Below are 114002 nucleotides of genomic sequence, written 5' to 3' on the forward strand. Positions count from 1 at the left end.
ATGACTAGACTAGTTTTTGTTTTTTTCTGAGCCTGACTTTCCCACTGATACTGCAGATACCACTTCTAATCTAAATTCTGCTGTGAATCCAACACATTTTATCTGCTGTACTTCCTCCTAGGTCACTCTAAAATATTTTAAAAACAAAAAAATCAGTATTTAAAAACTCAGAATTTGGGGGCTAGGTGGTGGCACACCTAGTTGAGTACACATGTTACAATACACAGACCTGGGTTCAAGCTCCCCAGTCCCCACCTACAGGGGGAAAGCTTAAAGAGCAGAGAAGCAGTACTGCAGGTATCTCTCTCTCCCTTTCTTTTTTATTTTTAATTTCTTTATTGGGGAATTAATGTTTTACATTCACCAGTAAATATAATAGTTTGTACACGCATAACATTGCCCAGTTTTCCATATAAGAATACAACCCCCACTAGGTCCTGTGTCATTCTTTTTGGACCTGTATTCTCCCCCCCACCCACCCCACCCCAGAGTCTTTCACTTTGGTGCAATACACCAATTCCAGTTCAGGTTCTACTTGTGTTTTCTCTTCTGATCTTGTTTTTCAATATTTGCCTGAGAGAGAGAGATCATCCCATATTCATCCTTCTGTTTCTGACTTATTTCACTTAACATGATTTCATCAAGTTCCAACCAAAGTGGGCTGAAAATGATGAAGTCACTGTTTTTAATAGCTGAGTATTATTCCACTGTGTATATATACTACAATTTGCTCAGCCACTTATCTGTTGTTGGACACCTGGGTTGCTTCCAGGTTTTGACTATTACAAATTGTGCTGCCAAGAACATATGTGTACAAAGATCTTTTTGGATGGATGTGTTGGGTTCCTTAGGATATATCCCCAGGAGGGGAATTGTAGGATCATAGGGTAGGTCCATTTCTAGCCTTCTGAGAGTTCTCCAGACTGTTCTCCACAGAGGTTGGACCAATTTACATTCCCACCAGCAGTGCATGAGGTTTCCTTTGACCCCACAACCTCTCCAGCATTTATTGCTGCTACCTTTTCTGATGTATGACATTCTTACAGGAGTGAAGTGGTATCTCATTGTTGTCTTTATTTGCATTTGTCTGACAATCAGAGACTTGGAGCATTTCTTCATGTGTTTCTCAGCCTTTTAGATCTCTTCTGTGGTGAATATTCTGTCCATGTCCTCTCCCCATTTTTGGATGGGGTTATTTTCTTGTTGTTGAGTTTGGCAAGCTCTTCTTTTTTATATTTATTTATTCATTTTCCCTTTGTTTTTGCCCTTGTTGTTTTATTGTTATAGTTATTATTGTTGTTGTTATTATTGTTGTTGTTATTGATGTCTTCGTTGTAGGATAGGACAGAGAGAAATGGAGAGAGAAGGGGGAGATACAGAGGGAAGAGAAAGATAGACACCTGCAGACCTGCTTCACCGCTTGTGAAACGACTGCCCTGCAGGTGGGGAGCCAGGGGCTTGAACCGGGATCCATCTGCCGGTCATTGTGCTTTGCGCCACCTGCGCTTAACCGCTGTGCTACCGCCCGACTCCCTGGCAAGATCTTTATATATTTTGGTTATTAAACTCTTGTCTGATGTATGGCATGTGAAGATTCTCTCCCATTCTGTGAGGGGACTTTTGGTTTGGGCGGTGGTTGTTTCTTTTGCTGTGCAAAAGCTTTTTAATTTGATGTAGTCCCATAGGTTGATTCTTGCCTTAGTCTTCTTTGTAATTGTATTCATTTCATTGAAGATGTCTTTAAAATTTATGTGGAAAAGAGTTCTGCCAATATTTTCTTCTAAGTATCTGATAGTTTCTGGTCTAACATCCTAGTCCTTGATCCACTTGGAATTTACTTTTGTATTAGGTGAAATATAGTGGTTCAGTTTCATTCTTCTGCATGTTTCAACCCATTTTTTCCAACACCATTTGTTGAAGAGACTCTGCTTTCCCCATTTAATAGTCTGGGCAACTTTGTCAAAGATTAGATGTCCATGGGTGTGGGACCTCATTTCTGGGCTCTCAATTCTATTCCACTGGTCAGTGTGTCTATTCATGTTCCAGTACCAAGCAGTTTTGATGCCAATGGCCCTATAATACAATTTGAGATCTGGGAGTGTGATGCCTCCAGTTCTGTTCTTTCTTCTCAAGATTGTTTTGGCAATTATAGGTTTTTTTCTGGTTCCAGATAAACATTTGTAGCATTTGTTCTATTCTCCTAAAAAATATGGTTGGGATCTTGATGGGGATTTCATTAAATTTGTATATGGCTCTGGGTAGTATATTCATTCTGATGGTGTTAATTCTTCCAACCCATGAACATGAAATATCTTTCCACTTCTTTGTGTCTTTTTCAATTTCCTTGAGTATAAAAGTCTTTCACTTCTTTGGTTAGGTTTACTCCTAGATATTTTATTGTTTTTGTTGCTATAGTAAAAGGAATTGATTTCTGGATTTCATCTTCTTCTAACTTAGTGTTTGCATAGAGGAATGCCACTGACTTTGAATGCAAATTTTGTAGCCTGACACCTTACTGTATTGCCTGATGATTTCCAAAAGCTTTGTGCTGGATTCCTTAGGTGTTTCTATGTATACTATCATGTCATCTGCAAATAGGGAGAGTTTAACTTCTTCTCTTCCAATCTGTATCCCTTTAATTCCTTGCTCCTGCCTTATTGCTATGGCAAGAAATTCCAACACTATGTTGAATAGTAATGGTGATAGTGGGCATCTCTGTCTAGTACCTGATCTGAGGGAAAATGCTTCCAGTTTTTCACCATTGAGTATGATGTTGGCTGTAGGTTTGCTATATATAGACTCCACTATCTTCAGGAATTTTCCATCTATTCCCATTTTTGTAGTGTATTGATCATAAAAGGATGTTGTATTTTGTCAAAGGCTTTCTCTGCATCTATTGATATGACCATGTGGTTTTTGGTCTTGCTTTTATTGATGTGGTGGATCAAGTTGATTGATTTACATATATTAAACCAACCTTGTATCCCTGGGATAAACCCCACTTGGTCATGATGAACAATCTTTTTAATATACTGCTGTATCCGGTTGGCTAGAATTTTGTTCAATATTTTAGCATCTAAGTTCTTCAGAGATATTGGTCTGTAGTTTTCTTTTTTGGTTGTGTCCCTGTCTGCTTTTGGTATCAGAGTGATGTTGGCTTCATAGAAGCTAGAAGGGAGTATTCCAGTGTCTTTAATCTTCTGGAAGACTTTTAAAAGTAGAGGTATTAGTTATTCTTTAAAGGTTTTGTAGAATTCATTTGTAAAGCCATCTGGTCCAGGACTTTTATTTCTGGGGAGGTTTTTAATAACTGCCTTCAATTTCATTAGCTGTGATGGGCCTGTTCATATTATCTAGTTCTTCTTTATTTAATTTTGGAAGTTCGTAGTTATCTAGGAAATCATCCATTTATTCCATGTTCTCTAGCTGGATGTCATATAGTTATTCATAGATGTCTCACATGATATGCTTAATTTCTGTGGTGTCTGTTGTGATATCTCCTCTTTCATTTACTATCCAATTTATTTGGGTCTTCCCCCTTTTTTGTTTTGTGAGTCTGGCTAGAGGTTTGTTGATTTTGTTCACTCTTTCAAAGAACCAACATTTACTTTCATTGATCTTTTGTATGGTTTTCTTATTTTCAATGTCATTGATTTCTGCCCTAACTTTAGTGATTTCTGTCCTTCTGGTTGCTTTAGGGTTCCTTTGTTGTTCTTCTTCTAGGTCTTTAAGATGTGCAATCAGGCTGTTTACTAGTGTTTTTTCTTGTTTCCTAATGTGTGCTTGTATGGCTATGAACTTCCCTCTCAGTACTGCCTTAGCTGTGTCCCAAATATTTTGAAAGCTTGTGTCTTCATTTTCATTGAACTCTTGAAATATTTTGATTTCTTCCTTTATTTCCTCTTTGACCCAGAGGTTGTTAAGAAGTGTACTGTTGAGCTTCCACATTTTGGGACTATTACTAATCTTTTGTTGATTGTTAAGTGTTAGTTTAATTCCACTGTGGTCAGAGACGATGCTTGGAATGATTTCAATGCTCTTGAATTTGCTTATGCTGTCTTTGTGGCCTAACATATGGTCTTACCTTGAGGATGACCCATGTGGACTTGAGTAGAATGTGTATTCCAGTTTCTTGGGATGAATGACTCTGAAAATATCCTATAGTTCTAGTTTATCTCCTCATTTAGCTCCCTCATGTCTTTATTGATTTTCTGCCTGGATGATCTATCAAGTTGAGATAGTGGGGTGGTGAAGTCCCCTACTATGACTGTGTTGCTGTTAATATATTGCTATAGCTCTTTCAGTAGATGTTTGATGTATTTAGATGGCTTCTCATTGGGTGCATAGATGTTAATAATTGTTAAGTTCTCTTGATTGACTGATCCTCTGAGCATTAAGTAATATTCATCCTTATCTTTTTAAATTTATTTTAAAGTCTATCATGTCAGATATGAGAATAGCTGTTATTGCCCTTTTTTGTGGGCCATTGTCTTGTATGATAGTTTTCCATCCTTTCACTTTGAGTCTGTGTTTGTCTTGTTGAGTTAGGTGGGTTTCCTGTAGACAGCATATTTTTGGGTTGTGTTTTCTGATCCATCTTCCTGCTCTGTGCCTTTTAATAGGAGAATCCAGGCCATTGACATTTAATGATATCAAGATTGAAGATATTTTAACACCATTCTTATAGATTTTTAGAGTGTTCTGATATATGGCCTACTTATGGTGGTCTGACTGTTTATAGGAGACCTTTCAGAACTTCTTTCAGGGCAGACTTGGTGATAGTTGATTCTTTCAACTGTTGCTTGTCTGAGAAGGTTTTTATGCCTCCAGCTAGTCTGAATGACAGTCTAGCAGGATATAGTATTCTTGGTTGAAAACCTTTCTCATTGAGCACTCGATAGATATCTTGCCATTCTCTTCTGGCCTGTAGTGTTTGTGTGGAGAAGTCTGCTGCTAATTTATGGGTTTTCCTCTATAGGTGACTCTTTGTTTTTCTCTTGTAGCCTTCAGGATCCTTTCTTTATCCTTATTCCTGTTCATTCTAAATATGATATGTCTTGGTGTCTTTAAGTCTGAGTTTATTATTTTTGGGACCCTCTGGGATTCTTGAACCTTTATGTCTTTTATGTTGTCTAGACTAGAGAAGTTCTCAACCATTATGTCCTGAAAAATGCTTTCTTCCCCTCCCTCTCTTTCTTCCTCTGCTAAGCCAATAATATGTATATTATTTCTTTTGAAGTCATCCCATAGGTCTCTGTTGTTGTTTTCAGTATCTCTTAATCTCTTTTTGAGGTTTCTTACTTCTTTTTTAGTTGTCTCTAATACATCCTCAATCTTGCTAATTCTGTCTTCAGTCTCATTGATTCTATTCTCTCTCCCCTCTACTGTTTTCTGGAGTCCATCTATTTTGTTACCCTGTTCTGATACTATTTTAGCTTGTTCAGCTAGTTGTGTTCTTAGCTCAGCTATTTAAGCTTTCAGCTCTCTAATAAGAATAATTAGATAATTAGTGTTTTCTTCCAGAGTCTCATTGGTTGTTTCTACATTTCTGATGACAATTCTTTCAAACTCTTTACTCACTCCTGTGATTATTTCCTTAACTAGTGTTTGGATGTTGACCTCACTATTTTGTGCTTCAACCTTTGGGGGGCTTTTAGCTGGACTCTTGTCCTGGTTCATTTCTCCAATATTTCTTCTTGTTAGTTTAACCATTTTATATATTATGTTATGAGGTCCCTCTCTCAGATCACTCTTGCCTGGATTGACTTGTGTCTACGTAAGGTAATGAAATGGTTTACAGTTGTGGAAGTTGACTGTTTTTTCAATAGTATTTTAATCCCTGTGTTGGAGCACAGTGGCTTAAAAGCATCTTTTGTTCTTTTTCTTCCCTGTAGGCTATGGGAGCTTGAGGGCTTTTGAACTATAAGTAGGCTTCTTAGCTTAATCACTGACTCCTGACCAAGAGTTAAAGCAGGATGGGGCAGAGATAATCCAGTGGTTATGCAAAGAGACTTTCACAGCCCCACTGCTAGGTCACTGAGGTATAGATCTTCTCCTGAGTTAGTTCTCTGTCCCTTGGTGTCAGCACAGGGCCTCCCTGCCACTGCTCCAGATTCTGAGGGCAATAGCAATGGGGACTCACAGTTGCATTTGGTGAGTCTCAGGGGAGTCCTCTCCTCCCTTCAGCCATCTTTTTGTTGGTGAAACAGACTGGAGGTAGTGCCTCAACTTGTAAACTGCCGGACTATTACCAGCCACTTAATCTCTCCCATGGCTCCTCTCTGTCCACAAGTCACATGTATTTGCACTCACCTGTGATTTGGTGGGTTCCTGAAGTCATTCTAGTCCTGCCTTTTTGTGGGGTCCCAGATGATCTCCTTTGGTATTCCTAGTTGACCCATGAGTGCTCTCTCTCCCTTTATACCTTCCTCTCCCCTCTCTATTTCTCTCTCTTTCAAAAATAAATTTAAAAAAATTTAAATTCAAAATCTTTACAAAATTATGTGATTGAAAATTCAGAAGGTTTTCACATGAGCACATATTGTTTGATGCAAGCACAGAACTGAATGACAGCTGTCATTTTTAAAGGGATATACCCACTCTTCTACTCCTCATTCCTTTGCAAATCCAGTAACACTGAGCTTGCAAATATTGTATGACTTTAACATTTTCCTCTTTTTTTAGAATAAAAACTAAATATGTGACTTCTGTGCTTCATATTTAAAATAGGACATTAAAAAATGATCCAGGGGGCTGGGTGGTAGCACAGCAGGTTAAGTGCAAATGGCGCAAGGACCAGCATAAGGATCCCAGTTTGAGTTCCTGGCTCCCCACCTGCAGGGGGGTCACTTCACAAGTAGTCTGCAGGTGTCTATCTTTCTCTCCCTCTCTCTATCTTCCCCATCCTTCTCAATTTCTCTCTGTCTTATCCAACAACAATGACAGCAATAACAACAATAATAATAACTATAACAATGATAAACAGCAAGGGTAACAAAAGGGGGGAAAAGGTGTAAAAAAAATCCAGACATCGTCTATCTTTTGTTTTAAGATAAACATATATTTTTTAGAATTTATTTATTTATTCATGAGACAGGAGGAGCGAGAGTAAGAACCAGACATCACTGTGGTGCCGCCGGGGATTGAACTCAGGACCTCATGGTTGAGACTCCAATGCTTTATCCACTGCGCCATCTCCCAGACCACGATAGCCATTATTTATGTTACTGACTCTCCACATGACAGGGTTTCTTTTTTAATGCAATACAATGTTTTATTAGTGATTTAATAAAGGTTTATAATATTAGAATGTTACAGTTCTTACATTATAAGATTAAAATTCTGTGCCTACCCAACCCCAAACACCATAATTCTCAACATCTTAGAGGTAGCTTAGCACCTCTTTTTCCCAAGCTCCTGTGTTTCAAATTTCTATATTCCACATATGAGCAAAACCATTGACTAGTTGTCTTTTACTTCCTTCCTTACTTCACTAAGAATAATCAATCACCTTCAGTTCCATTAATTTTGCCCCAAAGGACACAATATCTTCTTTTTAAACTGCAGAATGATTTTGTATTGGATCTATATCCCATAACTTCTTTATTCAGTCATCAGTTAATGGGCTCCCATTCCTTGGCTGTTATGAATAATGCAGTTATGAACATATAGGTGCATATGTGGTGGGATTTTTTTCTAAACAATAGTTCCAATTTTCTTTATTTCTACTTTAATGGCCTTTGGAACTTCTGATAAGAGCAAGAGCCCTGCAACGCAGCAATCTGCAAAATGAGACTGAATTAGTTAGCAGCTTTGACTTCAAAAAAAGGAAAGTTTCAAATTCAAATATTTCAGTGTTTTAGTTTCTGAGTCTGCATGAACCAATCTATTAGAATCTCCCCCCGTTCTCTCCCCCCCCTCACACACACACATACAGACACACACACACACACACACACACACACACACACACACCCTCTCTTCCTCCTTCCCTCTCTGGGCAAATTCATGTCTTAATATTTCCATTACCATAGAATGTTCAGGGAAAGAAAAAGAAGCACAAACAGTCTTTCCATAACTCATAAAAGGTGAGGTTTTGTTAAAAGAAAGATTAAAGACTTGGGGAATACCTGTACCCTTTTTCTGTTCTTTAACTGTATGCTGCTAGGAGTAGACTAGAGTTACAAAAGTTCACAGATATATTCCTCAGGCCATACAACTCCATAACCAGAAAATTAGATAATAAAATAAACTGAATCATGAAATAGTAGAAAAGATGGATATATAATAAGAGTAGCCAAACTATTGTGTTAATTTAATTTTAATTTACTATTTTCTCATAATTTCTATTTTAAGATTATGTTTTTATAGATATTAATATTAAATATTTATTTTCCCTTTTGTTGCCCTTGGTTTTTATTGTTGTTTTAGTTATTATTGTTATTGATGTCATCATAGGGCAGAGAGAAATGTAGAGAGGAAGGGAAGACAGAGAGGGGGAGAGAAAGAGAGACACCTGCAGACCTGCTTCACCGCCTGTGAAGCGACTCCCCTGCAGGTGGGGAGCCAGGGGCTGGAACCGGGATCCTTACACCTGTCCTTGTGCTTTGTGCCACCAGCACTTAACCTGCTGCTCTACTGCCTGACTTCCTAATATATTAAATCTTAAGTTAACCTTGGTGCATACACTGAATATCTGATGGTTAATACTATGTAATCAAGGTGTGAAAGATGCTCAGTGTACACCCAGCCCAGCATGTCAGAAAAGTGCAATTAAATAGCTGTTACTAAGAGACTGGTGTTAAATAACTGGGTGTCAGTCTAATAGAAAGGCAGCCAGAGTATACTTTATATTTAATATAAAATATGTATTTATGTTTAACAATCTAAACATAAAATAGTGTGATTAGCAAGGGAGGCATCAAGAGCTACAGTAGCCCATATAAATAGACCCTCAGCTTCAAACCTTATGATATTTAGCCATACAATCTTTGCCCCAGAAGTAGTAGGATGGTGGAAAAGTCATGATGCATTTTTGCATAGAAAAATAAATCATTGTTCAACAATTTGTTTGGCTTTGTATGTTAACTCCCTTTTCAGCCACCAGGTTCCAGATGCTGACTAGGCTTCCCTGGATAGACAACCCCACCAATGTGTCCTGGAGCTCCATTTCCCCAGAGCCCCACCCTACTAGGGAAAGAGAGAGGCAGGCTGGAAGTATAGGTCTACCAGTCAACACCCATGTTCAGTGGGGAAGCAATTACAGAAGCCAGACCTTCCACCTTCTGCATCCCACAATGACCTTGGGTCCATACTCCCAGAGGGATAAAGAATAGGAAAGCTATCAGGGGAGGGGAGAGGATACAGAGTTCTGGTGGTGAGAATTGTGTGGAGTTGTGCCCCTTTTATCCTATGGTTTTATCAGTGTTTCCTTTTTATAAATAAATAAATAAATAAAAATTAAAAAAGGAAAAATAAGTCATAGCTTTTCCAGCAACCCAATATTTTGCAATTCAGGAACCATACATGTGTTTACAAGGTCATTCTGCAATGACCCTCCCTCTGTACCCAAGCTAATGTTGGTAAATGAGCATTGTGCATGCTTACAAATTTTTTCCAAATGTGCTTTTACATTTTAATTTTAAAGCTTTCTGTTATTTATTTTATTCAACCGAACAGTGAGAAATTGAGAGGGGAGGGGGAGGTAAAGAGAAAAGAGAGACAACTGCAGCACTGCTTCAGTGCTTATAATGCTTCTCCCCTGAAGGTGGGGACCAGGAACTTGAACCTGGGTCTGTGCATGGTAACATGTGTATTCAACCAGGTATGCTATCAGCCAGCCCCATGTATTTTATTTTTTAATAATTCATGAGCTTTCATGCATAGTTACTTTTTTTTCCTTTTGCTGCCCTTGTTTTATTGTTGTTGTAGTTATTATTGTTGTTGTTACTGATGTCATCATTGTTGGATAGGACAGAGAGAGATAGAGAGAGGAGAGGAAGACAGAGGGGGGAGAGAAAGATAGACACCTGCAGTCCTGCTTCACTGCCTGTGAAGCGACTTCTCTGCAGGTGGGGAGCTGGGGGCTTGAACCGTCCGTGATCCTTATGCTGGTCCTTGCGCTTGGTGCCATGTGTGCTTAATCCACTGTGCTAAAGCCCGACCTCCCATAGTTACTCCTAACAAATAAATAATTTGCATTTTTTTTCAAGTAATATACATATCAAGTTCATTCTCTCAGAATAACATTCAGCAATCCTAGAGCCTATTGAGTCTTGTAAGAAAAACCAGTTCTAATTAAACACTTCAATTCAACTATTTTTAAAACTGTGATGATATTGGAAAAGTGGGATTTTTCCAGTAACTTTCCCACTGTGTAATCAACATAAAGGATAACTTTTCTTTGCCAGCTGTCCTCAGTTTTCTTTCATGGGACATATTTGATTCATATATAGGAATATTTGCTTTAGCTGAATAAAGCAATTGGAGTCTTTCCTTGCTTGTTTTGCAAAGAGGACAGTGTTGACTAAGTATACTTGTTGGTGGCACTAGATGAACTTCATGATAGGTACTTTCTGAAGTCATAAAAATTATTTTGAATTGTGTGCTGCTTTGTCTTAAGCACAGCTCAGGCTTGAGCCTAGCCCCACTGCACTGAATGAAGCTTAGGTACTATGATTTCATTTCCTCTCTTTCTGCCTGTCTCTATGTGAAAAAAGTCAGCCCAGAGACTGCCAAAACAAAAATTAATTTTTTTTAAATTAATTATTTTTAAAATAATCATCTGTGGACTGGAAAGATAGCATAGTGATTATACAAAAAGACTCTCATGCCTGAGGCTGCAAACATCCCAGGTTCAATCCCTAGCACCACCATAAGCCAGAGCTGACCAGTGCATTGTAAGTAAATAAAATAATTGCATGCACCAGTGAAGAAAAATATCTATGAATCACATAACAGTGAGTTCATATCTAATATGTAGACAACTTTCAGGTATTCCTCCATCTTTCCCTTCCCCAAATGCTGGACTTTATGTCCCTGTCAGGATGAACCTTCATCCAGGAGACATTGAAGAAAGGAAATCATGGGCACAGGCAGTAAGTGCACACAGTACAGTGTGCAGGGATCCAGGTTCAAACCCCTGCTCCCCACCTGCAAGGAGAAAGCTTCACAAGTGGTCAAACAGGGCTGCAGGTGTCTCTCTCTATCTATCTACCCCTTCCCTCTCAATTTCTCTCTGTCTCTACCTAATAATAAACATTTAAAAAAAATAAAAGGAGGGGGTCGGGCGGTGGCGCAGTGGGTTAAGCGCATGTGGCGCAAAGCGCAGGGACCTGCGTAAGGATCCCGGTTCGAGCCCCCGGCTCCCCACCTGCAGGGGAGTCGCTTCACAGGCGGTGAAGCAGGTCTGCAGGTGTCTATCTTTCTCTCCCCTTCTCTGTCTTCCCCTCCTCTCTCCATTTCTCTCTGTCCTATCCAACAACGAATTGCGTCAACAAGGGCAATAATAATAACCACAACGAAGCTACAACAAGGGCAACAAAAGGGGAAAAAAATGGCCTCCAGGAGCGGTGGATTCATGGTGCAGGCACCGAGCCCAGCAATAACCCTGGAGGAGGAAAAATAAATAAATAAATAAATAAATAAATAAATGGAAATCACCACCACAGAACTACATTCTTCACTTATTTCTGTGGAAAATTTATTAGTATTTTCTTCTCTAGGCTTTAAGTGTTAGGGAATAAATCTTGAGTTAAGACATTTGAGGGGATATGGGGAGGGGTAGCGCAATGGGTTAAGCGCACATGGCACAGCTCAAGGACCAGCTTAAGAATCCCAGTTCGAGCCCCTGGCTCCCCACCTGCAGGAGGGTCACTTAATAATCGATGAAGCAGGTCTGCAGGTGTCTGTCTTTCTCTCCTGTCTGTCTTCCCCTCCTCTCTTTATTTCTCTCTGTCCTATACAACAACAGCAATAACAATAAATACAACAAGGGCAGCAAAATGGGAAAAAAAGATATTGTTGTTTGTTTCTTTTTTCAACCCTCACGCAATTACAGAAAAGTTTGAGGCCACAGGTGTACTTAACATTTCATATCTACTTGACTTCTTGTGTTTTCTACAGTGTCATGCCAGTTTAGCAGTAACACTTTTGTATTCAATTCTTTCCTCCCCAAAATACTGCCTTCTGGGGAAAAGGGATTTATTAACAATTCATCTGTGTAATACTATATGTACTTTATGGATTATAAAAGTATATGCATAAATATTTGTTAGACACTAGTGATATGGTGAAATATTTAAGTTTCTATATATAAGTCTATGCAAAGTGATAAAACAAATTTAAGTAAGAACAATGAGTAGTTTCACTTAACATAATTATTCCCCAGTATAAAAGGAGCTTATAAGAGTCTTAATTACCTTGCCATATTTGGTAAAAACCTAGTGATGAATAAAGGGTTACATTTGATATGGATATATTCAGAAAAGTCATGATTTTTTTTCTATGCAAAAATGTATCATGACTTTTCTGAAAATTCAGTGTATCTCCTAATTTTCATATTATGTAAATATAACAGATATTTTTCAGCCACTAAATAGAAAATTAAAAAATAATTAAACTAATAAAATCATGCCCTATGTTCTGAAAGATAACAAAAGATATATTTCTGAGTTCTCTATTTTACAGTAGTCTTAAATAATTGAGACTTGTTACATAAAGCTGTAAGAATTCTTCCTAATACTTTTGCAGCATAATTCACTACACATTGAACATCCATTCCTTATCATAGTTTTCAGAAGGTTCTTGTCTTTCTGTGACTTCATTTTTTGGAAACATTGAAGAACTGAGGTCTAATGTAATCCGTATACATAGAATAGAGAACACCTAGAAAGAGAGAAATGTATAACAATGAAGTATCCATAGAAAAACAAAACAGGGGGAGTCGGGCTGTAGCACAGTGGGTTAAGCGCACGTGGCGCAAAGCACAAGGACCGGCATAAGGATCCCGGTTCGAACCCCGGCTCCCCACCTGCAGGGGAGTCGCTTCACAGGCGGTGAAGCAGGTCTGCAGGTGTCTATCTTTCTCTCCCCCTCTCTGTCTTCCCCTCCTCTCTCCGTTTCTCTCTGTCCTATCCAACAACGAACAACAATAATAACTACAACTATAAAACAACAAGGGCAACAAAAGGGAATAAATAAATAAAATAAATATTTAAAAAAGAAAAAGAAAAACAAAACAGGGAGTTGGGCGGTAGCACAGTGGGCTAAGCACATGTGGCACGAAGCGCAAGGACCAGCGTAAGGATCCTGGTTCGAGCTCCCGGCTCCCCACCTGCAGGGGAGTCCCTTCACAGGCGGTGAAGCAGGTCTGCAGGTGTCTGTCTTTCTCTCCCCCTCTCTGTCTTCCCCTCCTCTCTCCATTTCTCTCTGTCCTAGCCACAACAACAATAATAACTACAACAATAAAACAACAAGGGCAACAAAAGGGAAAATTAAATAAAACAAATCTTTTTAAAAAAGAAAAAACAGGGAGGGGAGAGGAAGATGGCGGTCCTGAGAAGTTGCTGACAGCGAGCGCTCTGACCGCATCGTCGGCAACGGTTCCAGATGCCACCAGGATGCTGGCCAGGCTTCCCTGGACTGAAGACCCCCACCAATGTGTCCTGGAGCTCCGCTTCCTCAGAGTCACACCCTACTAGGGAAAGAGAGAGGCAGACTGGGGGTATGGACCGACCAGTCAACGCCCATGTTCAGCGGGGAAGCAATTACAGAAGCCAGACCTTCTACCTTCTGCAACCCTCAACGACCCTGGGTCCATGCTCCCAGAGGGATAGAGAATGGGAAAGCTATCAGGGGAGGGGGTGGGTTATGGGGATTGGGTGTTGGGAATTGTGTGGAGTTGTACTCCTCCTACCTTATGCTTTTGTTCACTAATCCTTTCTTAAATAAAAAATTTAAAAAAAAAAAAAAGAAAAAACAGATTTTTTTCCACTTAATTTTTATGATATTAACCCCCAATTTACAAACAAATGTTTTCCATCATATTGAATTTTGGCTTGGCTCCTGTAAGTTAAAATATCAGAAAAAAAATTTAATCAAACCAACCAAAAAGTTAAGATAGGTAAAAGTCTGAATTCATGATGTTATTATACCAATTTAAAAATACTGGTGTGGTCCAGGAGATGGCGCAGCAATATAGCTTTGGACTCTCAAGCTGAGGTCCCGAATTCGATCCCCGGCAGCACACGTGCCAGAGTGATGTCTGGTTCTTTCTCTCTCTTCCTATCTTTCTCATAAATAAATAAAATCTTTTAAAAAAAAAGAAAGAAAAATACTGGTAAAAATATTAGTAATGGCTGAGTAGATGGCATACCTGGTTGAGCACATATGATACCATATGCTGTTGATATAGCCTAAAATAACCTGAAATAATAGTATTTAACTGCTAAATCTTGCTTAATTTGTAGAATAATTAAAAAAATTTGCCTACTGGTCAAACTTGAAATCAATCAAAACAAACAAACAAAAAAAGAACATGGTATTGAGATTTGTGGGTCTTAAAGGTTTTTCCCCATTACACCACTTAATTTATTTATTAATCTGTTTATTGTGATGTGTGCTCAACCAGGTGTACCTCCACCTGGCCCCTATTTATTTACTTATTTGCCAGCCAGGGTTATTGTTGATCTCTGTGCCTGCACAATGAATCAGTCCACTGTCCTGTTAGCCTGGAAATTGAATCAGGCATGAAAATCATTTTGCAAAACATTATACTTTCTTACTTGCCCTCACTTTCTAATATGAATGGATAAAGCAAATAACTGCAAGATTGAACATGAAATGTAAAATAAACAGAATACCTAGAGTCACAGCTCCTACAACAAATCCTTGGGCAGCAACTCTCATGTGAATAAGATGAATGGACATTTTCTGGTGTCTTCTGTACTTTAACTTGTAAAGACCATAGGATACCACAGTAACAAAGCCTGCTAATCCTGTGAATAAAAACAAAAGGTAGGGGTTATTTAAATAGGATAGAATTATCTAGAGTGTATAGGTTTGAATAAAAGACTTCAAATAATTGCTACTTGGAAAGTAAGTAGGCACTTAACTTCACACAATTAAAACTACTAGGTATACACTAAAGTATCAGTTTCAACAGTGATTTTTTTTCCCCCACAAAAGTGCTCACACTTAACCAAGAACTTTCAGTGTAAGTAATTTTTAAAACAAAGTTAAGTTTGTTGTGATAATCATAATAGTCACATAATCTCTGGTGCTATCTGGTCTGTTAATAATAAGGGCTTTGTTTTTTTGTCTTTCTTAAATTACAGAAAGCTAGATATAGGATTTCTGTTGCAGAGCTATTAAATTTCCAAACACAGGAGTGTTCGGGATTGGGAAGAAAAATCGGTACTAAAAACGTACAGTAAGTATCAGAGAGCCGTTAGTTTTCATAGCATTTTTTGCTTAAAGGTTAGGTCAACCGGGAGCCGGGAGGTGGACAGCGGGTTAAGCACACAGGGCGGAGAGCTTGAGGACCCGCATCAGGATACCGATTCGAACCCTCCAACTCCCCACCTTGCAGGGGGTTCCCTTCACAGGCGGTGAAGCAGTTCTGCAGGTGTCTTTCTCTCCCCCTCTGTCTTCCTCTCCCCTCTCGATTTCTCTCTGCCCTATCCAACAACGACAACAATAACAACAGCAATAATAACAACAATGACAATAACACGATGACGATAAACAAGGGCAACAAAAAGGGGAAAAAAATTAAAAAATAGTTTTTTTTTTAAAAAAAGTTAAGTCAACCAAGTATATAAGTTGTCGGTAAAGTCACGATGCATTTTTGCAAGAAAAAATATGTCATGGGTGGGGGTAGATAGCATAATGGTTATGCGAAGAGACTCTCATGCCTGAGGCTCCAAAGTCTCAGGTTCAGTCCCCCGCACCACCATAAACCAGAGCGGATCGGTGCTCTGGTAAAAAGAAAAAAGAAAAATATGTCATGATTTTTCCAACAACCCAATAGTATTCCATCAGTCAGTCCTTTTAGGTGGTACAACCAATTTTATTTGCTATGATCTGAATGCTCAAGTCTAAATATTAAAAATAGACACTAATTTATAGTTCCTAGAAAGCTGCTTTTTATAGTCAATCAACTCTCAGAAGTCTACTTATGCTCATTTTAGAGCCTTACTAAAACTGTTTGGGATGGGGGGAGGACCAGCAAGATTCATTAGAATATGCATGGAGTTTAGCAGTAATCTACAATGATTTTATTTATTCATGAAAGAGGAGAGAGAAAGAACCACACATTACTCTAATATATGCACTGCTGGCTATCAAACGCAGGACCTCATACTTGAGAGTCCAGTGCTTTATCCACTGTATGACATCCCAGACTTTGTGATTTAAAAAAAAAAACAAAAACCATAAATAGATGATAATAGACAGGGAGCCACAATGCTGGTGCACAGGACTCTTAATGCAAGACATCCTAGGTTTGAACAAATTAATAAACAATGATGGAAGATGTTCAGGATAACAAATATGTTTTGTTTATTTTTAATTTTTTATATTTATTTATTTGATAGAGGCAGCCAGAAATTGAGAGGGAAGGGGGGTGATAGTAAGGAAGAAAGAGAGACAACTGCAGTCCAGCTTCACTACTTGCAAAGCTTTCCCCTGCAGGTGGGGACCCAGGGCTTAAATCCCCAGCCCTTGAGCGCTGTAACATGTGCGCTCAACCAGGTGCGCCACCACCTGGCCCCTTTTATTTTATTTGTTTGCCTCCTGGGTTATTGCTGGGGCTCGGTGCCCGCACTATGAATCCACTGCTCCTGGAGGCCGTTTTCCCCCATTTTTTGTTGCCCTTCTTGTCGTTATTGTTGTTGCCATTGATGTTGTTGTTGTTGGATAGGACAGAGATAAATTGAGAGAGATGGGGAGACGAAGAGGGGGGAGAGAAAAACACCTTCAGAAAAAGTGTCCCTGCAGGTGGGTAGCCGGGGGTTCAAACCTGGATCTTTAAGCTAGTCCTTGCATGTCGCGCCATGTGCGCTTAACCCACTGTGCTACCGCCTGACCCCCAACAAATATGTTTTATATACTGTCTGCATAGGACACTCTGTCCCACAGCAAGAAGCACGTAAAAATGTTAAAATAACAACTAAACAGACTATTCAATAGCATATATCCAAATGTTATTATTTTTCTCCTAGTGAAAATTAGGCATTCTCCCCTTAATCAAATCAAAGCTCTGTTATCAGTTAAATGGTTTTGTAATTTCAGTGATTAACATCAGAATCTTTGCTGTTTTTCATGTAGTATCTTTGTAGTTTGTATATAATTGAATTTACAGGGAAACACTTTTATCTTTTTTACTTTAATCACTCTGCCTCTGGAAAATAATTAAATTTATACAGGCATAGTAATTAATCTCTATTGTAAGTGATCTGTTCAAGCAGCATGGAGTTCTTGAATTGTTTTTTTTTAGTTGAAAATTCTGAGTAAATCGCTATAAAATTATTTCCTTGCATTTTTGGTGGGCACTATTGCAGGTTTTAACTAATTTACATAAATGTTAACATAAATCAAAGTTTTTATTTTCTTGACATGTGAATAATGTATGCCCTCAACCAAGTGTTCCCCTGACTGGCCCTCAGACCCACACTTTAAGAGAGAAAGAGGGAGAGAGAGAACCACAGCATCAAAACCTCCTCCAGTGTAGTGGAAGCCTGGCTTATGTCCATTTATTTTTTAAATATTTATTTATTCCCTTTTGTTGCCCTTGTTTTTTATTATTGTTGTAGTTATTATTGTTGTGGTTATTGCTATCGTTGTTGTTGGATAGGACAGAGAGAAATGGAGAGAGGAGGGGAAGACAGAGAGGGGGAGAGAAAAACAGACACCTGCAGACCTGCTTCACTGCCTGTGAAGCGACTCCCCTGCAGGTGGGGAGCTGGAGGCTGGAACCGGGATCCTTATGCCGGTCCTTGTGATTCGCGCCACCTGCGCTTAACCGCTGGGCTACCGCCCAACTCCCTTTATGTCCATTTTTAAAAAGTCATATAGATACAGTATTTGTTGAAAATGTAAATATATGTTGCGAAAGGCTAAAGAGGCTAAGACTGTATAATTATACCACTTCTTTAATTTAGAATTTACTTAACCATCAACATCAACACATCAGGATGCCAACAAAAAAGGCCACTGAACTCGAACACCAGTAAGTTCCTCCTCTCGGGTGTACAGGTAGGCCTATGCCTTCATTCAGAATTTCTTGTTTTTCTACTTTATTCAGTTTTTAAGTTTGACTAGCTTCTATCGTCATGGAACATTAGAAGAAGAAACCTTTGATGGTACACAATAGTAGAAGAAGAAACAGAACAATGGGTAAACATCAGACATGAGAAATTACAACCTTTGTATCCCAATAAAATCTAATAAACTTTTTTTTCCCACCAGGATTACTGCTGGGACTCAGTGCCTGCATGATGATGATGATTCTACTGCTCCTGGTGCCATTTTTCCTTTTTTTTTTCTTTGTTTCTCCTTTCATTTAATTTAATTTGACAGAAATTAAAAGATGAGGGAGAGATAAAGGAGAGAATGAAAGATATTTGTAGCACTGTTTCAACACTTCTGAAACTTACTCCCTGCAGGTGGGAGCTGAGAGCTCGAATCAGATTCTTGCACGTGGTAATGTATGTGCTTAACTGGGTATGCCACCACCCAGCCCCTCCCTAACAAACTTTTAGCTTAGTAGTAATCTGATTCTGTTGCTGCTGATTGTGGTCAAAATCCATTCAAGCAATTCCATATAGATTGTCTGGGAACTAATAATTTTAGATAAGCCGCTAATGCAAATAGACCGGAATAAAATTTACTGGTTCATAATAACAATAGCTAACATTTATGGAAGGCTTACCATATATTAAAAGCTATTATGCAAGTTTAACTCATACTCATGCTTAGAGCAGGCTAACTTCAATTATGTGAAAGGATCAGTTATATAAAACATTTCAATCCTCAGAGATAGAAGACAAAGCATTATTGTACTGTAGTTTTTAAGTATCCAGTCAAGATTTGCACTTACCTACAGGAACAAAGGGGTAGTCTCTAGATTTCCTTATCAGCCGGGATAACTGGCCTTCATCCTCATCTGCTGACCACTGGTTATCTGAAGACATTGTTCTCTCTGGTAACAGTAGGGGATAAATGTGGCTGTGAATCATTAAGAAGAACCTATTTACCCTCTCCCCATACAGCCTTGATCATGCGTGTTCTGTCTTCATTTGCTTGACATGCCTGTCTGCTCAGAGTAAACAGTCATCTCTCCTTTATCCCTTTCATTATAGAATACTTTCACTTTGTTGGGAGGGTAAATATATTAAGAAAGGTAATAAAGTCCATGATTACAGGATGGAAGTCAACACAAGTCATAATTGTGTTGTTTAGTCTCTTTTCATGACTCAACCTTTGGGTTTCTTGGGAAGCTCAGAACTTCTTCAATAAATAATAAGAACATAATGCCTTTCACAAAATAATATTTTAAAGAATGATGGTGGGAGTCGGGCGGTAGTGCAGTGGTTAAGCGCAGGTGGCTCAAAGCACAAGGACCGGCATAAGGATCCCGGTTCCAGCCCCTGGCTCCCCACCTGCTGGGGAGTCACTTCACAGGTGGTGAAGCAGGTCTGCAGGTGTCTTTCTCTCCCCCTCTCTGTCTTCCCCTCCTCTCTTCATTTCTCTCTCTCCTATCCAACAATGATGACATCAATAACAACAACAACAATAATAACTACAACAATAAAACAACAAGGGCAACAAAAAGGGAAAATGAATAAATAAATATTTAAAAAAAAGAATGCAGGGGCTTGGCAGTGGCACATCGGGTTAAGCGCACATAGTATGAAGCACAAGGACCTGTGCTGGGATCCCAGTTCAAGCCCCATATCCCCACTTGCCAGGGGATCTCTTCACAAGCAGTGACACAGGACTGCAGGTATTTATCCTTCTCCCTCCATCTCTATCTCCTCCCCTCTCAATTTTTCTTTATCATATCCAATAAAAAAGTAGAAAAAAATGGCCTCCAGGAGCCGTGGATTTGTAGCACTGAGCACCAGCAAGAACCCTGGCGGCAAAGAAGAAGGAGAAGAAAGGTGGCAATGCCACAAAACGTAAGCATACCTCCAGATGTACAGGTGATTGGAGAATGATCAATGCAATTCTGCACAATGTGTAGGGCACTCTCAGGCCATGGAACTTACCAAGCACTTACCATGTGCCAGGTGTTATGCTAGATAGTGAATACAATTTTTGTGTATGCAGGCTAAGTGAGGAAACTCATAGCAATAAAATCATACTAAAAAATACTCAGCAATAAAATCCAACTCAAAGCAATATAATCATAATAAACAGGGTTTGACAACACAACAGAATACATAGTCTGTTATACATTCAGGCCACTATTTTGTTCCCAAATTCAAGTAAGAGAGTTTTATATTAGAAATTAGGGAGTCGGGCGGTAGCAGCGGGTTAAGCCCACATGGCACAAAGCCCAAGGACTGGCGTAAGGATACCGGTTGGAGCTCGGGCTCCCCACCTGCAGGGGAGTCGCTTCACAAGCGGTGAAGCAGGTCTGCAGGTGTCCGTCTTTCTCTCCCCCTCTCTGTCTGCCCCTCCTCTCTCCATTTCTCTCTGTCCTATCCAACAACGATGACATCAAGAACAACAATAATAACTACAATAATAAAATAACAAGGGCAACAAAAGGGAAAAATAAAGAAATATTAAAAAAAAGAAATGAATTCCATCAGAAAATATTACCAGGGTCCGGGCGGTAGTGCAGCAGGTTAAGCACACATGGTGTGAAGCGCAAGGACCAGCTCAAGGATCCTAATTTGAGCCCCCGGCTCCCCACCTGCAGGGGGGTCGCTTCGCTGGTGGTGAAGCAGTTCTGCAGGTGTCTGTCTCTCCCTTCTCTTGTCTTCCCCTCCCCTCTCAATTTCTCTCTGTCCTGTCCAACAACAATGACAGTAACAAAAGGGTGACCCTGGAGGCAAAATATATAGATAGATAGATAGATAGATAGATAGATAGGTAGATATTACGAGTTCAATAGCAGAAACAATGCTTTCAGCTTACCCTGCTACCTGCTGTCTGTCTGTCTGTGTTCTGTGAGCAGAAAGATTTCTATCAGAACAGGCGTTGTCAGACCAGGACTTAGTTATGTGCAGTCTTGGATATTTTACTGGAAAGCCCAGAAACACGTCCCCCAAGGGATAGGTGGGGGGAGTGGCTGACTGGTATTGGCCAGGGTTTTCACAGTCCCTGCTGGAAGCTTACTGGTAGCAGCAGCTGGATCACGAACTTCAGGTTTTCCATGACGACATTAAGAGAACATTAGACCGGAGTCGGGCGGTAGCGCTGCGGATTAAGCGCAGGTGGCACAAAGTGCACGGTCCGGCATAAGGATCCTGGTTCGAGCCCCCAACTCCCCACCTGAAGGGAAGTCGCTTCACAGGTGGTGAAGCAGGTCTGCAGGTGTCTGTCTTTCTCTCCCCGTCTCTGTCTTAGACCCTTCTCTCTCCATTTCTCTCTGTCCTATCCAACAACGACGACATCAATAACAACAACAATAAAAACAACAAGGGCAACAAAAGTGAAAATAAATAAATAAATATTTTTTTAAATTAAAAAAAGAGAACATTAAGACTTTCAAAGAAGATGCCTTTCCCCAGACAGCGAGAAGGGGAGATACTACAGCAACAAAGCTTCTATTGCCACAGCACCTCCTGTATGTCGCTAGGGCTTGAACCTCGATTACATGCTGGCAATGCAGACATTCTACCCAGTGAGTTATCTCGCCACCCCCAGATAGAGTTTTTTTTGGTTTTGTTTTTTCATCACTATAGCTTCAATACTCTGGGTTGATTTTCTTCAAATAGAGACAGACACAGAGAGATGGGGGGGAGGTACCCCACAACACTGGAGCTTACTTCAGTGGCTGGGGGGCCAGGTACGAGCCTGGGTCACACACATGGCAAAGCATTGCACTGTCCAAGTGTGCTGTTTTGCCAGCTCAAGATATGAGCTTGATATGAGTTTTATATATTAAAAATATATATTTCATAATAGTGAACAAGAGAGAAAATAAGAGCATCACTCCAGCGTAGGTGATGCCAGGGGCTGAAGTATGGACACTGTCCTTTTAGGTCCAGAATACTATCACAGCATCACCTCCCATGCCATGGCCATATGCAGTTTTAGCCAGGGTGAGCTTTTCCATGCTACTTATACAGTAATCTTCTATTATATCCAGAAAAGGACCAAGGCTATTTCTGTTGACCTCTAGTTGGTAAATTCACTGAGGACAAAAGCCCTTTGTTTACTTTTATATCCCAAACAATACCTACTTTAAGGCCTGACACACCAGGTCCCTCGGTGAATTCTTTTTTTTTTTTGCCTCCAGGGTTATTGTTGGGGCTCAGTGTCTGCGCTATGAATCCACTGTTCCTAGAGGCCATTTTTTCCCTTTTTATTGCCCTTGTTGTTATTGCTGTTGTTGGATAGGACAAAGAAGAGGGGAAGACAGAGAGGAGGAGAAAAAGATAGACACCTGCAGACCTGCTTCACTGCTTGTGAAGCGACCCCCCCCCCCACAGGTGGGGAGCCAGGGGCTTGAACCGGGATCCTTATACCAGTCCTTGTGCTTTGCTCCACGTGCCCTTAACCCACTGCCCTACTGTCTGACCCCCCCCCCCGCCCAGTGAATTCTTTATTACTGTTATTTTTGTCATCACTGGGGTGTCACTATTCTGAACTGACTTTTTTCAGCAAAAAAAGCGTAGACAAAGGGACAGGGAGAAAAGGAAAGGCACCGCAGCATATCTTTCCCCAGCGCGGTGAGGGCTAGGTTTGAACTTGGGTCTTGTGTAGGACAAAGCAGGTGCTTTATCCAAGTGAACTATTTTTCTAGTCCCTTCGGTGAATTCTTGCTGACATTCAAAATGGGTCCCCTATTCTTGCTCTCAGCTTCAGAATTACCTATCACATCACCACTACATACATTTTCAAACTTACAGCATTTATTCAGCAAGTGCTCCATGGAGGTTTTTTGTTTTTGTTTTCACACCAAAGAACCAATCAGCTCTTGGCTTATTTTGGCTTATATTTGGGGATTGAACCTAGGGCCTTTGGTGCCTGAGGCACAGAAGTCTCTTTGCATAACCATTATGCTATCTCCCCAGTCTCTCTTCTATGAAGAGTTAAAGCTCTGATGAACACAGTTCTAACCAGATGCTCTCATTTAGTTTATTACTTTAACCTCATGGCAAAGGCCAACAGCTTGATCAGTGATGAACAAGAAAGGAACTTGAGACTGTGATTACCTTTTTTTCCTTCTTCTTTATGCCTAACTATGAACTTCTGTTGGCTTCCAGCCCATATCTAATTCAGATGCCCCATATCTCCTGGTTTGAAGGTTCATGTTGTGCTTCCGCATACTTGTCTTTATTGTAGCCTTTTAGGCATCTGTCCGCAATAGCTATAGTTCTCTCTCCATGGAGGACACAGTTCATATCTTCCCTTAGCTTCTTCCTACATCCACATTTCCACATTCACGTGTGCTGTTCCTCCCCAACACTAAATCAACTCTTTAAACAGTTCGTTTGAAGTAAGAGGTGAGGTTAACCCCTACTCTAACTTCATCTTTTCCCCCCAGCACATCACTTTCCTTCCAGTCAAGGTGACTTTTTCTGTGATCTGTGTGCTACAGGATGGTCTCCTTCTTTGGGTTAGTTACTCACCCCTTTTGAATTTGTTTTCTTTTTCCTTTCTTGATTTATTATTATTTGTTTATTTATTTTAAGCCACCAGGACTTTGCTGGGGCTTTGTGCCTGCACATTTCCACTGCTCAGAGTGGACTTTTCTTTTCCAGATAGTGAGAGAAAGAGAGGGAAACATGGGGCTTGGTGGTGATGCACCTGGTTGAACTCACATGTTATAAGCACAAGTATTCAGGGTCAAGCGTCCAGTTCTCATCTGCAGGGGGAAAGCTTGGCAAGTGGGGTGTCTGTATTTCTTTCCCTCTCTACCCCCCTTTCCCTCTCCATTTAGGGCTGTCTCTATCCAATAAATAAATAAAGATAATAAAACAATTAAAAAGAGGGGAAGACAGAGGAGAGACATCCAGCTTGTGAAGCTTACCCTTTGTGTGGTGTCCCCATATGGTGGAAAGGGGATCAAAGTCTGGTCTTTACACATGGTAAAGTGAACACTTTATAGGGTGAGCTATCTCCCAGAAACCACTCACTCCTGATTTATTTATTTACGTCACTGTTGGGCCTTCTCTACTCTAAACCAACTTTTTCTGACAAAAGGACACACACACAGAAGAAGATACCAAAGGTTTCTTCAGTGCATTCAGGGCCAGACTAACCCCTTAAAAAGAGGGAGAGAGAGAAAGAGACCAAAGCACAGCTTATCATTTATGCTATTTTATTATCTTTAATGCAGTACAAAGATTGAGCTGAGGGCCTCAGAAATGCAAGGTATGCGCTCTATGTCAACAGCCACATTAATCCCCCACTTTGAATTTTGTGTTTGTATAGAATACTGAGGAATGAGTCAAGACATACATAATACCACCAAACCTCCCAGTCCAGTTTACTTCCTATACAATTAGAAAGGGAAAGAAGGGAGAAACATTCCAAAGCACCACTCTACCGTCCATAGGACTGCCCTCGCTCCATCCTTGGTGCTCTCATGTGGTGCTTGGAATCAAATCCAGGGCCTCACACATAGTAAGGCGTGCATTTTGCCCACTGAGCCATCTCTTGACCCCAGTTCATTGTCTTTTAAAGATAAATATCTAAGGGGCCAGACAGTGTCACATGTGGTTGAGTGAACATATTACAATGCTCAAGGACTTGGGTTCAAATCCCTGGTCCCCACCTGTAGGAAGAAGCTTCATGATTGGTGCAGAGTTCCACAGGTGTCTCTCTGTTTCGCTCCCTCTTTATCTCCCTCTTCCCTGATGATTTCTGTCTTGATCAAATAAATCAGTACATAATATATATATTTTTTGCCTCCAGGGTTATCGCTAGGGCTCAGTGCCAGTACTACGAATCCACTGCTCCTGGAGACTATTTTCCCCCATTTCATTGCCCTTGTTGTGGTTGTTACTGTCGTTGATGCTGGATAGGACAGAGAGAAATCGAGAGGGAAGGAGAAGACAGAGACGGGGAGAAAAAGACACCTGCAGACCTGCTTCACCACTTGTGAAGCGACCCCCCTGCAGGTGGGGAGTCAGGAGCTCGAACCAGCATCCTTGCAAAGCACAAGGATCAGTGTAAAGATCCTGGTTTGAGTTACTGCCTGGCCATACATTTTTTTTAAATGAATAAAATATTTTAAAAGTAATCAAAACTTCCTAAAAGCAGGAAATCTTGTGTAATTAACCCTTTCTTTTTTAAAAAATATTTTTTAATTTATTTATTTATTCCCTTTTGTTGCCCTTGTTTTATTGTTGTAGTTATTATTATTGTTGTTATTGATGTTGTTGTTGTTGGGTAAGACAGAGAGAAATGGAGAGAGGAAGGGAAGACAGAGAGGGGAAGAGAGAGATAGACACTTGCAGACCTGGGTTCCTTATGAACATAGGTTCCTTACTCTGGTCCTTGGGCTTTGCACCAGGCTTAACCCGCTGCGGAACCATCCGATTTCCAATTAACTCTTTCTATTCCCCCTAATAGCTATAGATTTCTAGAACACTTTATGATAACTGTAATTCATCATATCTACGTAAAATGCAACCATTCTATGATTGCATTTTTTTATGCTGCAACTTTACATAATTCCACCATCCCCAGTGGATTGTATGTTCTTTTTCTTTTTTCCAGATAGAAGTCAAGAGACAGAGTAAGGAGAAAGACCACAGCACTTCTCTGTTACTTGTGAAGCTCCCCTCTTGCGTGTTCTCCTGGACAGTAGCCAGGGGCTCAAACTGATGTCCCTACCCATGAGTTATCTCCTGCTCCATGGTTGTTTTTTTTTTTTTAAAGATTTTATTTATTGATTGATGAGAAAGACAGGAGGAGAGAAAGAACCAGACATCACTCTGGTACATGTGCTGCCAGGGCTTGAACTCAGGACCTCATGCTTGAGAGTCCAGCGCTTTATCCACTGTGCCACCTCCCGGACTACCCATGGTTGTATTTTAACCTTTCTATAATATAGATAATTGTGGTACCAGGGTTTGAACAAAGGGCTTCATGCATGTGTGTTATTGATGAACAGCCTCCTTGAATCAGTTTTTCTTTATCATTGATTTAATAATGATCAAGAAGACTATAGGATAAGAGGGGTACAATTCCCACCACCAGAGTTCCATATCCCCTTCCCTCCATTAGAAGCTTTCCTGTTCTTTATCCCTCTGGGAGCATGGACCCAGGATCATTGTAGGATGCAGAAGGTGGAAGGTCTGGCTTCTGTAATTGCTTTACCACTGGACACGGACATTAGCAGGTCTATCCATACTCCCAGCCTGTTATTATATTTCCCTAGTGGAGCAGGGGTTTGGAGAGGAGGGGTTCTAGGGTACAGTGGTGAGGTCCTCTGTCTGGGGAAGTCAGGTTGGTGTCATGGTAGCATCTGGAACTTGGCTGAAAAAGCATTAAGGCAAAAAGCAAAGCAAATTGTTTAATAATCAGGAATCTTCAACAAGGGCAACAAAAGGGAATAAAATAAATAAATATTTAAAAAATAATAATCAGGAATCTAAAGGTAAGCCTATAGCAAATGTGATTTGGGGTCTCCATTTTGGAAAAGGCTAGTAGGTCTATTTTAGGTATATTATTTTTGTTTATTTATTCCATTTTGTTGCACTTATTCTTTTTTACTGTTGTAGTTGTTATTGTTTTTGTTATTGATGTCGTCATTGTTGGATAGGACAGAGAGAAATGGAGAGAGGAGGGGAAGACAGAGGGGGAGAGAAAGATAGACACCTGCAGACCTGCTTCACCGCTTGTGAAGTGACTCCCCTGCAGGTGGGGAGCTGGGAGCTCGAACCGGGATACTTAATGCCGGTCCTTGTGCTTTGCTGTGCTTAACCTGCTGCACTACTGTCCGATTCCCTATTTTAGGTATATTCTTTTTTAAAAAAAATATTTTATTTATTTATTGGTTAGAAAGATAGGAGGAGAGAAAAAGAACCAGACATGACTCTGGTACATGTGCTGCCAGGGATTGAACTCAGGACCTCATGCTTGAGAGACTAATGCTTTATCCACTGCCCCATCTCCTGGACCACTGGTATATTCTAAGGGGCCCATGTCTTTACTAATTTTTGCCTGAGCCTGACAGCTAGCCTGACAGCTAACTAATTTTTGCCTGAGCCTGACAGCTAACATGTAGGTGGGCTAAAGATATTGTCTGGGAAGATGGTATCAGAGTTGGAAATAGGATTAGAAAGTTGGATCAGGGAAGAGAGTATCTCCCAAGTATGGGAAAAGTATATAAATATTGTTAACTGTAACTCCATCAATTTGATGTGGGGCCTATATTCAGTACAGGGCTGGACCAATTTTTATTTATTTTTTTTCCATCAAGAGATTCCAGTACCACCCACAGTGCTTTCAAGTGATGTTGGGGCTGGAACACAGGCCCTCATGCACAGTAAAGTGTGTGCTCTACTGGCACTATCTCCCAGCCTATGGTAGTTCTTTCTTTGATAAAGTCCTTATACAGGACATTTGTTTTTACAGATACTTTCATGTTTATGAATAATATGTCTATACTGGATTCAAAATAACACAGAAGGGAGAAGGCAAGTGTAAAAGTGAGTTAAGATTGGTGGCATGGATTGATAATTGAAGTGAGTTGAGCACAAGGATTTCATTATACTGTACTCTAATTTTGTGTATGACTAAAAGTTTCTGTACTGAAAGGCTTAAAAAATAGTTTCAGGCCTGTTTGTCATTTCATCTTATATATAAACCTGGAAGCTGACACATCACTGAAAGCAGCCATTCTTATCTCTACTTAGTTAAGGATAAGAAATTTTCAAGTCCATTAAACTAGTATTAATTGTCATAAAAGAGATGACAGTGTGATAATTATTGTAACTGGTGTTATGATAAAACTATTATATACTTAAAAAGAGAGATAAGTATTATATAATAATAGTCCTAACTATACTTGTTGAGCACTTACTATGAAATAAGTCCTAAGTACTTTGTATGTATTGACTTATGTAATCACAAAACAGCCATACAGTCATCGGTAGGCTCAAATTATCATCTTGTTTTACAAATGAGAAAGTTGTAATGTTAACTAATCCAGTTAAACAGTTGGGATTTCGACTTACGCAGTCTGGCTCAAAATGAATACCATATATCTCTTCTCCTAGTAACTAGCAGAACTCTACATTGAACCATAACATTGAGAAACCAAGTTCAAAGTATCTATGGCTATTTCTGCTATATGCTAGTAGTTGTATCTGTGAGAAGTCTTAGCCCCAGAGAAAGCAGAGAGGCTGAGAAAGAGAGTGAAAGAGGCTACAGCACTGGGCTTCCTTCAATGTAGTGGGTGCCAGGTTCAAACCTGGGCTGTACACATGACAAAGTGACACACTATCTAAGTGAACTATTTCACCATCCTAACCCACATTTTCTTTTAGACTCATCAATTGATCTATCACAGATCTGTTCAGTTATTAATCCCTACCCTTGTGCATGACAAATAATTTCTACTATAGCCATGTATATGGTTAAAAAAAACAATTGCCATAGGTATTGTCAGAACATGTTTCTCAGTACCTTTTAAAAAAATTATTTATTTATTAATGAGAAATATAGGAGAGAGAGAAAGAACCAGACATCACTCTGGTACATGTGCTGCCGGGGATTGAACTCAGGACCTAATGCCTGAGAGTCTAGTGCCTTAGCCACTGTGCTACCCCCTGGATCACTCTCAGTACCTTTTTATAGGCCTCAAGAGCATTAACTATCACTCAGGAGGGAGGTGGCCACATTGGGTAGAGGGATGGACTCTCAAACCTGAGTTCTGGATTCCATCTCTGGCATCACATGTGCTACCTGTGATGCTCTGGTTCTCCTTCTTTACTTCTCTTCCTCCCACCTCCAGAAGTACATACTACCATGCTCAAGGACCCAGGTTTGACCCCCACTCCCCACCTGCAGGGAAATGCTTCACATGTGGTGAAGCAGGTCGGCAGGTGTCTATCTTTCTCTCTCCTTATCTCCCCTCCCCTCTCAATTTTTCCCTGTCCTATCAAGTATAATAGAAAGAAAAAGAAAAGGAAAAAATGGCTGCCAGGATCAGTGGATTCTAGTGCCTGCACAGAACCCCGGGAATAACTCTAACTATATGTATATATAATTTATCTACTGGATAGAGGCAGAGAGAAATTGAGATGGAAGAAGGAGATCAAGAGGGACAAAGAGTCGGGCAGTTCGAGCCCCTGGATCCCCACCTGCCGGTGAGTCGCTTCACAAGCGGTGAAGCAGATCTGCAGGTGTTTTCTCTCCCCGTCTTTCTCTCCTCTCTTCATTTCACTGTTTTAGCCAACGACATCAGTAACAACAATATTAACTACAACAATAAAACAAGGGCAACAGAAGGGAATAAATAAATAAGAGGAACAAAGAGAACTGCAGCATCGATCATCACACACGAAGTGGTGGTCTCTTCTGCAAATGGGGGGCAGGGGCTTGAACCTGGGGCCTTAAACATGATTATATGTGCGCTCAACCAGTTGTACCACCACCTGGCCCCTCGATAAACTTGAGTAATAAAGGGAGACTGAAAGGTGAACTCTAGACAAGGGGAAAATTCAGACACAAATGTGCAATGCAAGTTGAGAGGATTCAAGATGTTGTGTCAGTGGTCCGGGAGGTGGCGCAGTGATAAAACTTTGGACTCTCAAACATGAGGTCCCGAGTTCGATCCCTGGCAGAACATGTGCCAGAGTGATGTCTTTCTCTTTCCTATCTTTCTCATAAATAAATAAAATCTTAAAAAAAAAAAAAGTGCCACAACAGTGGCCATTTCTGAGGAAATAAAAGTCCAGAGGCTGTAAGACAGCAAGGGCCCAGAGACGTCATAATGGCTATGCAAAACCCTCGTGTCTGAGGCACTGAGATCCCAGGTTCAATTCCCTGCACCAACATAAGCCAGAACTGAGCAGTGCTCTGGTCTTTCCCCAGTCACCCTCATTTTTCTCTTTGGATCTCTTGCTCATAACACTGAAATAAGAAATATATGTTTTATTTTAAAAGACAGCATACAAGCAAAGGAAAAGAATTATGAGACGGTGAAAAAAAAAAAAAGGCTGCGGCACTGAAAAAGACTGAACGTCAAGATGCTTTTCTCTCTTCAGGTCCCTCACCCAGGCGTCCCCCAGGTCAGGCCACAGCGAATAAGTTGCAGCCTTCGGGTGACATAAGGTCCATGGGTGACAGCTGAACCCCAGAGAGCAGCCCGAGCCCAGCACACCCTGGACAGCGCCATCTTCAAAGCCAGGGAGGGGCACAAGACGGGGGAGGCGACCATGGGGTCAAAGGTCCCCGCTGGTCCGCAAGACGCATGCGCCTTTCCGGGGCGCTGATTGGTAGCGACAGGCCGCTCGCCCGGCGCTGCGGCAGCGAGGAGCCGACGCTGAGACGGAGTGAGGAAGAGGGAGCGGGATTGGGCGCCGGCGGCACTTCCTGGTTTAAAGGCGCCGGAAACGGGCTCTTCCCGAGGGAGCGAGGCTGGCTGCCAGCGGCTGGGTCCGCGGGGTGGAGGACGTCCTCTGCTGGCGCTCCTGTGACCCCTGCCCCCAGTCCCCGCGCCTCCCCAGGGCCTCAGGGCTTCGTCAGGCCGCCTTTGCCTCTGTCGGTGTCCGGGCCTCGGGGTCTGGACGCGGTAGGTGCCCGATGGCGGCGTGGCGTGGCCTCGGGCCGCAGCGCCTCCTGGGGGCTGGAGGACCCCGCGCGCCCGGCCCGTGGCCTGTGACCCTGGGCGGCCTGGGAGCTGCCCTGTGCGGACTCAGCGGGAGTGTTCCTCGGCTGGCCTCTCCCGGGCGGGGCCTGGGGGCCATTGCCGCCCGTTAAGCGCCTTGTGGAGCCTCACCTCGGATGATGCTTGAATGCCTGAGAGGCCGAATCTGAACACTCTGAAATAGAGCATCCCCACAAAATATTTTATTAGAAAGAACCTTATATATAATATAAATTTAGGGGCCAGTGGTGGTGCACCTGGCTGCCGACGGCTGAGTGCACAGGTTACCACGCACGGGGATCTAGGTTCAAGCCCCCAGTCCCCACCTGAAGGGGGTGAAGCTTCACGAGTGGTGGAGCTGCGCCGCAGGTCTGTCCCCGCGGCCCCCAGCTCCCCCTGCCGTCTCAGTCTGTCCTATTAAATATTTTTTAAATGTTATTTATTTGAGAGAGAGAGATACAGGGAGAGAAACCAGAACACTGCTCAGCTCTGGCTTATGGTGATCCTGGGGATTGAACCAGGCACCGACCCAGTGCGAGGCCGCAGCCTCTAAGCTTTCTGTGATTGGCGGCCACCAGCCTGGAGTCCAGTCCGCACACGTGACAAAGCAGTGCACTGGCCAAGTGAGTTATGTTGCTCAGCCATGATATTATCTTAACTGCAAACTCATGTGATAGTTACTGTTGCTGCACTTAATGAATGAGCACTTGAATTACTTGTGTGCTGTACAGAAACAGTACTAGTTATAGGAAATGCTTAGCTCCTAAAGGCTTTGGTTCCGTTACTGTTAATCATCTTGTGATTCGCTGTACTTACTCCTTCTAATGTTTATGATGATTAATTTAATGACTGAGATTTTCATTTTATTTTTTTTGTCATCACCAGGAAATAGCTCACCCGGTAGAGCGCACACTTGATTGTGTATGAGGACCTAGATTTTTTTTAAAATTTTTATTTATAAAAAGGAAACTGACAAAACTATAGGGTAAGAGGGGTACAACTCCACACAATTCCCACCACCAGGACTCTGTATTGCATCCCCTCCCCTGATAGCTTTCCTATTCTTTATCCCTCTGGGAGTATGGACCCAAGGTCATTGTGGGATGCAGAAGGTGGAAGGGCTGGCTTCTGTATTTGCTTCCCCGATGAACATGGACATTGACAGTTCGATCCATACTCCCAGACCGGAGGACCTAGATTCTAACCCCTGGCCAGCACCTGAGCACCTGGTAAAGGGGAAGCTTCATGAGCAGCAGAGCTCAAGGTGTCTCTTCTCTCCCCACCTCTGTCTCTCACCCTCTATCTAGAAAAGAAAAAAAAAAAAGTGCTGGAGGCAGTGGAATCATGCAGGCAGTGGAATCATGCAGACTTTGTGAAGCCCTGCTGAAAAAAAGAAAGAGATAGAGAAACAGAATGGGAAAGACAACAGAGAGGTGAAGTTTTCCCTGCTGTGGTGGGAACCAGACTTGAATCTGGGGCGTGCACATGGCAAAGCAGCACCCTGTCCAAGTGAGCTATTTCACAAGCCCTTTGAAAAGTAGACATTTTAACTCCTTCGTATATAACAGGTCAACAATTTTTTAAAACTCTGGGAAAATAAACCGTTACTTTATATTTGGGCATACATATTAAAATATTCCACATATTTCATTGGAGTTTGTTTAGCTGGCATTTGAAGACATGATGATGAGCTGGTATGAGTTTGGTATGTGTAAAAGAACAAGGAGAAAACTAGCTTGGCTGAAACAAAAGGTTACGCATTACAGTCTGTGAACACTCCAGGGGCCAGGTGGTGGCGCACCTGCTTGAGCACACATGTGATAGTGTGTAAGGACCAGGGTCCCAGCCCCCTTTCTCCACCTGCAGAGGGAAAGCTTTGTGAGTGGTGAAGCAATGCTGCAGGTCTCTCTGTCTCTCTCCCTCTCTGTCTCCCATTCACCTCTAGATTTCTGGTTGTCTCTATCAAATAAAGATAATTTAAAAAAGAAAAAACATTCCAGAACTGTTAAACACCTCACTTGGATCAGGGACTTTTTATTGCTTGAACAAATTAGAGATCTGAAGATAAATATTGCAATCCTCTTCCACTATGATTCTGGGGCTCAAAATATAGGGCACACCACATACTAAATAAAAAATTTAAATTAAATGAAAGGAAAAATATTTTGAGGTGAGGGGGTCCTTGCAAAGTACAAGGACCCAAGTAAGGATTATGACTTGAGCCCCAAGTTCCCCACCTGCAGGAAGATTGCTTCACAGCAGTGAAGCAGGTCCATAGGTGTCTTATCTTCTCTCCCCCCTCTACCTTCCCCATCTCTCTTGATTTCTCTCTGTTCTATCTAACAGTAACAAGGGCAACAAAAATGGAAAAAATGGCCTCCAGGAGCAGTGGATTCCTAGTGCAGGCACTGAGCCCCAGCAGATAATCCTGGAGGCAAAAGCCAAAAATAAAATACTAGCAAACAATTCGAGAATACACAAAAGAATCATGTATCATGAAAAATCGAGATTTATTTCAAATGTACAAAATAGCTCACCATACACACATCCAAAAATCTATAAAAGAAGGGGGGAATCCTATGATCATCACAATAGATGCAGAAGTGTTTGACAAGAGTCAATATTCTATGATAAAAAAATAATAAAACCTTGAAAAATGAACATGTCTCAGTGTGGTAAAGTCAATATATGCAAAACCTACAACAATCCAAGAAGTGGCTCAGTGGTTAGAGTACTGGGCTTGTAAGCATGAAATCTCAAGTTGGATCCCTAGCATTGCATATGTCAGGATGGTACTCTGGTGTCCTTGTTCTCTCTCTTTCTCTCTCTCTCTCTCCCTCTCTCTCCCTCCCTCCTTCCCTCTCCCTCTCATCTATATCTCTATATCCTACAGCGAATGTCATACTCAATGTTACAAAGCTAAAAGTTTTTCTCCCAAAATCAGGAAATAGGCAAGGACATCTATTCTCACCACTACTATCCACTATTATGGTGGAAGCCATAGCAAAAACAATTAGAATAAAGGCTATAAAAAGGAATCTAGGGGTCAGGCAGCGCACCTGAGTGCACAGATAACAGTGCACAAAGAGCTAGGTTCAAGCTCCCAGTCCCCATCTACAGGGGGAAGCTTCATGAGCAGTGAAATAGGACTGCAGATATCCCTCTATCCCCCTTTCCTCTCGATATTTCTTTATCCTAAATTAATTTAAAAAATTTTAATTTGTTCTTGTTCTGTTTATTTATTATTATTATTATTTTTACCAGAGCACTGCTCAGTTCTGACCACTAGTGGTGCAGATGATTGAGTTGGAGCCTCAAGCATGAGAGTCCTTTTGCATATCTACCCTCTGCCCTAGATAAATGTGGTTTTTTTTTTTAAGGAATTAGAAAGGAAAAAATAAAACACACACTTTGATCACATGGCAATATACATATAAAACCCTTTGAACAAAGCTATTAGAGATAATAAATGATGTGGTCTGGGAGGTGGCAGAGTGGATAAAGTGTTGGACTCTCAAGCATGAGGTCCTGAGTTCAATCTCCAGCAACACATGTACTAGAGTGATGTCTGGTTCTTTTCCTCTCCATCACCTCCTATCCCTCTCATTAAGAAATAAAATATAGAAAAAGGAAATAAGAAATGAAAATCTCAGGAGTTGGTGCATAGAAAAAGCATTGACTCCTCAAGTGTAGGTCCCAAGTTCAATCCCTGTCATCATCTGTGCTAGAGTGATGCTCTGGTTCTTTTTTCATCTTGGCTCTCTTTCTCATAAATACATAAATAATTTTTAAATTTTTTAAAAATACATCTTTATTTATTGGATAGAAACTGCCAGAAATCAAGAGGGAGATAAAGAGGGAGAGAGATAGACACCTACAGCACTACTTCATCACTGACGGAGCTTACCCCCTGCAGGTGAGGAGCAGGGGTTCTAACCTGGGTCCTTGTGCTCAACCAGGTGGGCCATCATCTGGCCCCATAAATAATCTTTGAAAATAAGTGAGTACAGTAATCTGGCAGCTATCAATATACAAAAGTTGTTGCATTTCTGTACCCAAATAATAAACAAGCAGAAATTTTATCAAATGCCAAGTTTCAGATGTTAGTCACATAGAGCAAACATAAAACTCAACAACTAAAAAAACAAACAAACAAACAAACCTGATTGGGGTCTGGGAGCAAGTTTGTGATCTAACGGAGAAACTATCTCCCAAACCCCAATCAGGTTTGTTTTAATTCTTGAGTTTTATGTTTGCTATCCAACAACAATAACAGAAAAAAGATGACCTCCAGGAGCAGTGGACTCATAGTACAGACACTGAACCCCAGCGATAACCCTGGAGGCAGAAAAATAAAGTTAATAATAGAAATTTCCATATGATCCATTTACTCCATTTCTGGGTGTTTATCCCAAACTATATAATTATATACATATTCATTATAAATTATTTTAAAGAGATAGCATACATTTCCATATTTAATCAAACATTGTTTACAATAAGCAAAACCAAGAAAAAACCTTAGAGCTCATCAGTTGATGAGGATATGGAAAATGTGATAAGCACACATGAAATAACATTCACAAAGAAATTTGTATTCCTGTGATTTACAATAACATGAATGCTTAGCTAAGGAGTAATCTGTGGGAGCAAGGTGGTAGTGGACCCAGCTAAGACACATAGTACTAAGCACAAGGACACAAGCTAGAATCTGGGCTTGAGCCCCCAGCTTCCCACCTGCAGGGGGGTCGCTCCACAAGCAGTAAAGCTGGTCTGTAGGTGTTTGTCTTTCTTCCTATCTTCCCCTCCTCTCTCCATTTCTCTCTTCCTATCCGATAAAATGGAAAAAAGAAAAAAAATGGCCTCCAGGAGCAGTGGATTCTTAGTGCCCGATCCCCAGCAGTAACCCTGGAGGCCAAAAAAGAGTATTCTGCTAAGTGAAATAAGCCAGACAGAGAAAAACTGTATTTAACCATATAAAATATAGAGAAAAACAGCAATAATAAACTTTTTTAAATTTAATATTTATTTATTCCCTTTTGTTGCCCTTGTTTTATTGTTGTAGTTATTGTTGTTGTTGTTGATGATGTCGTTGTTGTTGGATAGGACAGAGAGAAATGGAGAGAGAAGGGGAAGACAGAGAGGGGAAGAGAAGGACAGGAACCTGCAGACCTGCTTCACCGCCTGTGAAGCGACTCCCCTGCAGGTGGGCAAACGGGGGCTCCAACCAGGATCCTTCCGCCGGTTCTTGTGCTTTGCGCCACGTGCGCTTAACTCCCTGCGCTACCGCCCAACTCCCAATAATGAACTTTTTTACCTAAAAATATTTAAGGGACACAAACAATTGGGAAGATGGCCAGCCTTTCTTTTTTCTCTATTTCTTCCTTCCTTCCTCTCTTTCTTTTATATTTATTTATTTTCCCTTTCATTGCCCTTGTTTTTTATTGTTGGTTGTAGTTATTATTGTTGCTATTGATGTCGCTGTTGTTGGATAGGACAGAGAGAAATGGAGAAAGGAGGGGAAGACAGAGAGGGGGAGAGAAAGACAGACACTTGCAGAACTGCTTCACCGCTTGTGAAGCTACTCCCCTGCAGGTGGGGAGCCGGGCCTCGGATAGGTATCCTCCCTCCGGTCCTTGCGCTTTGCGCCATGTGCACTTAACCCCCTTTGCTCCCGCCTGACTCCCTCTTTTTTTTTTTTTTTTTTTAAACTAGAGTACTGCTCAGCTCTGGCTTATGGTGGTGTGAGTATTGAACCTGGGACTTCAGGCATGAGAGTCTCTTTGCATAACTATGCTATCTCTCCCACCAGCGCCAACCTTTCTTGTAATAAAATATACCCAAGGGCCACATGATAGCTGACCTAGGAGAGGATGCACCTTACCATGCATGAGACACTGGCTCCAGATGGAAACACTATAGCACTAGGGGAAGCTTGATGGATAGTGGAGTGGTGCTCCCATTCACTGCCTCTGCCTCTGCCCTGCCTCTGCCTCTGCCCTGCCTCTGCCTCTGCCTCTGCCTCTGCCTCTGCCTCTGCCTCTGCCTCTGCCTCTGCCTCTGCCTCTGCCCTGCCTCTGCCTCTGCCTCTGCCTCTGCCTCTGCCCTGCCTCTGCCTCTGCCTCTGCCCTGCCTCTGCCTCTGCCCTGCCTCTGCCTCTGCCTCTGCCCTGCCTCTGCCCTGCCTCTGCCTCTGCCCTGCCTCTGCCTCTGTCCTGCCTCTGCCTCTGCCCTGCCTCTGCCTCTGCCCTGCCTCTGCCCTGCCTCTGCCTCTGCCTCTGCCTCTGCCCTGCCTCTGCCTCTGCCCTGCCTCTGCCCTGTCTCTGCCTCTGCCCTGCCTCTGCCCTGCCTCTGCCTCTGCCTCTGCCCTGCCTCTGCCCTGCCTCTGCCTCTGCCTCTGCCTCTGCCCTGCCTCTACCTCTGCCCTGCCTCTGCCCTGCCTCTGCCCCTACCCCTCCTTCTCCCTCTCCCTCTCTCTTTCCCTCTGCCTTTCCTTCTCTGTCTCCCTCTGCCTCTCCTCCTCCCTCTTTCTCCTTATATAAAATTTCCCCCTCTATATATGTGTAGAAAAAATCAGCCTGGGAGCAGTGGAATCATGTATATGTGTGAGGTGTTAGCACAACAAAAAGGGGGGGGGAAAGGCAAAAGAAAGAAACCCAATTTAAAAACAGAATACCTTTTAATTTATTTTTATTTTTTATTATTTTTATTCAATAGACATAAATTGAGAGGGAATGGGGAAATAGAGAGGGAGAGACACCTGCAGCCCTGCTTCACCACTCATGAAGCTTTCCCCCTGCAGCTGGGGACTGGGGGCTTGAACCTGGGTCCTTGCTCATTGTAACATGCTCTCAATCAGGTATGCCACCACATGCCTCCCCCCTTGATTTTTTTGGTGTAATCATTGAAATCATCATCATCATCAAATAACCTTCATCAGTGCCTGCTAACAGTGGGCAATTGATGTAGACACTGAATTAAATTCAGAATGTCTCACTCACAAACATGGCCTAAGAATGCATTTACTATGAAAATTAACATGAGGCCAGCAGAGTAGCTCACTTGGAGTGTTCTGTATTGCCAGGTGTGTGGCACAGTTTCAAGTCTGGCCCCTACCACATTGAAGGAAGCTTTGGTGCTATGGTCTTTCGCTCTCTTTCTGCTTCTTTGATGCTATCAAAATAATAATAATATAAATAAAGTACATATACAATAAATATTTTTAAAGGTAGGCTGTTCTAGGATGAATCTAGCTCCCTGTTGACTGTAAAGAATTAGCATCAAACACATAAGAAAATCAGTGCAATTCAAGGGCAAGGCCATCACTGGGAAAGAAGTGCCTAGCAGGGGTTGGTTACAGAGATTCCAAGTCCAGGGAAACTGTCACCAGACAATTAGAATAGAAAAGTGGGTCTTTTGCTTTTTGACTTCTCCCACTCCCTCCCAGCCCTCACACACATGCCCTACCCAAAGCCTTTCTTTTCCAGGCACTATAACCCTGGCTCAGGTTTGAGATCAGAGGAGTTCTTACTTTGTGTTAGTCCTTGGTGCCTAATAAGGGGACCTTTACCCAGCACCATCAGGAACCACCCTCAGGAGCTACTTTGTGCTGCCTGGCACGTCCACAGCAATTAGAGCAAAAGGACAGAGGTGAGGAAATTCCTGGAGGAAAGATCTCCCCACCCTTATTCAACAGTGTCATCTGGGGTCTCAACCATCATCTTGATATTCACTATGGTGTAGGGCTTATTCTCTGCACCATGGACTAAGCTTCCCCAGGGTTATTTATTTTTATTTATTTATTTATTTTACCAGAGCACTACTCAGCTCTGGTTTATGGTGGGATGAGGAATTGAACCTGGGACTTCAAAGCCCCAGGTATGAGTCTTTTTGCATAACCATTATGCTATCTCCTCCACCCCTGCTCCAAGGTTGAGTTTGTATAGGAAAGAGGAACCCCTTGCCTCATTATAGTTGAGGCACTTGTGTATGTTCAGCATGATTCATAAATGTCTTATCTAGCTGACTTGATACTAGAAAGACTTCAAGGATTTTTGTAGTTTGGTATCACTGTCATGTTGTGGTTTTCTTCTATTTTTTAATATTTTTAAATTTGTTTTCCCTTTTGTTACCTTTGTTGTTTTAGTGTTGTCGTTATTGTTGTTATTGATGTCATCACTGTTGGATAGGACAGAGAGAAATGGAGAGAGGAGGGGAAGACAGAGAGGGGGAGAGAAAGACAGACACCTGCAGACCTGCTTCACCACCTGTGAAGCGACTCCCCTGCAGGTGGGGAGCCCTGGGCTCGAACCGGAATCCTTACGCTGATCCTTGCACTTTGTGCCACGTGCGCTTAACCCACTGCGCCACTGCCTGGCTCCCTTCTTCTATTTTTAATGTTTATTGAACAATGTATAACTCACATAAAATGTCAATGTGATTGATTAAAACAAGGTTGATACTTACAACATAAAAACTAAAATGTGAGATTAAAATAATAAGTAAAAAAGAGCACAGGAGAAGGGGCTGAGCAGTGGCATATCTGGTAAAGTGCACATGTTACAATGTACAAGGACCCCAGTTCAAGCCCCCAGTCCCCACCCGTGTGTGTTGGGGACAGGGGGTGCTTCGCAAGTGATGAAGTAGTGCTGCAGCTCTCTCTCTTCTATTTTTCTCTGCCTCTATCCAAAATAAATAAACAAAACAATAAAAATATATTTAAGAGTACAGGAGATGGATATGTATATATAGATGATCTGCTGGGTCAAGATGATCTGCTGTGTCAGAGCTCATGCAGTGCTGGAGGTTGAGCCAGGGACTTCAGCACTTTCCTGTTGAGTTATCTCCTCTGCTGTCCTATGTTCTAAGAAAAGAAGGGGGAGTCAGGCGGTAGCGCAGCAGTGTAAGCGCACGTGGCGCGAAGCGCAAGGACTGGTGAAAGGATTCCGGGTTTTAGCCCCTGGCTCCCCACCTGCAGGGGAGTCGCTTCACAGGCGGTGAAGCAGGTCTGCAGGTGTCTGTCTTTCTCTACCGCTCTATGTCTCCCCTCCTCTCTCCATTTCTCTCTGCCCTATCCAACGACAGCAACAACAACAATAATAACCACAACAATGATAAAACAACAAGGGCAACAAAAGGGGAAAAAAATGGTCTCCAGGAGCAGTGGATTCGTGGTCCAGGCACCGAGACCCGCAATAACCCTGGAGGCAATAAATAAATAAAAAATTTTTAAAAGCAAAGAAGGGATTCATATAGCCACAGCAAATATAAATATATGTTAATCACTGTACATGGGTTCTTTTAGAGGGCTGATGCTGGTCCTGTCTCAGGGCTTTGCATTTACTTTTCACTCTGCCTGGAAGTTCTTCCCCAGAGAGCTACTCACATGACTTTCTTTCTCACTTTGGTCAGATCTATGCATTACATGACCACACAAGCTCTTTCTTAGCCACCCTTTGTCAAAAGCATTTAAATCCTACCTCTGGCTCTTGCTGCTCCTTACTTTGCTTTTTAAATGAGTTTTTAAAATTATTTATTTATTTATTTATTTATTTCATGAAAGAAGGAAGAAATGCCAGAGCACAGTTCCAAAATATAGCAGTGCTGGGGATCAAAGCTGGGGTTTTAGACATGCAAGTCCTGCTCGCTGCCTTCTAATCCATTTGCCTAATTAGTTTCTGAAAAAAGAACTTATAACTCTTTGACACATATTTATTGAGTTGTGTACTATTTATCTTACACACGCACACACACACACAGGTGAATTTCAGAGGACAGGTGATGGTGCACCTGGTAGAGTGCACATGTTACAATGTGCAAGGGCCTGGGTTTGAGCCCCTGATCCTCATCTGCAGGAGGGAAGCTTCAGGAGGTGTGAGGCAGGGCTTCAGCTGTCTCTCTCCCTCTCTAACTTTCCCTCCCTTCTCAATATCTAGCTGTCTTTATCCAATAAGTAAAGATACTTTTAAAAAAAAGTAAATTTCTGGAAAGCAGGAGTTTTTGTGTGTTTAAAAAAATAATTAGGTGAAGGAGATAGAATAAAAAATTAGGCGAGGGAGGCAGCATATGCTGTGACTTTTGGTGGTGCTAGGGATTGAACCTGGGACCTCTGAGTCCTCAGGCATGCAAATCATGAAAGTCTGGTTCACTACTGCTACACAACCTCCAAAGCTCTTTTTTAATACTTTTTTTAAAATATATATATTTATTTATTTTTTCCCTTTTGTTGCCCTTGTTGTTTTATTGTTGTAGTTATTATTGTTGTTGTTGTTGTTGGATAGGACAGAGAGAAATGGAGAGAGGGAGGGGAAGACAAAGAGGAGGAGAGAAAGACAGACACCTGCAGACCTGCTTCACCGCCTGTGAAGCGACTCCCCTGCAGGTGGGGAGGTGGGGTTCAAACCGGGATCCTTATGCTGGTCTTTGTGCTTTGCGCTACCTGCGCTTAGCCCGCTGTACTATAGCCCGACTCCCCCAAAGCTCATTTTGTTGTTGTTGTTGTCATCACTGAAGTTTTACTGCTTTGTGTCAATTTTTTCAAGGTAGAGAGGGAAAAGACATCTCAGCACCAAAACTTCCTCCAGTGCTGTGAGGACTAGACATGAAGCCAGGCTGAACACATTATAAAGCAATTGCACTATCCAGGTGAGCTATCTTACTGGCCCCTCTGAGACCCTTTTGTATGTCTTAATCATTGCTCTGTTTTATTCATTCATTCATTCATTCATTCATTCACTCATTCATTCTTTTTTAATTGCCACCAGGTTTTTCTCTGGGGCTTGGTGCCTGCACTATGAATCTACCACTCTTGAAAGCCATTTTTTTCTGTTTTATTTTTTGGTCTATTTTATTTGATAAAATAATTGATGGTCAGAAAGAAATTGAAAGGGATGGGGCAGATATAGAGAAAGACAGAACGAAATACACCTGTATACCTGCTTTGCTGTTTATGAAATATTTCCCCTGCAGATGTGCCGGGCTAGCTTCGCGGGTGGGAGACAGACGGCCAGGGACTCATGACTGAGCTGGGATGCAGTTCAATCTTTATTGCTGAGCGGGGATGCAGTGCAATCAATCAATCTCCATTCATTAGAAAATCCTGACCTTTCTATCTCCTGAGGTGGAAGTGTCAGGAAGAGGAAGTACTTAGGATAGGGGGTGGGGAGAAGGAAAAAGCACTTGAATCAGCGAGGATTAAATGGTGGAAAACAGGATGTGACTAGGAGAGGGGGTGGAGTGGAAAAAGAGCGCTAACCAGTGGGGATGAAACCAGTGTGGGTCTCAAACAAAACAATGATTATGTAAATAGACCACAGCAATGCAAACGAACCTAATATGATGATCAAAGCAGAAGGGGTCTTAGAAGCAGAATTAGAAGCAGACCAACACAGATGGTGAGTGAAGGTTTGAATCTGGGTCCTTTCACACGGTAGTGTGTATGTTCAACCAGGAGTGCCACTGCCTAGTCCCTTCATTGTTGTATTTCTAGTGCCCAAAACAGTACCAAGAACAGTAACTTCTCAAAGACATATCTATGAATGAATGAAATGAAGCAAACACATGTGTTTTTCTGTCATTAAGGTATGATAAAGTTAAACAGAAAAAAACTATTTTTTATATACTAATCCTATTCAACTGTACAGACTTGATCATTCTGAACCTCTGACCCCCATGGCTTCAGGAGACTCTTCATTAATCTTTTTTTTTTTTTTTCCAGTCCAGGTAATTTAGGTCTGGCCATATCCTACTTAGCTGTAAGAGTTAGTCTGAGTTTGGGGAACCACTGGTCATGATTTTTGGTTTGGGGCTTGATTCATGACTCAAGCTATATGTGAGAGAGTACTTCCCTTAGACTTTTGCTGGAACATTAGGGAAGCAGACACTACTTGCTAGCTTCTAGGATCATATCAACCCACAGAGATAGCCATTGTCCCACCAGGCAGGTAGTAAAACCCAACATGGGCTGACACAGATCCTACAGTGACAGAAAAACAAATACAGGTGGACAAAGTCTTAGTGAGTTCCCAAATTCAGGTCTGTATAAAGGTAGCCGGATCTTTGGAATCCCCAGGCATGGTGAACGATTTAGCTCCCTTTGAACAGAACCACTTTAAACTGGATTTCTGATACTGACAACCAAAAACACAAAAATCCTGCTTAATACATAATTTAAGTGAGTAATTTGCTTTTGTTCATTTGTTTGTTGTTTTATTGCCACTAGGGTTATCAGTGGGGCTTGGTGCCAGCACTACAAATCCACCACTCCTGTAGCCATTTTTTTCCTTGTTTCTTTCTTGTTTTTTTTAGACAGGATAGAGAGAAATCAAGAGGGGAGGAGGAGATGGAGATAGAGGAGAGAGAAAGATAGACACCTGCAGACCTACTTGAATGCTCCTGAAACATCTCCTTGCAGGTGGGGAGCAGAGGCTCAAACCAGTATCCTTGCATGTGGTAGTAGGTGTGCTTAACTGGGTGCACCACCACCTGGCCCCCTAACTGTGTACTTTGTACTAAATATATTTCATTTGTTTACTGAACAATGCTTTAAGATGTTTTGCTATTTTTGTTATTGTTATTTTTTTCTCCTGAGCTATTGCTGAAGTCCCAGTGGCCATTTTCCTTTTTCTTTGATAGAGAGTAAGAGGGAAAAAGAGACAGAGAAGAGACACATTCAACACTGCTCTACCACTTGTGAAGCTTCCCCTTTGCTGGTGGGGACTGGGGGCGTGGACAAGTGTCCTTGTACTTGGGAAGGTGTGTTCGACCAGGCATGCCAACACCTGCCAGCCCCAACGTGTACGTTTTTACTTAAAGCTTTTATAGTTTAAAAAGTAGGGTTTTTGTGTGTATATATATCAGGTAGTTTTGACACAATTATGTAAAGTTGGATATATATTTATTTTATTTTATTTACATGTACATATATTTAACTTAATTAAGCTGAAACTAGAAAAGCCAAGTAATTTGTCCAACACTAGCTAATATGTAGCAGAAATCAGCGCCAGAGAAGATCATGTGATTCTAATTTCAAGATCTATTCTACAATTCCCTATTGATCTTTCTTTCTTTCTTTCTTTTCTTTTTTTTTTTTTTTTACCAGAGCACTGTCACCTCAGGCTTATGGTATAGGGATTGAACCTGGGACTTCAGAGCCTCAGGCATGGCAGTTTTTTTGCATAACCATTATGCTATCTATCCCCATTTGATCTATTTTTTTTTTCTTTTTAGGTATTTGCAGAATGTCTTCATGAGTTTAGTTTTATTTCTTTCAATAGAAAAGAAACTTATTTGAAGAAAGAACTTTGCTGTTTGTCTTAAGTCTCTCTTTTAGGTCTTAGAGTAATTTCCTAGAATGAGCGGACCTCACAACAGAAGCTGTTTCTCACCTGTTATAAGGTTAGAGTCTACAAGATCTGCTTTCTCTCAGGAGAGCTTGTAATCATTTCACTGAAATCATGCATATGTATTACAGCTACATTTCCCCATCTTTCTGAATACTACAATAACTAACATATTCTGCATCAAATCTGTACAGGCAACACACACTATTAAAGTTTCATAAAACAATACCTTAGTAATTATGAAAATCTCTGATATTTCCTATTTCATTAAAAAAAAAGCAACTTGACTAAATTCATTTCATACTCTAATAATGCATTTTAAACTAAGTTCTGAGACTTAGTTTGAAAAGCACCTCTAGGTGGCCCAGGAGTAAATGTGGCATTGAACTCTTAAGCATGAAGTCCTCAGTTCAATCCCTGGCAACACATGTGCCAGAATGATGCTCTAGTTCTTTGTCTCTCTCTCTCTCTTCTTCCTCTTCATAGATAAATAAATAGAAATAAAATTAAAGGGAGTCAGGCGGTAGCGCAGCAGATTAAGTGCAGGTGGTGCAAAGCACAAGGGCCGGCATAGGATCCTGGTTCGACGCCCTAGCTCCCCACCTGTAAAGGCGTCACTTCACAGGCAGTGAAGCAGGTCTGCAGGTGTCTGTCTTTCTCTCCCCCTCTCTGTCTTCCCCTCCTCTCTCCATTTCTCTCTATCCTGTCCAACAACGATGACATCAACAACAACAATAATAATTACAACAATAGAACAAAAAGGCAACAAAAAGGGAATAAATAAATATAAAAAGTAGCAAAGAAAGAAAATTAAAAATAAAAAGAACTATTAATCACACATATATAATGTAAAATCAAAATTAGGGGCCAGGCAATGGTGTACCTGGTTAAGCACACACATTACAGTGTACAAGGACTCAGGTTCAAGGCCCTGATCCCCACCTAGAGGGGGCAAGTTTTTTAAAAAAATATTTATTTATTCCCTTTTGTTGCCCTTGTTGATTTATTGCTGTAGTTATTATTGTTGTTGATGATGTCGTCACTGATGGATAGGACAGAGAAATGGAAAGAGGAGGGTCAGGCAGAGAGGGGGAGAGAAAGATAGACACCTGTAGACCTGCTTCACTGCCTGTGAAGCAGACCCCCTGCAGGTGGGGAGCCGGGGGCTCAAACCAAGATTCTTACACTGGTCCTTGAGCTTTGCACCACACGTACTTAACTCGCTGTGCTACCGCTGGACTCCCGTTTTTTTTTGTTTTTTTTTAAAGAAACTTTATTTTTTAAATGTTTTCCCTTTTGTTGCCTTTGCTGTTTATCGTCGCTGTTATTATTGCTGTTGTTGTTGGATAGGACAGAGAGAAATGGAGAGAGGAGGGGAAGACATAGAGGGAGAGAAAGAGAGACACCTGCAGACCTGCTTCACTGCCTGTGAAGCAACTCCCATGCAGGTGGGGAGCCGGGGGCTTGAACTGGGCCCCTGACGCTGGTCTGTAAACTTTCAGCCATGTGTGCTTAACCCGCTGCGCCACTGCCCTGCTCCCAAGGGGGAAAAGTTTAATGAGTGGTAAAGCAGGGCTGCAGTTGTCTCTCTGCCTCTTTCTCTATCTCTACCTCCTCTCTGTTTCTCTCTGTCTCTAGCCACTAATAAATAAAGCTTAAAAATGCTAATAAAGCATATAATCTAGTGACTAAAATTAGTGTACATGGTCAAGTTTTTTCTTTTCTTTTTTGCTTCACTGCTTGCATTACAATTCCACTGCTCCTGCGGCCATCTTTTTTCCATTGTTGTTGTTTTCCATTGTTGTTGTTGGATAGGACAGAGAGAAATTGAAAGAGGGGAAGACAGAGAAGGGAAGAGAAAGACACCTGCAGACCTGCTTCACTGCTTGCAAAGCGACTCCCCTGCAAGTGGGGAGCCAAGGGCTCAAACCGTGATCCTTGCGATTCTTCGTATGTGTGCTTAGCCCGGTGCACTACTGTCTTGCCCTGTCAAGTATTTAATAAAGGAAAATATGAGCAAAAAAATAACACAAAGACTCAAGAGGAGCAGAGATCACATCCTGTGAGAACCGGTAAATGTCTTAGGAGCAGGTGACATTTGAGTTAGGTCTTAAAAAATGGACAGAATCTCACTACTAGAAGTAAAGGTAATAGTAAAGCCAGAGTCAAGGCAGAGAATCAGGCAAGCCCAAGGTGTTTCAGGAAAGAGGACATAAAATTCAACTGAAGTGAAGGGTGTGCATGGCAGAGCAGTGGAGGATGAGGTGGAAAGTCTGGGATCATAGTGTGGGAAACTGAATATCAGATGAAAAGTTTGTTCTGTATTTAACTGTGGTGATCTGTTGAAAACAGCCTCCACAATGGCATCAAGTAGGCACTCAATGTGACCTACTTTTCCCTTCCTATGTAGCAAAAAGGAACCACTGGAAGTTACTGAGGAAGTGAAATGTCAATCATGGGTAGTGAGGTTACTGAGGTCCGAGGAATGAAGTCCTCCTCAGGAGAGTGGCCTTTGAACTGGAAAGAAGGGGAGATGGTGAGCAACATTATTTGATGTGAACATGAAGTATCCACGATGACTTTCAGGTTTTTTTGTTTGTTTGTTTTTTACCAGCGCACTGCTCAGCTCTGCCTTATGGCAGTGTGGGGGATTGAACCTGAGACTTGAGAGCCTCAGGCATTAAAGTCTCTTTGCATAACCATTATGCTATACCCCCACCCGACTTTCAGTTTTTAAGTCCTAGAAACTAGGAACATAGGGAAACTGTAAGGACAAGCTTACCAGAGAAGAGAATAGTTTGGGAAGTACCCATGTTGATTTTGTAGCTGGGTACTCCAGGAGAATGGAAAAAAGAGGCAGCCATAGCTCAGGGAAAGAAGCTACAGAGTGATGTGACAAATCTTCAATTAGGTGAAATAGTGCCTTCACTCTGAAGGGATACTGCCAGGCTTGGGATCCTCCCTGAGGAGATGACAGTGACCAAAATGAAGTCCTGATCCTCAAGCAAGAATATAGACAGATACACAGCAAAAGAAATGTGTGTGATTGTGCCATTGGAAAGGGAAGAATCCGGCATAATGTATCATAGGACTGTTAAAGATGTGCATTACCCAGAGACTGGCATCACAGAAAACTGTGGGGAAGGGCAGGGGCAAGTAGCATAATGATTATGCAAAGAGACTCTTGTGCCTAGGGCTTCAAGGTCCCAGGTTCAATCCCTCGCATCACCATAAGCCAGAGCTGAGTAGTGCTCTGGTTAAAACAAAAACAAACAAACAAACAAAGCTGTGAGGAATAAGAATGCTCAATGGAATGAAGAAGTAAGACCTCACTGGAGACCAGTCAGCCAGGTGAAGGATGGGCAGCAGAGCAAGAATGTTCCAGCACAGGCATAACATCTGAAGAGACAGGGACACAACAGATAATACTGATGACTTCAGAAACAAAAGACATAGGCAGCGTCCTTAATAATCACTTACTCAGAGTTTCCCAGTTATTTAGACCTGCAACCTAGGTCCCTTTTATCCTTAGGATATCGTCCATTCTGTTACTGGAGTTGTACCGTAAATATAGAATGGGTTCCCATAATTAGTACATTATGGAGATATTATGGATTTTTAAAACGTTTTATTTTATTATTATTACTCCCAGGGTTATCGTTGGGGGTTAGTGCCTGCACTACAAATCCACTGCTGCTGGAGGCTATTTTTTTCCCATTTTGTTGCCCTGGTTTATTGTTGTTATTATTACTGTTGTTATTGCTGTCATTGTTGTTGGATAGGACAGAGAGAAATCAAGAGAGGAGGGGAAGACAGAAAGGAGGAAAGATAGACACCTGCAGACCTGCTTCACCGCTTGTGAAGAGACCCCCTTGCAGGTGGGGAGCTGAAGGCTCAAACCCGGATCCTTATACTTCTCCTTGCGCTTTGCATCATGTGCGCTTAACCCATTGACCTACCTCCTGCCCCCCAAAACATTTTACTTATTTACTTGATAGAGACATTTAGAGAAATTTAGAGGGGAGGAGAAGATTGAGAGGGAGAGAGACAGACACACCTGCTGTACTGCCTCATCACTCAAGAAGCTTTCCCCCTGTAGGTGGGGACCAAGGGCTTGAACCCAGGTCCTTGTGCATTGTAACATGTTCACTCAACCAGGTGCACCACTGAGCCCCAGTAAGAACCCAGGTGGCAAGAGAGAGAGAGAGAGAGGGAGGGAGGGAGAGAGAAACACCAGTACACTGCTCCACCATCCACTAGCACTGCCTATGGTGTTCCCATATGGTGTAAGACTCAAACCCAGAACCTCACATAAGGTAAGGCATTCACTCCACTGCATGAACCATTGAAAATATTCTCCCTGTGTCAGGATAGCCTAGATTAGAGGAGCAGGAGTAAGAAAAGCAAATGTAGGCAACAGGGGAGGAGAACAGTTCCATTAGGAGAATGATCCAGAGAGTACAGTGTGATGGAAGAGAAGAAGAAGAAGAAGAAGAAGGAGAAGGAGAAGGAGAAGGAGAAGGAGAAGGAGAAGGAGAAGGAGAAGGAGAAGGAGAAGAAGAAGAAGAAGACAGAATTGGTAAGGATAGTATCATATTTTCAACAATGCAAAAGCTGAAGTGTTAAATGGGTTCTGACTGTAGGCAGCCGATGATGGTCTTGCATAACCATGAGAAAGCTGTGTCTAGGCTGGATTTTTGAGGGTGGACATTAATGAGCATTGAGGAAGTAGAACAAGTGCCAGTGTGTCTTCGGAAACTTTGACATCAGGTCAGAAGAGGAAATTAGATGGAGACAGTAGGATAATCAGGACGAATTCTTGAAATCAATGCTAAGGAAGGGAAGAAAGCTCAGATGCCTCACAGAATCTCACTCAGCCCTCAGAGCTTTCCCCAAAGGGGCTAGAAGGGAAAATTTTCACACGCCTTCAGAGATCAGTCATTGGATATGAGCTGCCTGAGGAAGGAACACTCATGATAGTTGTGATAACAGCCAGTCTCATCTGTAATTCCCTTATACTTTTTTTTCTTCCTCCTCCAATGTTATCGTTGGGGCTCAGTGCCTGCACTACAAATCCATTGCTCCTGGTGGCCAATTTTTCCATTAAAAAAATCTTTTTTATTTCCACAATGACCTTGAGTCCATACTCCCAGAGGTTGAAGAACAGGAAAGTTATCAAGGGAGAGGATGGGATACAGAGTTCTGGTAGTGGGTATTGTGTGGAGTTGTACCCCTCTTATCCTATGGTTTAGTCAGTGTTTCCTTTTTATAAATAAATTAAAAAATCTTTTTTATTAGATAGGAGAGATAAGTTGAGGGAGAAGGGGAGGTAGAGAGTGGGAGAGAAGGATAGACATCTGCAGACCTGCTTCACTGCTCTGGGGACTCAGAGGATCGAATCAGAATCCTTGCATGGGTCCTTGTGCTTTGTACTATGTGTGCTTAACCCAGTATACCACCATCTGGCCCCCTTTTCCCTTACTTTAAGTGCAGTATTCACTAGACAGCATGAGATATTCAGCACTTCATTATAAGATTGGAGTTTTTAAAAGATGTAGCATTATAGAGTGAACTCAGGATCTTCTATGTGTGCAAAACTGCAGAGTGACCTCCCAGGTCCAATTTTTTCTGACAGATGAGAGAAAGAGAGAGAAAATAGAGAAATCATAGTGGGTGCTGAGTGCTAGCACACCAGGTTAAGTGCACATAGTGTAAAGTGCAAGGACCTGCACAAGGATCCTGGTTTGAGCCTGTCTCCCCACCTGCAGGGGGGGTCGCTTCTGCAAGTAGTAAAGCAGGTCTGCAGGTGTCTATCTTTATCTCCCCCCTGTCTTCCCCTCCTCTCTCCATTTCTTTCTGTCCTATCCAACAACGGAAAGAAAAAAAAAGATGGCTGCCAGGAGCAGTGGATTCATAGTGCAGGCACCGAACCCCAGTGTTAACCCTGGAGAGAGAGAGAGAGAGAGAGAGATCATAGTTCCACCATTTATGAGTTTTCCCAGTGCTGTTCATGCTCTTAGGGTTTGAACTCTAGGCCTCATGCAAAGCATATATTCTACCAGGTGATCTATTGTCTAGCCCCTAAACTTGGCTTTTTGCCCATCTCTATGCTAATGTTAAATGCTCTGAACACACTTAAGGTAGGTGTATTGTGGCCTGGGAAGTGGTGCAGTAGATAAAGTGTTGGATTCTCAAGCATGAGGTTCAGAGTTTGATCCCTGGCATCACATATACATATACTCTTGTTTTCCTTTTCTTCCTCTCTCTCATTAATATTTCTAAAAGAATAAGGTAGATTACTAAATACATTTTTGACTTGTAGTATTTCCAATTTGCAATGGTTATAATAGCTCCATCCTAAACTGAGGAAGAACTGTTTGAGGTATGATATAGGTCTAACAAGTTTTTGTTCAAAGCCTGGCTCCACCTTTAGGCAGGTAACATCCCTATGATTCAGGTCCCTAATTTGTAAAATGCATAATAGTAATTTGTAATAGTTCCTGCCATATAAAATTATTTCTTGGTTTAATTTATAAATGTAATGTGTTAAATGATTATTTGTTACACAAAAGTTCAATGAATGAAAAGTGAGAATTGGGGACAAAGAATACAAAAATGGATCACATATATTAGAACAGCTGTATAAAGCAAACAATAGAACTAAGGGTATTCTAGTTCTTGTTAAATCCTAAACTAAAATAGGACTTTTTCCTCACACACTTTAGTTCATGGATGATTTCATGTGTTCTTATATTTTCCAGTGAAGGGTGACAAACTGGAAACTAATCCAATCTAAAGAAGCTATTTTTGCCTTGGGAAATTATCCTATGCACAAGTACAGGAAAATCGTGCAGGTATAATATGATTTAGTGCTTGATGGTGCCCTAAAGTAAAGAGACTTTACTTTGGGGTCCATACTGGTTCTATAGGTGTTCTGTGTAGGAAAAAAGTCACTTACAGGAAGCCTTCTTTGACACACATATATTTATTATTATTATTATCTTGGCCTCCAGGGATATCACTGGCACTCTGTGTCTACACTATGAATCCACTACTCCTGACGGCCATTTTTCATTTTTATTGGATAGGACAGAGATAAATTGAGAGGGGAAGGGAAGATAGAGACAGAAAGACACCTGTACACCTGCTTCACTGCTTGTGAAGCAATCCTCCCTCTGCTGTTGAGGAGCTTGGGGCTTGAACCATGATCTTTGCTTGGGTCCTTGTGCTTTATACTATATGCTTTTAACTGGGTGTGCCACTGCCCAGTTTACTTTTCTTATTATTATTTTAATTCTAAGATGTTTATAGAAATGATATAGAAATTAGCATTTATTTGCATATGTTTTATGGTACTAGGCAGATTTTTAAAACTACCTGAAATTTTTTCTGAAGAAAGCAACTTCTCTCCAGTCACATTTGACACCTCTCCTTTCCAGCTTTGCTTTCAATTGACCTACTGAGCTATTTCCCTGAAGCAAATTTCTCCCATTCTTTCTTTCAGTTCCTCCTCCCAGGTTGAGAAATTCTTGCCTGATATATATATATTCCTTTTTCTTTTCCAATAGGTCAAGAGACCTGGGCTTGTATGGCTTTGTTATTTATCTATAGATCACTGATTGACCAAGTTAATGCTAGCGGGCCCTTCAGATCCCAAGGGCTAGACAGAGAGGCATTTCCACCCACACTGAGACTCCTCATAATTGCATCAGTGCTGCACGTACCTCAGTGGAAAATACTTGTGGACTGCTAGGCTTGGGGTTAATTGGTTTCAGCTCACGTCTCAGGGGAGCAGAGTCCTAGTGCACATGCATCCCTGATACACAAGTGCCCTAACCAGCTTCACCCAAAGGGGAGTGGCCCAGAAGGAGAGCAATTCCTTTGACTCCACCCCTTTCATCCACTGGCAATCAAAGAGGCCCGCCTCCAGATCCTACCAAATGGGACAGATACGAAATCTTAGAACAGACGACTTCAAACCCAATTGTTTATTGATACAAGATGCTTCTCTTTTCATGGTCGATCAGAGATGAAATTTGATTATTCTCTTAAGGGTGTGGCTTTCCTCTTGAAATTCCCTGCAGTGCCTTAATTTGTTGACCAGAGTTCCCTAAAGTACCCTTATCTAACCAAGGGAGGTGTCTTGTCTACATATATAGAAGCAGGAGCTAGCACAAGGAAAAGTCAAACCTGTTCTGCACGATGAAGAAGAAGCAAGTTGAGATGGAGGACGTTCCACACTGTGAGCTAAGTAAGTACCAAGGAAACAATTGTACAGGAAAACTGCCCAGCTGAGCAAACCTGTAATGGGGATTTAAAAAAAAAGAAAGAAAAAGAAAGGAAGAAAAGAAAAGAGAAACCCTAGTTCTAACCACTTTATTTTCTAGTTGCTGCAGAGATTCCCAAAGCAAAATTTCTGATCTGGAGGGACTGCATAGAGCTTTTTGAAACTCCAGTTGAGTTGTAGAAAGTCTCAGAACTAATTCGTGCATCTTCTTTTCTCTGCAGGAGAAATCTTGTCTGGAAACCAGCCTGTACCTGATAACAGACGACGCTTGGCCCACTTGTTTTTGACCCTTCCATTTATTTTTACTTTGTACTTTACCTGGGTGTTTCTTTGTGCACTCTTCTATCGCTTTTTTAGGCTCTTTCACCAACGAACAAATTATTCTTGTTTCTACATAAGAAACTAAGTTGGTAGGAATTATGATTTTACTCTCGAAGCCTGTGACTGTGTTAGATACGCTTGACTATCTTGAATTTGTAAGTTCTTTCACGTTGTAGGCGATAGTGGTCTACAAATGAGGTTTTTGTTTGTTTTTTAAAGAACTTAGTAGAAAATTAATTATGCCAACTGTTGATTTTCTCTCTTCTAGAGCACAACCAGCCTGGCGATCTTCAGAGAGAGACACTGGGCTGTGAGATTTGAGTCTGGGGGTGGAGTGGGGTTGCTCTGGTGCAGGCAGAGATAAAGTGTGGGGAAAGAGGCAAGTCTGCGGGGGAGGGTGGAAGAAAAGTGCAATGCCGAAGGTAGGGTGTAAGCATCTGTTTCGGTCAAACTGGCCGCACTGGTGATGTTATGCGGCGCCTCCCAGGTGCAGGGTGGGAAGAAATGGCTCAGCCAGGAGGCTGTACTTCGCGGTGCCACGTCTCCAGGAAAAAACAAAAGAGGGCTAAAGTGAAGTTGTTGCTCGTCGAGGCAGGAAACTTCTCCGTAGGTGCTGTCCGTGGACTGAGAGCGTCGGATTTCACTCTTGGGCTGGAAAAGCTCCAGTTCTGATTCGCCAGAGGCAATTCCCGGCTCCCGGCGCCGCGGTCACCCGGCTTCCAGGCAGAACTCGGAGTGGGCGGGGCTTCGGGCCTCCCTTTCTGCTAGCCCGCGAGACCGGGCCTCTCTAGGAAATGTAGCCAATAGGAGTAAGCAACCGTGCTTCTGTCAGCCAATCGCGGGGCGCGTGAGGTGTGTGTGTGTGGGGGGGGTTGACCGCTCGGCGCAGGCTCCAAGGATATGGAGACACCGGCGCAGTGACGACTTGTCAGGTGGTTGCGCAGCCGGTAAGGCGACAATCACGCTGGGTCAGGGGTCAATGGGTGCTGGGACCTCCCCCAGGCAGGCAGGACCCGTGCGGGGCAGTTCTGGAGGTCGCTAGGGACCCGGCGCCGGTGTCACCGGAATGGGGCACGCGGGATGGTGCGGACAGGGAGACCCTGCGGTGCCGGGCGCGAGGTTCCGACGGAATCGTGTTGTTGGAAAGAGCACCGGGGGCGAGCGAGGGGTGGGTGGGGTGAGGGCCCTGCACTCGCGGCGGTGGCCGAGGAGACACGGTCCGACTCCACTGGAGCAGCCGCGCGACCCGTGACCGGGGTGCCCCGATGGGTACAGGGCAAGGTTCCCGCGGCCCCTTCTTATCTGAGGAGCCCAGGGACTCCGGCTCCTCCGGGGAACCTCTGCCCGACCCGCTTCGACAACAAGAATTCCCTTTACTTCTCGGGAAGGTCCTGGCAGGCTGCTTAGTTAGGACTAGTGGTAGTTGGGGGCTTTTGTGCAGCCACCCAGACAGAAGAAAGGTGTCTCCCCTTTATTTCTTCCTTCCTTCCTTTCTTTCCTTCTTTCTGGGTGCACTGTGGCACACGCCAGGGAAGGGGGTGGGTGTTCTGCGGCTTTTTGTTTTCTTAAAGATCTTATCCATAAAGCTGTCGCTGACTTTTTTTTTTGTCCTTTAGTCTCTTCGGATGTTTCTTGTGATTTTCTCAACTTAGCTACCTCATACGACTATTTCAAAGAACATTATGAGAGGGAGGAGTTGAGAATCCTGGGCTTGAATTTTGTGTGTAAAAATGAAATAATGAAAATAATACCTCGTTGTTCAATGCTTTGAAAGAGGTATTAAGATACGAAGTTGAAAGAATTTGACATCTTTAAAGTGGAAAACAAGAGCAAAAAAAATATTATATGGAAAGAGAGACAAGAGTAACTTCCAGAAACTTGCTGTCCATAATTTTAGAAACCGTGGGACCGTATATTTCCCTTGAAACCTGACTGCAGCAGTTATGGGCCTTTGTAAATCTTTGGGCCACTTGCTTAGCTTCTTTGACCTTTTGTTTCCATATACTTAAAAACGGGTCAACAGGGTTGCTAGTGTATTAAATGTGTCATACACAAAGTGCTTCGAATTCGGCATGTAGGAAGAGTGTGCAGAACTGGCGTGTAGAGTTGTAGTGCCTACACGTGCCTGCTTTCGCCTGGCTAATTCACACCTAGATTGTCCACTGCTCATAATCCTGTGAGCCTGTTGTTCACCAACCTTTAGGCCAGTGCTTTCTCTCCATGTTATTAACTTTGATCTGAGGGTATACTATAATTACATGTGATTAGAGGCTTTCTGCTGGTGTGTTAAATGAGGTTATAAACTATTCACTAATTGTACTAGATGTGTCTGTGATAGCTGTGTTGGGTAAAATAGACAGCTTTTTTTGGGCTGTTTAGCCCTTTATTGGATAGTATTTCATTTATAGACTTGTCCTAGGCACAGGTTTTTATTTATTTTTTGATCTAATACCAAAAAGACCACGATTGCTTCATACTTTATCATGTTTCTGAAATAGCGATGGGACTAGGAAGGGGAATTTCTGGGCAGCCTGGCAGCACTTCTTGTTAATGAATAGGCAGGTTTGGTAAGAGTCAAATGTCTGGGAAATCTTGACTCCCTTGGATTACTCTACTGAGTTATTACACATTTTTGGGTCAGTTTTGACTCAGTAAAGGTTAGTGAATGCTATCCACAAAATAATATCTTCTCTATTTGCTTTTTACTGCTAAGAACTTGAGTGGCTGCTGTGGAATCAAAGAAGTCTCTGTTCTGTGTCTCCTTACCATACACATGTGTACACTTGTTTTCTGACAAATTTATGCTTTTTCTACGAACGTAAAAAGTCCCACTCAGATTCTCTTGTTACCAGTAATATGTGTGCTCTACGCTCTACTGGGCCTTCTACTGCCTTGCATTTCGGTGTTATTGGGAAGACTTAATGGAAGACTTGTTTTCCATTTCAGGGAAACTACTGCTTCTACATTTAGCATCACTGGGAAATAATTACAAAATGAGAAACTTGGACTTTATCACAAAAGAAAATGAGAGCCTGTTTATTGTACTACTATCTGTGAAATCTCATTTTGTTTAGAAATAGAGGAAGGTAGCAACATTGTTTTATTTTTTAAAAGTTTTTTTTTTTTTCTTTTTTAGGGTTGAGGAGATTACACAGTGGTTATAAAACAGACTTTCATGCCTGAGGGTTTGTGGTCCCAGATCAATCCCTTGAACCATTGTAGGCCAGAGTTCATCAGTCCTGTGGTCAAAACATCATTATCACCATCATAATTTTTATATGTGTCTAGGGAATGAGCCCAGGACCCCCCAGCCCAATTATTAGTATTAGTATTATTATTTTTATCTTTGTATCTCCAATCCAGTATTCTATTCTTTTATTTTTTAGGTAGAGAAGAGGGAAAGATAAATAGAAAAGAGACCAGTGCACTATTCTACCACTATAGTGCTCCCATATGCTGTCAGGATTCAAACTTAAGACCTCATGCACTACAGGTTGCAGGCTTTACTGTATGAGCTATCTGCTGTGCCCCTAACGATAGACTTATTTATTTATTTTATGAGAGATCTACACACACACCAGAACACTGCTCAGCTCGGGCATATATATATATATATATATATATATATATATATATATATATATATATATCACCATGGACTTGAACCTAGGACCTCAGGCATGCAAGTCCTGTTGTCAGCATGAGCTCTCTCTCTCTGGCTATGAGAGTGACATTTTTTAAAAAAATATTTTAATTATTTATTAATGAGAAAGATAGGAAGAGAAAGAGAGAAAGAACCAGACTTCACTCTGGTACATGTGCTGCTGGGGATCCAGGAATTGAACTCTGGACCTCATGCTTAGGAGTCCAGTGCTTTATCTGCTGTGCCACCTCCCAGACCACAAGAGTGACATTTTTTTTTATTGCTTTTTTTTTTTTCCCCTCCAGGGTTATTGCTGGGCTCGGTGCCTGCACCATGAATCTACCCCTCCTGGAGGCCATTTTGTCCCCCTTTTGTTGCCCTTGTTGTTGTAGTCTTGTTGTTGTTATTATTATTGCCATTGTTGACGTTGTTCGTTGTTGGATAGGACAGAGAGAAATGGAGAGAGGAGGGGAAGACAGAGAGGGGGAGAGAAAGATAGACACCTGAAGACCTGCTTCACCGCCTGTGAAGCGACTCCCCTGCAGGTGGGGAGTCGGGCACTCGAACCGGGATCCTTACGCAGGTCCCTGCGCTTTGCGCCACATGCGCTTAACCCATTGTGCCACCGCCCGACCCCCAAGAGTGACATTTTTAAAGAGATAAATCTTTGAGGCAAAAGTAGAACTTTTGCCCTAATATATTTATGATCTGAGTCTCTGTGGTTTGAATAAAGTACTTTAGAAAAAAAGAAGACAAGGACCATTTGAAGGTGCAAAACATAAGGAATTAGAAGACCTAGATCCGTTGTATCATCACACACATATATTAACAATTAGCATTTATTGGTTCCTGCAGAGAGGAAGAAGAGCCCTTTGGGTGTCAGGGTTTTGCAGATATATGTATATGTACATATGTATGTATATGTATGTATATTTTTAATGTGACATAAGTGATAAACCATATTGTCTGGTTACTTTTCCACTTTTCATTAAGATCAGAATAACACAGTTTTTAGTTTAAGCATCAGAATTTCCAGTAAAGACTGAACTAACCTATTTTATTCTCCAGTTTGTTTTTGTGTGTATGGCTTATGTGTCATCTTGTAATGGTTATTTTGTTTACTTTGGTCCCATTTATCTAGAATGATCAGCTGCTAAAATTCTGAAAAGAAAGGCTATGAGTTAATTATTAAATGTTTAACTGATTCTAAAGAGCCAAATTTAGCTGGAAAATCTTGTAGTCTGTGTTCATTCTCTGTGGCACCTAGCAGAGTGACTTTAGTAGGTACTTAATAGACATTTGCTCTTTTTCTTTTCTTTCTTTTTTTTTTTTTGAGGGGTCACTGTATGGAAGAAGCACAGAAAAATAGTCGCTTCAATTGTTAAGGCCAGACTGCATCCTGGAAGCCAGTAGTTCTCACTGGAAAATTAATTGAATGTCACTTACTGGTAGTTCTTCATATTCACCAGAGAAAGTAAAAAGTATAGAGGCAAAACATTTTTTCTGGGCTAAGAAGTGTGAATACAGTGGTTAAATATACCTTTTTACTAGAGTATAAAAGGGTCTATGAAATTGTTCTGTGTTCTAGGATAGATGTATTATCCCAGGAAGTCAGGTTGGTTCCCAAGAGGAAAATACTGCAGTAAATTTTTGTTTAAGAGAAAAATAGAGGAAGCTCACATTGTGAGAGTTGGGAAGAACAGTGACCAAACTATGGCTGCTGGAAGTGAGACTTTGGTGACCCTGACTAGTATGTGAGCAGTCAAGGTGTAGAAGCTAGTTAAACTCAGAGCATCAGCAGAGTAAGTGAAGACTTAGTTCTCTTTAGCGGGTTTCAGGCTAAGCTATACTCTCTGCTTGATGAGTGGTATATTTGTCTTCTTGATAACCTGGCTACATTTCTCCCAACTGTTATCGTATTTTGACACTCAAGCACCCAATTTCATTATCAGCTGTACTCTTAAAGCCTGTTCTTATCCCCTCTTTTTTCTTGCTGCTACCATTTTCTCTTTTTCTTGCTTATCTTTTGAAGGACATATCAGGTTTTCCTTTGAACTTATAAAGCAGACTTTCAAGAATCTAACCTTTTGTTATGGTAAAAACATAACAAAACAAAAACAGACTTGCTAAATTGAAATTGTGGTTCTCTGGCTAAGCAAAATGTTTCCCAATTTTTGTGATTAATCAGATTAAAAAAAATTTTTTTATTTTTATTTATTGGGTAGACACCTGCAGCCCTGCTTCACCACTTGCAAAGTTTTCCTTCTGCAGGTGGGGAGTGGGGGCTCGAACCTGGATCCTTGTGCACTGTAACATGTGCGCTCAATCAAGTGCGCCACCACCTGGTCCCTAATCAGAAATTTTAAGTAGTAAAGAAAGCTGTAAAATGACACTTAATTGCAAGTATGCCAGAATCAAAGAGGCATACACAGAACAGAGGCCCTGCTGGTTATTAAGCACACCAGACAATAGCATAGAACATAGCATAGTGGCTCTGTACTTCATGAACTAGGAGTGTTTGTGTTGCTTTCAGTTGGAGAAATTCTAGTATTACCCACATAGGTGAGAAGATTAGTATTTTGAAATCTTTTCATGTAACATTAACCGGGAGAGCTTTCTACTTTGCTTCTTCTGTGCAGAGGTAGATTAATTTGCCTGTTTTCTATTTTATCCTTGTATACGTAATACTCATCTTCAGAAAAGAAAAATAAGATACACTTACCAAGTTTAAAAATTAGTTCCAAAAGTAATATTCTTATGATTAACTTAAAAATACTGTGAGTTTTCCAAGCTGTTTCTCTCTCCTTGTTTCCAGTGTTTGGGTTTTAGAACTTAATATGATTTGGTGGATACCCTCTATGGAAAGACTTGGAAAATGTTACTTCCTCATTCACATTGACTGGAAAGATAGAGGAAGTAATAATTTCCTTTTTTAAAAAAGTAGTTAGTCATTTTAGTTATTTTTTTTTCCTGTATACTATCAGATCCTTTTTTTAGATTGCTTTATTGGGGGAGTCATCTTAGTTACTAAAATTCACATACTTCTGAAAACTAGCTCTGTTTGAATATTTCAGAGAATTTTGTTGCAGTCATCCAAGGGCAGGAACTAACCTTTATGGCTATCTTGTATAATAACATAAGTGTCGGATTAATATTAATAATATTGCAGAAATAACAAGTAATTTAACCTTAATATATCAATAGTATTTTATGGAAAAGGGAATTTTAGGATTTGGAAGTCTTTTTTTCTTTCTTTTTCTTCTAACACAGTCTTTTATTTTCTTTAAGTTTTCTAATTTTTATTTGCTATTAATGGTAGCTTTCAAGAATTTAAGGTTACAGTGTAACCACACCACCCCTGTCACCAACATTCTGTATGTATCCCTACTCTTCCACCTCCCAGAAAGTATTTATATTTCCTTCAGAACAAATGGAATTTTAAAATCACATCTCCTTAGTAAATACTTGGGTGTCTTCTTTTTTTTTAATGTTATTTTCCCTTTGTTGCCCTTGTTGTTTTTTTATTGTTGTTGTAGTTGTTGTTATTGATGTCGTCATTGTTAGATAGGACAGAGAGAAATGGAGAGAGGAGGGGAAGACAGTTGTGGGGGAGAGAAAGATAGACACCTGCAGACCTGCTTTACCACCTGTGAAGCGACTCCTCTGTAGGTGGGGAGCCGGGGACTTGAACCGGGAGACTTACTCCAGTCCTTGTGCTTCGCACCACATGCGATTAACCCTCTGCGCTACCACCCAACTCCCTGGGTGTCTTCTTTTTAAAGCCTATATCTGTGCAGCTGGCTGTTTCCACTTTGTCACCAGTGTGTCACTGGCATTGAATATCAATGAGGGAAAAGAGTTGGTTTTGCCAGTCAACTTTAAGTGTTACTTTACTTTTTAAAAAATATTTAATTAGTTTATTTATTTAGGTTAGAAATAGAAATTGAGAGGGAATGGGGAGATAGAGAGACACCTGCAGCATTGTTTCACCACTTATGAAACTTCCTGCCCATAGTTGGGGACTGAGGGATTGAACTCAGGTCTTTGTGCATTGTAATGTGTACTCTCTACCAGGTATGCCACCTCCAGATTGCTTCAGTGTTACTTTTCGTAATTAATCAATTGCTTCCTTGCAATTTTTTCTGGTTGCCTCAGTCGAAAATATTTTTCTTGTTCAATGCTGATTTTGTTAAGATTAGGGAAGAGAAGGAAAAGGGAGACAGAAATCAAAAGTACCGTGCTAACAGACTTTACTCTCTAAACCTTACATTTAATTTTAGGGAGACCATTGTAAATTGGCCACAACTGTAAAACCATTGAAATGGTTTTACTTGCCTTTGGTCTTAAAAGGGGGATTGTGGCTCAGACAGCAGAGCACACGCATTGCACACGCATTACCAAGCAGGCTCTCCCACGTGGTAACCCAGGACTCCTCGTTCACCATGGAAGTACCATGGCACCAAGAGAAGCCCCACAGATAGTGAGTGAGCTGATATGATAGTGGGATGTCTCTCCCACCTGCTCTGTCTCTCTGAAATAAAATTTAAAAACCTGGCCCAGAGGGGCAGGGAGGCAGCATAATGATTATGCCAAAGGACTTTCTTACCAGTGACTCTGATGTCTCAGGTTCAGTTAGCCTGTTTGGGGCAAGTCCTTTGTAGATAGTCTGCAGACATGTGTGAATTTGCTCCCTTTCTTGGCCACATAAATGACAGCATAAGTTGTTTTTTTTTTTAATTTAACTTATGTTTCCTACTAATACATGTAGATGTTTCCTATTGTAATAGCTCCATGAGCATGCAGTTTGTTAAACCAGTCTCCTACTAACATTTGGTTTCATTCTAGCCCATTGATATCACAGACAGCACTGTGGACGTGATATCTGCACCTATTTACTTATCTGAGTGTTCCTCTAGGATGCCTTAGAAATTCTAAGAATTTTTTTTACCAGAGCAATGCTTAGCTCTTATGGTGGTACGGAGGATTGAACCTGGGGCTTTGGAGCCTCAGGCATGAAAGTCTCTTTATATAACCATTATGCTACCCCTAAGAAAATTTCCTAGTAGTGGAATCAAAGCATATGTAGACTTTAAACAGAATGTATATTTTATTAGCATTTTATCATGTAAAACAGTATTACAACTTTTGATAAGAAATGAAAATAATCTTATTTAACCATGAGTGCTACTTTTTCTGTGCTGCTATTTGATAGGAACTTACTAGGTTTAGGAGAAGGAGAAAAAGATGACCATTTGCAGCTGGGGGGTGAACTAGAATAACCAAGCAGTATGATGATCCTGGTTGTTCCTGTCTCAACTTGATCTTTTCCTTAATGTAACTAAATGACAGAGAAGACCTTGTGATATGTTCCTGGAGAGAAAAACCAACTTAATTATTAACTTATTGTTTCCATGTGGCTCATAAAGTTTCATGGAGACTTAAATATTGTTTTGCAAAATGAGCATAGCTGATCCTCTTTGTTCAGAATAATATTTAAAAATTAAAACTAGTTGAAGAAATAAATTGAGATATAACCTAGGGCCTCAGAGACCTAGGCATGAGAGTCTTCTGCATGACCATTATGTTATCTCCCCAGCCCTTAAGATTTAATTTTGGCAACATTTAATTTAATTTTTATTTTATTATCACTGAGGCTTCACTGTTCCAGGCTGACTTTTGCAGATAAAAAGAAAAAGACAGAGGGCTGAGAGAGAGATGGTTCTCACTTGGTAGAGCACACATTTGACTTTGTATGTGGACCCAGGTTCAAGCTTCTGTGTCAGGGAAGCTTTACTAGTAGTAGAGTGGTCCTGTGGTCTCTCTCCTCTCTCTGTCTCTCACCCTTTCTCTTAAAAATAAGATTAAAAATTTTTTTCTCTTAAGTTAAAAACAATAATCTGTGGGCTTAGAGTCAGGAAATAGGTCACTTTACCATATGCAATGACTCAGGCTTGAGGGCTCAGCACCTTGCACAAGGAAGTTTCATGAGTGATGAAGCAGTACCATAGCATCGCTCCCCCTCAGGGGGGTAAAACTGAGTGGGGACGGGGGGTGGGGGATCTACTAGGAGCAGTATAACCGCACAGATGTGAAGCCACATCAACGCGTATAGGCTAAGAAATGCAGTTCCCTTGAGTCAGTATTTCTATAGTATAAATTTCAGCAGATAATTTACTTACACACTTAAGCCTTCTTCCATATACATTTTGGGAGCTGCATCCCTCAAAGTGTTGGCATAACCAGATGGGGTTAGCAGCTTCCATAGGAGCCAAAGCAATGTAAGCAAAGAACTTGACACTGGCAGAGGAAGCCAAATATAGTTGTGCACCAGGGATAGGTGTTCTCCTAGTTAAAACACAGAGGCATGAAATGCTGCTGCACTGGCTGTTTTCAACTTAACTAAGGGCAGTTCTAGGAAACAGTGCAGTTTCAGGCATTTTTATGTTTTTTTTAAATTAATATTTATTTATTCCCTTTTGTTGCCCTTGTTGTTTTATTACCACTTATGAGGCAGTCCTCCTGCAGGTGGGGATCCAGGGGCTCGAACTGGAAAATAACTCTTTTTAGCAAAACCAAGTGTTTTGCACAACTGAAAGTAGATATAACCCCCTAAAAACACATTCTAAAGCCCAGCCCTTTGTGTCTGAATTCTGTAAACAAGATACATATGTATAGAACATGTTGGTAGATAGATTGTCCAAAATAAAGTGAATATTCAGATTGGACCCACAAATGATCAAGAGTGGAGACTCTGCAGCTGTAACAGATATCTAAGCAGAGACTTTGTAACTTCTTCAGTTGCATAGTTTCCATTGTGATTTAAATAGTTAAGAGTATTTAATAATAAATACTATTGATCTTTCTTGGAATTATTCATTTGGGGAGACAGCAAAAGTGGGAGCTTGACAGACTTTCATGCCTATGGTCCCAGGTTCAATCTCCAGCACCATCGTAAGTCAGAACTGAGCAGTGAGTCTGCTCTCTCTCTGTCTCTCTCTGTCTCTCTCTGTCTCTCTCTCTCTCTCTCTCTATATATATATATATATATATATATTCCCTTTTATTGCCCTTGTTTTTTATTATTGTTGTTGTAATTGATGTTGTTGTTGTTAGACAGGACAGAAATGGAGAAAGGAGGGGAAGGGGGGAGAAAGATAGACACATGCAGACCTGTTTCACTGCTTGTAAAGCGATTCTCCTGCAGGTGGGGGGCCGGGGGCTTGAACCTTATGCCAGTCCTTGCGCTTGACACCACCTGCGCTTAACCTGCTGCACTAAACCTGCTGCGCTACCTCCTGACTCCGTTTTTTTTTTTTTAATATTTATTTATTTATTTATTTGCCTGCAGGCCAGGGCTTGGTGCTGGCACTGTGAATCCACTGCTCCTGGTGGCCATTTTTTTCCATTTTATTGAACAAGGCAGAGAGAAATTGAGAGAGGGAGAGAGAGAGAGAGAGAGAGGAAAAGAGATAGACACCTGCAGACCTGCTTCACAGCTTGTGAAGCATCCCCTCTGCAGGTGGAGAGCTGAGGGCTCAAACCTGGATCCTCATGTGCAGGTCCTTGCACTTAGTACCATGTGCACTTATCCGGGTGTTCCACCGCCCGGCCCCCTCAGTGCTCTGGTTTTAAAGCCCATGCCTCACTTGTCTGAGTTTCTGGATTTGGTCCTTGATACCACCAACCTAAATTTGAAATTACTTGAGATTTCTTAATAATCTACTGATGATTCCTTAATCAGTAAGTGAAATAAAAAAAATCAGTCTTATTGGTCATGTCAGTGGAGAACATATGGTAATTGTGACCAACTGATGTCTTCCTTACCCCCAGCTGACCTTAACCCAGCAGGATGTTAGACGTCTGGGACACCCTGAACCCCACTCCAAAGGTCACTTACTTCAAGGCCTCCTGTGGACCACACTTAGTCCTGCTGGTGCCGCAGCCATTCTTGAGAGGCTGGGCCATGGGTATTGGTTTCCCAGCTATGAAGAGGTTGGGAATGACACCTGAAAACATAGCTGAAATCTCTCCTCTGGGAACTCTGAGGCTGGGAAACCCTCCTCTATCTGTACAAGTGAGGTACTTTTTCGCAATACTTCCCTGATTAAACGGTGATCTTAAATCTTTAAGTTTGTTTTCAAAAATTCAGCTGAGTAAATTTAAAAATCCACTTGGCTTTATTAAGTAATTCATGAATTGAGCAACATCCCATCAGCAAGTAGAAAGGAGCTCAGAAGGATTGTGCACAATGGAATGCTTTCATAGACAAGGATCAAATAAGGAAGAGAGTGTATTGTTTCAGGCAGGATCACCTCCTCTCAGGAGAAAAGGAGTCTATCAAGGAAGTCCCAGACTCATTGCTTAAAATTACATTCTTGGGAAGGGTTGGAACAACAATTAAATTAGGTTACTAAGCCTTGAAGACTTAGGCCTTTGAAGAGATCAAAGGGAGTTGTTGATCTGTGTCCTTAACAATATGTTAAAATTGGGAGTGAGGGCTGCTGGAAAGACAGCAATCTCTTTGTAGGGTGATTGCTCTGAAGTATTTGCCTATTTCACTGAAATGTTTTTTTTTAATTTGATTTTGAAGTTTTACCACATTAAAAAAAAAAGGTTTCTACTTTTCGTCGTTGTTGTTGAAGAATTTTTTTGTTGATGAGAGAGAGAGAGAGCCCAAGCATCACTGGAACATTGGGATGCCAGGGGTTGAATTCAGGACCTCATGCTTGAGGGTCTTACACTTTATCCACTGCACCATCTCCTCAGCCGTCTGTATATATTTCTACCAGAGCACTGCTCAGCTCTGGCTTATTTATGCAAGGGTGGTGCAAAGGGTTGAATCTGGGGTTTTGTAGCCTCAGGCACGAGAGTCTCTACATAACTGTTATGCTATCCCCTCCCCACCGCTGCCCTTAATATTTCTTAATCATACTCTAAAAACTATTTTCTTGGTTAGCTAATTCAGTAGAAACATTTTATTCACACAGTAAGAGTTCATTTGTACAGAGTATCAGAATTCTAGTTCAGAAATTAATTCTTTTTATCTTATTATTTTTCACTTTTTATTAATGATTTCATATTGATTTACAAAATTATAAGATAACATGGGGTATAATTTCACACATTTCCTACCACCAGAGTTCTGTGTCCATTGGAAACTGCATTAGTTCTCCCAAGATCACAGATAAGAGTTGACTTATTTCTGTGACTATATTTATATATACATGCCCTTTTTTTCCTTCTGTCATCCTGCCTTCTCTTCCTTTCTAAGTCACACCTACTACTTCTGAATGTGCTTCCTTCTCCACCTCCCACTCCCTCCTATCTCTCTCTGGGTCCTGATGGAATTGGAGTACAGAAACCTCTGGTCATTTATTTATCCCTCTGGGAGTATGGACCAAAATTCTTTAGGGGATGCAGAAGGTGAAAGTTCTGGCTTCTGTAATTGCTTCCCCTCTGGCCATGCATTGGCAGGTTGATCCATACTCCTAGCTTGTTTATTTTTATTAAAAATTTTTTTATTAGTGATTTAAGAATGATTGACAAGATTGTGGAGTAAGAAGGGTACAATTCCATACAATTCCCACCACCAGAATTCCGTATCCCATCCCTCCATTGGAAGCATCTCTATTCTTTATCCCTCTGGGCATATGGACCCAGGATCATTATGGGGGTCCAGAAAGTGGGAGATATGGCTTCTGTAATTGCTTCTCCCTCCATCCCCAAGCATGTTTCTGTTTTTCCCTAGTGGGGAAGGGCTCTGGAGAGATGAGGTTCCAGACACCTTGGTGAGGTCATCTGCCCAGGGAAGTCAGGATGAAATCAGAGTAGCATTCATAAGTTGGTAGCTGAAATGCAGTAAGATATGAAGCAGGACAAAATGTTTAATGAGCAGGAATCATAAGATAGGAATAGAACAGATGGGAATAAGAATTTAGGGTAGATAGAAGCTAGGAAGTCTACTTCAGGTATGTTCCTAGGGGCCTATTACTGTGGTAGGTTTTGCTGGAGCTTGATAGCTAACCTGTAGATGGACTAAAAATATTGTCTGGGAAGATGGTGTCAGAGTTGGGACTAAGACTAAAGCTGCATCAGAGCAGAGAGTAGCTCCCAAACTTGAAGAAAATATATAAATACAATTAACTATTTTTTAAAAATATTTATTCCCTATTGTTGTAGTTATGATTGATGTCGTTATTGTTGGAGAGGACAGAGAGAAATGGAGAGAGATGGGGAAGACAGAGAGGGGGAGAGAAAGATAGACACCTGCAGACCTGCTTCACCGCTTGTGAAGCAACTCCCCTGCAGGTGGGGATCCTTATGCTGGTCCTTGCACTTTGCGCCACCTGCGCTTAACCTGCTGCACTACTACCCGACTCTCTACAATTAACTATTTACCATGTCTGTCAGACCCAGTGCCCATACCTATTCATATTTAGCACAGGAGCCTGTCTAACCTCAGAGTCCCTGTCAGTCTATTCACAGTCCACGGTCACAGCTGTGAATGTTCTAGGCTGCACTCATTTCAGGACCAGTTTTCCTCCAACGGTAGATTAGGGTGACCCAGCCTCCCTTCAGAGAGTGGGGCCATTGGTAGTTCATACTGAGGGTACGGTTCTGAAGAACCCCACAAGAGGGTTTATGATGACAGAATTTATTAATTCTTGCTAATCCCCCCCCCTTTTTTTTTTTTCCAGAATCTTACTCTAAGAACTCTGACACTAAAGTATCCAACATGGTGTTGGGTCCTGAACAGAAAATGTCAGATGGTAAGTTACGGTTTTGTGTTGTCTTTTTATTGAGAATTAGACTTAATTCAGTTCCAGACATATAGCATACTTTCCATCTTGTGTGTTCAATTAGATTATCCCCGTTTCCTCTCTATCAGTCAGTAGTATCTTCATAGAAATCCAGTGACTTAGACCACCAATGAAAATGAATTTATCACCACAGAGACCTGCCTGTCTCATTTCTTATCTTTAGATAAGTTTAACCACAGGTTTGTTTTTATAGCAGTCAGGCTTGCTAGAGCAGCAGTATTCTCAGATATCTTCAGTGCTTTGACTGCTTCCTTATGTTTCCGATATGTATGAAGCAGCAATAAACAGTGCAAATACCACATAGTGTGTATTTGATTAGAACTTCTTGAGTGTTTTTGTTTAATCCTTCCTAACTTTAAACTTCCCCATTTGATTCTTTCTTTCTTTCTTTCTTTCTTTCTTTCTTTCTTTCTTTCTTTCTTTCTTTCTTTCTTTCTTTCTTTTTTATTGCTACCAGGGTTGTCGCAGGGGCTTGGTGCCAGCACTATGAATCCACCACTCCTGGTGGCCATTTTTCCATTATTATTCTACCTTTTTTTAATGTTTGTTTTTTAAAATATTTATTTATTGGATAGAGACACCCAGAAATTGAGAGGAAGAGGGAGATAGGGAAGTACAGAGACAGAGAGACACCTGCAGCTTTACTTCACCACTCCTGAAGTTTTCTCCCTGCAGGTGGGGACTGGGGGCTTTAACTCCCTTTCTTTCACATTGTAACATGTGCATTCTACCAGGTGCACCACCACCCGACCCCTACTTTTTTTTTTAATTAGATAGGACAGGGAGAAATTGAGAAGGAAGGGGAAATAGAGAGAGAGGGAGAGAAAGATAAGACACCTGCAGACCTGCTTCAGCACTTACGAAGTTTTGCCACCTGCAGTTGGGGAGTGAGGGCTAGAACCTTGGTCCTTGTGCTTGGTAATATGGGCACTTAATTGGTTGTGCCACCACCTGGCCCCCTCTCCATTTCTTTTCTATTAATTTCCTCATTAATTCTGGGCCACTGAGGGGGCCCCGCTCCCCACTAGAAAGGTTTTTGTTTACTTGTTAGTTTGTTTTTTCCTATTTGAAGCTTACAGGAATTTTTGAAAACATTGATGTTAGAGCTTTGTAACTCAAAACAACAATTTGGCTACAGCAAACTGAATTTTGTATCTTTTTTGGCTGATCAATCTTTTTCTCCCAGGCCGTTCCCTCCATTGCATTTAGATTAGCTGCATAATGCAAGACTGAGGAAACTGATGAGTCTGAGATGAGTCCATCGCACGTGTGGATGCCAGCATCTCCTGACCTGAAGCTCTTCGGTGCAGGCCTTAGTCATGGGGCAGAGTTCCTGATTAGTGGTTTCCCTGAAACTTCAGATTTTAGCCTAAACTGTGGTAGTACTTTGCAACTTCCACTTTTTTTTTTTTAAAAGATATCTATGGGAGTTAACAACACAGGAGACTTTTTGAGTTTGTCGTAGCAAATAATGGTGTGGAGAATGTTGCATTAGACTGAGCCACTGCTTTACTTCCGCAAGTTAGTGCTTAAGGGGTGTGGGGAGATGGCTCACCTGGTGGAGTGCGTGAGGACCAGGTGTGAGCCCCTCTCACCATATAGGCACACCTGTACAGAGAAAGCTTCATGACTGGTGGAGCAGTGCTACAGTATCTCTCCTGTTTGTCCCTCTCTCTTTCTATCTAAAAACATAGTTAAGATTTTAGGAACAGGGGAGATAGTTCCATTGATAGTACCAAAGACTTTCCTGTTTAAGCTGTATCACTGGGAAAAAAGATTGAGTGTGTTTTTACCTTAAGCTTTTTTGTACCTCTCAGTTTTTTTGACTATGTGAATGTATTATCTATTCAAATATAAATACTAATGAACTGTTAGAAATACACTGAGGTCATCCAGGAGGTGGTACAGTGGATAAAGCACTGGGCTCTCAAGCATGAAGGCCTGAGTTCAATCCCTAGCTGCATAAGTGAAGTCTGGTTCATTCTCTCTCTCCTCCTAACCTTCTCATTAATAAATAAATAAAATCTTAAAAAAAAAAAAAAAGAAATACACTGAGCTAGAGTCAAATTGGTCTTCCATATTTAGATAAAATACTTATTTCAGTGAAACAAAAGATCAGTTGCTTTATTTTGTCCATCTTTATTTCTTCTCAAATTGCTAAGATGATACTTCTGGAGACCATGGCGACTCTGCCAGTCTTGGCGCCATCAATCCTGCCTACAGTAACGCCTCCCTTCCTCTGTCCAGCGCGCAATCAGAGGAACCCTTCAGCACCTACTTTGATGAGAAAATCGCCATTCCTGAGGAGGAGGTTAGTGACAAGTCTTAGGAGGGAAATTTTTTTGGGAAAAATCTGTCACTCTGTCAATCTGTCAGAAAAATCTGACTTAGACAACTCTAAGTCAGTACTGGTACATAATCTCTGAAGACCGAATCTTTGTAATTAGAGTCAAGGAAAATAAAGACCTTGAAAATAGTTGTGCAGTTTTACTTTGAAGTGTATTTTGACTTATGTTTTTTAAAAGGTGAATTTTGATGTTCCCTTTTATTTCTTTTTATGCTTTTTTATTAGTGATTAAATAGTGACTTACACAACTATAAAATAATAGGGATATAATTCCACACCATTCCCATCACCAGGTTCTGTGTTCCCATCCCCCTTCAGCGGAAACTCCAGTAGTTCTCCTAAGGTTACAGATATGGGTTGATTTTATATTTATATCTATCTGTCTATATCTTTATGGGTTTTTTTTGCTCATTTTTTTCTGTGGTCCTGCCTTCACTTCCTTTCCTTTCTTTTTTTTTTTTCTTCTTTTCCTCCTCCAGGGTTATTGCTGGGCTCGGTGCCTGCACCATGAATCCACCGCTCCTGGAGGCCTTTTTTTTTTTCCCCCTTTTGTTGCCCTTGTTGTAGCTTCGTTGTGGTTATTATTATTGCCCTTGTTGACGCAATTCGTTGTTGGATAGGACAGAGAGAAATGGAGAGAGGAGGGGAAGACAGAGAAGGGGAGAGAAAGACAGACACCTGCAGACCTGCTTCACCGCCTGTGAAGCGACTCCCCTGCAGGTGGGGAGCCGGGGGCTCGAACCGGGATCCTTAACGCCGGTCCCTGCACTTTGCGCCACATGCGCTTAACCCACTGCGCCACCGCCCGACCCCCCACTTCCTTTCCTTTCTAAGTCACACCTATACATATTACTACTTCCAAGTGTCCTTCCTTTTTCCTCTTCTCTCTAAGATAAGCAAAACAGTGCCTGACTTCCTCTGGAGTTTTCTACATTCACTTCCTTCTCAGTGATGGTATAAAAACAGAGATTCCTGATAACAGTATTTTGGGTCCTCGAGGAATTGAGATCCAAAACCTTCTGGGCATCTTACCCCAACATTTCCCACCTCTGGGAATATGGGCCAAAATTCTTTTTAGGATACAGAAAGAAGGAGTTCTGGCTTCTGTGATTGCATATTGCATCTTCACTGGACATGGACATTGGCAGGTTGATCCATACATTCCCAGACTATCTCTATCTTTCCCTAGTGGGGTCGGGCTCTGGAAGGTTGAGTTTCCAGGACATGTTGGTGAGCTCATCTGGCCAGAGAGGTCAGGAATCACAGTATCATCTGTGCCTTGGTAGTTTGGTGACTGAAAGACAGTAAGCTATCAAACGGGACAAAATGTTTAATAAACTGGAATCAGTGGTACGGGAGGTGGCGCAATGGATAAAGCATTGGACTCTCAAGCATGAGGTCTTAAGTTCGATCCCCTGCAGCACATATACCAGAGTGATGTCTGGTTCTTTCTCTCTCTCCTATCTTTCTCATTAATCAATAAATAAAATCTTAAAAAATAAAATAAAATAATAAACTGGAATCAAAAAGTAGGAATAGAGCAGATGAGAATAGAGACCTTGGAGTGGAAAAAAATCTAAGATGTCTATTTTCTTTAATTTATTTTTATTTTTTATTAGTGATTTAATATTGATTTACAAAATTATAAAATGACGGTGTAATTCCACACCTTTCCCACCACCAGAGTTTTGTATCCCCATTCCCTCCACTGGTAACTGCATTAGTTCCCCCAAGATCACATATGGATTGACTATTATCTAATATATATCTTCCCTTTTTTCCTATGGCCCAGCCTTCTCTTCCTTTGTAAGTCACACCTACTACTTCTGAATGTCCTTCCTTTTTAATTCTTCTCTCTCTGGGTCTTGATGGGATTGGAGTTCAGAGCCCTCTGGTCATCTTCCCCTAACATTTACCCTTCTGTGAATATGGACCAAAATTCTTGATGAGGTGCAGAAGGTGGAAGGTCTGGCTTCTGTAATTGCTTCTAGAATATCTATTTTAGGTATCTTCTTTTTAAAAAATATTTATTTATTCCCTTTTGTTGCCCTTATGGTTTTTTATTGTTGTTGTAGTTATTATTGTTGTTGTTACTGATGTCATTGTTGTTGGATAGGACAGAGAGAAATGGAGAGAGGAGGAGAAGACAGAGAGGGGGAGAGAAAGACAGACACCTGCAGACCTGCTTTACTGCCTGTGAAGTGACTCCCCTGCAGGTGGGTGCCGGGGGGCTTGAACCGGGATCCTTATTCCGGTCCTTGTGCTTTGCGTCACCCGCTGCACTACCACCCAACTCCCTATTTTAGGTATCTAAAATAGGGGCCTATGTATGACTTTAGTAACCTCTGCTTGAGTTTGATACCTGACATGAAGGTAGATTAGCTGTTGACTGGCTATGGAAGAAGGGCAGACGCTAGAAGAAGAAGAAGGTAGATTAGCAATATAATTTGGGAGGATGGTGTCAGAGTTGAGAATAGAACTTCAAAGCTGCTTTAGGGCTGAGAGTAGCTCTTAAATTTGAAGAAAAAAAATATATAATTAACTGATAACTACAGTGATCGAACCCTGGGTCCATATATATTCATATTTAGCATGGGACCCTGTTTAACTTCTGAGTCCCTGTCAATCTGGGCTCACAGTCCACAGTCATAGCTGGGAACATTGTAGGCTGCATTCATTTCAGGACCAGTCTTCCTCGACTGGTAAAGTAGGGTGACCCAGCTTCCCTTCAGAGAGTGCTAGTATATAGTAGGCCTGCCTGTCTCCCTCCCTTCCTTCCTTCCTTCCTTCCTTCCTTCCTTCCTTCCTTCCTTCCTTCCTTTCTTCCTCCCTTCCTCCCTCCCTTCCTCCCTCCCTCCCTCCCTCCCTTCCTCCCTCCCCCCCCCCTTCTTTTACCAGAGCACTGCTTAGCTCTGGCTTTTGTGGTGTCAAGAAGTGAGCCTGGGACTATGGAGCCTCCGGCATGAGAGTCTCTTGGCATAAGCATTATGCCGTCTACCCCGCCCTCTTCCTTTCTTTCTTAATGTGACTTCTGTCCTGTATATTTAAACTATGTTAATCTTCTAGTTGAATGAGAAGCTGACAAAAAAGAATAAGTAAGGGTACAGCTGATATCTAGACCTAAATGAAAAAAATTAATGTTAAGATATAGATATTGGGCCATCAGAAAATCATGACTGCCTTTCTATGCAAAAATGCGTCATGATTTTTCCAATGATCCAATAAGGTGGAAGTGAAACTGGACACATTTTATCCATCATCCTAAGTCCTTTGTTCTTATAATGATCATTTCATGTTTCATATGTAGTAAAATAATAGACAAATTAGACCAGTAATGTTGAAGTGGTAATAAGTTTGATCTCTTTTCCTGTTTTGTGTAGTACTCTTGTTTTAGCTTTCGCAAACTCTGGGCTTTCACGGGACCAGGCTTTCTTATGAGCATTGCCTACCTGGATCCAGGAAACATTGAATCTGATTTGCAGTCTGGAGCTGTGGCGGGATTTAAGGTGAAGTTCTATTTTATTTTACTTTATTTTATTTTATTTATAAAAAGGAAACACTGACAGAACCATAGGATAAGAGGGGTACAACTCCACACAGTTCCCACCACCTGAACTCCATATCCCGTCCCCTCCCCTGATAGCTTTCCTATTCTTTAACCCTCTGGGAATATGGACCCAAGGTCATTGTGGGGTGCAGAAGGTGGAAGGTCTGGCTTCTGTAATTGCTTCCCCGCTGAACATGGGCATTGACAGATTGATCCATACTCCCAGTCTGCCTCTCTCTTTCCCTAGAGGGGTAGGGCTCTGGGGAAGTAGAGCTCCAGGACACATTGGTGGGGTCATCTGTCCAGGGAAGTCTGGTTGGCATCATTTTAGCATCTGAGCCTGGTGGCTGAAAAGAGAGTTAATATTTAAAGCCAAATAAATTGTTGACTAATCAATCATGAACCTAAAGACTGGAATAGTGCAGATAAAGAGTTGAGGGGTGCTCCATTTTGTAGATAGCTAGTAGTTATATTGTAGTTATATTCCAAAGGGCCTATGGCTGGCTATACTAGTTTTGTTTTTTTTTCCCCTGAGCCTGATATCTGATATGCAGATGGATCCAAGTTATTGTCTGGGGAGATGATGTTATGGCTGGAAAAAGGACCAGAAAGCTGGATCAGGGAAGAGAGTAGCTCCCTAATATGGGAAAGGGGTCTAAATATTGTTGACTGTAATAAGGTGAAGTTCTAATCCTACCCCAGTTCCTTTCCAGCACTCACATTCTTTTTCTCCACCTTTTCTATTGAGTATTTACCTTGGGGACTAAAATCATATACTTTATTGGTGGAAACACTTAACTGAAAAGTGTTCTGAGGGGCCAGGTGGTGGTACACCTGGTTAAGTCCATACATTACAGTGTGCAAGGACCCAGGTTCAGGCTCCTGGGGGCTTGCTGCAGGGGGCAAGCTTCACGAGTAGTAAAACAGCGCTGCAGGTATCTCTCTGTCTCTCTCCCCCTCTCAATTTCCCTCTGTCTCTATTGAATAATAAATTAAAAAAATGTTAAGTGTTATTTTCCCATCTGCTTTTTATTTTATTTTTAATATTGTAATTTCCTTGAACAAGGGGAAACTTCAGGTGGGAGAACTAAGACAATAAAAAGATATAAGGTAACCAACCCATAAAGTTATGTGCAGAACCTGATAGCATTGGGTTGTTGGAAAAGTCATGATATATTTTTCCATTTTTTCTATGCAAAATTGCATCCTGATTTTTCTGACAGCCCAATAGAACTCAGGTCATTTGATTCCTGGGTGTAGTTTTTCCCATCAAATTCCTAGTCAACCAAACCAACAGACAAATACCCAGTTATCTAATGATTGTCAAGGTGGAATTTTGATCTTTTCTAGTTGCTCTGGGTACTTCTGATGGCTACTATTGTGGGCCTCCTGCTCCAACGCCTTGCAGCTAGACTGGGAGTGGTCACCGGGCTGCATCTTGCTGAAGTGTGTAACCGTCAGTACCCCAAGGTGAGCAGTGTAATGTCCTAATTGTCATTCATATCATAGGAATCATTGTTTCTGCTAACATCTGCTAGACCCAATATATTTTTAAGTTGTAGAGGACTTGGAGGGGCGTGACCTTGAGAACTGGGAATCCCAGCAGAAGTTCTCAAGCCCTTCTTAGGCCAAACCTTGTTTCTTTGCTCTTTCAGAATTTAACCTGAGATTCAGAAAGTTTCTGTAGAGAAATCCTATTTGAGGAGAGCTTTACCTCTCAATGCCTTCTGGCATGAAGCAGAGCGCAGTGCATAGAGGGCTGGGAGGTACTCTAATGCCTTTCATGCATGTTTCTGTGTCAGTCTTACTGCTTTGTACATATTTCCTTTTTTTAAATTTTTTTTTGTTTAATCATCTTTTTTGTTTTGAAGAAAAGGTCCCTCCCCCCATTATCTGTATCTGGTACAGAATCTTTGCATTCCTCCAGTGCCATAATACTCCCATGTGATTGGGAGCTTGAACCCAGCCATGTGCATGGCATGGCACCTGCCCACTGGCTGAGCTGTACCACTGCACTGCTGCTCCGTCTTCACTACTCTCCTGGTTTGTCCTGGATGTTTCCTTTCCTGGCTGTGATATAGGGTCCTCTGTTTTTTTGCTATTTTTTAAAATGTATTATACCTTATGTTTTTTTTTGTATAACTATTTATCTCTCTCTCTTTTTTTTTTAATGTACAAAGATGAATAACTGGTGTTTTTGTTTTGTTTGTCTTCTTATGCTGGGGAATGGATCCAGGGACCCCAGACATGCAAAATATCACTGAACAGCCTTCCTTTTTTTTTTTTTCTTCTTTAATTTCTTTATTGGGGAATTAATGTCTTATATTCGACAGTAAATACAATAGTTTGTACATGTATAACATTCCCCTGTTTTCCACATAGGTCCTCTATCATCCTTTTTTGGACCTGTATTCTCCCCACCCACCCACCTCAGAGTCTTTTGCTTTGGTGCAATATGCCAATTCCAGTTCAGATTCTACTGCGTTTTCTCTTCTGATCTTGTTTGAACAGCCTTCTTAACTCAGTCTTTCCTTATTGAGAGAAGGAGAGACAGAGAGAATGGGATTGATGCCAAGGCATCTTTTAAGTACCAGTAGAATTTCCTTGTTGCTGCCTTTCGTGCCTGTGTGCTGCAAGGGATTGAATGCAGGGCCTCAGGCATATTGAGGCATGCATTTGCTTCACTGAACTATCTCCACGACTACTTTATCATTTTTACTACATGTACAGCCATATTGTCATGACTTTTTTTTTCCATTTTACAAATCTAAATTTATTGATTTTTTTCATAAAAAACCCAAAGTAACATATTAAAATACTCTTTTTTTTATTAAAAGACTTTTAAAAAACTTTTTTATTTTATTATATTTATTTTCCCTTTTGTTGTCCTTGTTTTTATTGTTGCTGTTGTTATTGATGTCATTGTTGTTGAATAGGACAGAGAGAAATGGAGAGAGGAGGGGAAAACAGAGGGGGAGAGAAAGACAGATACCTGCAGACCTGCTTCACTGCCTGTGAAGTGACTCCCCTGCAGGTGGGAAGTGGGGGGCTCGAACCGGGATCCTTATGCAGGTCCTTGGGCTTTGCGCCACATGTGCTTAACCCACTGTGCTACTGCCCATCTCCCGTATTAAAATATTCTGTAAGTTTCAGGTGTGGACCATGAAAATCAGTACACAGATATACTTCATTTATCCTAACAGTTACTTTTTGTGTAAAAGATACTTGAAGCTGGTTTGTGTTTCTTGGCTTTAGTGAGACAACATCAACTAAATGTATCTCTTGGAGTGTTTGTCCAGATTAATCTCCTATTTTGTTCTATGCTCCCTAATTCCAGCCTCACTTTAACTTGAGTTCCTTTGCATATCTGTTCTTTATCACTTACTTGTACATTATAACATTAAGTATAACATTCTTTTAAAATTTTTTTTACCTTTTTTGATAGAGACAGTCAAATTGAGAAGAAAGAAGGAGATAGAGAGGGAAAAAGACAGAGACACCTGCAGAACTGCTTTACCACTTCAAAGCTTTCTCCCTGCAGGTGGGGATGAGGGGCTTGAACCTGGGTCCTTGTGCACTGTAGTGTGTGCATTCAACCAGGTGCACCACTGCCGGCCCCAATTATAATATTCTTACTACCCCCTAAAACTTCAGGATTGTTTTTAGGCTGGAAATTACTGTATGGGAATGTCACTCCTCACTTGAGTGAAAGTAAGTAGGAGCAAGTGAGGAGAAACTGCTGCCCTGACATTGGGTCATATGTTCGTGGCATGGAAGCACCAACTAGGAACTGCAGTGTGATGATGGCAAAGTGGATTGAAGTTCTGGAACTTTGTGTACAGACTAGAGACTTAGAGAAGTAATACTTATGAGTCACTGTCAAGTTGTCAATTCCCAACTATAGAGAACGCTCTTAGAAATGATTCATTAGAACCATGTCTTTCTGCTGTTTGGTGTTTAGGTCCCACGAATTATCCTGTGGCTGATGGTGGAACTGGCTATCATTGGCTCAGACATGCAAGAAGTCATTGGCTCAGCCATTGCCATTAATCTCCTGTCTGTGGGAAGGTGAGGGGTTTTTCCTGCTAGATTTCAGAGCAATGTAGAGTAACCCAGTTCCTTTTATTATTATCATTATTATTTATTTATTTATTGGGTAGATAGCCAGAAATTGAGAGGAAGTGGGGAGTAAAAGAGGGACAGAAACAGAGACACCAGGGGTCGTAGTGTAACAGGTTAAGTGCACGTGGCGCAAAGCCCAAGGACCAGCATAAGGATCCCGGTTTGAGCCCCCGGCTCCCCACCTGCAGGAGAGTTGCTTCACGGGCGGTGAAGCAGGTCTGCAGGTGTCTGTCTTTCTCTCTTCCTTTCTGTCTTCCTCTCCTCTCTCCATTTCTCTCCGTCCTATCCAGCAAGGAACGACATCAACAATAACAATAATAACCACAACAAGGCTACAACAACAAGGGCAACAAAAGGGGGGAAAATGGCCTCCAGGAGCAGTGGATTCATGGTACAGGCACCGAGCCCCAGCAATAACCCTGGAGGCAAAAAAAGAGAGAAACAGAGACACCTGCAGCTCTGCCTCACCACTTGCAAAGCTTTCTTCCTGCAGATGGGGACCAGGGGACTTATGCATTATAACATGTGTGCTCAATCAGGTACACCACAACCCACCCCTCCGCTCCCAATTCTTTTTCTTCTTTTTAATTGCCACTAGATTTATCAGTGGGGCTTGGTGCCAGCTTTTTAAAAAAAATATTTATTTATTATCTTCTGTTGCCCTTGTCGTTGTTGGATAAGATAGAGAGAAATGGAGAGAGGAGGGGAAGACAGAGGGGGGAAAGAAACCTGCATACCTGCTTCACCACTTGTGAAGCGACTCCCCTGCAGGTGGGGATCTGGGGGGTGCCAGCTTCACAGATCCACCTCTCCCAATGGTCATTCCCTCACCCCTCCTTTAAAATTTTTTTTTATTATTAGATAGGACAGACAGAAATTGACAGGGGAGGGGGAACTAGAGAGGAAGAAGAGGAAGATAGACACCTGCAGATCTGCTACTGAAGTGTTGTGTCCACCCATGCAAATGGGAAACAGAGGCTTACACCCAGGTCCTTGCATTTGGTAATGTGTGTGCTCAGTCAAGTGCACCACAGCCCTGCCTGGCCCATTTCCTTGTTAATTTTTAAGATTCATCTCAATTTTTTTTCTTAAAACCTTTTGGTTTTACACTTTGTTCTTCCCTGACACACATTGAGTATTTTCACTGTTGTAATGTCAGGTTGTATATATTTAAGTCATACAGTGTACTGTAATTACTTATTTGTATGTCAGTTTATTTCATGGGACTCAGGCTTTCTGAGGAATAAAACTGATATTTTGCAGCTTTCAGTCCAAAAAGTTTGACCTAGTAAACAAAGTTTATTGCTTAGATACTGGCAGACCCACGTCCTGACCTCCCGCTACCATCCCCTCTACCCCACACTCATGCAAGTGTTGTGTGTATCTAAACAACTGTTGCAGTAAAGTGTTTGTCTATGTCTCTCTCTCTTTTTTAAAAATCTCTTTTTCTTATTTTGAACTAGAATTCCTCTGTGGGGTGGAGTTCTCATCACCATTGCAGATACCTTTGTGTTTCTGTTTTTAGACAAATATGGTAAGGAATATGGGAGTGGAAGGGATGGTCAAGGGAGCCACTTTCCATCATGTGATTAATAGGGAAATGTTTCTTCTCGGAACTCACTGGTGCATTTTATTTCAGGCTTGCGGAAGCTGGAAGCATTTTTTGGCTTTCTCATCACTATTATGGCCCTCACATTTGGATATGAGGCAAGTGCTACAGACTACTTTTTAAAATTTTCCTAAACAAATGTTTCCTTTTACTATAAAAGACAATATAATGCTGTCATGGTCTAGTTACATGACATGCATTAATAAATAGCCAGTTAATCCCTGAGCCAAATTTGAAGGAATATTATCTATAGCAAAGACGGTTGGTCAAGCAGGCCTGCAGGGAAAGATGAGTTAAAGTGACTAGATATTTCTAGGACTTTGTGTATAGGACTCCCTCATTCCAAGTGGACAGTCCTGACCTCAGAACAGTCTTGGAGAGGAGTGCAGAGGTTTTATAAATCATTCCTGGCTGTTAACTCAGGGGGTCATGTTTTTTTGCTAACTGCAACTTGAACTTTCTGGATGTTGCAACATTTTTGCTCTATTAAGGATGTTTCCTGGTTTTTGTTCGAACCCAGACACTCCTAGGAATGAATCCGTAGCATTTTTATAACATTCTCTTTCTGTGTCAGGTGTTACACACTGATTTATGCTTATTTATTTATTTTTTTCCTCCAGGGTTATTGCTGGGCTCGGTGCCTGCACCATGAGTCCACCGTTCCTGGAGGCCATTTTTCCCCCTTTTTGTTGCCCTAGTTGTTGCAGCCTCATTGCGGTTATTATTGCCATTGTTGACATTGCTTTGTTGTTGGATAGGACAGAGAGAAATGGAGAGAGATGGGGAAGACAGAGAGAGGGGGGAGAGAAAGATAGACACCTGCAGACCTGCTTCACCGCCCGTGAAGCGACTCCCCTGCAGGTGGGGAGCCGGGGGCTCGAACCGGGATCCTTACGCCTGTCCCTGCGCTTTGCGCCATGTGCGCTTAACCCACTGCGCCACCGCCCGACTCCCTTTATGCTTATTTTTTAATTAAAAATGTTTTAAACCACTTAGTTTATTAATTGTATTACTTTGTGTCTCACAGGAGTTATTGTAAAGCTAATATCAGTAATACCCTTACCTGCCATTTTATTTCTTTCAAATTCTAGTTGTAATCTGTAGTATCTAGTTTGTACATCTGAAATATATAGTTTCCCAGTCCTTAATTAATTCTCTGACTTTTGGCAAAAAGTGCATTATGCCATTTGTTGTCTAATAATTCTATATCCCTCATTATTCTTGTTGTTGATAAAAGATGTTTGTAATAATCCAAGATGCTAAGTTTTCTATTCCTGTGCTGCTATCCTGGTCTCATATTGCTATAAAGACTAATAGTTGTGTTTGTATGCAGTATGTTACAGTGAGACCCAACCAGAGGGAGGTGCTCAGGGGCTTGTTTGTGCCATCTTGTTCAGGCTGTGGCACCCAGCAGATTGAGCAAGCTGTGGGCATCGTGGGAGCTGTCATTATGCCACACAACATGTACCTGCATTCTGCCCTAGTCAAGGTAAGTTCCTTCATTCATTTACCTCCTACGTAATTTATGGGATCTTTTCCTCTAGTTACAAGGGACCTCTGAAGGATCAAGGAGTTTTCCCATAATTTATATTTGTACACTCCACACACTTAAACTCTTTTTTTTTTTCTTTTTTACTTACTTAAACTCTTTGTATCATCTAATTAATCACAAATAACTGACCCATAAAGAAATTAAAATTCTTGGGTGGGGATAAATAGCATAAGTGTTATGCAAACAGTTTTTCCTGCTTGAGGCTCCAAAGTCCCAGGTTCATAAATCAGAGCTAAGCAGTGCTCTGGTAAAAAAAAAAAAAAAAAAAAATTAAACTCAAGTTTTTCATAAAAGGTTTGAAAAGGAAGTCGGTGGTAGTGCAGCGGGTTAAGCGCACGTGGCGCGAAGCACAAGGACTGGTGAAAGAATCCTGGTTTGAGCTCCCGGCTCCCTACCTGCAGGGGAATCAATTCACAGGTGGTGAAGCAGGTCTTCAGATGTCTTTCTCTTCCCCTCTCTGTCTTCCCCTCCCCTCTCCATTTCTCTGTTCTATCCAACGACAGCAGCAACAACAATAATAAGAGTAATAACCACAACAATGATAAAACAACAAGGGCAACAAAAGGGGAAAAAATGGTCTCCGGGAGCAGTGGATTTGTGGTGCAGGCACTGAGCCCCAGCAATAACTCTGGAGGCAAAAAAAAAAAAAAAAAAAGGTTTGAAAAGTCCAGACAGGCAGACTAGTGTCGGGTTGCGTCACAGGGGAGAGAGAAGAGACCAGGAACTCGTGGCAGAGCGGGAACGCAAATCTTTATTCACGTGGACGCCCCAGAATTGGGTGTGAGCACAGTGTTTCAGGCCTCGTGGAGCTAGCAAAATGGCTGCCTCCCACTATGCCCACCAGCCCTTCTCTGGGTGGGGCCGTGGAAGAGAAAAGTGCAATAAGAGTGAAAGCTGAAGCAGGAGAGGCTTTTATGGGAGAATTCCAGAAATGGCAAGTCGGAATGGAATTGGCTAGGAAAGGGGGTGGAGAGAGGCAAAAGGCATATTGAGAAGGTGGAAGCGTCCTTAGCAACTGTTGCAATGGTTTTAACTGAATTAGCAATACCCTGAGGGGATAACATGGTGGAGATCTGTAAATAACACTTGCATGGAAATATAGTGGCTTGTGGGCCCTACCAATGTTCGACCACATCTGCACAATTTCCCAACAGACTAGGAAATAAATAGGATATTTGTGAAGTTAGTGACATCATTATAACTTTGTCTCAGTCTTTATGCAACCTTTTATTTTGTATTATTATTATCATTATTTTTTACCAGAGCACTGCACAGCTCTGATTTATGGTGGTGTGGGGATTGAACCTGGCAGCCTCAGGCATGAGAATCTGTTTGCATAAAAATTATGTTATCTTCCCCACCTATGCAGCCTTTTAAACAAGTATGTAGAGGTCGGAGTCGGGCAGTACCACAGTGGGTTAAGTGTACATGGCACAAAGTGCAAGGACTATCTTAAAGATCCTGGTTCGAGCCCCTGGCTCCCCACTTGCAGGGGGGTCACTTCACAAGCAGTGAAGCAGGTCTGCAGGTGTCTATCTTTCTCTCCCCCTCTCTGTCTTCCTCCCCTCTCTCAATTTCTCTATCCTATCCGACAGCAATGACAATAATAACAATCACAACAACAATAAACAGCAAGGGCAACAAAAGGGGAAAAAAATGGCCTCCATGAGCAGTGGGTTTGTGGTCCAGGCACCAAACCCCAGCGATAACCCTGGAGGCAAAGAAATAAAGAATGTAGAAGTTAGTAGTATATTAGCCCAGTCAACCTAACTAGTCAACAGTAGTTTGCCGGAAGATTTTAAACACCTTCATAATTACCAGCTCAGATCCCTTAGGACTGAAATCTAGTTTTTTGTAGGGTAGTAGTTTTCCCAGTAAGAACTGAGAGTTTCGTAGTTACTTCATAACTATCTCCTAACTGAAGTTCTAACTCAAAGAGCCAGATATGAGCAGGTGGTGCATTTACTACTTTTTTTTTTTTCCCTACAGGGTTATTGCTGGGGCTCAGTACCTGTACCATAAATCCACTGATCCTTGAGGCCATTTTTCCCAATTTTGTTGCCCTTGTTGTTATTATTGTTACTGTTGTTGGATAGGACAGGGAGAAATCGAGAAAGAAGGGGAAGACAGAGGGGGAGAGAAAAATAGACACCTGCAGACCTGCTTCATTGCTTGTGATGCGACCCCCCTTCAGGTGGGGAGCCGGGGCCTCCAGCCGGCATCCTTATGCTGGTCCTTGAGCTTGTGCATTTAAGCCACTGTGCTACTGCTCGGCACCCCATTTACTATTTTTCAGTGGGTCTACTGTTGCACTTTGTCTTTAAAGTGACTCAAACCCACTAGTCAAAAGATGATTATCGTCCCTGAGCCATGGCTCAACTAATAGATGAGTGGGTTTGCATGCCTGAGGTTCCCTGATGAATCCTCAGCTCCACATGTACTGACATGATCCTCTGGTTTGTCTGTCTCTCTTTCTCTCAATCTCATGTGAAACTCTCTCGTGTGTAATAAAATAATTCTTTAAAAGAAACTGAGAAACAACTGTTGTTCTTGTTTTCTAGTCCAGACAGGTAAACCGAGCCAATAAGAAAGAAGTCCAAGAAGCCAACAAGTACTTTTTCATTGAATCCTGCATTGCTCTCTTTGTTTCCTTCATCATCAATGTTTTTGTTGTCTCGGTTTTTGCTGAAGCATTTTTTGGGAAAACAAATGAGCAAGTGGTAAGTAAGCAAAGTTATGAATGTGAGAGTACGCTATGCGCGGACTCATCTTACCCGCCGTTTGACTGAGTAGAGAGCTTCCTTCAGACTCAAGATGGCATTATGCTGTTGTGTTGTTTCACACCTACTTGAACCTGTCGTTCCCTTTTGTTTCCCGTTTATAAATTGCCAGACCTCTTGTTGGACCTACATTTATTTAGTGAGGAAGGCAGGTTGAGAGGAGTCAAAGAGAAAATAGAAGCTGTGACTGTCTTCTTATTTTTAATTATCTTGTTTCCTAGGGCTGGGGTGATTATGCAAATGATTTTAAAGAAATTTTTAACATTTTAAAATTTTATTGTTATTTATTTTAGATAGAGACAGAGAGAAATTCAAAGGGGAGAGGGAGAGAAACACCTGCAACACTGCTTCACCAGTTACTGCTTCCCTCCCCCCGCAGATGGAGACTGGGGCATGCAAATATATATATATATATAAGATATATATATATATATATATATATATATATATATTTAATTCTATTTATTTATTCCCTTTTGTTGCCCTTGTTGTTTTATTGTTGTAGTTATTATTGTTGTTGTCGTTGTTGGATAGGACAGAGAGAAATGGAGAGAGGAGGGGAAGACAGAGAGGAGGAGAGAAAGACAGACACCTGCAGACCTGCTTCACCACCTGTGAAGCGACTCTCCTGCAGGTGGGGAGCCAGGGTTCGAACCGGGATCCTTATGCCGGTCCTTGTGGTTTGCGCCACCTGCGCTTAACCCGCTGCGCTACAGCCCGACTCCCTATATATATTTTTTTAACCAGAGCACTGCTCAGTTCTGGTTTATGGTGGTGTGGGGGATATAACCTGGGACTTTGGAGCCTTAGGCATGAGAGTCTCTTTCCAGAACCATTATGCTACCTACCCTCTGCCCCATGCAAATGATTTTTATGCTGAGGCCCTGAATTCCCAGGTTCAATCCCTAGTATCACCAAAAGCCAGAGCCAGGCTGTGCTCCAATAAAAATAAAAACAAACAGAAAAATCCTTTAAAAATATGATTTATCGGGGGCTGGGTGGTAGCACAGTGGGTTGGCACAATGCACAAGGACTAGCGTAAGGATCCAGGTTCGAGCCCCCAGTTCCCCATCTGCAGGGGGTCACTTTGCTTCACAAGTGGTGAAGCAGGTCTGCAAGTATCTATCTTTCCTCCTCTCCCCCTCTCGATTTTTCTCTGTCCTAGCCAACAACAGTAGCTATAACAACAATAACAGTAACAACCACAACAAGGGCAACAAAATAGGAAAAATGGCCTCCAGGAGCAGTGGATTTTTAGTGCTGGCACCGAGCCCTGGAGGATATATATATATATATATATATATATATATATATATATATAATCTTGATTCCTGATTTTCTGTCTAGCTTTGATCACCACTCTGTTTCCCATTTCAAGATCTCTCATTCCTGGCTCTCCTTTGACTAAGGACTCCCTATTTTGGGTATCTTCTCTTATTTGAAGTCTTCTTAAGGGCTCTTTCCTCCTGTCTTTTTTTTTTTTTTTCCCCTCCCACCAGGGTTATTGCTAGGGCTCTGCATTTGCACAATTTTCCTCTCTCAGTAGGGTTTTTTTTGTTTGTTTTTGTTTGTTTTGTCCCCTCCCCATTTTTAGAGGGTGGGAAACGGGGAAAGAGAAGTCGAGAGAGGAGGAAAGACATCACAGCATTGCTCTACCATTTGTGAAGTTTCCCCTATGCAGATACTCCCGTGTGGTAGCCAGGGACTTTGACTAAGTCTTCATGTGTGGTAAAATGTGAACAATCTTCTAGCCCCCCTGTAGTCATCTTTTAAAATGACCCATTATTCCTATGTTATCATGTACAGATGTAAATATTTTTTATGGCTTTTGCAGGAATAGAGAGATTATAGAGGAAGAACACAAGTCACTTTTGAGTCAGTGTATGTCCACATCACACCTTTTACCCGTATCTTCCCCTCCAGCTTGTGCTTCAGACATGACTGAAAGCTCTTATCCAGTCCTTACCTCAAAAGAAACAACTGCTCCTAAACTGCTTTGTCTTCCAGGTTGAAGTCTGCACAAATAGCAGCAGTCCCCATGCTGGCCTTTTTCCTAATGACAACTCGACATTAGCTGTGGACATCTATAAAGGGGTAAGCCATTCAGGTTTGTGATCTTCACTCCGGAATCAGTATTCTTGTCATAACATCTATTATTTACTCTGGGTTTGCTTCAGAGCTGAGTTTTTCTCCTGTAGTGTCGCTGATTTCACAAGTCTAGATATTAGAGAAGCAGTTGTTACTTGGAAGGAAATAGAGGCCGAATTGAAAAGATGGATCTACTAGCCATTCCCAGAATTTATGTTGAAAGTATATTAAGGGGGCTGGGTGGTGGCACACCTGGTTGAGCGCACATGTTACAGTACGCAAGGACCTGGGTTTGAGCCCCCGGTCCCCACCTGCAGGGGGGAAGCTTCACGAGTGATGAAGCAGGGCTGCAGGTGTCTCTTTGTCTCTCTGTCACCCCCTTATCTCTCAATTTCTGGCTTTCTGTATCCAATAAAATAAATAAAAATAACAAAAAAAGAAAGCATATTAAATCTACATGTGTTAACTGGGAAGACAAATGGAAATGTTTCTTATTGTATCCTCTCAAGTCTTTTATGCTTGTTACATTGTGAACCTCAAGAGTAGCATATCTAGTATGTAGCATTTCCCAAATTGATACAGGTTTTTATGCATCTTTTCAGCCATTTCCCAGGATAATATGAAGGGATATACTTTGTGATATATATAGGCCTTAAAAAAATTTTTTAACTCAATAAGGAAAATTGTCTTCTAGCTAGACTACTGTTTCAGATTACAGTTGGCATTCTCAAAGCTTAATCACTTTACAGAAATGATTGCAAATACTTTTTACAACTTATCTCGACTACAATTTATTTGAGAAACGATATCATGAGTCAAAAGGTGAAACTAATTGCAAAAAAAGAAAGTTCTTTTTTTTTGACATGTAGTTTAAGGAGGAAGGAAGAGGTTAGAGAGTGAAGGAGGGCTATCAGCAAAATGTGTTTGAAAACTTTATTATGATTATACAAAAGATTCTGGAGTCGAAGGCTCCAAGGTCCCGGATTTAATCCTTAGCACCACAATAAAAGAAAGAAAAGAAAAAAAAATAGAAGAAAGAGAAGAAGAAGATGAAGATGAGGTGGTGGTGGTGAAAGAAGTGCAGGAGGAGGAGGAAGAAGAAGAAGAAGAAGAAGAAAAAAAAAGACTTCTTTTTTTTAAATTATCTTTACTTATTGGATAGAGACAACCAGAAATCAAGAGGGAAGGGAGAAATAGAGAGGGAGAGAGACAGAGACACACCTGCAGCACTGCTTCACCACTTATGAAGCTTTCCCCCTGCAGGTGGGGACCAGGGGCTTGAACCTGGGACTTCACGCTCTATAACGTGCACTCAACCAAGTGCGCCACCGCCTGGCCCCCGAAGAAAAGACTTCTATTTAAAAACCTTAGTATGAAATCAGGACTACCTTCTGGGAAAATGTCCAGTTCCGCACTTAGTGTCAGTGTGTACATAGCAGAGAAGGGAAAATGCCCCCAGATAAATGCAGTTTTGGATGTTGTCTAAGCAAATAATTGACACAACATATCTTTCAGGGTGTCGTACTGGGATGTTACTTCGGACCTGCCGCACTCTACATCTGGGCAGTGGGGATCCTGGCTGCAGGACAGAGCTCTACCATGACAGGAACCTATTCTGGCCAATTCGTCATGGAGGTTTGTGCTGCCTTGTCTGCTATAGAATAGAAGAAGATATTGTTCTTTCATTACTTAACCCCTTTCTTCTCATCCTGAACTTCCCCAGGCTTTTTGCTGTTTCTTCTTTCAGACTTTCATTCACCCTACTTCTCTGTTTTCTCCCAGGGATTCCTGAACCTGAAATGGTCACGCTTTGCCCGAGTGATTCTGACCCGCTCTATTGCCATCATCCCTACTCTGCTTGTTGCCGTCTTCCAAGATGTAGAGCATCTAACGGGGATGAATGACTTCCTGAATGTTCTGCAGAGCTTACAGGTGAAGAGGGTGCTGTGGAAAGTCACATCCTGTTTAGTCTGGCAACATTGTGTAGTGCACTTAAATATTAGACCTAATGCTGCTTGCTGGGAGAAATTGAGGGGAAGAAAGAAATACGATGTTTGTTTGTAGAAAAGTATAAGGATTTCCTGGCATTTAGTGGGTTTTCAGTATGCCTTGGTTTTTAAAAAATTGATTGAACATAAATTCTTTTTTTTAACAGGAGTATTGTTCTTTCTTATGAATTTTATTTTTTTTTGAGAGAGATGCAGAGAGAGACACACACACCAGAGCATTGCTCAGCTATGGCTTATGGTGGTGCGGGGGATTGAACCTGGGACTTAGGAGCCTCAGACATGAGAGTCTGTTTGCATAACCATTATGCTGTCTACCCCCACCCTGAACATAAATTCTAAGCCATAGTTATGGAGAACACAAAATACTATTGATTATCAAACATATACTAGGAGACCTTATAATACTAGGTTCTATGGAGGTTAAGAAGACAAGTGTAGGGTCTGGGTGGTGGCATACCTGGTTGAGCGCACGTGTTACAATGCTTAAGGACCCAGGTTCAAGCCCTCGGTCACCACCTGCAGGGGGAAAGCTTTGCGAGTGGTGAAGCAGGGTTGCAGGTGTCTCTCTGTCTCTTTCCCTCTCTGTCCCCCCTTCCTCTCAATTTCTGACTGTCTGTATCCAATAAATAAATAGATATAATAAAAAAATAAAAATAAAAGACAAGTGTGGGGGGCTGGGCAGTGGCACACCTGGTGAAGTGCACATGCCACTTGTGCAAAGACCTGGATTTGAGCCCCTTCTCCCCACCTACAGGGGGGCAGTTCACGAGCAGTGAAACAGGTCTGCAGGTGTCTCTTTTGCTCTCTCCCTATCTCCCCTCCTCTTTCGATTTCTTTCTGTCCTGTCAAATAAAATAGAAAGGGAAACAAAAAGAAAGAAAAAAAAATGGTTGCAGGGAGAGTTTATTTGTAGTGCCGGCACCAAGTCTCAGCAATGACCCTGATAACAAAAAGGAGAAACAGACACATGGTGGTGTCCTCTGCCCAAGGAAGCCGGGTTGGCATCATGGCATCAACTAGAACCTGGTAGCTATAAAACAGTTAAGATATGATGTAGAACAAATTGTTGACTAATGAAGCTAAAGGCATGAATATTATAGATGTAGATTGGGGCCTCCATTTTGGAAAAAGCTAGTAGATTTATTTTAGTTATATTCCAGAGGGCCCATGACTTTACAAGTTTTTGCCTGAGCCTGACATCTAATACGCAGGCGGACACAAGTTATTGTCTGGGGAGATGGTGTCATAGTTGGAAAAAGGATTAGAAAGCTGGATCAGGGAAGAGAGTAGCTCCCAAATCTGGAGAGGGCATTGAGGTCCACCATGATTGTAGATAAGGACCTAAGCTGGGGGTGGGGGTGTTTTGCACTAAACCATCAGAAGATGACAAATTATACTTTGGCACCAATGACTATACTGTAAGCTATTAACTCCCCCTACACATTCTCACCACCACCAATAAAATGATAAAAAAAAGAAGAGAAGTATGATATAAATACTTGTAAATACAAAGACAGTTTATGATCATAGTTGATGCTAGGTTAATGGTCATGCTATAGATTTCAGCATAATGCTAGAGCCTTTTGGGAGTGATGGGAATAATTGTTTCTCATGAAGTAGAAATACTGTCACATTTTTTTTTTTCTTATTTCTGGGACTTTATTGTTTCCCACTAGCGTTTTCAGATAGAAAGTGAAAAAGAAGGAGTCGGGCGGTAGCGCAGCGGGTTAAGCGCATGTGGCTCAAAGGCCAAGGACCGGTGGAAGGATCCCAGTTTGAGCCCCGGGATCCCCATCTGCAGGGGAGTCGCTTCACAGGCGGTGAAGCAGGTCTGCAGGTGTCTCTTTCTCTCCCCCTCTCTGTCTTCCCCTCCTCTCTCCATTTCTCTCTGTCCTATCCAACAATGACGACATCAACAACAATAATAACTACAACAACAATATAAAACAACAAGGACAACAAAAAGGAAAATAAATAAATATATTTTTTAAAAAAAAGAAAAGAAAGAAAGAAAGTGAAAAATACCACAGCACCAAAGCTTCTGCAGTGGGGCTCAGACCTGGATCAAACGCATGGCAAAGCAGCCCAGTATCCTAGTGAGCTATTTTGCTGGTCCTCCATGTGTCACTTTAACCGTGCTGCTCTCTGGGGTGACACAAGAGTCCTCGTTATCCCCACCTGATCTTAGTTCTTTCTTTTGCAGCTTCCTTTTGCTCTCATACCCATCCTCACATTCACAAGTTTGCGTCCAGTAATGAGTGACTTTGCCAATGGATTGTAAGTGTTCCTCTCCGTTCCCTGTAGCATATGGGGGGAAGGTGTCTTCATCAAACTGGAAGGTGGAAGTGTGAATAATCGCAGGGGCCTCTTTGCTTTGAGAGGTAATTCCAAAGCTGCTGCCTCAGTCTCTAGCTTAGAAAGTAGAGCCTGCTGAACAGACAAAAGATGGGGAAGCACATTTCCTGTGTCCAGGGAAGGAAATCTTTAGGCTTCAGGAATTTAACTGCTCAGCTCCATTCACTGAATTTTAAAATACCCCAATTCTGTGTTTAATTGTCTTAATGAGAATGGCATATGCTATCTCTTTTATATACATCTTTAAGGACATGGGGTATTTGAAATGATTTGTTGCATTTCTAGGAACTTAAATATTCGGGGTATTTGGTAGTACTTTTTTTTTTTTAACCTCTTTCTATCCATGTTTCAGTTTTTTGTTTCATTTACCCTTGTGCTTTCTACCTCACAAGATAAGGTTTTCTTTACTACTTATGACCAAGTAGAACTGTCCCAACGGTGACTGCTGATTCTTTTACAGGGGCTGGAGGATCGCAGGTGGCATCTTGGTCCTTATCGTCTGTTCTATCAACATGTACTTTGTGGTGGTTTATGTCCAGGATCTAGGGCATTTGGCATTGTACGTGGTGGCTGCTGTGGTCAGCGTGGCTTATCTGAGTTTTGTGATTTACTTGGTAAGTCCAGTCTAGAAGGAGTATGGGGACATAAATGTCAAAGATGACAGAGATGGAGCTCATTTTTATGCAAAAATGAAAGAACCCAGAAGAACATATAGCAGTCTTCTCTAGGGCAGTGTGGTATTTTATATGAAATTGTCAACATAGCTGTGTAAAAAATAATTATAACTGGGAGTCAGGCGATAGTGTAGCGGGTTAAGTGCAGGTGGCACAAAGCACAAGGACCAGTGGGTGGAAGGATCCCATTTTGAGCCCCTGGCTCCCCACCTGCAGGGGAATCGCTTCACAGGTGGTGAAGCAGGTCTGCAGGTGTCTGTCTTTCTCTCCCCCTCTCTGTCTTCCCCTTCTATCTCCATTTCTCTCTGTCCTATCCAACAACGACGACATCAATAACAACAATAACTACAACAATAAAACAACAAGGGCAACAAAAGGGAATAAATAAATATTTTTAAAAATGATAATTATAACCATATATCTGTTGCTTTGGTTTCTGCAAGTTACATTTTCTGTCATTTCTGTCTGGAATCCATTCTTCATCATTCCTTTCAAGAAAATTAAATGTTTTCTTTATAAAGAGTTGGGACACTGTGCATGTGCAAGTTCACTGCTTTCAGCTTGACTTTCCTATTCAGATAGAAAGAGGAAAGACAGAGAAAGAGTGAGAGACAACATAGTTTCAAAGATCTCTGTGGTGCCACAGCACTCCTTCCTGCCAGGGCTCAAGTCTTGGATGTGCATATGACAACACATTTGCCCCACTCAGCGAGCTGTCTCTCCAGTGCTAGGAGAATATTTGAGGAAGTAAGAAGGGCAGTGGTATAGGATGCTTAGAGGGAGTTGAAGAAGGTAGCTGTTCAGTGTGGTTTTTAGATCTTTGGGATGTTAGTTCTCAGCCCTGCTCATCTCAACCACTTAACTGCACTCTAATAAGGAAATAAATAGTGATAGTCTCTTACTGGATGATTCTAGAGCTCATAAAAGTGATTATAGAGCCACTGTCTAAATAGGGAAGAAGTGTTGAATTATTTATGCCCCAATAATAAAATTTTTGTTTAAACTTCAGCAGTTCAGGTGGACTTGCAAGCATGTAGTCCTGAGTTCAAGTCCCAGCATTATATGTGCCAGAGTGAAGCTTTGGTTCTCTCATAAATAAATCTTTGTTTTATTATCTTTTTTTTTTTTACTTTTTTTTCTTTATTGGGGGATCAATGTTTTACAGTCACTAGTAAATATAGTAGTTTGTACATGCATGACATTTTCCTAGTTTTCCACATAACAATATAACCCCCACTAGGTCCTCTATAATCTTTTTTCTTTATTTATAAAAAAAAAATACTGACAAAAACCATAGTCATCCTTTTCTAAGACCTGTACTGTTTTATTATATTTTAACCAGAGCTCTGGTTTATGGTGATGCTGGGGATAGAACCAGGGACTTTGGGAGTCAGGAGGTAGCACAGCGGGTTAAGCGCACATGGTGCAAAGTGCAAGGACCAACGTAAGGATCCCGGTTCAAGCCCCTGGCTCCCCACCTGTAGGGGAGTCGCTTCACAGGTGGTGAAGCAGGTCTGCAGGTGTCTATCTTTCTGTCCCTCTCTGTCTCCCCCCCCCTCCATTTCTCTCTGTCCTATCCAACAACAATCACTATAACAATAAAACAAGGGCAATAAAAGGAAATAAATATTTTTTTAAAATAAAAAAAAAAAAGAACCAGGGACTTCAGAGTTTCAGGCATGAAAGTCTCTTTGCCTAGCTATTATGCTATCTCCCCAGCACTATATATATAGTTATTTAATAGAGACAGAAAAATCAAGAGAGAGTCAGAGAAAATGAGATGCCTGCACTGCTTGTGAAGCTTCCTCACTGCAGATGGGAACAGGTGGTGAAGCAGGTCTGCAGGTGCCTCTTTCTCTTCCCCTCTGTCTTTTCCTCGTCTCTCAATTTCTCTCTATCCTTTCCAACAACAGCAATGACAACAATAACAATAACAACAAGGGCAACAACAACAAAAAATTGGCCTCCAAGAGCAGTGGATTTGTAGAGCAGGCACCAATTCCCAGTGATAACCCTGGAGGCAATATATATATATATATATATATTTATGGCCTAGTGGTTGCAGACCTGGTAGAGGACCCATGTAACAATGTGCAAGGGTCAGGGTTCCAGCCCCCCAGTTCCCATCTTAGGCTCTGAGGCTCTCCTATTTTCACAATGAAATACTAATCCTTGGCAAACACTGTCATGGGAACTAACCAACTGTTATGAAGATTACCAACCTCCATCCTTCCCATTCTCTGTACATTGGTAGACATTCTGCTCTCCCTAATCCCCAAGCCTGTATGTCTCAAGAAACCTGTATGTGAGAGGGAAGTGAACTTGTGGTTGTTGTTCCTGTAGTAGTTTTGCATTAGTAGAGGAAAATTTAAAGATTTCAAAAATAAAGGTAAGAGTATAGCCATAATCCCACCATCTTTAAAGCACTACTATTATCACTTAAAATGTGTATTTAGTTACTAAAGAGAGACAGGGCAAGCCAGAGCGTCAATCTGGTGTTTATACAGGTCTGGTACAGTTTAACTATTAATCTTTCTTTGTTTCAATACGTCAACTTGTACCAGGGAGGCCTCAATCTCTGCATTTTTCTTTGAGGGGCAGGTCATAACATGACTTCTTTTGTCCATCTATGCTGACCCACCTTCCCCACTTTCATAATGTAACTTTCAAATATGCCCCTGTGTAAGGGAGAGGGGGTGCTTCTGACTCTCCATTCCCACCAGGCACTGCCAAAGCACTATTAATCAATTGTGACAGTATAATTATTTGTAGCAGTAACAGTAATGCGTCGACCCATTCTCGTCCTCCTGCCCAGCTTCCTTGAAGTCTGAATGCAGGTCCAGAGAAGATGACCCTGTCAGGCTCCCTGGCGATCATGACGGGGCGGTGCAGTCCAGAATGTTTTCAAGGGGTGCAGAGTTGGGAGAATGGCTTGTACAAGTCTTGATGGTAGAAGATGAGTGGGCTTAAGAGAGTGGTCAGTGCCAGCACCGAGCCCCAGCAGTAACTCTGGTGGCAACTTAGGAGAAAGAAAGGAAGGGAGTGAGGGAGGGAAGAAAGGAGAGGGAGTATACATTTGAGCAGTACAAAGTGATTAGAGGTGTAAGAGGGTCTGCTCCTAAGAGGTTGGTGAATGATGACTACATTTTATCTTTCAGGGTTGGCAATGTTTGGTTGCACTGGGCATGTCCTTCCTGGATTGTGGGCACATGGTAAGCATCTCTAAAGTCCAGCTGATAGAAGATGGCTACACTAAGTAAACACTGGATCAGTTTGTCTTCTGCAGGTAGCCATTAGAACCAGTGTGTTTCTATGGTTTACTGTGTGAACATAGCAAAAGTATGTGCTGTTGCACAGAATGCATTTAGAGCTCAACTGTTTGTTGGGAAAGACTTTGTTTCACGGATGTTTGAAAGATGGAAAGTTTTCTTCTTTCTGACCTCTTAATCTGGGAGCTGGATTAAGTAGGATTTTAATAATGCTCACATTTGGTGCTGTCATTCTAACACTAACCTCTAAAGTGACTGCCCAAGGGCTAGCTCAAGCATGTTTATCCCTTTGAATAATAATTCACTCTAGTGATTCTTAGCTAGGTGATATATTAAACACTAGGAAAATGCAATACATTTTTCATAATGTAGATGATGGAATGGGTATGCAAATGTTTGTTTTTTCCAAAGATAATGGAAATACTGAGCCTGAAAAATGCTGTTCTTTTGCCTACTCTTTCAGTCGTATGCGTTATAAAAAGATATCAATAGAATGACTGCTTTTATTGAATATTAAATATAAAATCACAAAATCTCCACCTCTGGTTCAGATTAATTTAACTGATTTATATTTTAAATTTCTCAGTAACACTTGAGAGGGATTAGACAGCATGTAGAAGGTGATGAGTGGAAAATGGCAAAACTACCTTTTAGGTGATAGTTACACAATCCTTCAGGGACCATGTAGATTTTCCTCAGAGATCGAAAGCTTATAAGGATTTTCTTGAGACTCTAGATTGTAATGACCTATGTAAGTACAGAGCTTTGCTGGTGATTTTTACTCTTGAACACATGAAGTTGTAAAACTTGCACTTTCCTGCTTCAAGACAGAGGTGATAGTATAAAACATGGTAGTTTTTATGATTGACATTCTCATAAGACTTGAGTGAGGAGAAAAACCTTGAAAGGAGAAGACAAGTCATCTGTTTTATTCATAAAAACCATCTCTACGTGAATCACCATTTACTTCTGAAGATATGCTTCATGCCCAAGGCAACTTCAAAAACAATCTCAGGAGTTCTGGACCTAATGTTGCAAAGCTCTCTCAGCAAGTCTTTAATAACACTTACGGCTGCAAAGGTTCTTGCTCAGCCATTTGCATTGGGTTACATCTCTTCAGTCATTCCCTCCAAGGGAAAAACTTTTGAGACCAGATGGTGGAGTCCTGACATCAGAGGAAATGGTTCCATTCAGCATGAAGCTGCTGCTCTTCAACCACTTAAGACATTTTTCTCATAGTTTTAGATGTGGAACCTGGGACTATGTGGCTGTCTCAAATCTTATCACATTTGGTGGAAATAAATGATCAAAAATCTTTAATAGCCATTGACTTTGTGAGAGTAGTAATGGAGTTGGCATGAAGGACTTTTCTTTTCTGGAGCATCCATTCTGAAATCCTGGTTGCTGATTGTTCTCTGTTCATCTGAGCCTCTAAATAAGCCATTGCTGATATTTTGCACACAGACAAAAGTACACACTGATGCATTGTCTCCCTATGGCATTAAGGGTAAACTATTGTGTTTCACTAACTATGCCTTTATCTTAGCCCCTTTAAGCAATATTAATGAAGGTGATGAGAGACAGTATCCCTAGCCCCTCCTCCTCCTGTCTGCCTCCACCTCTAGCAATCTTTGTAGAGGGGGAACATCAGCTTTTACCTTTACCTAGAATCTGATTGAGATCTGTCAGTCTCAGATTTATAAATATTTACTAGTCCATATATAAGCTGCTAGTTTCTTTTTCAGCATCCTATTTATGACTTGGAATAATGGAAATTTTCTTCCCAGTCACATGGCATTTTATAATGATATACTGTGGTGCTTTACAGTGTTAATAATATTCCCATACCATACTCCATCTGTTCCTCTCAAAGATAAAATGTACTTCACCAATACTCTGGGTGCATTGAACATGTTTGGAGCATAACTCTTTAATTGCCAGCATGTACATTATGTTTGTGCATAAATATTTGTACTTTATAAATTGGCCTTTGTGTTCCATAATGTGACATGAAATAATTGTACTGCTACAGTGCACTGGGAATTAACAGGGATGTATAAGACTTCAGCTTTACTCATTGGAGGCCCCTGTATTAGTGTTAGCAGTGTTTATAACTGATGTCTTAGTGGCTATTTAAAACTATGTAAACTTGATTTGTAATTAAAGACTTTTTTTTTCCAATTTGACTTGCTGGATATTTTTTCTTACCTTGAAAATACTTTCTTTAGTGGGGCTTCCACAGCTTTGATGTAGAAATACTGAAATATCAACTACTTCCTAGAATGACATATTAAGCCCATTGTAACTGGTTTTATCCTAAAAAGGAGTAAAGAACAAAGGTTTGATGCTGATTTATATTTACCCACTTTGTCAAATAGTTCTGCTATTGCTAAATGTCACATTAGCATTTTTTTTTTCTTCCACCAAAACTGTGGCTATTGGTGATGCCAGGCGTTGAACCTGGGACCTCTCACATTGCAAGTCCTCTACACTATCTCCCAGGCCCATGTTTGAACTTTAAAAAAAATGTTATTCTGCCTTTCTGTGCTCTCAGATGAATGTTTTTCTCTTTCATCACCAAAATAGACTTTTACCTACTAAATGAATGACACTTTTGGAAGACCTGCTATAAATAGAAATATTGGCAATGTTTAATAAAAGCCAAGATTAAATCTGGACACATTAAGTTTCAAGCCCTGTCTCCAGACTCATGATATAAAAATCAAAGTTAACACTTCAGTTGTCCTGAAAGTGTCAGTAGAACTTCATTTTCCCTTTGTCTGTTGCAACCTTTCTGTACCTTCTTGACAGGGGCTTAAAACACTATCAACTTGCATATAAAACAATCTGGGAAGATTTTTATTCTCCATGCTGTCCCTTCCTGACTTAGCTTTCCTTGATTGAGGTTTAATATCAGAGCTAAAATAGCCTTCAGAAAAAGTAAAGATCTTGACATGAAAGGCATCTCTTAACCGTACCCTCTGGACTGCCCTCTGCTCCTTCATCGGGTAGGACCAGTGAATCTAATGGTACATTTTCTTGTGGAAAAAGCTCATGAAAGTGAAAATAGCTAATAATTACTCCTATGTACTAATTCTAACTTGAGCATCCATGTTATCCCATTTAATTATTATTATTTTATGTAATTTCTTTATTGAGGATTAATGTTTTACATTTAACAGTAAATACAATAGTTTCTACATGCATAACATTTCTCAGTTTTCCACATAACAATACACCCCCCACTAAGTCCTCTGTCATCCTTTTGGACCTGTACTCCCCCCCCCCCCACCCAACCCTAGAATCTTTTACTTTGGTGCAATATGCCAACTCCAGTTCAGGTTCTGCTTGTGTTTTCTCTTCTGATCTTGTTTTTCAACTTTTTAAAAAAATTTCTTTACTGGGAGATTAATGTTTTACATTCTACAGTAAATACAATAGTTTGTACATGCATCACATTTCTCAGTTTGCCATATAACAATACAACCCCCGCTAGGTCCTCTGTCATTTTTTTTGGACCTGTATTCTGCCCCCCCACCCCCACCTCAGAGTCTTTTACTTGTTTGCAATACACCAACTCCAGTTCAGGTTCTATTTGTGTTTTCTCTTCTGATCTTGTTTTTCAATTTCTGCCTGAGAGTGAGATCATCCCATATTCATCCTTCTGTTTCTGACTTATTTCACTTAACATGAATTTTTCAAGGTCCATCCAAGATCAGCTGAAAATAGTGAAGTCATAATTTTTTATAGCTGAGTAGTATTCCATTGTGTATATATACCAGAACTTGCTCAGCCACTCACCTGTTGTTGGACACCTGGGTTGCTTCCAGGTTTTGACTATTACAATTGTGCTGCCAAGCACATATTTGTACACAGATCTTTTTGGATGGGTGTGTTGGGTTCCTTAGGATATATCCCCAGGAGAGGAATTGCAGGACCATAGGGTAGGTCCATTTCTAGCCTTCTGAAAGTTATCCAGACTGTTCTCCACAGAGGTTGGACCAATTTACATTCCCACCAGCAGTGCAGGAGGGTTCCTCTGACCCCACACCCTCTCCAGCATTTGCTGCTGTTACCTTTTCTGATGTCTGACATTCTCACAGGAGTGAAGTGATATCTCATTGTTGTCTTGATTTGCATTTCTCTGACAATCAAAGACTTGGAGCATTTTTTCATGTGTTTCTCGGCCTTTTGGATCTCTTCTGTGGTGAATATTCTGTCCATGTCCTTTCCCCATTTTTGAATGGGGTTATTTGTTGTCTTGTTGAGATTTGCAAGTTCTTTATATATTCTGGTTATTAGCCTCTTGTCTGATGTATGGATGTAAAGATCTCCCATTCTATGAGGGGTCTCCCGGTTTGGGTAGTGGTTTCTTTTGCTGTGCAGAAGCTTTTTAATTTGATATAGTCCCGTAGGTTTATGCTTGCCTTAGTCTTCTTTGTAATTGGATTCGTTTCATTGAAGAGGTCTTTAAAATTTATGTGGAAAAAAGTTCTGCCAACATTTTCCTCTAAGTATCTGATAGTCTGTGGTCTAACATCCTAGTCCTTGATCCACTTGGACTTTACTTTTGTATTTGGTGAAATAAAGTGGTTCAGTTTCATTCTTCTGCATGTTTCAACCCAATTTTTCCAACACCCATTTGTTGAAGAGACTCTGCTTTCCCCATTTAATAATCTGGGCACCTTTGTCAAAGATTAGATGTCCATAGGTGTGGGGGTTTACTTCCAAGCTCTCAATTCTATTCCACTGGTCAGTGTGTCTATTCATGTTCCAGTACCAAGCAGTTTTGATGCCAATGGCTCTATAATACAGTTTGAGATCTGAGATGTGATGCCTCCAGTTCTGTTCTTTCTTCTCAAGATATTGCTGGGCTCGGTGCCTGCACCATGAATCCGCCGCTCCTGGAGGCCATTTTTCCCCCTTTTGTTGCCCTTGTTGTTGTAGCCTCGTTGTGGTTATTATTTTTGCTATTGTTGATGTTGTTCGTTGTTGGATAGGACAGAGAGAAATGAAGAGAGGAGGGGAAGACAGAGGGGGAAAGAAAGATAGCCACCTGCAGATCTGCTTCACTGCCTGTGAAGCGACTCCCCTGCCGGTGGGGAGCCGGGGGCTCGAACCGGGATCCTTACGCCGGTCCTTGTGCTTTGCGCCACATGTGCTGAACCCACTGCACCACCGCCCGACCCCCTCCTTAGGTTTTTCTATGTATACTGTCATGTCATCTGCAAATAGGGAGAGTTTGACTTCTTCTCTTCCAATCTGTATCCCTTTAATTCCTTGCTCTTGCCTGATTGCTATCGCAAGAACTTCTAACACTATGTGGAATAGTAATGGTGATAGTGGGCAGCCCTGTCTAGTACCTGATCTGAGAAAAAATGTTTCCAGTTTTTCACCATTGAGTATGATGTTGGCTGTAGGCTTGCTATATATAGACTCCACTATCTTCAGGAATTTTCCATCCATCCCCATTTTTTTGTAGTGTTTTGATCATAAAGGGATGTTGTATTTTGTCAAAGGCTTTCTCTGCATCTATTGATATGACCATGTGGTTTTTGGTCTTGCTTTTATTGGTGTGGAGGATTATGTTGATTGATTTTGTATATGAAACCCACCTTGCATCCCTGGGATAAACCCCACTTGGTCATGAGGAACAATCTTTTTAATATACTGCTGTATCCGGTTGACTAGAATTTTCTTCAGTATTTAGCATCTATGTTCATCAGAGATATTGGTCTGTAGTTTTCTTTTTTGGTTGTGTCCCTGTCTGCTTTTGGTATCAGAGTGATGTTGGCTTCATAGAAGCTGGAAGGGAGTATTCCAGTGTCTTCAATCTTCTAGAAGACTTTTAAAAGTAGAGGTATTAACTCTTCTTTGAAGGTTTTGTAGAATTCATTTGTAAAAGCATCTGGTCCAGGACTTTTATTCTTGGGAAGGTTTTTGATAACTGTTTCAATTTTATTAGCTATGATGGGTCTGTTCATGTTATCTAGTTCCTCTTTATTTAATTTTGGAAGTTGGTAGGTATCTAGGAAATGGTACATTTCTTCCAGGTTCTCTAGCTTGGTGGCATATAGTTGTTTATAGAATCGTCGCATGATATGTTGAATTTCTGTGGTGTCTGTTGTGCTCTTTCATTTACTATCCAATTTATTTGGGTCTTCTCCCTTTTTTGTTTTGTGAGTCTGGCTAAAGGTTTGTCGATTTTGTTCACTCTTTCAAAGAACCAACATTTACTTTCGTTGATCTTTTGTATGGTTTCCTTATTTTCAATGTCTTTGATTTCTGCCCTAACTTTAGTGATTTCTGTCCTTCTCATTGCTTTAGGGTTCCTTTCTTGTTCTTCTTCTAGGTCTTTAAGTTGTTCAATCAGGCTGTTTATTTGTGTTTTTTCTTGTTTCCTAATGTGTGCTTGTATGGCTATGAACTTCCCTCTCAGTACTGCCTTAGTTGTGTCCCAAATATTTTGAAAGCTTGTGTCTTCATTTTCATTGATCTCTCAAAACATTTTGATTTCTTCCTTTATTTCCTCTTTGACCCAGTAGTTTTTAAGTAGTATACTGTTCAGCTTCCACATTTTGGGACTATTATTAATCTCTTGTTGATTGTTAAGTGTTAGTTTAATTTCCCTGTGATCTGAGAAGATGCTTGGGATGATTTAAATGCTCTTGAATTTGCTGATGCTGTCTTTGTGGCCTAACATATGGTCTATCCTTGAGAATGACTCGTGGACTTGCGTAAAATGTGTATTCCAGTTTCTTGGGATGAATGACTCTGAAAATGTCCAATAGTTCTAGTTTATCTGTCTCCTCATTTAGCTCCCTCATGTCTTTATTGATTTTCTGCCTGGATGATCTGTCAAGCTGAGAGAGAGAGAGGTGTGGAAGTCCCCTACTATGACTGTGTTGCTGTTAATATATTGCTGTAGCTCTTTCAGTAGATGTTTGATGTATTTAGATTGCTTCTCATTGGGTGCATAGATGTTAATAATTGTTAAGTCCTCTTCATTGACTGATCCTCTGAGCAGTAAGTAGTGTCAATCTTTTTAAATTTTATTTATTTAAATAATAAATAATGTCAGAGAGGCCTGCCTTTTTTTTGTAGGCCATTGACTTTGAGTCAGTGTTTGTCTTGTTGAGTTAGATGGGTTTCCTGTAGACAGCATATTTTTGGGTTGTGTTTTCTGATCCATCTTCCTACTCCTTGTTCCTTTACATTCTAAATAGGATATGTCTTGGTGTCTTTAAGTCTGGCTTAATTTTGTTTGGGACCCTCTGGGATTCTTGAACCTTTATGTCTTTCATTTTGTCTAGACTAGAGAAGTTCTCAGCTGTTATGTCCTGAAGAATACTTTCTTCCCCTCCCTCTCTTTCTTCCTCTGCTAAGCCAATAGTATGTATATTATTTCTTTTGAAGTCATCCCATAGGTCTCTGTTGTTGTTTTCAGTATCTCTTAATCTTTTTTTGAGATCTCTTACTTTTTTGTCTCTAATTTGACCTCGATCTTGCTAATTCTGTCTTCAGTCTCATTGATTCTATTCTCTCTGCCATCTACTGTTTTCTGTAGTTCATGTATTTTGTTACCCTGTTCTGATACTGTTTTAGCTTGTTCAGCTAGTTGTGTTCTTAGCTCAGCTATTTCAGTTTTCAGCTCTCTAATAACCTTGAGATAATTAGTGTTTTCTTCCAGGGTCTCATTGGTCATTTCTGCCTTTGTGATGACAGTTCTCTCAAACTCTTTACTCACTCCTGTGATTATTTCCTTAACTAGTGTTTGGATGTTGACCTCATTATTTTGTGCTTCAACCTTTGGGGGTCTTTTAGCTGGACTCTTGTCCTGGTTCATTTCTCCAATAATTCTTCTTGTTGGTTTAACCATTCTATATAGTATGTTATGAGGTCCCTCTCTCAGTACTTTTCAAATTACTGATCACTCTTGCCTGAATTGACTTGTTCTAAGTAAGGTACTTAAAGGGGTCACAGTTGTGGAAATTGACAGTTGTGTCAATAAATATTATTTTAATCCCTGAGTTGGAACACAGTGGCTTAAAAGCCTCTTTTGTTCTTTTTTTTCCCTGTAGGCTATGGGAGCCTGAGGGCTTTTAAACTATAAGTAGGCTTCTTAGCTTAATCACTGACTCCTGACCAAGAGATAAAGCAGGGTGTGGCAGAGTTAATCCAGTGGTTATGCAAAGAGACTTTCACAGCCCCACTGCTAGGCCACTGAGGTATCTTCTCCTGAGTTTCCTGGTTAGTTCTCTGTCCCCTGGTGTCAGCACAGGGCCTCCCCCCTGCTGCTCCAGATTCTGAGGGCAGTAGCAATGGGGACTCAGAGTTGCACTTGGTGAGTCTCAGGGGAGTCCTCTCCTCCCTTCAGCCATCTTCTTGTTGGTGAAACAGACTGGAGGTGGTGTCTCAAATGGTAAACTGCCGGACTGTTACTAGCCACTTAATCTCTCCCTAGGCTCCTCTCCGTGAGCCACACGTGTTTGCATTCACCAGTGGTTTGGTGGGTTCCTGAAGTCGTTCTGTTCCTCTCTTGTTGCGGTTCCAGATACCTTTGGTATTTCTGTCATACTTTTCCAGGACCTGTACTCTTCCCCCCTCCACCCACCCCAGAGTCTTTTACTTTGGTGCAATACACCAGTTAATTATCTTTTATCTTTTTACTTATTTTCATTTTACAAATTAGTAGAAAATGTAGTCCAGGAGGTGGCGCAGTGGATAAAGTGTTAAACATTAAAACAGGAGGTCCCAAATTTAATCCCCGCCTATACATGTCCCAGAGTGATGCCTGGCTTCCTTTTCCTCTTCCTAACTAAAAAATTCATTAAATGTTTTTATATTATTTTTATTTATTATTGGATAGAGACAGAAATAGAGAGGGAGGGAGGGAGACACCTGCAGCTCTACTTCCCTGCAGATGGAGACCAGGGGCTTGAATCTGGGTCCTTGTGCACTGTAATGTGTGCGCTCAAATAAGTTATGTTTCCTGTAGGGTATACAGCTTTTACAAGGTCATAGGAGTGACAGAGTTTGAGCTCACTCCAATTAATTCCTTTTCCACTATACTAGGAGCATTTTCTTCCTATGGACTTATATTGTTATGTTATATATTAATACAGATATTTTGGTACAAGAGGCAGAAACATTCCTAAAGTATTCCTAAATAGGAGTAGACTGACGCTGAATTATTATCACCAGTCCTTTATTTATAAAAGGAATTAAAAGGACATTGCAGATCCCAAAGCAAACCATGTGGGCTCATGTTGGGGCCTGATCCTTCAGAATTTATAAATCATTTTCCATTCTAGTAATACCTGTCATTTTATAATTTTATTAATTAAAGATTTTCTTTTTCTGTTCAATGAGTGATGAGGCTGGACAACTGGCACTCGGGAATTAGATAGACTACTTGAAATTTTATTTCTATTACATACTGTCATAAAACACAAAACACTGCCTTTCATGCCTAAGGCACCAAGGGTCCCAAGTTCAGTCCCAAGTACCACCATAATCCAGAGCTGAATTGTGTTCTGGCTAGAATAAAAACTACATATATATACTCACTGCATATGTTCTCTTTTTTTAAGATTTATTTAAATATTTTATTTATTCCCTTTTGTTGCCCTTGTTGTTTTATTGTTGTAGTTATTATTGATGTTGTCGTTGTTGGATAGGACAGAGAGAAATGGAGAGAGGAGGGGAAGGCAGAAGGGGAGAGAAAGATAGACACCTTCAGACCTGCTTCACTGCTTATGAAGTGACTCTCCTGCAGGTGGGGAGCCGGGGGCTGGAACCGGGATCATTACACTGGTCCTTGTGCTTGGTGCCATGTGCGCTTAACCCGCTGTGCTACCGCCCTACTCTCTCAGTGAATATGTTCTTAATATTTTGTGGGCACTTAATATTAAGTGCATCCATCCCAAGGCAGGGTGATCACAAGAACAGTCAAAGTAGAAATTTCCCTGAGGCATTTGGTACTATCTCAACTATTAACTTTACTGCCTAGGTACTATTTTATACATCAGAGACCACTCATGTCTCTGTTAGCTAATTTCTTTTTATAGTAAATAAATATAGCAGTATGGGGGGGCAGGGAAGGCCTAGGGCAATAAATAGGTCAATATACTTATTAAAGATCCATAAGCATCACCTGCAATAAGTACTCGAAAATCAGTCTAACCCTCTTCCATCCTTTATCCCTAGTACCACCTGGGGCTGACGGCTCAGCCTGAACTCTACCTTCTCAACACCGTGGATACTGACTCCCTGGTCTGTAGATGACAACAGCCTGCGAGAAGAATGAGACCCACTCTCCCTCAGTACTGCTCTGCCCAAGGTCCTCTTAACACATCTCTGTCAGTTCAGAGGTGAGTTCCGTTCAAGCCTTTGGAACAAAGGGCAAGGATGTCCTCGGAAAGCATAGTGAAAGCTGACAGCCCAAAGTGTAGGTCAAAGACCCGCTCCCCTGCAACACTGCTACAACAGCCAGAGCTCAACCACTGGCCTGTGAAGGCTATACCCCCCAGAGGGTTGTACCTGCTTCTGGAACTTAAAACTGTCTATGTGTGTGTATTTATGTAAACCTGAACATAGAAGTTTGGGTAGAGTTTTAGGGTAATAGAAAGTTATATATCTTTTTTATATTTTAAATATATTGTACAGATAAGTCAGATACTTGTGAGAAAAGAAACAGAATGGGCTGGTCAAACTGACTATTACCTTGTACAGTGGTGCTTAATTATGCCAGTTAAATTTCACTTAATCAACCACACCCCGCCACCCAGCACCTCATTTCTGAAGAAACCATTTCTTTCATTTAGCAATCATGTTTAATGTTGTTATCATTGTGGCTTGTAATTATCATTCTCTGTTTTTTTGAGATACGTTGGTTTAGAAAGAACTTAATACTTAGTAAGAAGATCAGAACATTACTTTAACCAGTGGTCTGTCTCCTAGGTTGTACTGTATCTCAACCCTTTGTAGACTTGACTTTGTCAGTCCCAGAAGAAGATCATGGAAGTATTTGTTTTTCTTGAATGTTCCTGCATTGCCACCTGGTGGCAATGCAGGAACATTTCCCATTTTCCCTTTTTCCCATTGATACTCCAGACATCATTTCTGGTGTAAAATTTGCCTGCAGCAGTAGCTAACATTTCTAATGTGGAATTTTTAGGGAATCTGAAGCATTTCATTTTAAGAATTTTTCTTTTTTTTACCAAGTAATGTGAGATTAGAACTAGACTGTGATGGTCCAGGAATTGGCGCAGTGGATAAAGCATTGAATTCTCAACCATGAGGTCTTGAGTTCAATCCCTGGCAACACACGTACCAGAGTGATGTCTTGTTCTTTCTCTCTCTCTCTGCCTATCTTTCTCATGAATAAATAAATAAATAAATTCTTAAAAAATAGAACTAGACTGTGACTTGTAAAATCAGTTTGCATACTTATGAACAGCCTGCCTATCTGCAGGTTATACATATTTTTGACCCCTTTTCCTAAATATTTGTTTCCATAAAACTCATGATTTTTTCTTATTATTTGTTTCCATAAAACTCATTATTTTTTCTTATTATTTGTTTCCATAAAAATTATTATTTTTTTCAAAAGCCTATTGAGAATTCAAAGATGTAGCAATATTAACTGATCGAAAAATCAGAAGGTTTTCAACAGTGAGCTTGCATTCTTGCATGAAATGCGGAATTTAATGGCAGCTTAATAGACCCAGGGGCACAGACTCCTCCACTCCTCATTTTCTCCCAGACCCAAGGACAAATGCTGCCGCCTTATATATTCTTCTTTCAGTATGAAAATTAAATATTTGACCTCTCTGCCTTAACTTTAAACTTACTGTCTTTCAACAAGAAATGATTAATTTTAAATTCAGACAGATATTGTCTATCTTCATGTGTAATGACTTGACCCTCCAGTGAGAGGGTTTGTTTGTTTGTTTATTTTTCTAAATGTTATTTTAACATTTCTTTTTTAATATTTATTTATTTATTCGCTTTTGTTGCCCTTGTTTTATTGTTGTAGTTATTGTTGTTGTTATTGATGTCATTGTTGTTGGATAGGACAGAGAGAAATGGAGAGAAGAGAGAAGACAGAGAGGGGGAGAGAAAGATAGACACCTGCAGACCTGCTTCACCGCCTGTGAAGCGACTCCCCTGCAGGTGGGGAGCCAGGGATTCGAACCGGGATCCTTAGGCCAGTCCTTGCGCTTTGCACCATGTGCGCTTAATCTGCTGCGCTACCGCCCAACTCCCTATTTTAACATTTCTTAACTTATACTCTAGGGACCCTTAAAGTTTCTGTTTAATTCTTCAGTATTTTTTAAAATATGTTTTTAGTTTATTGATTTTGGCTAGAGACAGAGAGAAATTGAGAGGGAAGGGATAGATAGATAAAGAGAGACACCTACAGACTGGCTTCACTGCTTGTGAAGCTTTCCCCCTGCAATTGGGGACCGGGGGCTTAAACCTGGGTCCTTGTGAACTATAATGTGTGCATTCAACCAGGTACACCACCACCTGGCCCCTTCAGTATTTTTATTATCTAAGAATATTTTAGGAAAGAGAAATAGGCGAAAAATAATTACTTTTCCACAACTTACATAAAAGTGAGGTGGTGAAGTACTTGGGAGATTTCTATAGTTAAACTAAACTAAAGCTATAAACTAAAGCTTAAACGTAAGCTATAAACTAAAGCTTACGAGTATATTCCTTAGCTCATACAACTCCGATAGTCAGAAAATTTGGAAATAAAGCAAACTGAATCATGCTAAAACCAGTAGATGTGATTGATGTTTAGCAAGAAACTAATGTTTTTCTGAGTAAGTTTTAGTGACTTAACTTACTCTCTAATTTAGAGTTTAAAGATCTTTATATCAGTATTATGCACATCAATAGATATTAACATACTTGATCTTAAGACTTTTGTGCTTACATTAAATGGTTGTTGGTTAAGACTATGCAGTCAACACTTTAAAGATGTTCCAGCAGCATATACCCAGAATGTCAGAAAAATGCAGTTGAATAATTGTTACTGAGAAACTGCTGCTACATAATTGGGTGCCAACATATTATGAAAGGCAGATACTTTCTAGGCACAACATGTTTTAATAGTTTATAAATATCATTATCAAGTGAGGAATCTGAGCTCACACATCACAGTGCACAAAGACCCGGCTCAAACCCCTGGTCCTCTCCTGCATGGAGAAAGCTTCATGAGCAGGGAAGCAGGGCTGCGGATGTCTGTCCCTCTCCTTCTCCATCTCCCCCTCCTCTCTCAAGTTCTGTCTCCAATTAAAAAAAATTGTTCAAGTGAGGAACCGAGGGTTATAGCTGTCAATGAGAATAGGCATTTCAATTTTAAATATTATCTTAAGCCACCGAAATCTTTATTCCAGAAATACTTTGCAAATTCAAGTGCTATGTATTATCTGTTTATAGGGTCTTCCTGCAATGACCCTCCCTCTTTACCCAAGTTAATGTGGGCAAGTGAATATCTTCATACTTCCTAACTTTCTCCAAATGTGAGTTTATATTTTTATTTAAATATAAATTGTGAGTTTTCATAAATGCCTTATCATAATAGGTAATGTTTTGTTTTGTTTTCTTCAAGCAACAGATATGTTTACCTCAGTTCTTTGAGAGTACAATTCAATAATTCTGGAACCCACTGCATATTATGGGAAAATATAGCTTATAATTAAATACTGCAGTAAATCTATTTTCTAATGCTGTGTGTATGTTGAAAGAATGGACTGATTTTGGTGACCTAATTAAAAATATTTTTTCTCAACAATGACATCAATAACAACAACAATGACTACAACAATAAAAAAGCAAGGGCAACAAAAGGGAATAAATAAATATAAAAAAAGTTTTTTTTCATTGCATAGTAAACATGAAGCATGACTTTTCTGTGCCGGATATTTTCACTCTGTTTCGCTGTCCTTAATGGAACATATTTGGTCCATATTCTAGTGGAATAAAACATTTGGATTCATTTCTTTTTTTATTTTTATTTATAAAAAGGAAACACTGACAAAAACCATAGGATAAGAGGGGTGCAACTCCACACAGTTCCCACCACCAGAACTCCATAGCCCCTTCCCTAATAGCTTTACTATTCTCTATCCCTCTGGGAGTATGGACCCAAGGTCATTATGGGGTGCAGAAGACAGAAGGTCTGGCTTCTGTAATTGCTTCCCGGCAGAACATGGGTGTTGGCAGGTCAATCCATACTCCCAGACTCTCTCTCGCTTTCCCTGGTGGGGCAGGGTTCTGGGGAATCAGAACTCTAGGACACATTGGTGGGGTTATCTGCTCAGGGAAGTTCAGTTGGCATCATGTCAGCATCTGGAACCTGGTGACTGAAAAAAGAGTTAACATATAGAGCCAAACAAATTGTTGACTAATCATGAACCTAAAGGCTGGAAAAGTTCATCTGAAGAGTTGGGGGGTCTCCGTTTTGTAGATAGTAGGCCTATTTTAATTGTATTCCCAAGAGCCCATGACTATAACATTGTTTACCAAAGAATGTGTGCTCAGTAGCATGAGACGATTTTCAAATGAAGTACAAAGGACTTTTTTTTTTAAATCATTTTATTGGGAGGGCGTTAATGGTTTACAGTACAGTTGTTGACACATGAGCACATTGTCATCTCACCATGATAGGTGTCTGCAAAACTCTCACCCCCAACTTGAGTCCTTTTCCACCGTCATGAACCAGGCCATCATGAACCAGGACACCAAAGACACCCTGTCCACTCTCCTTCCCCAGAGTCCTTTGCTTTGGTGCAGTATACAAAACCCAGCAAAGGTAACTCTTTAAAAATAATTGACCTGGGGAGCTGGGCGGTAGCGCAGCGGGTTAAGCGCACATGGCGCAAAGTGCAAGGACCGGCGTAAGGATACTGGTTCGAACCCCCAGCTCTCCACCTGCAGGGGAGTCGCATCATAAGTGGTGAAGCAGGTCTTCAGGTGTCTGTCTTTCTCTCGCCCTGTCATCCCCATCTCTCTCCATTTCTTTCAGTCGTATCCAACAACAACAACATCAATAACAACAATAATAACTACAACAACAATAAAAATCAAGGGCAACAAAAGGGGAAATAAATAAATATAAAAATAAAAAAATAATTGACCTGGGGGCCGGATGGTGGCGCACCTGGGTGAGCATACATGTTATACTGCGCAAGGCCCCAGGTTTGAGCCCCCAGTCTCCACCTGCAGGGAGGGCTGTAGGTGTCTTTCTTTCTCTCTCCCACTCTGTCTCCCCCTACCTGCTGGTTTCTGGCTGTCTCTATTCAGTAAATAACGATAAAAAAAATAAATAATTGACCTGTGTCAATGGAGAAAAGGTACCTGGTATCTAGAACAAGTGTGTTAGTATTATAGAATGTCAAGATTCTTGAGATACTCCTACTCTCCCTTCCCCAAATATTAGATTTATCCTTCTGCCAGAGTAATCCTTCACTAGAGAAAACATCAAAGAAAAGGAAATCTACATCACAGACTGTCTGATAGTGTGAACACTGTACTCTTGATTTTATTTCAATCAAGTTTTTTTTTTTCTTCCTTTCCCTGGCTAGGAGTCTTAGGAAATAATTCTAAATCATGACGTTTATGACTTAAACTCTAGTTAATATTTTTAAAGTTTAGGGCATTTATAGCTGTGGTAAAGGGTTTTATGGCATGTGTATCAATACTTTGATTTCTTGTGATTTCAACAGTGTCATGCCAGATTAGAAGTAACACTTGTGGGCTCAATACTTTCACTCCTGAATATTGCCATTTTTATTCCTAGAAATACTTTCAAGAAGTCTGAAAATGAATTTACTTTTTTACTAAGCATCACTTAAGTGTTATTTCAGTGTTAGACATTTATATTGTTATAAAATAGTGAAGTTTCTGTGCAAGAGTAAGATGTACAATGGGGAGCTGACATTAGGATGAATAATTTATTTCTAAACATTATTCAATATCAGTATGATCAATAGCCATCAATGTTATCACTTCCCATTATATAAAGGGGGGTTATAGCAGTTTTAATTAATTTGTCCTAATTGGGAACTTATACATTATTAGGTGATGAATAGATATTTGACATAGATGAAGAAATTTTTGTACCCACTATAAATAATTCCTAATCTCCAGATTACATTATAGACAATTTTCTGCTACTAGGTTTAAAATTAAATGTTTGGGGGCAGGGCGGTAGTACAGTGTGTTAAGCACTGAAGCTCACGAACTGGCCTAAGGATCTGGGTTTGAGCCCCCAGCTCCCCACCTGCAGGGGGGCTTGCTTCACAGGTGGTGAAGCATGTCTGCAGGTGCCTGTCTTTTTCTCCCCGTCTTGTCTTTCCCTCCTCTCTCGATTTCTTTTTGTCCTATCCAACAACAGTAATGATGGGTAGTATGCCAGCTCCCCCCGGCTTCTGTCTCTAATTCTGCTTAACTAAGCACCAGTATGCCTGTATGGGATTGGTTTGATCCCACTCAAAGCTGTGGTCTATTTACATAAATCACTTTTACATTTACATAAAGCACCACCCTCCCTCCAGGGCATTGGTGGTTCAGTGGTAGAATTCTCGCCTGCTCCACCCCCTCTCCTTGTCACACCCTGATTTTCACCAGTCACTTTTCTCTCCACCCTCTCTATGTCACATCCTGTTCACACCCTACTTGGAAAGTATATATAAGGACAGCATTGTGAGTTTTACTTTAGTTTTAGTTTAGCTTAGCTTGTCGTAGATTGCCAAAGCCTCTACTGTTTCATCATGAGACAGTTTCTCTGTCTCTGGAACATTTTGCTCTGGGCCATACTTCAGTTCCCTGACTGGGAACTTTGGTTTCTTGTGACCCTAATCATAGAGCTTGGGAGATGCACGGAGATTTCTCCTTGGACTTTCTGAATTCCCTCTCCCATGTTTCCTGAGGAAAAGGACTACATTTTGCTCTGGGCCACAATTTGGTTCTTTATGATCATTGTAGAGCTTGGGATATGCACAGAGATTTCCCCTGGGACTTTCTGGGCTTCTTCTCTCATGTTTCCCGCTGAGAAGGACTACTCTAATTTGAGGAGCATTCTCGAGTACCCTGGCAGTCCCCAAGAATGGAGACACATGGTTAGTTCTACTCTCCTAATTGGATTCTTTCTTCGATGGGAAGACACTTTTAAAAATGGGTGCCTGCAATCCTGTAGGAACAGTCAGAAGCACCCTAAATGGAATTTCGAGGAGCTTTTTGGACTAGGATGCCCTCCAGGGGACTCATGATGCTACATGGTGAGATTTGGTGGTTAAAGGTGAAAGAAGCAAAAACTGCCTACCACTTTTATCTCTGTTCTCTCTGAATATCTTAATTTTGCTGTCTGCTTTCAGTTGTGTTTCATAAGAGAATGATTTGAAGGACTGAATTTTTGTATGACATTGACTTAAAAAAAAAAAGCTGGACGCAGCCATGATTTCTAGAGACATCCAGAAACAATCCAAAAAATTGTTTTTCCCTCCTTTGATTTCTTTTTTTATGTCTTGGCATAAATCTGAAATGTTTAATCCTGAAAATGGTATGAGTTATGGGTGGGGCAGATAGTGTAATGATTATGTTAATGATTCTCATGCTTGAGGCTTCTAACCGTGGCTCTTCTGTTTACCTTTCCACATTTTATTGAGTTTAAACAAACTTAAAATCATACTAGAAAGGACTTCCAATTATAATGGAGTTATCAATTATAGTAAACTTTTAATCTGCTACAAGTTTTGTTTGACAAGTAAGTGAATTTCAGCTGTCAAGTCTTCACATGAAAAAGCATCTACTCAAATGGAATTCCTGGAAATCCATTTGGACCCCTGTTCTCTGACATTGCCCACAATATGGCATGACAACAGCGCACCCCTGGAAACCAATGATGTGACCTGGCATGACCTGAAGAAACAGATTCACAGACTCCAAAGCTCACTCTCTACAGAAAAGCAGAATTCCAGTGGCCGACATTCCCCATCAAGACAGACGTGCAGCGTTTCATCCCCTGGCATTTTCTTCCGTGGTCATCTACTTCGGACGACAACCTCCATCAGACTTACTGGTACAGCTCTTGGACACTTTATACAACTTTACAGCAGCTTCCCTTTACGCTGCTGGGTTTCTCAAAGACTGACTGCAGCCAGATGCCTTGGGACTTTATAGGCCATGTCTCTCGCCTGCAGGCTCTGTCTTCCCCCCGCTCCTTACAGGAAACCCCTGCTCCTTACTAGGTCATGCCCTTCAAGAGATGCCCACAGAGGCATGAAGCGCCCCCAGAGGCAATAGATGCCCCCAGAGGCAAAAAATGCCCTTTCGCCTGCTAGGCACTGCCCTTTGAGGCAGGAAATGCTCCCCTTTCAGGCCTCCCCTTGGCATCACATTGGTTATTGCTGCTCTCCTATTTTGTTCCTCCATGTCGTATGCCAGTTCTTTTGAAAACGCCTGTATGATATAGGTTTCTGTTCACCCCGCACTCCTGATACTATGGCAAATAGTTAAAAAGAAAGGGGAAGATGTTGGGTAGTATGCCAGCTCCCCCCGGCTTCTGTCTCTAATTCTGCTTAACTAAGCACCGGTATGCCTGTATGGGATTGGTTTGATCCCACTCAAAGCTGCAGTCTATTTACATAAATCACTTTTACATTTACATAAAGCACCACCCTCCCTCCAGGGCATTGGTGGTTCAGTGGTAGAATTCTCGCCTGCTCCACCCCCTCTCCTTGTCACACCCTGATTTTCACCAGTCACTTTTCTCTCCACCCTCTCTATGTCACATCCTGTTCACACCCTACTTGGAAAGTATATATAAGGTCAGCATTGTTCGTTTTAGTTTAGTTTAGTTTAGCTCGGCTTAGATTGTGCTGCGTTCTACATGAATAAAGAGATACTGCGTACAGCTCAGCCATGAGTCCCTGGTTGTCTGTCTCCCGCTTGCGAAGCCAGCCCGACAAGTAACAACAAGGGCAACAAAATGGGGGAAATGGTCCCCAGTAGCAGTGGATTTATAGTGCAGGCACCGAGCCCCCGTGATAACCCTGGTTGTAAGAAAGAAAGAAAGAAAAAGGAAGGGAAAGAAAGAGAGAAAGAAAGGAAATTAAATGTCTAGGCTGGAGAGACAACATAATGGTTTTGCAGAAACCTTTCAAGCCTGAGGCTCTGAGGTCCCAAGTTCAATCCTCAGCCCCCCATAAGCCAGAACTAAGCAGTGTTCTGGTGTCTCTCTGTCTTTACTTCTGGATCTACTCCTTTCCATTAAAATAAACTAAATAAAAAATATATTTTTAATATTTATTTATTATTTATTCCCTTTTGTTGCTCTTGTTTTATTGTTGTAATTATGATTGATGTCGTTGTTACTGGATAGGACAGAGAAAAATGGAGAGAGGAGGGGAAGACAGAGAGGGGGAGAGAAAGAGAGACACCTGCAGACCTGCTTCACCGCCTGTGAAGCGACTCCCCTGCAGGTGGGGAGCCGGGGGCTTGAACAGAGATCCTTATGCCAGTCCTTGTGCTTTGTGCCATGTGCGCTTAACCCGCTGCGCTACCGCCCAACTCCCTAAATAAAAATATTTTTAAGACAACAAGGGCAACAAAAGGGAAAATAAATAAATAAATTTAAAAAATTTAAATGTCTGAAAATCACATCCTGTGTTCTGAAAGATATCAACAAAAAGCTTTTTTTTTTTTTGCCTCCAGGGTTATTGCTGGGGCTTGGTGCCTGCACTATGAATCCACTGCTCCTGGTGGCCATTTTTTCCATTTTATGGGATAGGACAGAGAGAAATTGTGAGAGGAGGGGAAGATAGAGAAAGATACCTACAGACCTGATTCACTACTTGTGAAGCAACCTCCCCTAAGGTGAAGAGCTGGCGGCTTGAACCAGGATCCTTGAGTAGGTCCTTGCACTTTGTACTGTGTGCACTTAACCTGGTGCATCGTGGCCTGGCCCCCCTCAAATAGCATTTTTGAGTTGTCTAATTATGACTATTAATTTGGAAATAAACTTCTTGAACATTTTAGACTTACTAGACAAGGATATGAGAATTCTGTCTGACCCACTCTTCATAATAAAAAGTTTTAAGATGACTTCTTGTGTTTTGTTACATGTGATTTTTTTTCTTGTGTGTGTGTGGATACACTGGAGAATTAAGATATAATGTAATATTGATGTATGTCAGTAGAGCATTTTTGGAAAACAT

The 114002-nt window shown here is 41.2% G+C and overlaps 2 protein-coding genes across 9 annotated transcripts; one reads left to right on the forward strand and one right to left on the reverse strand.

The window, feature by feature from the left end:
• Nucleotides 1-12312: 12312 nt before the first annotated feature.
• HIGD1C (HIG1 hypoxia inducible domain family member 1C) lies at nucleotides 12313-19193 on the reverse strand. Its single transcript, XM_007537701.2, has 3 exons — nucleotides 19100-19193; nucleotides 14862-14996; nucleotides 12313-12885 (listed from the first exon to the last, which is right to left on the reverse strand). Exons 1-3 carry the CDS (start codon nucleotides 19191-19193, stop codon nucleotides 12821-12823), a joined length of 294 nt encoding a protein of 97 aa, XP_007537763.1. The 3' UTR covers nucleotides 12313-12820.
• Nucleotides 19194-31565: 12372 nt separating this feature from the next.
• On the forward strand, nucleotides 31566-107783 carry SLC11A2 (solute carrier family 11 member 2). 8 transcript variants are annotated; one of them, XR_009550855.1, is made up of 18 exons: nucleotides 53988-54121; nucleotides 67294-67365; nucleotides 69579-69727; nucleotides 73144-73269; nucleotides 74661-74780; nucleotides 77272-77378; nucleotides 78896-78966; nucleotides 79072-79139; nucleotides 80375-80530; nucleotides 83155-83313; nucleotides 85381-85467; nucleotides 86977-87096; nucleotides 87244-87393; nucleotides 89674-89747; nucleotides 90286-90439; nucleotides 93658-93711; nucleotides 103978-104141; nucleotides 107224-107783. XR_009550855.1 is itself a non-coding variant. In XM_060195356.1 (17 exons), exons 2-17 carry the CDS (start codon nucleotides 67332-67334, stop codon nucleotides 104053-104055), a joined length of 1707 nt encoding a protein of 568 aa, XP_060051339.1. In that variant the 5' UTR covers nucleotides 31566-31629; nucleotides 67294-67331; the 3' UTR covers nucleotides 104056-107783. The 8 variants fall into 8 exon arrangements, 7 of the variants coding, with proteins under 7 accessions (XP_060051339.1, XP_007537764.2, XP_007537765.2 ...); XM_060195356.1 differs by lacking the exon at nucleotides 53988-54121 and adding an exon at nucleotides 31566-31629 and having other exon boundaries at nucleotides 103978-107783; XM_007537702.3 differs by lacking the exon at nucleotides 53988-54121 and adding an exon at nucleotides 52279-52596 and having other exon boundaries at nucleotides 103978-107783.
• The last annotated feature ends 6219 nt before the right edge of the window (nucleotides 107784-114002 follow it).

This window comes from Erinaceus europaeus, chromosome 7 (genome assembly GCF_950295315.1).
Source record: "Erinaceus europaeus chromosome 7, mEriEur2.1, whole genome shotgun sequence".
NCBI lineage: Eukaryota > Metazoa > Chordata > Mammalia > Eulipotyphla > Erinaceidae > Erinaceus > Erinaceus europaeus.

What these genes read in the sequence shown, in the direction of transcription:
- SLC11A2 (XM_060195355.1), top strand. Translation starts at nt 54,034, where the DNA reads ATGGTGCGGACAGGGAGACCCTGCGGTGCCGGGCGCGAGGTTCCGACG. An exon ending in CCCTCACATTTGGATATGAG is followed by an intron (nt 79,140 to 80,374) that starts GCAAGTGCTACA and finishes GTTTGTATGCAG; the next exon opens with TATGTTACAGTGAGACCCAA. An exon ending in AGTGACTTTGCCAATGGATT is followed by an intron (nt 89,748 to 90,285) that starts GTAAGTGTTCCT and finishes ATTCTTTTACAG; the next exon opens with GGGCTGGAGGATCGCAGGTG.
- HIGD1C (XM_007537701.2), bottom strand. Translation starts at nt 19,193, where the DNA reads ATGTCTTCAGATAACCAGTGGTCAGCAGATGAGGATGAAGGCCAGTTA. An exon ending in CTACCCCTTTGTTCCTGTAG is followed by an intron (nt 14,997 to 19,099) that starts GTAAGTGCAAAT and finishes TTTTATTCACAG; the next exon opens with GATTAGCAGGCTTTGTTACT. An exon ending in TGTAGGAGCTGTGACTCTAG is followed by an intron (nt 12,886 to 14,861) that starts GTATTCTGTTTA and finishes CTCTCTTTCTAG; the next exon opens with GTGTTCTCTATTCTATGTAT.